At 43.1% G+C, this 144,179-nt stretch overlaps 1 protein-coding gene and 1 non-coding gene across 2 annotated transcripts; one reads left to right on the forward strand and one right to left on the reverse strand.

Annotated features, from left to right (window-relative positions):
• Positions 1 to 30,851: 30,851 nt before the first annotated feature.
• On the reverse strand, positions 30,852 to 30,958 carry LOC138388884 (U6 spliceosomal RNA). The gene has a single exon (XR_011234354.1). It is a non-coding gene; the product is annotated as a U6 spliceosomal RNA (small nuclear RNA).
• Positions 30,959 to 38,190: 7,232 nt separating this feature from the next.
• SLC28A3 (solute carrier family 28 member 3) lies at positions 38,191 to 101,413 on the forward strand. The gene is made up of 19 exons (XM_069476331.1): positions 38,191 to 38,423; positions 49,056 to 49,175; positions 70,862 to 70,960; positions 73,987 to 74,069; positions 76,990 to 77,081; positions 78,394 to 78,583; positions 80,806 to 80,950; positions 82,143 to 82,256; positions 82,837 to 82,914; positions 85,632 to 85,712; positions 86,808 to 86,888; positions 89,294 to 89,419; positions 90,654 to 90,784; positions 91,856 to 92,024; positions 92,435 to 92,632; positions 97,294 to 97,375; positions 98,123 to 98,221; positions 98,468 to 98,588; positions 99,182 to 101,413. Exons 2-19 carry the CDS (start codon positions 49,116 to 49,118, stop codon positions 99,306 to 99,308), a joined length of 2,076 nt encoding a protein of 691 aa, XP_069332432.1. The 5' UTR covers positions 38,191 to 38,423; positions 49,056 to 49,115; the 3' UTR covers positions 99,309 to 101,413.
• Positions 101,414 to 144,179: the final 42,766 nt, after the last annotated feature.

Consider the following 144,179-nt stretch of genomic DNA (forward strand, 5'->3'; position numbering starts at 1 on the left):
AGAAAAAAAGAAACAAAGAGAAAAAGAGAGAGGGAGGGAGGAAATAAGGGAAGGGGGGATACCAGGGCCGTGTGCTTCACACCGAGTTACCATTTTCACAAGCACACAATTTCTCACTTGGAAGGAACAAAAAAAAAGCATCCCTAGTTATTGGAGTCCAAACCTCATCAGGTTCTCCTGGGAGCTTATTAAACCCCCAGATTCCTCATCTCTCACCCAGACCCAAGGAACAGACTGAGCAGGGGCAGGGCCCTGGGATTGGCGTGTTTAATTTATTTCTCTGGTGATCCTGGGGTAGCCCTGAACTGGGGGCCCTGGAACCTCTGAAACGGATCAACATCCAAATCTCACAAAAGAGGAACGTGGTCCAGAAGGGTCCTGTCCCCTGCCCGCGTCCCCCTCCCTGCGGCTTCCCCTCGCTGTCCGCAGCCCTGCCCTCTGCCAGGTCTCCTGCGGAGGAAGCGGCCCTGCCAGAGTCCCCTCGGAAGGAACGGGCCCTGGGGGTCCCGCCGGCACGTGAAAGGAAAGAGCCACCTCTCCATCAAAGCAATCACTTCCCCAGGTTCTGGGGTCCCGCAGCTTTCCTAGGGCCCTTGCCGGTGCCCCCACCCCGCGTCAGGTGCGGACCAGCCCGGCTCCTCCCTCTGACTCTGCCCGGGCAATATTGACCCCCTGCGGGAGGCTAAGCAGCTCTTAGAGCGGAGATGTTTTACTAGCAAAGAAGACAGGGAGGAGCCAGAGGATATCTGTTACAGCCATTATTTTCCACTCAGGATCCAATTTTGCATCTTCACTGGAGGCCTATAAATTGAACTTGGAGGGAGGGGCCCAGAAACCCGCAGCAGGGACTTCATTAAAACGGGCACGGGGCGCCTTGGGCCAATCAAAGTCAAACACTGCCCCCAAGCGGCCGCTCCGGGTCATCACAGGTTGGCTGTTCCGAGCACTTTTCGCCACCAGCCTGAGACAGACAGCGCGATAGAGCAGGCGGGCACACCCTTCCCTTCTTTTTCCTAAAACTATTTTATTTATATTAGTATAAATACATTCACGTGGTACAAAACCCATAAAGTCCCAATTGGTCCCAGTGGTCGTCTCCAGCGCTAATGTGGATTCAGCCGAATGCTTAGTTGGGGGTGGGGGGGTCTCTCCCAAGTCTTTAGCGCCGTTAATGCCTTCATCTCACCAGCTTCACCCCTGCTCCTTGTCCTAAGGGACTCTGTTCTCAAGTGCCCAGCGCTGACTCCCTCTTAGCATTCACCACAAACCTGGGCCGATTCAAACATGGGCAGCACCCAAGGCCAGAGCCTAAATAAATTCTGCAACTCCTGAGAGCCCTCTGTTATGAACAGCCCCGGACACCAGGGCTGGAAATTTAGGCTGGACAGACACAAAGAAAACCTTCTAATGGGCAAAACTGTTACAACCCTGAAATGAGTGGCTGAGGGAACTTCCTCTGGAGATTTTTGCAATTGGATTAAGTTATGCAAGTATACCATGTATAATAGTGAATCTATAATGCCATAAAAGACAAGGCAAAAGCCAATTAGCATGGGAGGCTGAGGACTGCCTTGCATTTGAAATGTGCTTTCCAATATATATTGACTGTGTTTTGCTATGAATATTTTATTTATTAATTCATATAAGGTATGTTTACTGTACACCTATTTAGGTGAACTATATGTGCCACACTCTACGCTGCTCCTAACTTAATGGTAACTTGGAGATTATTAGGCAAAATATTTCTATTAGCTGGTTTTTCATTATTTGATAGTTTACATAATTAATCAGATGCATTGCAAGTTTTAACTTTTTTTCTTATAACAAAATGGATCATTTTGAAATCAACCAAGGAATTGTCCTTTTATTTTCAATGATGTGCAAATGGAAGTCCTGCTAGGCACTACTTGATTCTAAGGAATCAATCAAATAATTGTGTTTTGGAGTAATTGAAAATAGAAAAGCCAGAACGTGTACAGAAAAGAATCTAGGATTATGGAATGTTAGAGCTGATATCTGAGAGATGAAACCGTAGCAACTCCCTTATTTTACAAGATGGGAAACTGAGGCCCAGGGAGCTGACGTGGCTCGCCCAGGGCCCGTCACTTGTGACTCCACTCTGCCACATACCCTCTCCTGGAGGTACTGGCTGAGAACTCCAGGTCTCTGAGTTCTCATTGTCACTCAGCAGCGACTCAGCTATGAAACTCCAAGACATCCTCCCACTCTCCTGTAAGCCTCAGGTTCCTCACAAGTAAAATGAGGACATCAGACAAGAGAATGTCTGCGATGCACCAATTTCCCAAAAATCCCTCCCGTACTCATAGCACTCAACATTAAACATGCATGAATCAGTCCACATTTGCAATATCATCTATAAGACAGCAATTAGCCACACCCTCTTGACATTGGTTTTCCCAGGGGACCCTCTCATCAACTGTGCAGCAGCTTCAGTGAAGTTTCCCCCACAGCTGGGCTTGACCCCAGGCCGCCTTCCCACCGGCAAGTCCAAGTTGGTCGTAACAAGCAAAATTCTCTGCAGCTGGCTGAAACATCTTTCTCAAGTAATTTGTTTCTGGCACTATGTGCAAATACATTCACAAGCTCGTATGATCAAGTAGAGAGAACAGTTCATCCTGTGAATTAGAGCTGCCTCCATCAAGCAGGTAGAAGAGCCAAGCAGAGGCCATATTGCCCAAGGGCCACAGAACTACAAGGTGCAGAGGTGCCACTCAGCAGTCCTAGCTCCGCTAGGTCAAGATCGACTCTTCCACTGCCAAAGAGATTTAGGGGAAGCTGAACCTCTGCCTGAGCAAGTCTACCTGTGCTATCGGTACCTAGCTCCCAAGAAAGAGTTAGGGGGATGTTTTACCAGCCTCCGGCACTACTACAAGTAGCAGACACCCCTGGAGCAACTCTGAGGGTCCAACCAGTTCTTCTCACTCTCAGCATCTGAAAGGGCTTCCTACCAGCTTCACCCCCTCTTCTCCCCACCTTCCTCCCATCTTCCACTGTTAAAGAAACAATTATTCAAGACATGTGTTAAGGATGGTGTATAAGGGACCGCTGCAGTGGGGTCTTGCAGTGGAGGAAAGAGAATGAGCTTGACCCTGACTCCAACAAAGACAACTGGGGATTTATAGAGAGGAAGCAAGTGGATGAAAAATTAGTAAGAGAAAACTTCAAGGATAAGCAGTTTCTGGCTAAACCGACTTGATAGGATTATTACTAGAGAAAGCCCAGGGTGGTAAGATATTGAGGGTAAGAGGTAAGGACAGATAGCAAGGGCGGGGGATTTTTGCTAAACTGACCTAGCAGAGTTTTGCTCAAACTGGATTCTACAAGAACAGAAAGGGAAGCCCAAGGTTAGGCCAGTGAGAGAGGACTCAGGAGGCTGGTCAAAGGGAAGTCTTTGTCACCTCTCTGCCTTCTTTTCAGGTTCTACTGTCCACACCTTTCTCCTAGTTTTCACTCCCCTGGCCCCACCTCCTGGATTTTTGCTTACATTGCCAGTGGGAAGCTGAGACCCTTAAATGCCAGCTTTTACTAACCAGTGCCTGAAGGACGCGGGTCATGGAAGCAACTGGCAAAGATGAAACATAGAGTGCTTCAGGGGGAGCCCACTGTCTGTCACCTGAGCCAGGGTTATCCCAGGCCTCAGTGTAGAACAGGAAGGGGAGCAGGAGTGACTTCATGACAGACTGGATCTCCTGGAATAGGCCTAAGTTTCGTTTCCGAGGGGGATCCTCCCTTTCCCCCTGAAATGCCGCTGATAACAACTAAAAGGTCCCGGGACTTGAAACCAACCAATCAGAAGCCAACACGACCTTGGAGCGAACCAATCAGGAGCCAACACTATCGGCCACTCTTGAAGGAGCAAATGAACTAAGGGAGGGAGGGGGATGGTGTGCCCAGGGTATGTAACCTACTGAAAAGTATAAAAGCTTAGTTTTTACCCCAGGGCGGGGTCCTGGTTCGTGGAGAGGCCACTGCGTTGCCGCGCTGGGACTTGGACCCTAGCTCGAGCTAGCCAATAAACTCCTTTGCCTTTTTGCAGCCTCGGTGACTCTGCCTCTCTGTTCCTGGGGCCCAGGGGAACCGGTTCTAACATCAGGTTTCCCTGGGGAACAGGGACTTACAGGTGCTGAGTGTAGCCCAAGGTCTGAACAGGCCCAGCATACGTGAGCACATCCGTGACCTCACACAAAACAGGTCACAGGCACCTGCAGCCTTTCGCCACGAGTGGGATGGACAGCTGGGGGGCGGAAAAGGAGAAACTGGACCCAACAAGTATGAGCCGCCCAGTGTGGGGGTCTGAGCTCCAAGCCCCGCCCCCAGCCAGGAGAGCGGCCCTTTCCGGGAAGGCGGCAACTTCTGCACTAAAGAGACCTCTGCTCTGCAAAGCTGCACATCCCAGCGCTGCAGACGCCCTTGTGAAATTTGTCTATCTCAAGAGACACTTTCTCCCAAAAGGTGCACATAAAGGCCAGCAGGGCTCTCGCTCTCTGGAGCCCTCTTTCCCTCAAACCTGGGACGTGCTCCCCGGGTGGAAGCCTGCCGCCCCCAGGCCATGCCGAGGTGGCCACCGCGCCCTGCCCTTCTCAGACACTGACAAAGCACTGGAGGTGCCGTGCAGGGACCAGACAGCCGGGCCCTGGGACATGTCCTACAGCACACGGAGCCCCCTCCCAGGGCTTAAATACCTGTAACTGAGCCGTCCCCAGGCCACAAAGGCAGGTGGTGGCCCCAGTGGCACCTGAACCCAAGTATTCCACTCCCGCACCTTCCTCTCCTGGCGTGAAGAGCTGCTCCAAGGAGGGCTGCGGAATCTGCTTTTCAGACAACGCAAATCACCGGCCGTGCGAGGGGGGGAGAGGCGCAGGTTTCTGGCTCCTCAGCGTCCCCACCGCTGTCCCGGGTTTCTACTTTCCGGTCCCCCTCGTGTTCTTTTACTACGTCCACTACCACCGTCCGAGCCACCAACATCTCTGCTTGGAAAACAGCAGCGGCAGCCTCTTCAGGAGTAGAAATATGGATAAATAGTAAGACGTGCTCTGTGTCCTTGTCAGAGTCATCGGGAAGGTGCTGTGAAATTGCCTGAGTGAAGACGCCTATCCCAAGGTCTGGCACCTTCTAGGTGCTCAAAAAAATGTCCTTTAGATATAAAAGGGAAATAATACCAAGGATTTGTTAAATTGTGATATTAATAAATGCAATACAAATAAAAAAAAAAAAAAAAAAGAAAAGAAAAAAATGCAGCAGCCTCCCAGCTAGTCTATCCCCAGCCTTCTGGTCTCCCTGTAATTCATTCCCTGCACAGCGGCCAAAACCAGATTTTTCAAAACACAAACCTGATCGTGGGTGACCTCGATACTCAAGAGAAATGGATCACAAGCACCCCCACCCTTGCACGAACCAGGCGAGGATCCAGCAGCCCCTCCCTGTAGGGGACTTCAGGTTGTCCCGTAAGTGGTGCTGTATCCAGCCATTGGTTAGGAGACCCTAGTTGCATAGTACATAACTCTATAAAGTTAGCCAGGTCCTACCTCCAGACCTTGACTGCACCTGTGCCTCTGAGCTTTTCACACAAGGTATAATTGAAGGACCTACAAGGCCAGAGAGCTGGGGTCTGATTGAGATCACAGATAAAGTTGTATGAACTGATTTGTGCCTGCCTGCTAACACATGATTGTTTAATACATGTCTATGTGTGGCAAAATTTGCTCTGAGCCCCATGTAATATTTACCTACCATTAACTATCCCCCCAAAAAGACTCTAATCCCTGTATATGACCACACAAAAGGTCATATTTTCAACAAGGGGGAAAAAATATGGATGCCAGTGCTGGGGGTGGTGGTGGTGGGCAGTGGAGGGTCCTCAAGAAAACTCAGCTGCCTGCAAGCCTAAGATTCTTCGGGAAAAATTCTACCTGAAAAGAAGCATCCTAAGATTTTAATTTTTTTAAGATTGTAAGATTGTGACTCCAGGAAAAATCAATAGTGTGTTACCTGCTCTTTGGCACTCTTAAGATCTCCCCTGGGAGTGCAGCGCGTGAAGATGACACTTAATCTCCTTGTCTGACTGTCTCTCTCATTTGTTCATCCAACACATGCACGGTGAGTCCCGACAGCGTACCAGGCCCACGGTCCTAAGAACTGTGGGTCAGCCGTGAACTAAACAGTCCAAATTTCTGCCCTCGGGGAGCTTCTGCAAGGTTGGTCCCAATTATATTATACTCTTAACCTAATTGCACTCCTGAGCAATTGTGATTAGAGCAAAGGTTGGTCGATTTCTACAGTGGCCAATGTTGGTGCAGTACCCAGAACACTCTGGACCCTTTCTACCATCTCTGTGTTGCCCCACCCTTCCCTCAGGTGACCATTAATCAGTGACTGTTGGATGTGGGCGTATTAAAGCGCAGCCCCCTTGTCTCGGGGCTGCACCACTCCGAGTTACAACTTGGACTCCGGAGCTCCCCAGCAGGAGCAGACTGATGTCAACTCTGGCAGGACTGGACTTGACATCTTGACATTGCTCCCCTGCTTGGTTGGCTTCCTCCCCTCTCCTGGGTCCTCAGCCCCTTTCTGGTCTTCCAGGGAGCACTTCCTTAATAAATCACTTGCACACAAATTCTCATCTGGGTTCTGTTTCTAAGAAACAACTTAAGACAGTATCAATTATAATCCATCCTTGCCTAGAGCAAATGCATTCATTTCACCAAACCAGCAGCATTCCTGGGTGCCTACAGTGTGACATTAGCATCGTGCTGAGTGTGAGCATCACCAATATGAATACAACCTAGTCCCAGATGGGGACTTCCACTGCCGCTTAGCACAATGCAGGCTATGTTTAAAGAAGTGCATTCAAAGGAGCAGCGACTGGCAGCAGCTGGGGTTGGGGAGCATATGGGATGAGGGATCAACTCTGCCTAGGGCATCAGGGGAAGGCTTCTTGTTTCTAATAGACCCAACACAACGAAACGGATGCAGAACCCCTCCTTCCTCCAACCCTCACCCCCACATGCCTTTCACCCTCTCCCAATGAAGAGGGTAAACCTGCTTATCTGTTTCCCTTATTGCTCATCTAATCCCATCTCCCCTTCTTCTCTCTGTCCTGAATAAAACTCATCCTGGAGGCCCAAATCCCTGCTTCTAAACTAGACTTAGACCAGGTGTGGTGGCACACACAGGTAGTCCCAGCTACTTGGGAGGCTGAGGTGGGAGGATCACTTGAGCCCAGGAGTTCGAGGTTGCAGTGAGCCATGATTGTGCCACTGCACTCTAGCCTGGGTGACAGAGCGAGACTCTGTCTCTAAAAAATATATACAAAGAATTTTTAAAAAATAAGCTAGACTCAGAGCACCCTGACAAGTTTCCAGGAAAGATGTATTTCTTCCAAAGGTGGGGAAGCAAGAAGCCTTCATGTAGGAAGAAGCATTCATGTTGGATCTTGAAGGGTGGGTGGGGTTTTTATATAGACTCACCGGGAAAAGAAATCCCAACGAGGAAAAGCCCAGGAAGCAGGAAAGGAAAGGTACACAGAGTCAATGGCTTGGGGTCAGCCAGTAATAGGGGGTGCGTCGGGGTGCGTCCAGCAGAAGGGAGGAAAGACTTGGAGCTGGAAGGATGTACAGGGCCTTGCGAGCCAGCTCAGAAATGGGACCCCATCATGGAAAGAGGAGGGGCGAGTGTTGAGAGACATTTTGAAAAGAAGCATCTAGGGTTAGAGGCTGATTCATTCTGAGAAGGGAGAGAGGCTCAAAGACCTCAAAGGGGGGGTTGAGGAGCCACTTTCGGAGCGGACATGGGAGTGATTCCCAGATGTTGCTGTGTGGCTTTGGGCTTGTTACCTCCCTACCATCAGCTTCAGCTTTTTCTCAGAAAAATGGAAATCACAATACAAATGAGTATCTCTAATCCTAAAATCCAAAATGTTCCAAAATCTAAAACTTTTTGACATCACAAGTGGAAAATTCTACACCTGACTTTGCATAAAGTATAACAGTCAAAATGCAGTCAAAACTTTCTTTAATGCACAAAATTATTTAAAACATTATATAAAATTGCCTTTGGGCTATGTATACAAGGCATATAGGAAACATAAATGAATTTCTCGTTTACACTTGAGTCCCAGCCCCAAGATATCTCATTATGTATGTGACAATATTCCAAAATCCACAAAAAAAATTCAAAATCTGGAACATTTCTAATCTCAAGCATTTTAGATAAACAATACTCAAGCTGTAATACACACTTTGATGATTAATTTTATGAATCAACTTGCCTGAACCACTGGATGGCCAGATATTTGGTCAAACATTATTCTAGGTGTTTCTACAAAGGTATTTCTGGATGCGATTAACATTTAAATCAGTAGACCAAGCAAAACAGATTGTTCTTTTTAATGTGGGTGGGACCCCATTTAATCAGTTAAAGCTCTGAGTAAAACAAAAAGACCAACTCTCTCTCAAGAAAAAACTTCTCCAGAAGACTGACTTCAGACTTCACCTGCACCGCCCACCCTCCTTGCTCTCAAGCCTGCCAGCCCAATCCGCAGATTTGGACTTGCCAGTCTCTATAATCACCTGTGTCCATCCCTTACAATAAATCTTTATATATATATGTGTGTGTGTGTGTGTGTGTGTGTGTGTGTGTATGCATACATGCACACATATCCTATTGGTTGTTTCTCTGGAGAACCCTAACTAATACACATACCTCATGACAAAGTATAAATTAAGTGAAATTACACACACAAAGCATTTAGAACAATGCTTAGTACGTAATAAGTAGTAGTCCAAGGAGTATAGATATATGTAAATTAAGATTGTTCTTCATTGGAAGGGTGGTCATCATTGGAAGTCCCTAATTAGGAATCCACACTCCAGGGATGTTCAATCAGCAATCATCGGAAGAATGGTGATCATAAATCCACATTCCTCTTCAAGGAAAGCAGTGTGCCCAGGTGGAGCGAAAGGCAGAGAGGTGGTTGCTTCATGTTCTGTAGCATGCTGGAGCACTTCCGGAGAAGCCTGCCTGACCTTCACCTGACACCCCCAAGGATGGTCACCAATGATCCACAAGAAAATTGCAGGTAGTTTTTTAGCCCTGTAAGGTTAGAAGGTAACCTACAGAAATTGATACATTGTTTTGACTTGGTGACCTGGTAGAAAAGTGAAACCCAAAGCTGTCATGGTTTCCCTGCACTGCAGCAAGTTGACGTCGTATATCTAACCTGGCGATTCACAGAACAGCCATTGCACCGACTATTCAAATCCTTCTCCTTCAAATGCTCTCTGAACCAGTGTGTTCGTCTCCCTGCTGGCTCCCTCATTAAAGAATTAAATCAAACCTTGACACCTGGTTACTATCTATTTGTAGGAGAATTATGTTTCTAACACTCCAGAGGGAGCCATGTTGAGAATCTCAAATGCTAGCATCTAAATCTGCACCAGGAGGTTCATGATTTCACATAAGAGATGTTTGAAATAATGTGTTCATGGATGAAAAAGTGTTGCCCAAGAAATGTGGTTGATACAGTGTTTCTCAACCATTTTTGGCATTATTGCCCCCCTTAAGGAGCCTTTTTAGACATTTCCCCTCCCCAATCACCCTCCTCCCTACAAAATTTTAATACAATAAAAATACTGTAATATCTGTTTATATACTGTGGTCCTTTGGAAGGCCGCAAACCATTGTCACAACTAATATATTTTCACACCCCATTCAGAATCCCATGTGCTCTCAATAGGGCAACATTGCCCCCAATGGGGGGTTTTAAGCTTTACCCTACCACCCATTTGACTTCCTTTCTCATCAGGCTATTGTGAGATGCAGAAGTGGGAGGTGCTTGAGGTGTAAAAATCACACTTCCCCATTGTATTTGTCTGGGCAGAGTGCAGTCATGCCTCAGTATCTATGCATGGGGGATTGGTTCTAGGACACCTGCAGATACCAAATTCCAAGATGTTCAAGTCCCTTATATAAAGTGGCATCACATTTGCATATAACCTACACATATTAAGTCATCCCTAGATTACTTATAATACCTAAGACAATGTAAATACTGTGTAAATAGTTGATATACTGTATTGCTTTTTATTTGCATTACTTTTCATTATTGCATTGATGTTTTTATTGGATTTTTTAAATCTTCTCAATCTCAGGTTTGTTGAACCCATGATGCAGAACTCACAGATACAAAAAGCCAGAGACTATAATTAGACTCTGATAACAGCCACCCATACCCCCTACCCCACACTCATCCAGATTTAGATTTTTTTTGGCCCTTTGGGTCAGAATGCCTTGAAACTTTTTAAAAATTTTTTTATTTCTTTTAATTAAAAATATTACTAACTATTAATATAAATTGTTCATTTCAATTTAATGCTATATGCCTTACAAATGGGAAGCACTGATAGAGGACAGCAGTCTGCCCTCCAGGGCCAGCTTCTGTGCTTATCTTCCCTTCGACTCCCTCTGGACTCATCCACTTACCAGGAGCCAGTTCCTGACTCAACTGACCCCTCCCACAATGACAGCATTAATCCACTCATAAGGGCAGAGCCTTCATGGCCTAATTACCTCTTAAAGGCCTGAGCTCTGAGTACCATTACAATGGGATTAAGTCTCCAACACATGTAATTTGGGAGACACATTCAAATCACAGCACCCACAAATTTGATAATCTAGATAAAATGGACCAATTCCTTGAAAGACACAATCTGCTAAAACTCACACAAGAAAAAATAGGCTATCTGAATAGGCCTTTATCTATTTATATAAAATTGAATCGGTAATTAATAACCTTCCAAAACAAAAAGTACCAGGCCCAGATGAGCTCCCTGGTAAATTCTACCGATTTAAAGAAGAAAGTATGCCAATTCTCTACAATCTGTTTCAGAAATTGGAAGCAGAGGGAATACTTCCTAATTCATTCTATGAAGCCAGCATTACCCTAATATCAAAACCAAACAAAGACATTACAAAGAAAATTACAGAATAATATCTCATGAACATAGATGCAAAAATTCTCAACAAAATATTAGCAAATAAAATTCAACAATAAGTAAAAAGATTTATACACAACAAATATATGGGATTTATCCCACATACACAAAACTTGTTCACCATTTGAAAATCAACTAATGTAATCCACCACATTGACAGGCTAAAAGAAAAACCATGTGATCATATCAATAGATGCAGAAAAAGCATTTGATAAAATCCAATCCATGATTTTAAAAAAGTCTCAGTAAACTAGTAATAAAGGTGAACTTCTTCAACTTGATAAAAAATATCTACAAAAAACCTACAGCTAACACCATACTTAGTGGTAAGACACTGGAAGCTTTTCCACTAAGATTAAAAACAAGAGAAGGATATCGGCTCTCACTACTTCTTTCCAGCATTGTACTGGAAGTCCTAACTAATGCAGCATGACAAGAAAAGGAAATAATACTGTCAGGGTGGCCATCAGCCCTTGATTCTTGGTGTGCTCTTGACCAAAGAATGACCAGACACACCAAAGTGTCAAGTCCACACCCTGACTCCTTGCTTGGAAAAATCACCAGCAGGGCCAATGCCACGGAATAACCTCAGGCAGCAAGCAGTTTCACATGAACAGCTCTTTATCATAGAACAAAACAGGTCTGTGTGAGTGGAGAGAGACAGACCCACTGACTGACTCACTGACTCACTGACTGACTCACAGACTCACTCTGAATCCTTAGATTGTTTCCTTTTATTGGCCCAGTCTAGGGGAGGGCTCTGTGGGATATTACCTACCAAATGATCAATAGGTGTCCTTAAAATTCCATCTGCATATACAAGCTCCCTCTCTGAAAGCCCATCTGGTGGGGGTGGGGGGAGGTGAACCACAATGTAGATTTAAGCTAATGACATAATAATTACCCTTAGGTTACTCAAGGTCACTTTCCAAATCCTATCATGCCTGGGCAGGGAAATTCCCAGATTTATAAAGCATTCCCTCCTTCCCCAGGCGTAGCAGTTGCTCTCAATAGGATTAAGGGTGGGGCAGCACCAAAACAGAGCCCCGCCTTTATCCTTCTTCCCAGGTGGAGCAATCACTCAAGACACCAAAGTGGGCACCCTTGTCCCTAGAAGAGCCAGAGATCCTGACTATCTACCTAACAATACTATTTACATTAGCATTCCCCCAAAATGAAATACTTAGATATAAATCTAGCAAAATATGTACAAGGTCTACATGAGGAAAACTGCAAAAATCTGATGAAAGAAATCAAAGATCTAAGTAAATGGAAAGATATGTCATATTCATGGATAGGAAGGCTCAATATTGTCAAGATGCCAGTTCTTCCTAACTTGATCTACAAATTCAATGCCTTGCTATTTATATACCAGCAAATTGTTTATCTCAGCAAGTGGATTCCACAAACTGATTCCAGCGTTTATATAGAGAAGCAAAAGACCCAGAATAGTAAACATAATACTGAAGACAAGAGCAAAATCAGAGGACTAACACTATTCAACTTCAAGATGTGCTATAAAGCTCTAGTAATCAATAGATCAATGGAACACAATAAAAAGCCAAGAAAAAGATTCACATAAATATAGTCAACTGAACTTTGACAAGGAGAAAAAGCCACACAACATAGAAAAAATAGTCTTCCTAAAAAGTGGTACTCAAACAATGGGACATACACATAAAACAAAAAAAATCTAGACATAGACCTCACAACTTTCACAATAATTAACTCAAAAGAGATCACAGACCTAAATGCAAAATGTAAAGCTGTAAAACTTCTGCAACATATTATAACATAGGAGAAAATCTAGATGACCTTGGGTTTGGTGATGACTTCTTACAATCTAACACCAAAGCACAATCCCTGAAAGAAAGAACTGATAATCTGAACTTCATTAAAGTCAAAAATTTCTGCTCTCTGAAACTGTCAAGAGAATGAAAAGACAAGACACAGACTGGGAGAAAATATTTGGCAAAGACATATTTGATAAGGGACTGTTATCCAAAATATACAACGAACTCTTAAAACTCAACAATGAGAAAACAACTGATTTAAAAATGGGCTGCGTGGAGATGGATGGAGAGAAGAGGAGAGGGCAGGCTTGCGGCTGCAGGAAGAGTGAGTTGGCAGCTTCTTGCAGTGGTCAAGATGAGAAACAGTAAAATCTGAGGTGGTAGAATTACAAAGGCCCGTAACCCTAGCACTCTAGGAGGCCGAGGCAGAAGGATTGCTTGAGGTAAGGAGTTTAAGACTAGCCTGAGCAAGAGCGAGACCCCATCTCTACTAAAAATAGAAAAATTAGCCAGGCATGGTGGTGCACGCCTACAGTCCCAGCTCTTTGAGAGGCTGAGGAAGGAGGATTGCTTGAGCCCAGGAATTTGAGGTTACTGTGAGCTAGGCTGACGCCATGGCACTCTAGTCCATGGCGTCTCAAAAAAAAAAAAAAAAAAAGGGATATATATGTACATTAGAGATGAAATTAAGAGGTAGATTGGACAAATTTGGGGGACTCAGAGTTAGCCTGGATTCTTGTCTTTCCTGCACAGCCCACATCTACTCTGATTGCAGATGCTCTACCACTACACGACCAGCTTCTCTACGCCACCCAGTGCCAAGGCTCTGGGATTGTTAAATTAGCCTTCTTGTGTTCCTCCTGCTTCCAACATTAATCCATTCTTTACAGAGCAACCATAATGTTATTTAGAAATGCAAATCAAATCACATCCACTCCCCACCTTAATGCTCTAGTAGCTTCCCATCACATTGAATAAAATAAAATTCTTTAACCTAGCTTTCAGAGGAAATCAGATTCCCCTCCCCTCTGAGCTCCATCCTTTCTGTGTTCCCAGCTAAGCTCAGGCCCACCTTGGGGTGTCTGCAACTACCTCTTTCCTGAACCCAGATGCTTTCCCCACCCACCCACCTACCATCCCCCTCCCCTTACTCATCCCTCTCCCCATCTCCCCACCCACCCCCTCCATATTTGCCACATGAGTGGGAAACAATTGTGTACCATCTTGAAAAGTTGAACACTCTCCTCAATTTGTGTCCTAATTTTATACCCTAAGACTTCTTACCTATGTACACCAAAAGCATATTCAAGAATGTTCTTGGAGGAAAGCAGAGAGAAGTCGAAGATGGCGGAGTGGCGGTGACTGCTTGGATCTGCGCTCGGGCGAGGAACCGTGGATCCGGACCTGCCACAACGCTAGAGGACCGCTCCCACACAGGAACAGCGGTGTGAATCCACGGAGAATCAGCGTGGGACAAACAGAGCAAGTGAGGTCTGAGGTGAACAGAAATTAAGATCGCGGAACTCTGCGGAAGGCGTGGAACAGACAGTAGCCAGCGGAGCGCAGGCGGCTGCGCCCGCCCCCAGGTGGGGCGGGGGCAGTCTTTAGGAAAAGCGGCTTGCGCTCCTCACTGACCTCCACCCCCAATTGCCTGGAGACCCCCTCGCAAGCCAGAGCAGAATCACCGAGGGAGACGTAGGGCATTGCAGACAGGAGGCTTTTTCGGGAGAATAGCTTGGAACCTGGGAAGTCTCGGCTGAGACAGTCCTTGGCGAGAAGAGATGGACCTGTGCCAGGGGGGAGGGGCACGAACGATCCCCGATCAGCGAATTGCGCTGTACCTCTGCGCTACTTTTGTCGGTGGTTCTTCAGCCGGTGGCCCCCGGCGGCTTTGCCCGCCAATCCCCCCGGCAGCGGCGGTCCCTGGTCTCTGCCTGCCGGGGAGCCGGTCCCCCTCCGACCCCGGAGCGCTGCGGGCGCCATCTTGAAAGCAAAGGCGGAACCGCTCGGGAGCCATAAGGTGCCGAGCGGCTCTCTCTCCCCGGCCCCCCCGCTGGTCTCTGGGCCCGCGCCATCTCCGCCGGCCGCACTCGGCGTGAAGGGGCGGAGCTGCGCTAAGACGTAAAATAAACATTGAGTTGCCGCTCCGGACCCAACGGAGCGGGCGTGAAGGGGCGGAGCTGCGCTAAGACGTAAAATAAACATTGAGTTGCCGCTCCGGACCCAACGGAGCGGGCGTGAAGGGGCGGAGCTGCGCTAAGACGTAAAATAAACATTGAGTTGCCGCTCCGGACCCAACGGAGCGGGCGTGAAGGGACGGAGCTGCGCTAAGACGTAAAATAAACATTTGAGTTGCCGCTCCGGACCCAACGGAGCGGGCGTGAAGGGGCGGAGCTGCGCTAGGACGTAAAATAAACATTGAGTTGCCGCTGGGGACCCAACGGAGCGGGCGTGAAGGGGCGGAGCTGCGCTAAGTCGTAAAATAAACATTGAGTTGCCGCTGGGGACCCAACGGAGCGGGCGTGAAGGGGCGGAGCTGCGCTAAGTCGTAAAATAAACATTGAGTTGCCGCTGGGGACCCAACGGAGCGGGCGTGAAGGGGCGGAGCTGCGCTAAGACGTAAAATAAACATTGAGTTGCCGCTCCGGACCCAACTGAGCGGGCGTGAAGGGGCGGAGCTGCGCTAAGGCACAAAAACACAATCATTGAGCCGCTGAACTGTATACTTCAGAATTGTGTATCCCTTCGTTTAGCGATGTCCTGTGGTGCTGTGTAGCTCTGTTTTTGTTCTTTTGTGTTCGTGTTTTCGCTGTTTCTGGGTTAGGTCTCTTTGTGTTATTTGTTAGTTTGGTTTTTGTTTTTTCTTTGTTTTGTTCTGTTTTATTTTGTTTCTTTTGTTTTTTTTTGTTTTGTTTTTTCTTTTCTCTCTTTCCCTTTTTTTTCCTCTTCTCTTCTCCTTTTCTTTTCTCTTTTTCTTCTCCTTCTGTTCTTTCTTTTCACTTCCTTTTTTTTTTTTTCTTTCCTTTTCTTTTTTCTTTTTCCTTATTTCTTCTCTCTTTTTGCCTTCTAACTGGGTACCCACGGTGAGCTTGGGAATGGACCAGGCCCCTGGCTCTGGTACATACCGGAACCTGAGTACTCACTCCCAACGCCGGCGATCTGCGGGAGCGCAATAGCCATCTTGGGGCCCACAGCCAAGTCACTGCGGAGCAATAGGGTGCCAAGAGGCTCCCTGGACGGCCCCCTCCCCTGGTCCACAGACCTTATATAGGGACCCTACCCACGTCTAAACATTGACTACTTCTCCAGAAGTGAGAGTGTGGAGCCTGGTCCCTGGGGACATTGGGCCAAGGCAGACTTTTGCCCGTGGGAGTTGTGGCAACTGGGGCGCTGAGCGAGCGAGGGCACCATCCACTCCCCACAGCTAGTATCTTTCCTGCAGATAGAGACAGAAACCACCCCTATAGAGGAAGAACCAAAGGGAAACAAACAAACAAAGAGAATTTTGGTCCACTACTAGTGTGGACCCTGCCTGCCTTCTGAAAGACTACAACACAGTGTCCTAACTCACCAAAGCAGTCTTGGATCACTCCAATCCTCTAGGATTGGACCCATCAGAAGCAGTTCCCCAACTGAAATAGAAAAATTTCTAAACAATTCACAACAGTCTTCCCCTGTTGCCAAAGGAAGCAATATACCTAGACTGCTCCACAGCCTAAGAATAGAGCACAGAGAGTGCTGTTAACCAGACTAAATCTATAAGAAAAAATCCAATGATTAATCTAGATGGGAAGGGCCCAGCGAAAAAACACAGGAAGCACAAAGAATCAAACAGAAAGCTCACCCCCAAAGAGAAATACCAGCTCTCAACCATTTGACACAAACCAGACTCAAAACTCCAACATGTCACAGGAAGAATTCCAATTATGGATCATAAACAAGCTTAATAATATACAAGAATCAATGGACAAACAACACAAGGAAAATGCAAAAAAAATACAGGATTTGGAGGAAAAATTCACTAAAGAAATTGAAATATTGAAGAAAAACCAAACTGAACTCCTAGAAATGAAGAATTCACTCAGAGAGCTACAAAACACTGTGGAAAGTCTCAAAAGCAGGGTAGATCAAACAGAGGAAAGAATCTCAGAAATTGAAGATAACTCCTTCCAACTAAATAAGTCAGTCACAGAGATAGATCAAAAAAGTAAGAGAAATGATCTGAGTCTTCAAGAAATGTGGGATTATGTGAAGAAACCTAACTTGAGAGTTATTGGCATTCCTGAGGGTGAAGAAGACAATAAGCAAGGGCTGGACAAGCTATTTGAAGACATAATCGAGGAAAATTTTCCAGGCCTTGCCAATACTCTAGACATACAGATTCAAGAAGCTCAAAGGACCCCTGGGAGATTCATAGCAAATAGGAAAACACCACGCCACGTAGTCATCAGGCTGACCAAAATATCCACTAAAGAGTCCCTTCTCCGAGCTGTAAGGAGAAAGAAACAGGTAACTTACAAAGGAAAACCCATCAGAATTACGCCAGATTTCTCAGCTGAAACCCTACAAGCAAGAAGAGGTTGGGGCCCCATTTTCACGCTTCTGAAACAGAATAATGCCCAGCCTAGAATCTTGTACCCAGCTAAGCTAAGTTTTCTATACGAAGGAGAAATCAAGACATTCTCAGATAAACAAAGGTTGAGAGAATTCACCAAGACAAGACCAGCCCTACAAGAAGTACTCAAAAGAGAGTTACACACGGATCAGCACAAGAAAGATCCACGAATGTAAAACTACTCAAGAGCTAAAGATGAAATTCCAGATACCACAATGGCTCAGGAGAGAAAACATCGCAATGAAGTTCTACCCAACAAGCTGAACAAAAAACCGTCTCACTTATCAGTGTTCTCAATAAATGTGAATGGCTTGAATTCCCCGCTCAAGAGACATAGACTGTCCCAATGGATAAAAAAGCACAAGCCAAGTATCTGCTGTCTCCAAGAAACCCACCTAATGAGCAAAGATGCATTTAGACTGAAAGTAAAAGGATGGAAATCGGTATTTCAAGCAAACGGTAACGAAAAGAAAGCTGGTGTGGCAATCTTAATTTCCAATAACTTAGCTTTCAAACCAACAAAAATAATAAAAGACAAAGATGGCTACTACATACTGGTCAAGGGCACAATTCAACAAGAAGCCATGACTATACTCAATATATATGCACCCAACCTAGGTGCACCAAGATTCATAAAGCAAACCCTACTAGATCTGAACCAGATGATAGATAATAATACTGTAATAGCTGGAGACTTTAACACCCCACTGACAGTACAGGACAGATCCTCTAAACAGAAAATAAACAAAGACATAATGGACCTCAATAGAATGCTAGAACAAATGGGCATGGCTGATATCTATAGGACATTCCACCCAAAGTCCACAGAATATACATTTTTCTCATCAGCTCATGGGACATTCTCTAAGATTGACCATGTCCTAGGACATAAAGCATGTCTTAAAAAATTCAAAAAAATAGAAATTATACCATGCATCTTCTCAGATCACAGCGGAATAAAAGTAACAATGATCACAAACAGAAACCCTCACTCTTACTCAAAGTCATGGAAGCTAAATAACTTTCTCCTGAATAATTATTCTATAAAGGAAGAAATCAAGATGGAAATCAAAAGTTTCTTTGAATTAAATGACAATGGAGATACAACTTATCAAAATCTATGGGACGCAGCTAAAGCAGTCCTGAGAGGGAAATTCATATCCATAAATGCCTATATCCAAAAGACAGAAAACATGCAAATAGACAACCTAACGAATAGACTCAAAGAGCTGGAGAAAGAAGAACAGAACGATCCCAAACCCAGCAGAAGGCGAGAAATTACTAAGATCAAATCAGAACTAAATGAAAAGGACAATAAAGAAACTATAAGGGAAATTAATAAAACAAAAAGTTGGTTCTTTGAAAAGATAAACAAAATAGACACACCTCTGGCTAAACTAACCAAGAGCACAAAAGTAAAATCTCTAATAACCTCCATTAGGAACATGAAAGGAGAAATCACAACCGATGCTACAGAGATACAAGATATCATCTATGAATTCTACAAAAATCTTTATGCACACAAACTGGAGAATGCAGAGGAAATGGACAAATTTTTAGAAACACATAGTCTTCCCAGGCTCAACCAGGAAGAAATAGAGTACCTGAACAGACCAATATCAAGAACTGAAATCGAAACAGCAATAAAAAACCTTCCCAAAAAGAAAAGCCCTGGTCCAGATGGGTTCACACCTGAATTTTACCATACATACAAAGAAGAACTGGTGCCCATCCTACATAAACTATTCTCCAATATTGAGAAGGATGGAATTCTCCCCAACACGTTATACCAAGCCAATATAACATTGATACCAAAACCAGGAAAGGACGCAACAAAAATAGAGAACTACAGACCAATTTCTCTCATGAATATAGATGCAAAAATTTTCAATAAAATACTAGCAAATCGAATCCAAGTACTTATCAAAAAAATAATCCACCACGACCAAGTGGGCTTCATCCCAGAGATGCAGGGATGGTTCAACATACGTAAATCTATAAATGTAATTCACCACATAAATAGAAGCAAAACCAAAAACCATATGATACTCTCATTAGATGCAGAAAAAGCATTTGACAAAATTCAACACTCCTTTATGATAAAAACGCTTAACAAAATAGGCGTAGATGGAACCTACCTAAAAATGATACGAGCCATATATGACAGACCCACAGCCAACATCATTCTGAATGGGGAAAAATTGAAAGCACTCCCACTTAGAACTGGAACCAGACAGGGCTGCCCACTGTCCCCATTACTTTTCAACATAGTATTGGAAGTCCTTGCGAGAGCTATCAGGCAAGAGAGCAAAATCAAGGGAGTCCAAATAGGGAAGGAGGAGATCAAACTCTCACTTTTTGCTGACGATATGATGCTATATCTGGAAAACCCCCAGGATTCAACCAAGAGACTCCTGGAATTGATTAACGAATATAGCAAAGTCTCTGGCTACAAAATTAATATACACAAATCAGAGGCATTTATATATGCCAACAACAGTCAATCAGAAAACCAAATTAAAGACTCAATACCCTTCAAAATAGCAACAAAGAAAATAAAATATCTAGGTATATACCTAACTAAAGAGGTAAAGGACCTCTATAAGGAAAACTATGAAACACTGAGAAAAGAAATAGCAGAACTTGCAAATAGATGGAAAAATATACCATGCTCGTGGATTGGAAGAATCAACATTGTTAAAATGTCTATACTACCAAAAGTGATCTACAGATTCAATGCAATCCCTATTAAATTACCAACATCATTCTTCACAGATGTAGAGAAAATAATTATACACTTTGTATGGAACCAGAGAAGACCCCATATAGCAAAAACAATTTTAAGCAACAAAAACAAAATGGGAGGTATTAATTTGCCAGACCTCAAACTATACTACAAGGCCGTGGTTCTTAAAACAGCCTGGTACTGGCACAAGTACAGGGACACAGACCAGTGGAACACAACAGAAAATCCAAATATAGAACCATCCTCATATAGTCACCTAATTTTTGACAAAGCAGGAAAGAATATACTCTGGGGACAAGAATCCCTATTCAATAAATGGTGCTGGGAGAATTGGTTAGCCACTTGTAGAAGACTGAAACAAGACCCACAGCTTTCACCTCTCACAAAAATCAAATCACGGTGGATAACAGACTTAAACCTTAGGCGTGATACAATTAGAATTCTAGAAGAAAATGTAGGAAAGACTCTTACAGACATTGGCCTAGGCAAAGAATTTATGAAGAAGACCCCCAAGGCAATCACAGCAGCAACAAAAATTAATGAATGGGACATGATTAAATTAAAAAGCTTCTGCGCAGCCAAAGAAACAGTCCAGAGAATAAACAGACCACCTACAGAATGGGAAAAAATTTTTGCATACTACACATCAGATAAAGGACTGATAACAAGAATCTATTTAGAACTCAGTAAAATCAGCAAGAAAAAATCAAGTAACCCTATCAAAAAGTGGGCAAATGACATGAATAGAAACTTCTCGAAAGAAGATATAAGAATGGCTAACAAACATATGAAAAAATGCTCAACATCCCTAATCATCAGAGAAATGCAAATCAAAACCACAATGAGATATCACTTAACCCCAGTGAGAATGGCCTTTATCAAAAAAACCCAAAACAACACATGTTGGCGTGGGTGTGGAGAGACAGGAACACTCATACACTGCTGGTGGGACTGCAAACTAGTGCAACCTCTGTGGAAAGCATTATGGAGGTATCTTAAACAGATTCAAGCAGACCTGCCATTTGACCCAGCAATCCCATTACTGGGCATATACCCAAAGGAAAAAAGGTCATTCTTTAACAAAGACACATGTACCCGAATGTTTATAGCAGCACAATTCACAATAGCAAAGATGTGGAAACAACCCAAATGCCCATCAATACATGACTGGATTAGTAAGCTGTGGTATATGTATACCATGGAATATTACTCAGCTATAAGGAATGATGAAGATACGACATCTCTATGGTTCTCCTGGAGAGAATTGGAACCCATTATATTAAGTGAAGTATCCCAAGATTGGAAAAACAAGCATCACATGTACTCACCAGAAAATTGGTTCCCCTGATCATCACCTAAATACACATCTGGGAACAACACCAATTGGATGTCAGACTGAGGTGGGGGGTGGGGGAGGGGATGGGGGTATGCCTACACAATGAGTGCATTGTGCACCGTTTGGGGAGTGGTAACACTTGAAGGTGCTGACTCGGGAAGGGGGGGTGGGGAAGGGAGGGATATATACCTACATGATGGGTGCAATGCGCACGACCTGGGGAACAGACACGTCTGGAGCTCTGGCTTGGGGGGAAGGGCAGAACAGGAGCAACGTATGTAACCTGAAATTCTGTATCCCCCATAACAAGATGAAATAAAAAAAAAAAAAAAAAAAGAAAAAAAAAAAAAGAATGTTCTTGGCCCCATTGTACATGATATAAAGAACTGGAACAACTCAAGTGTTCACCAATGGAAAACTGGGTAAGTCAAGCATGAGATATTGATACAATGGAATACTGGACAGTAATAAAAAAATAAGTGAACCATAGCTACAACCTTCAACATGGATGGACTAAATCTTAGGAAATAATATTGAGGAAAAAAGCAAATTAACAAGTTTCAGAAGACTAGCCACAGTATGATACCATGTTTATAAAGTTCAAAAACAAACAAAGCAAAAGAATATATTGTGTAATGGTACTACGTACATATGCGTCAATCTATAAAGGAAAGCAGAGATGGCTTTCTAATAAATTTAGGATGGAGGTTACCTTAAGGTAAGATAAAGATACCTTAAGTACCTGAAGACAGTTACTTACAACTGTTTGTAAGTGCATGGTGCAAACACCCTAGAGCTGTCCCAGCCTTTCTCTGATCCTGGATGATTAGAAAATCCACCCCCTACCCCCAGATCAGGTTTCAGGAATGCCCAGCACAGCTCAATACTGGATTAACAAAGCAAACCATCTCCAGGCAACCTGTCCGCCGCAGCTTGCCAGCATTAGCAGCATTTTAATCCATAAATGCGGATTTGGATGTCAACCCCCTGAGAACAAGACTTCGTGAGCAAAGAACTCAGCTTTGAAGCAGACGTAAGAGAACCCCTTCCCGAGGCACCTGCCCCTGCAGAAGAGTTTCCTTCTTCCCCTGCCCTGTGACTTAGCTTCAGAACCAATCTGAAAAGGGAGTATTTCTTGGCAAATTTTTGCTTTCCATTTATTTCTCTCACAATTCTTATTAAAGTAGCCTTCTTTGTTGGGGGATATGAATAACCGAGGAAACTCAAAGTGCGAGTATTAGGCATTCCAAGCTCCACTCACTCTCTCAGTCATCGCGCCCCTACTACATGCAAGGGGCTGTGCCAGGAGTTATGGAGAACATACAGACAAACATGACATTGTCCTGCTTTTCAAGAAATCTATATTGCAATGGCAGGAACAGACACGTAAACAAATACCAATAGTCCAAGTCACAATACAACCAGACCATTCACACAGGGGTTAGGAGCTTGGCTGCTCTTCATTCAGTGTAAACTTGGTCACATAACCTAATTTTTCTGGGCCTCACTTTTCTTATCTACAAAGTGTAATAAAAACGATACTTCTTTTACATCCTGGAAGCATTGAGCTTAGGTGAAAAGCATTTTAGCTGTTGTGTTTTGTGCGCTAAAATGGTAATTGGGACAAAATTACTGGCTTACCTAAATGCAAGGGAGTCAAGAGTCTTGCTGTATTGGCAGGTCAGGGTCAGCTTTGAAACCTTTAGGCGTGTAAGCCCGACCGGACTGAGGTGCTCAGTAGGTCACGGGACAGCCACGTGCAGCCCGGGGCCCTAAGTCCCAGCGCACTCGGGCCATGGCCCTGGGGGGAAGGTTCCATGCACCTGATGACTACGGTGAAGGTCGTAAGTTCCACGGTCAGTGTCATGTGGCCATCTTGAGTCTACTCTCACTATTAATTGGCATCAGCACCCTGAGAACCGCCAGTTTGATCTAGATGGAACCTGAGCTCGTTCTGGTTGGTGATGGAAACATCACAAAATATCAAGTCCAAAGTGATGATGAGCAAAGTCTTAATGCAGTATCCTGCAGTGGATTATCAAATTTATTAATCATACTTGGAGGAACAGGTGTTTCCAGTAATGTTCTGGCAACTACCAGGGCACCAACATTAAATATAGGCCAGAGTTTTTAGAGGGAATTCCTTGATAATTAAATAAAATGTTTAATTCATGTGGGGGAAAAAAAAAAAACCCATGCTTATCTCATATTTTAATAAGAAGAATCAATGAAACACACATGTAAAGAGTTTGCCAAAGGACCTTAATACTCGGTAAGTAGACCATTCTCATCATGACAGAGCACTCTGGGAATACACTGAATTCAGTACACCTTGTGCCTTCAAGGACAAACAGTGTTACAAAATCGGAGAGGCGACAATTTAGAAACAGCACAGAGGCAAGTGAAGGGAATTCCGAAGTGCTTGAAGGGTCCCCTGCCCTCCATGATCCATCTGCAAAGGCAGTAGGGCAGCGGTTCCCAGCCTTTTTGGCACCAGGGACCGGTTTCATAGAAGATAATTTTTCCATGGACTCGGGGGAGGAGGATGGTTTCAGGATGATTCAAGCTCATTACATTTATTGTGCACTTTATTTCTATTATTTCATTATTGTAATATATAATGAAATAATTATACAACGCACCATAATGCAGAATCAGTGGGAGCCCTGAGCTTGTTTTCCTACAATGAGATGGTCCCATCTGGGGGTGATGGGAAACAGTGACTGTAAATACAGATGTAGCTTCGCTCTCTCACCCGCTGCTCACCTCCTGCTGTGCGGCCCGGTTCCTAACAGGCCCCAGACCAGTATCTGTCCATGGCCTGGGGGTTGGGGACCGCAGCAGTAGAGGACCAGAAAGGACCAGGAAGGTCGTGGTTAGGAATTCAGCTGTGATTCCGTAGACGAGGCATTAGCTCCTGGGTCCAGCCGGAGAGCTGAGCAACCAGTCTGTTCTGAGTAAGGGTGCACATTCTCTTTTTCTGACATAATCTTTTCCCTCTGATACTTCATCCCGTGTATTTGAAATAAGAGCAGGCTCCAGGGCTCTCCCCATGACCACCCCACCTCCTCAGGCACATGATGGTAACCAGGTTCTGATTAGAGGACCATTTACCATCTTCACCTTTTACTTCAATAAATACTAATCTCCTCCTCCAGTCTGACGTAATACGTGAATCATTGCCACCTTGTTCTTGTAGCCACATACATTCCATTTTGCTTTCTCTTTGAGTGGCAGAGGTTAAGAAAATGTCATAAAATTATGCCCTAATTATGCTGTCAGGATGCAGTTTTGCTATGACATTTATGGAGCCTATAGAGGGGGATGGGGTGCGGGGAGGGGGAAGAGAACGAACATGGGTTAAGCCCATGTGTTCAAAGATTTAAAGATGCATAAAATTCATTTTTCATAAGAAACAGATGTACTGTACCTCATTAGAATGAAAAGTCTGAAAACGACAAGCCCTAAGTTGAACCCATCAGCAATGCCAAGTTTAAAACTGAGGGCAACGTGGGCAAACACATAGATAAATGAGGGATACTTGGGGAAAATAAAGATCTGACATCACCTATAACCAGGCCAGACAGGGCTATTATTTAGAACTCATTAGGTTTGCTTAAGCTAATCAAATGCAGAAGGTGGCTCTAGAATCACATCTGCTGAGAAGAGATGGGTTCAGTTAGTCTACTCTCAATACAGCAGCCAGAGGGATGCTTTAAAAACATAAATCCCATCATTTCACATCCTATGGGGACCTCCTCAGTCCATCTTTACCTTTTTCTTTTGAGACAGGATCTCGCTATATTGCCCAAGCTGAACTCAAACTCCTGGGTTCAAGCAATCCTCAGCCTCAGCCTCCCGAGTAGCTGGGACTACAGGCATGCGCCACCATGCCCAGTTCATCTTCATCTTTCTGACTTTACCTTCTGTCCCAGTTCCATAGCTCCTGCACCCTGGGCCAGCCTGCAGCTCTTCTGACACAATGTCGTGCTCTCACCTTAGGGCATATTTAATATTAATAGCTCTTTCCAGCACCTTGACCACAGACACCTGCCTGCACAGTTCTCAGTGAGTCCACCCTACGAATACAGGTGAATACGAGCCCTCCTGCTCCCTGGCATCCCGAAATCCCTTCCTCTGCTCATCCTTTCCGTTTTCTCCCACAGCACCTACCGATTTCCAGCCTAATACATTGAATTATTTATTATATTTGCTGTCTTTTCTCTCTTAAAATTAATTTTTAAAATTTCATTTTAAATCTTAATTTAAAAGAACTATGAAATCTCAAAAATATCTACAAAAAAAGTAACTTTTAAAATTAAAGACCAACTCCGGTCAGTACAAAAATCACTTGTGCAACTTATTAAAACACAGTGGAACATGGATGCCTGTACTTCCCACTCTGACGCACAACGTCTGGGGTGGGACCCAGCCAGCCTTTTCCTTTTCCTCTGTTAAAACACACAGATGATTCTAACTCACGCCTCGATTTCATCTACTGAGCAGGACTAATGATAAATAGATATAATGGAATTCAATTCGTGAATACTGAGTACCTGGCACAGACGAAGTGGTCATTATTTTTGTGTTCACAGCCTTCGAGCACCTTGCTTGGAAGATTGTTGGGGTTGAAAAAGAGTAGCTGAATGAATGAATGAACAATGAGAACAGTCCAGCAGAGAGGCATCTAAATCATAGCGTGCATAATAAATCCCTGGAGAGATTGCCAACAATGCAGATCCTTGGGGCCTTCCCACAGACATTTCCTTGTCATCTCCTCTTTTTTTTTTTTTTTTTTTTTTTGAGATTTTTCTTTTCTTTATTTATTTATTTTTATTTTTGGAGACAAGCTCTTGCTCTGTCGCCCAGGCTGGAGTGCAGTGGCACTATCATAGCTCACTGCAGCCTTGAACTCCTGGGCTCAAGCGATCCTCCTGCCTCGGCCAACTGAGTAGCTGGGTCTAGAGGAGTGCACCACCATGCCCGGCTAATTTTTAAATTCTTTGTAGAGACAGGGTCTTGCTATATTGTTCAGACTGGTCTCAAAGTCCTGGTCTCAAGTGATCCTCCAGCCTCAGCCTCCCAAAGTGCTGGGCGTTTTCTTGTCTTGATTTTTTGTCTCCTCCTCTCCCGGTTCCTCTCCTACTTCACTGCCTGTGCTTTCTCAGTCTCTTTTGAACTTCTCCTCCACCTTTGCTCAACTTCCTAATGTCAGAATGTCCCAGAGATTAGTCCTAGGAATCCTTGTCCTTCTTTATCTGTATACTGGTAGTTTTCATTGTGTCCTATAGCTTTAAATTCAAGGGATCCCATGAACTTGGATGGAGAGAACTATTCTGTTTTTCTAATCTCTAACTGAAAGTTGGTATTTCTTCCATTCATGAATAAAGCCTCTGGTATTGCAGTATCTGTGGCTTTGTCATCTACAGAAATCACAAACATTTTAATATTATATTACAGTTGTTCTAGATATCTAAAAGTCATTTACTTTTTTACTATTTTGCGATTATGGTAGTTATTAGGCATACCAGATCTGTTATTTAATGTATTAATACAGGAGCATATTATATTACTGTCTCACAATTTTTGAATACCTACTATGTTATTTTATTTTATTTTATTACTTTTGATGTAGGATCTCTCTGTATCACCCAGGCTAGAGTGCAGTAGCCCAATCATAGCTCACTATAACCTTGAACTCCTGGGCTCAGGTGATCCTCCTGCCTTAGCCTCCCGAGTAGCTGAGACTACAAGTCAAAGGCCACCAAGTCCAGCTAATTTCCTACTTACATTTTAATGTAATTTTCCTTTTTAATCTTATGTATGTTATTTTATGCATTTAAAAGCATCATTCTGAGAAGAGAGGTGTAGGCTTCACCAGACTACCAAAGAGGTCCACGCCATAAAAAAAGTTTATCACCTTTGATTTAAATGACAATAAGTTTTACATTTCTATCTTCACCTCTGACTTTGCTCTAGCTCCAGCTGCTTCCTGTTGACATCTCTGCTTGGGTGCCTGATAGCATCTCAGTAATAGCAGCACAAAAACAGCCCTGGATCTTTCCCTTAAAACTCTCTTGAAACCCACATCAGCCTGGCAGTTGTTCAAGCCCAAGCTCTAGGACCAAGTTGGTGTGCTCCACTTTCACTCCCCTTCACAACAGCATCCGCAGTCCTCTCGCCAATAAGCTTCAGTAACACAAGAAATACAAATAATTCAGGTCTTCTTCAGAAAAGGCATTTTGATGCTTTTAATTGAAATAAGGGGCGCAATAGGATTAGAATAGCTGAGATGCACCTCTTCAGCAAATTTCCAAACCAGAAACTTCTTAATAGTTTTTAAGATGAATCCTTTTATTTTTCCTATAGCTAAAAACTCGGAAGTTCTTATTGCCTATCGTTTTGGGGTCTACTGTAGGGTGGGACAGATCAGGGTGGGGTGGGCAGAGTGAGGGATAGAAATGAACAAGCAGATCTGTGAAATGGGATTAGCCACACCCGGGGAGCGGGACTCCCAGCGTTCTGGCAGGGTGGAAAGCACTCTCGCTGCAGAGCTGAGGAGTGAATCTGGCCCCTGGCCGCCATCCCACAAGCCGGAGAGGAGGCACAGGAGAGTGCAAAGACCATCTGTGGCTCAAACGGTGAGTACAGAGAACAGCATTTCTTTTTCTGAAAACGGGGAAGACATTTTAATTTGGCAATCCTGTTTCCTGTGTTCTTAGTGTGACAAGCATGTGATGGCTCGTGTTCTGACATAGCCCTGTAGCCCCATTCGCGTGTTTGTCCTCAAAGATCAGTAGGTTTGTGATTAACTGCTGACAATCAGCCCATTTCACAAGTGTTTGGCCGGGCTCAGTGGCTCCCGCCTGTAATCCCAGTGCTTTGGGAGGCCAAGGCATGAGGATCACTTGAATCCTGGAGTTCGACACCAGTCTGAGCAACGTGGTGTGACCTTGTCTCCACACAAAATTTAAAAATTTGCTGGGCTTGGTGGCGTGTGCCTGTAGTCCTAACTACTCGGGAGGCTGAGGCAGGAGGGTCACTTGAGCCCATGGTTTCACGGTCACAGTGAGCTGTGATCACACCACTGCAGTCCCAGCTGGGCAACAGAGTGAGACCCTGCCTCAAAAAAAAAAAAAAAAAAAAAGTGTTTCTTGAGGGGAAACAAACGAGCATTTACCGAGTGCGCTGTGTTGGGGTTTTAAATGTCTTATCTCATTTAATCCTCGGTACTGAAATGTTGGAGCTCTTGGGATTAACCCTGAATCTTTTCCTCCTGCTCACCCTACATGTCTAATTTCCTGTCAACTCACATTTTTATCTCCAGCTCGTGGCTTCTGAGGCCCACATTAGAGCGAATTCAAACTTCATTCTCGGCCGGGCGCGGTGGCTCACGCCTGTAATCCTAGCACTCTGGGAGGCCGAGGTGGGCGGATCGTTTGAGCTCAGGAGTTCGAGACTAGCCTGAGCAAGAGCGAGACCCCACCTCTACTAAAAATAGAAAGAAATTATATGGACAGCTAAAAATATATATAGAAAAAATTAGCCAGGCATGGTGGCACATGCCTGTAGTCCCAGCTACTCGGGAGGCTGAGACAGGAGGATCGCTTGAGCTCAGGAGTTTGAGGTTGCTGTGAGCTAGGCTGACGCCACGGCACTCACTCTAGCCTGGGCAACAGAGTGAGACTCTGTCTCAAAAAAAAAAAAAGAACAAACTTCATTCTCAACTTCTGCTTGAGAACCTCAAACATTCCCAGGACTCTCCAGGCCCTGCCCAGCCCCCACCACCCAAGGCTAATCTCTGAGGTTGCTTATCTCAGTAAATGGCCCCCAGGCTATCTTCAGTGGCTCCATCTCTCTCTCTTCCCTATCTCTCTTTCCATGCTGCCATTACCCCTGGCCCCGTCAGGAAAATAGCTGGCCTGGGCTCCCGCAAGACCCTTCCAATGGGCATCCCAGCGTCCAGTCTGGGCCCTTGCCCACATCCACTCTCTACTCAACCTCCCAGTGTCTTCCTGAGGTTCTTAGAATAGAATGCAGACACACGCAGGGGACACCTCTGGCACTTTTGCACTGTTTTCTGCTGGTCTCACAACAAAGCCTTGCAGATTCCCAGGTTCACTCCCAGTCGCGGTCTCCTCCACACCCACAGAGATTTCACACGAGATTCCTCTTAAACGTCTTTGCAATTTAATACTGTAAAGTGAGGCCCTGTCATCTCTTCTCAGGGTCTCTTACCTGCCCTGAAGCTTTCAGTTTAGTCCCAAAGACGGCTTAATCTGGTAGTCCTGTTTTAAGCTGTGATTTATATTTATGCAGATGTTTCTCCCTAGTAAGCCCACAAATGGGATAACAATCTGTTCTAATGTTTTTCTTTTATTCATGTTATAATGAATGTCTTTGTACATGTGTGTTTAGGATTTGTGCAAGTATTTCTGTATAAAATAGGGTCCTAGAAGTAAAATGTTAGATCATCCAGGTTGTGCATTTTTAAATCGTCATGAGTTTATCAGGTCTAGTTGCCCTAAAGCAAATTCTGAAGCTGGAAGAGGTAGTAGAGGGCGTATGGCCCCATGTGCTTTGTAACAGAAGAAACTTGGAACAACAATGCCCAGGTGGCAACCGGAGATGCTGACTCGGAAACTCCCCCAGGTGCGGGTGTGGGCTGTGTCTTCCAAGAACACCCAGATGTGGAGGGAGAGCCCCCCTGGAGAGCTGGGAAGTGGAGCGGGGTGGGGGAGCACCTGAGGCAATGAAGTGTGCCCAGCACAGCCTGGCACCATCCGCCCATGCCAGGGGCTGGAGAAATGACGGAGAATGAGACGGAAGGGAAGACAGACGCTTGGATTAGGCAGGAAGGGTTTCGGGTAGAGAAGGCTCTGAATTCTTGTCAGACTCACTAAGGATGTGTCTGAGATCTTCAACCAGAAACTACCCCTTACTGACTGTTAGACATTTATTGACTCAAAACTCTGTGACCCACTGCTGGGGCACAGAGAGGTCCCCGGCCTGCGTCGAGTAGCTGTTGAGGGGGTGACGCCTGTTCCCTGAGCCAGCGTCCCCTGCCTCCTGGTCTTCACCCAACTACTTCAAAAGATCTGGACTCTTGTGGTGTTGAGACGCCTGGTCCTCCCACCCCTGCGAAGGGCTTACGGAGTTCAGTGCCTCCTGACCTCTTTAGTGTCACACCCTGGGCCCCGCCCACCCAGGCCAGCAGCCCCCAGGGCCGAGGGGCCCCACCTCAGCAGGCCTGGGAGCCAGGCTCACCTAGAGCCCTGACTGGTTCAGCCAGTGCTGTCACTACAGTATTAGGTTTCTCTGCTCACACTACTTTTTACATTTTATTTATTTATTTATTACTGAACACTCCACGGATTTGCTTGTCATCCTCGTGCAAAGACTGTGCTAATCTTCCCTGCACTATTCCGATTTTAATACATGTGCTGCCAAAACAAGCACTGTGCTACTTTCGTTGGAGTGGATGGATCGAAAGAAAAGGACTATGTCGGGGTGGACTGGAGTTTCGACTCCAGAGTTGGGCTGCTCGGGCTCAAGTTTTGGCTTCACTTATTAGCCAAGTAACATGGGCCCGGTTACTTGACACCCCTGGGCCTCAGTTTCCTTGTCTGAAAAGGCGGACAATAACAGTACTGTTATAGTCTAAGATGCGAGAAATGACCACCTAAAGACCGAATTGAGCCAAATTAGGAGTCTTTATTAGCTGGCCAGCGACCACCCCTGTCCTGGGAAAGTCCAGAGACAGAGAATGGCCCCGATCTTAAAGTGGGCAGGGGTTATATACCTTTACCACTAACAATAGTAACAATATACATACGGCTAAGAACATGTTGATTACAATAATTCATAAGCAAGCAAACCTACAGAAGCAAATAGCATCCGTTAAATCAAGGAACATTTCCTTGAGGAACATTCAAGGAACATTTTTTCAAGGAACTGTTAAGCGTAGTACAATGTAACTATACACACCTAATGATTTTAAACAATCACTTACAAGTTAATCAGTGTATAAATTTTTTTTTCTGTTATTCATGTATTCTTTTTTTAACTTTACACAACAGTGAGTCCGTACACAAGATGGCTGCACTAGCCTGCATACAAGATGGCTTCACTGTGGCTCACAGAGCTATAGTGATTACTGTGCCTCATCACAAGTACCTGCTTTGGGGTTGTTGTGAGGGTTAAATGAGGTAATGTATGTGGTGAGCTCAGAGCAGAAAATGGTCTTTGTGGAATGAATGAATGACCGAATGAAGGCTCGTGGGAGGCAGGGACTGGGAGGAGAGACAGTGTGCAACACAGGGTAAGAGCACACGCTCCATCTTGTCTGTCGGCTTTGGATCCCACTCTAACAAGAACCAACAAGTTATCTGATCCACCCGTACTCAGCTGCCTCATCTGTGAGCTAGGGGTGACGATTAAGCGGGTGCCGGTGTTCAGAGCAGTGCTGGGCGCAGCACTGCCAAGGAGTTTGCTACTAACCACACTCGCCAGCGGCCAGGAGAGTGTCAGTGAATTCACTCTGTGAATTCACAGGCAAAATGAATTAGCTTTCTAAGAATTATTAGAAAATGTCTTCTTTCCAGTTCATTATTTTGCACAATCATTCAAAAAACATATGCTTGACAACAAAAGGTAGTACCGCCTCACACTGAGGGAGACGTGTGCACGGTGCACGGCTCTGCGGAGAGACATTTGAAAAGACAGTCTTTGCTTTCAAGGATTTCATAGGACATTAAAAGAAATGAGAGAAGTAGACAGTGGCTGTGACATACATTTTGCTCCGCGTACGATTCTACTCTGCTATCCTGTTTGATCCTCACAACCACAAATCAATCTCAGCATGGAACAGGGGAATAGATGAAAGAGGTGAAATTAAATGGCGTGACCCCCCATGTGAGTTTTATTACAGAATTCTCCATACATCTACTTCCCTCTCCTTTAGATTGGAAAGCTTTGGATGCTCAGACCTCTGCACGTAAACTCTCCTGTTGTTCCTCCTGTTAATCTAGCTTTGGTCCCCTACACATAGAGTACGTATGCTGCCTCGTGTAAGCCATTTAAGGAGTGAGCACCTCACTCCAGCATAAAATGAAAATGCGGCATGATGGGGGCATGAACCTTGGAGGTGTGTGCCTCAGCGGATGTTCCTGGGAAGTGGGCAGATCTCAGGGACCTGGTCTGTGTCCCCTGGGGAAGCCACAGAAAAGGCAGCCCAGGAGGGGAGAGACTTGAAGGACAAGGGGAGGTGCCTGATGGATTGCAGGTGGAGAATGAAGGAGGAGGCAAGAGTTGTGGGGGTGATATTCCATGTAGAGAAACAGCATGGCAAAGTGTATAGGAAAGCCTGGCATGATCTAGAGGCCACAGGAAGTTCTGCATTACCAACCAAATCACATTGAGAAGGAAGACTAATGGGGTGGGTTTTTTCTGTGAGCAATGGGGAGCCATTGAAGAATATTGAGCAGGAAAGTGGCCTGATCAAATGTCCACGTATGAAATAGCTCTCAGACAGTCATGGGAAGATGAGCTGGCAGAGTAAAGACTAGAGGCAAGAAGTTGGCGAGGAAACTATGGCAAAGGTTAAGATGAGAGGAGGTGGGTGCCTGCATTGGGCAGGTACTGAAGGGCTGGAGAGGAAGCCAAGAATGGAGAGGTAGAAAGTGATGATTGGTTGGGTGTCAGCAGTGAGAGTAAATTGACAAGTGAGACTCTCCCCAAGCTTCTGACTTGGAAGCAGGGTGAATAACAACACCACACACAGAAGAGAGAAAACAGGAATGGGAATCTGTTTGGGGAGATTGACTTCAGTTTTCACCCCGTTGAGTTGGAGGCACCTGTGGGCTACCCAGGCAGAGAAGCCCAGTGGGCAGTGTCCAAATACGGGTGTGGAGCATCTGCCATCTGCAGACTCAGACTTTATTTGTATCCTTTCCTCATTCCCTCCTACCCTCTCTCTGCTGGTTCTGGTGGGGTCCTGGATTCCTAAGAATGATCATGAAAGCTCAAGACCTTGTTTCCAGAAAAGCATGGGCAAGAATAAAATGTTTGGATGACTTCAGGGGATCCCACTCATGGACCTTATCTGAAAAACTCTAAGTCACAAAGCCCTGGTAGAGTTAGAGGACAACTTAGGGGACACCAGCACTTCAACGGGGGTAAAGGAAGAGGAGCCACAAAGGCAACTAAGAGGGTGGCCAGGAGAGCGTGGGAAAGTGTGGGGTCGCTGCCACCACAGGAAGGCCTGGATTCGGGATCGGGGTAAGGATTGCCAAGGGCTCACCAAGAAGTCACTCATGACCTTAACGAAACGGTGTGAAAATGGCCTTGTGTCTTGCCTCTTGGAATTTGTCCTTCCTATATACAAATGACTAATTCTTCCTGGAACCACAAGAAAGGACCACAAGAAAGGTCCATGCTGCAGGGCTTCCTCCTCTTCTCACGGTGTCTCTGCATACCAGGTGCTTTGCAACCTTAGCAGAACTTCTTTGATCGAAACTACGAGATTTCTATGTAGTTATAAAATCCTATGAATTGATGAATTCATAAGTATTATGAGTTACAAAAACAGTAACAGCTAACCCTTCGATAGTTCTTATTATGTGCCAAGCGCTGGACTAAATGCTTTCCATATAAACGCATTTGATCCTTACGACGTAGGAGCAAAGAGGTTGACTGAGCCATTGCCCGGGGTCACACAGCTAGTAAGTGGTGGAGCTGGGACGTGAACCCAGGTAAATCCACACTTAACCACCACTACCTCCTTCTAATCGGCATACTGAGGTCACAAGGAGCAGGAGAGTAAAGTAACAAGCAAACATGTCCCCATCAGCCGGCAGTGACAATGAACATTCCATCCAATTTGCTTTAGTCATTTCTTTTTAAAGAATCAAAGTAGTGCACACAGATAAACAGGGACCTCTTTCAAGGACCCGTTGGCCACTGACCTAACCTTCCTGCCCTTGTGCTAAAGAGGCAATCACTGTCACAAATTTAATTCATATTCTTTCAGTCTGATTTATAACAGGTTTTACTTTTTACATATGAATATGTGAACTATCAGGGGCACTTAAAGGTAAAGCAGTCCCCTTTATTGTTACTCAATTGTTTACCTGTGTCCTAGGGCCACTAGACTGCCACCTCCCTTCCCTCAGGAAAAAAAAAAAAAATCCTATACTTGTTTACTGTGCTGGAAATCCCATGCCTTGATGCCTTGAAGGTGCATAGGACAAAGGTGCAAGGCTCGCCTGGAGAACAGGTTTGAATGCTGGGGCAGGACTATGGAAGGATCACCAGGTGCAATCACAGGGCTGCTTCTACAGACGTTTGCAGAGCCGGCCTTCCCCTCTCTGTTCCCAAAGGTGCCCTATCCACAGAAGACTCCCCCACCGCAGGCCAGGGTAACTCCATCCAGGAGCTTGGGGCAAAGTTCTCGGCATGATCTTTGGATCTGTTCTCACATTCCATGTCCCATTCTTTAGGGCAGAGATCTTTGTTTTGTTGACTTTTGACTTCCATGTGCCTAGAATAGTGTTTAGTTCACAAAATGCTCTCGATAAATATTTGTTTGGGAGCTGGAGATGCCGAAGGCAGACGGGAACAGCAGGAAAAGCCCAAGTCTTCAAGGCAAATGGCCTTAGATAGGGTTGTCTGGCTCCAACGGGTTCTGGCTGTGTGACCCACCGCACAGTAGTTAACTTCTTTTTTTTTTTTTTTTTGAGACAGAGTGTCGCTTTGTTGCCCAGGCTAGAGTGAGTGCCGTGGCGTCAGCCTAGCTCACAGCAACCTCAAACGCCTGGGCTTAAGCAATCCTACTGCCTCAGCCTCCCGAGTAGCTGGGACTACAGGCATGCGCCACCATGCCCGGCTAATTTTTTTTTCTATATATATTTTAGTTGGCCAGATAATTTCTTTCTATTTTTAGTAGAGACGAGGTCTCGCTCATTGCTCAGGCTGGTCTTGAACTCCTGACCTCGAGCGATCCACCCGCCTCAGCCTCCCAGAGTGCTAGGATTACAGGCGTGAGCCACCACTCCCGGCCTTAACTTCTGAGTCTCATGGGCTATTTGGTGCCTGGACAGGGTAGGTGCTCCAGCACTGATCACTGAATGTGCCTCCCACTGAGTGTGATGACCCTTTTTACCAGGTAGTGCTGCCTGGGGCACACCCTGTCTCTTGGCAAGGCTGTGCTAAGCAGTGTCCACTCTGACCCCTTCCCCACCCCATTCCGGAAGGCTTGAGGTTCTCAGTTTTGCTTGGCTCCTTTGTGATCAGCCGTGCCCATTTAGAGTCAACAAAGAGAGACGGACCAGGAAAAGATTCCTATTGACTTCCTGTAATTACCACAAGCAGAGGGAGAGTCAGGGGAAACCCCAACCTTGCTGTGTGGGATGACACATTACACATACTCATGCCAGTCCTCTCACCTGAGCTGTCAACAGCTGTGACATTTCCCTGACTCAAAACAGTCTTGGAAGGGAGACAAGTGAATATATCCATTTTACAGGCCATGGACCTAAACCCCATATTTTTACTTGTTATCAAGGCTATGGAATCATGTTTAGAGCAAATTCACATTCAGCAAACAGCTAGAAATCAAAATCCAAGCTTCATTTTCAAACGTTTAATTGATATTTATCAAACACCTGTGCACCAGGACTGCTGATGCTCTTAGCATCCCTGAACAAAACAAAGGTCCCTACTTTTGTGGAGCTGACAGTCTAGCAGGGGAGACAGGCACCCAACAAAGGAAGTATGAGTGCTGCAAGTGTTTTAGAAGAGAATAAGTGCTATGGAACCTTTGTTCAAGAAGAATTGTGATATAAAAAAATGAGAAGTGGAAAGGATTCAGTAAACATATTTGTTCACTAAATCTGGGAAGCAGAATCAGGGAGGTCTCAGTTTCATTTTGGTAAATTTAAGAAAAATAGCATCAGTGTGTTGCCTGCTGAGTTGAGGGACCACATTTTGTCTTGCAAGCATTGTGTCCTGGAGTTTTAGAATATAGTCACACTGAATAATATCTTCTGCCCAGGTGAGTGTCACCTTTCTTCCCCCTGTGCCACATATGTGAGTCCCTGCCCACTTCTCTCTCAGGCTCACAATGGGGAAGCTGAGGATCAGAGCACTTATGAGATGCACTCACACACTGCAGATGGTTAATGATGGGAGGAGAACCTGGAACCTGGGTCCTGATGCCTCAGTGGTTGGCAAATTGTACCCTACCGAAGGTCTAGAACTGCATGGGTTGTACTGGGTTGGGGTGAGGGGAGTTCTATAGCTATAAATGGCTATTGTGAGTACGTTACCGAAAATTCAGCACTTGTCCCCAAGGCCGCATCAGAAGAATGAGGACAAATGGTTTGGGGAGAAGGAAAGAGAAGTTTATTAATTTGCCAGCAAATGAGGAGGTTGGCAGACTCCAGTCTCAAAGTTCCAATGTCCTGCCTCTGAGCAGAAGTACAGAGCTTTTAAAGGTTCTGATTAATTCCATAATCCCATTTTTGGCTAAGACAATCTCACTATGCCAGGGCAATTCCCTCGGGCCATCTTCTATGGCACAAAGAACAAAAGACGCTTTCCTGCCCCTTCCGACCACTGGCCTGAAGCAGGGATGTAGGTTTTAATTCTCAAAGAAGGTGAGACCAAAAACATTTTTACCCTTTTCCAGGCCATTTTCTCTGTTACAAGTACAGTATGCATTTATCCAGGAAATAATAGAGCATTTACAATAGTAACAGCTAATTTATTGAGTGTTGTAAGTACCAGGCCCCACTCCAGAAATTGCACAGATATTCTCATCAGAGCTTCACAGAACCCTAAAAGGCTCTGAGGGGTTGCATAAACTGCTCAAGATCCCAACCTAGAAGTAGAAGAATTAGGGTTAGAACCAGGTAATCTGACTTCAGAGTTCTTATGGAAAAAAAGAAACCAACATATACAGAAACAGAAATAATATATACTTCATATGGCCCCACATCAGAAGCTCACAGTATCTGGTGGATACACTTACAGTGAATTGCCCATTTGGGTTATGATGAGCCTGATATCTTTATTATGCTGTTTCACCAATCCCCCAGTGCTAGTGTGTCATCTGCATGCCATGGCTTGCTCTGAACAATGTCCAGCACGCCACCAACCATCCAACCAAAGATTTAATAGGAATTGGTAACCCTTGTTCGAGGCATCTCAACAGCATGCCTCTCAAATTCTGTCATTTTTATATTTGCTACTGGCATTGTTCTAGCAGATATATGGCTTCTTCTCATCAACTGGGGCTATTTGGTTACCCTGAAATGCAATTCCTCATGGACAAAATAAATGCTTACATTTTCCCTTTTTAGGTTTTTTTTAGAGTTTACCTTTTTAAACATCATAGACTCATAAATTTTTGTAGGTTTTATGTGTTTCAAACCATTATAAACATTGTTCTTTCCCAGATTACTCTTATATCCTTTGGCTACAACCTTAGGCAGGTTTAAAAACTTCCTTGTTTCTAGAACAAGAAGTCCTAGGTGCAACCTATTGGGTTCCTTGTAGGGGGATGGTATTTAGGAGCTGGGCACTCAGAGCTCTTACGTAGCTACTCTCCATGCAGCCTCCATGCCAGCCTTTTGCCCTCCACACAGAGTCCACAGTGCACAAGACAGTGTCCTTAGCTAGAGGTGGGCTGGCAAAAGGATTGAATGGTCTAGGACAGCCCCGCTGAAAGCTAAGACCAGAGCAATGAAAAAAAAAAAAAACCAGTCCAGGAATTAGTCCAAGTTCAAGTGAAAATGCCCTGAGGCCAGAACAGTCAGGAGGGCTTGAAAGATTTGTGAACAAGGAAGAAAGAGAACTCCGGAGGCGAGAGCCAGGTGTTCTGCCACGTTCTACACTAACGGAGAACAATGACCCCAATATCTCAGTAAGTATAGCCGTCATGTACATTCTTTTCAGGAATTACAATTTTTTTTCCCACTCTGCAAATTTTATATTTTTGGTTTTGTCATTTTGGAAAAGTAGTCCCAAAAAATACCTTAGTAATTACAATTTGTATTGAGTGAAAGAATGGAAGTTACCTGGAATGACTGGTTTTGGTAAGTTTTCAATCATGCTAATGAATGCTAGCAAAGCAAATAAATAGCAAAGTAATGTTAACAGGAAAACACATCAATTGAGATTTTCTTGCATAGGTTTACAGAGTTTGGTGTATTTGTGATTGTGATTGTTACAATGCATATGTAGAACGTGATCCTTTTCTGCTCATAAATTATTTCTAGTGCAGTAGATGGAATAGGATTAAGTATCAATATTTCCCAGTGTTCCCAAATAATACTTCAACTTGCAGATGTTCTACCAGATGGTTTAAGAGCCAAGATACTACCTCAAGTTTCTGCCAATATGTGAAATAATTGGGTAGAGATGAACGAAACTGAAATTATGTTAGTTCTAAATGTGATTTGAAACAGTCACTTTTAGACTTATAGCAAATTTTAAGGGCAACATACACTTGGGGTATATTCCTAAGTTCTTTAAATTTAATAATTTAAATAATAACTACTAATCACTAAAAATTACTCAGCATTTTTCTAATTCTAACCTATATGGCTTGACCTAATAATGATAAATCTTACTGTTATGCAGATATATTATGTAAGAAGAAATCCTTATACTAAAAATCTTAATCCCCATCAATAGCAGACTTTTGTGTGTTGTTAAATAAATCCATCCCTACTCTGAACTGAAACAATAAAATGTTATGGAATCTGTGCTTAACCACATATGGGTAAATATGTGAGATAGTATATAGTTTGAGACTTTAAAATATAAATTAACCATTCCACTGTCCACATACATAACTTACAAAATGCTGAATGTATATATCTGCATATACAAATAATTCAGAAAGCATGTTTTGTAACTTCTTATTCTGACGTAATTTAAATTTATAGAAAAGTTCCAAGAATAATACAAAAGCTCTCACATTTTCACCATTAATATAGTGCTTCATTTCCTTTATTTATTCTCTCTCATACTCGTACACATTTACATGGAGTTTTTTTCTTTTCTTTTCTTTTGAGACAGAGTCTTGCTCTGTTGCCCGGGCTAGAGTGAGTGCCATGGCGTCAGCCTACCTCACAGCAACCTCAAACTCCTGGGCTTAAGCGATCCTACTGCCTCAGCCTCCCAAGTGGCTGGGACTATAGGCATGCGCCACCATGCCCGGCTAATTTTTTTCTATATGTATTTTTAGTTGGCCAGATAATTTCTTTCTATTTTTAGTAGAGACGGGGGTCTCGCTCTTGCTCAGGCTGGTCTCGAACTCCTGACCTTGAGTGATCCTCCCACCTCGGCCTCCCAGAGTGCTAAGATTACAGGCGTGAGCCACCGCGCCCGGCCTGGAGTTTTTTTCTGAACCATTTTGAAGTAAATCATATCCCTTTATTTCTAAATACGCCAATGTATATTTCCTCAGGACATTCTCTTGCATAATCACAGTATAATTATCAAAATTAAGAAATTTAATATTGATACAATACTATTTTTTTTTTTTTTTTTGAGACTGAGTCTCACTCTGTTGCCCGGGCTAGAGTGAGTGCCGTGGCATCAGTCTAGCTCGCAGCAACCTCAAACTCCTGGGCTTAAGCGATCCTACTGCCTCAGCCTCCCGAGTAGCTGGGACTACAGGCATGCGCCACCATGTCCGGCTAATTTTTTGTATATATATATATATATTTTAGTTGTCCATATAATTTCTTTCTATTTTTAGTAGAGACGGGGTCTCACTCTTGCTCAGGCTGGTCTCGAACTCCTGACCTCGAGCGATCCACCCGCCTCGGCCTCCCAGAGTGCTAGGATTACAGGCGTAAGCCACCGTGCCCGGCCTGATACAATACTATTACAAAATTCAAATTTGGTCAATTGTCTCTATACTGCCTTTTATAACAATCATTGCTTTTGGTCCAGGGCTTTTGGTCCACATTACATTTGTCATGTGTCTTTAGTATCTGTAATCTGGAATGATCTCTTTGCTCTTTTTTGTCTTTCATGACTTTAGCACTTGGGGAGAACACAGGCCAGTTATTTTGTAAAATATCCCTCAGTGGGGTCTCTTTAGATTCAGACTGTGCATTTTGGGCAGAGATAACAAAGTGATGATTTATCCTTGGTGCTTCCTCTCAGGAGGTGCTGATGTCACTCCTTCTCATCTTTGGTAATCATTTGGTTAGAGTGGTATCTTCCAGGTTTCCCCATGATAAAGTTTCTGTTATGCTTTCTCCTTCATTGGCTTGTAATTTGTGAGGAGACACTTAGAGCCTATATAAATGTCCTTGTCCTCACCAAATTTATTCAGCCACTAGTTTAAGCATCCATTCATAATGTTTGCCATTGTGGTTACAAAATGGTGAAGAAAACATTTGAGTGTTCTCTTTTCCAAAGATGGCAATATTTTTTCCTTGTAGCAAACTTATTTTATTGACCATCCAAAACCATCCACCATTTCCTCATGAACTATGTACTGTTTTCTCATCCAAGAAAAGACAGTGTTTCCCACAACAGAATAATCAGCACTGTGGTGCTTAGGAAAAGAAACCTAAAGTGTTCAATCCCTGGGTTGGGTCTATGGATCTTTACACAAGATTCACTCCATCTGAGACACCAGAGGAAACAGCTCAGGCTACTGCAAACCGTTGTTATATTAATAGATAAGAATTAGGGAAGATTTATACACAGATCCAGCCTAGTATGAACTATTTTCTGTTCACTCACATAGCAGTCATTTTCTCTGAACATTGCAGGCAGATACAAGTCATGTGCTACATAATGACATTCTGGTCAAGGGACCTCATGTACAATGGTAGTCTCATAAGATTATAATGGAACTGAAAAATTTTTATTATATAGTGACATTTTGATGATCCTAATTCTGTGTCAGCCTAGGCTAATGTGGGTGTTTGTGTTTTCATTTTAAAAAGTAAAAAAAAAAAAATATTAAAACAAAAAAAGCTTATAGAATGAGGCCACAAACAATGTTTTATACAACTGTACAATATGTTTGTGTTTAAGCTAAGTGTTACTACAACAGTCAAAAAGTTTGAAAAAATTAAAAAATTTATAAAGTAAAATAGTTACAGTACACTAAGGTTAATTTATTACTGAAGAAAGAAAAAATAATTTTTTAAAAAATTAGTATATCCTAAGTGTACAGTGTTTATAAAGTCTACAGTAGTATATGGCCTTCACATTGACTTATCAGTCACTCACTGACTCTATCAGAGCAACTTCCAATCCTGTAAGCTGGATGGTAAGTGCCCTGTACAAGGGTACCTTTTTTATCTTTTATACCATATTTTTACCTATTTTATGCTTAGATGCACAAATACTTACCATTGTGTTAAAATTGCCTACAATATTCAGTACCGTAACATGCTGTACAGGTGTGTAACCTAGGAGCAATAGGCTATACAATATAGCCTTGGTGTGTAGGAGGCTATGCCATCTAGGTTTGTATATGTGCATTCTGTGATGTTAGCACAAAGACAATTGCCCAGTAATTTTTTTCTCAGAATGTATCCCCATTATTAGGTGACACATGGCTGTACTATTAAAAAAGAAGACTTTTATCTCTGGAAATCTTCCAGACTCAAGAATGGGCTTCCCTGGAAGATTTTTATCTATATTTCATGTTTCCATTAACATAACCCATATTAACGTTTGTTCTATGCTCTCTTAGTTATCCTTATTCAACTATATATGATAGTAACATATTTACTCTAACATATATTGACTGAGCCCTACAAGGTCAACTCAGGGTTGTCAAAAGGCTAACCACTGACAGGTTTCCCCTGGACCCTTGAGTGTGTGGATGCTGTCTTGGTCCACTTTCTGCTGCTATAACAGAATACCACAAACTGGGTAATTTATAAAAAACAGAAGTTGGACTCACAGTCCTGGAGGCTGGGAAGTTCAAGAGCATGCGCTCGCATCTGGAGAGGGCTGCATCATAACATGGTGGAAGGGCAAGGGAGCACACTGGAGAGAAAATTTTGGGCTGAACTCATCCTTTTTATCAGGAACCCATTCCTGGGATAACTAACCCACTCCCTTGATAACAGCATTAATCCATTCATGATGGCAGAGGCCTCATGACCTAACCAATTCTAAAAGATCCCACCCCTCAATAATGTTAAGTTTCTAAAACAGGGACTTTGGAGGACATAGTCAAACCATAGCAGATGTTTGCTACATGGTGCTGGGAACTTAACATATGGCACCTCACTTAATCCTCACAGCCAACCCATAAGATAGATGCAACTATTAACCTCCTTTCTTAGGTAATAACAGGTGACTGGAGAGGTTACAGAGGTTCTAGCTAGTTTGTGTAGAGGTAAAGCCTAGATTGGAAGCTGATCTGAATTCAGAGCCTACACTCTTAACTGCTATGTTATACTCATCGAGAACAAACTCATAGATTGTTCTTGGCATGGAGGGGTGTAGGGTGAGCTAGGCAAGGTGCCTCAGGGGCAAAATTTAAGGAGGTACTCACTCTCAGGTGCTAACCCTGCACTTGACCTGGAGAGTGAGTGCCCCCTCATGTTTTGCACCCCAGGCTCTGCTTACCTCGCCCTGGTCCCAGCCCTGGTTCTAGGGGAGAGCTGGCCAGTGAAAACTGGTGTTGCCTAGCATCTCATTTTGGAACACAACACCTATTCCCCAGGACATATGGGAATGTAGCAATTTCAGTTTTCTTCCTCTGTTTACCTTTGATCAATGGATAAGCTATTTAGCCTTGAGCAGTTCCAAGAATCCACTTCCAAAGGAATAGATATGACAGGCCAATACTTGTGCCTTCTTAAGACTCAGCTCAACTAAATATTGGCAAGTTTTTTGAGGATTTCAAAGTACACAGATGGATTAAATTCTGCTTTCCTGACAACCCCATTGTTCATCCATTTTATTAAACTTTTGCATTTACTTTCCTTGTCATTTGCTTCCCCCACTAGTAGAGTGAGCACTTTTGGGTACCAACTCAGTTATGTTTCCTCCGGGCTTTGTATCTTTCTAGAACTTGACTCTTGACAAGACTAAGTTTCAGAGGCATGAGCTCAAATGATGGCTTTGCCACTTAACTGGTTGTGTTCCTGAAAAGGTCACTTTTTCTCTTTGTGCCTCATGTGTTTCATCTGTGAAATGGGGATATTAGTACCTCATGTGAAGGGTTGTTGTGAAGATGAAATGGAAGCAATATAATGACCTAACAGGCACACAGTAGTGCTCAATAGACGCTAGTTCTCTTTTGTTGGTCTACCCTATCTGTCAAGACCATCCTTCCCCGGATTCTTACTAAAGTGATACAGACAGACAAATAATCATTTAACTGCAGGCATGCATCACCAAGGTGGCAGATTCTATGGCCAGTCTTTTGCTGCCATAAGTGCTCTGGCCTTTCCTGGTACCTGGTATATAGAGAATGTGCAAAAAAGCAAATCCTAACTGCAAAGGTAATTCTGTTGGAAAAACAAATCCCAAAGTATTTCCTATGTTAAGTACATGGTTTTGAGGGAGGTTTTCCTTCCTTTTTTTTTTTTTTTTTTTTGTTTTCAAGTATACTTTTTCCCCTCTCATTTTATTTGTTTCTTTTAACTTGCAAGTACCCTTGATTTTAAAAAAGTCTGCTTGGTAAAATTGTCATTCTAGTGAGGCTGAGTAATGCAACAAGTAGATAATCTGTGGTGGTGGTAAGTACTTAGTTGGCTGTATCAGAATTTCTGGACAAGGAGAAGTGGACCCTCTTTACTCTCTCACCAAGATCAAACTGTAGACCCAAGTTCTCCTCAAAGTTCTCTTATAAAACCAAAGTTATGTGGAAAAAACAAAACTTTACTGAGTTCAAATCAATTTTTAAAATATGCAAACTATGTTTTAGATTGAAGTGCTTAACTTTGTTTTTGTTTTTTGAGACAGAATCTCCCTCTGTTACCCAGGCTGGAGTGCAGTGGCACAATCATGAGCTCAAACAGTTCTCCTGCCTCAGCCTCTTAGTAACTGGGACTTCAAATACACGTTTTTATAGCTTTTTTATAAAAGTTAATCTGTACTACATGACATGTTCTTCGGGGAGAAAGATAGCAGGAGGCAGATAAAAATCATGCTATAACATATTACATAATACATCATGCTTAACAAAGGATAAGTGTTATATATGCCATTTTTTAAATTTATTTTACTCCTTTTGGGAATACTGTTAACAAAAGAGTGACCTCACTATAGAACTACATGCATAAGGCAAGGAAAACAATCTAATGTCATGTATTTAATTTTTTTACTTTCATATTTTTAATAAATACGGAGGGTTTGGGGCTTTGATTTTTTTTTACTGAGCTTGTGCATAGACGGTCCATGGATTCTCAGTCTTTCTAAGCCAGCTTTTGGGGAACAGAATGGGATACAGGAATCACTGGACTACACACCCAGTGTTTTGGCGGCTGCACAGTGGCTTCAAAGTTTAAAACTGAGTTTGAGGGATACTGCAATGAAAGTAGCTCAGAGGAGGTAAGAGAGAGTTTCTTAGTTCTTGGCACAAGCTGTTCCTTACAGATAATGACTCCGCATGACTGGGGAATGATTTAAAATGTACTTCTGTAAAGCTGAAAGGGACTTTGACCTCATTTTCTGATCACAATTTCTATTTCCTAATTGGGCAAAATGAGCCATAGCTTCTACTAAGGTCCCACCATTTTAAATGATAGCCCCATAACTCACTAATTCTGGTGCTGCAAGGAAAGCATCTGCATTCTCATTAATTCTGAAAGTTCTTAAAATACAGGCTTCAGACACATTCCACTGTACTTCAAAACTGCTCTAGCTGTGACCATTGTTTTGGCATTTTAGTATCACGGTTGTATTAATACATGCAATTTACTTTAATTAGGTGTCATTTTTCCTTTTAGCTGGTGTAGTTGGAGAGTGGAAGGGGAGGTCACTGTATCTTTTAATCAACACTGTCCAGTGTTCTCACTTGCACAATGAAATGCTCTCAAATATTCTTGGGCTCTTTTTCAACTTTTATCTATGATAACCAAGGGGAAAGAAACTTTTTTAAAGGTTCCTATAGCTGTATCTGCAAGAATGTCAGGCATTTGAGTCAAGTTGCAATTACAACAATGAATATAAATGGTAGAATGAAGATTGTTATCTTTTCCTCCAGAAAGTAAGGATCCTCCATAACCTTAAACTAAGTTGAGTCTTGAGTTCCTGAAGGTTATAACATCAGGTTGCCACTACTGCTTTCTTCTACCAATTTCTCAGTGAAAGTTTCCCACACATGTGCTTTCTGTTTGTCTAGACCTCTGTCCATCACTTCCATTTGGACGCTTTGCCTTTGGTAGCACAATGACTACTAATTATGGCATATTGTAATTAAGGAGAAAGATTAATGAAAATTTCTAAGTCTCATCAATCAGAAGCACTAAAGAGCTAAGGCATAAAGTTTGGGTGATGTCGAATTATGTGCCAGGCACCATTCTGTGTGTTTTTAAGTATATTAACTCATTTTTATCACCCCAGCAATCCTTTTAAATGGCTACTATTGTTAGGGACTGGAAAACAAGGGAGAGGTAATGGAAATCAGAGAAGCAGAAAGGAGAAAGAAGTTATAGAAAAACAATAAGGAGGAAATGGTTGCAGAAAAACAAAAAAGAGGGGCCACTTATTTCTGTCTTAAAGAATGGGGTAGGACGGGCGCGGTGGCTCATGCCTGTAATCCTAGCACTCTGGGAGGCCGAAGCGGAAGGTTCGCTTGAGGTCAGGAGTTCAAGACCAGCCTGAGCAAGAGCGAGACCCCGTCTCTACTAAAAATAGAAAGAAATGATTTGGACAGCTAAAAAAAAAATATATATATATATATATATATATATATATTAGCCAGGCATAGTGGCGCATGCCTGTAGTCCCAGCTACTCAGGAGGCTGAGGCAGAAGGATTGCTTGAGCCCAGGAGTTTGAGGTTGCTGTGAGCTAGGCTGACGCCACAGCACTCTAGCCCGGGCAACAGAGTGAGACTCTGTCTCAAAAAAAAAAAAAAAAAAGAACGGGATAATTTGGCCATGGAACACTGACCACTAGCTGGAGAATGGAAAAAACACCATAAACAGGTTACGGCACTCTCTCCACCATATACAGATTACAAAGAATGACTGAAGCATAACCTTTAAGGCATGTCCAAACAGAAAGGAATTCAGTCCCCAAAACAGTGATGTATAGTTATGAAATTGTAACTAACCTTTACCTAAACTACTAGCATATAAAAGGAAAAACATAGAAGTGAACAGTGTCTCTACTTGCAGAGACAGACCCGTTTCCCCTTAGGAGACATCTTTTGCTTTGCACCCTTAAACTTTCTTTACAATAAATTCTTCACACGTATTTGCTTTGTGTTTGGCATCTCTCTCTGTCTGTGGGCCAAGGCTTGTGACTCTGCCAAGCCCAGAGCCCAAGAACTGGGGCAACACTTCCAAGTCCAGCCATGGACAGGAACATGACACTATTATCTCCATCTTATAGGTAAAGAATCAGAGGCACAGAGAACCCAGTTACTTGACCAAATTCACTTGGCTAGTAGGTCAGAGATAGTATGTTTTCCATAAACAACCAGGTAGTGAATATCTTAAGTCTTTGAGCCAGTTGGCATTTGTCACAGCTATTCGACTGTGCCCTTATGGGCTGATAGCAACCATAGGCAACACACAAATGAATGGGCATGTTTGAGTTCCAACAAACCTTTATTCATGGACACCAGAATCTGAATTTCCTAATTTCATGAGCTATAAAGTATTCTTCCCTTTGATTTTCTTCAACCATTTAAATGTCTAAACCCCATTCTTAGCTCTTGGGCCATATAAAAACAGGCAGCAGGCTAGATTTTACTCTCAAGCTATAGTTCACTGTAGTCATGACGTAGAGCCAGGATTTGAACCCAGATAGCAGGTCCCTGAGAGCCCTTAACCATTATACATATACTGTACAGTCTATATCGTGAGGATGAGGAGAGAAAAATAGCTCAGAGCAGTGTGAGGTATGCAAGATTTATCCGGTCCAGAGAGGCAGGACTATGGGACTTCACACTTTTGGGACGCTCCCCAACCCATGCCCGGGTGCAATTGTTTAAAGTCATTTTGTTTCTGACTAGCTGCTTCATTCATTATTATTATTATTATTCCTGAAATTTGTGATACAAAGAACATGTATAATGATCATAGCTTATGTTATTTTAATGTAAACTGCTGCTAATCGAGTATATTCAGGGCAATTTGAATCTATGCTCTCCGCTTGCAATCCACAAGCTTGGCCCAGATAAACTCTCTGCTTATATTGTTTGCCTCTGTTTTTTCCTTTAGGTCGACAATAATAAAAGTAAATTATATTCTTTATGGAAAACTCAGCAAAGTATAAAGGAGAAAATAACAACCACCCATAAAAACCACAACCTAGAAATAACCACTAGTAACAGTTGGTATTTTCTTCCATTCTTTTGTCTACTTTTTTGCAGTATTTAACATGTATTATGGGAAAAATCCCTATCTTGAAAGAATCCTACAACTAAAACTTTCATAATGCAAAGAATCCTTTTATTAAGTGAATAGTTGGTCACCTTTCATTTGTCATGACATACCTGCATTTCTGTGAGCTGGATTTTTTTATCAGTAAATTATTTATTTTTATTAGTGAATATACATTTTAAGCTAAAATGTGTATATAATATATATATTTCTTGAATTTTTTTGTTACTTATGAGATGAGATACGTGTAACCTTAATTAAGAATATACTTAAGAGATATAAAGTCCAACAGGTAGTACAGGACTGCTGGGTATGCTTTTCTTGCAAAGTCACAAGTCACTTACAATTAATATTACATTTTTTGAAACAGCTGGTACCTAAGGTACGAGAAATGAACTTTTTATAGCACTGATGTATTATAATAATTCTTTCTCAGTCTGAAGCTGAGATGTAGTAAAAGCCTTTGGAGTGACCCAGACCTAAATGTGAATTCTCATTGTCCCTTTATTGGCTAGACTACTCTGAACAAATTAACTTTCCTGCACTTCAGTTTATCCAAATGGAATTTGTAGTTGTTCTGAAGATGAACCCAGGCCTCTCTCTGTTTCTGGCACAGAGCTAGTGATCTCGGGATGGCAGCCAGTCCTTTCGCTCCCTGGCCCCACCACCACCACTCCTAGTCCCCAAGGCCACCCACAGGAAAATATACTATTTCACTAAGAACTATAAAGCAAGCATCATTTTCTGTTCCGTGTGCCACAAGAGTTTTCTCCCCAGAAGTGTGAATGGGAAGCCAATAATGAGGATAAAGGAAGATTAATGGGGTGGGCGGGCCTAAACTAGAAGCCTCCACCCCTCCAGCCCGCCTGCCCCACCCCAAACAGGTATCAGCCCAAGTCATTCAGGAGATACTGCAGAAGTTTCCAAACTGAAGCAGTGCCCAGGTCCCTACAACAGCAGGTGGCATTCTGACATCAGCTGAGGCTGTTCTTTTCTCAGGTACGGAGGACCTCCAGACCAGGCATCTGAAAGGCATTCGGAGCCTGAGGCAAAAAGAGCATGGAGTTGAACAGTATGGCAGCCCCCGGAGCCCAGGGCTGCAGCAACACTGGCTTCCAGGTGAGCAGAGGTTTCCTCTTTGTTTAAGACCAAGACAATGGAAATAATGCTCTTTCCTTAGCCCTTTGGTGTGTTTCCTCCCTAAAGCAGTGGGATTATTGGAAAGCAATAAGATTTTTAATAGCTTACTTTAAGCCCATTATTTTTCTTTCTGAGGCTCTTCTGGGTTGACAAACCTGAAAAGTCTCTTTTAACCGATCTGTTTTGATCTCCACTTACCCTGTCACTTAGAAACAAGATTGCCTTTTCCTCCAGCTTTGATCTGCCCCTCCGGCTCACAGCAGGGGTACAGTATTTACCTTCAGGCACCTTTCCAGAGAACTGGTGAGAAGGAAAGAATGGGAGAATTCAGATCCTGGATAGAGTTAGTGCCTGAGGGTTTCTTTTTCTTAAACCTAGTCCCACTGCCGCTGCCAGATGGTGGCCCAGGGACCTGCCCAGAGCAGTTGGATTAGGCAAACCAGTCTCACATCTTCAACCAAAATTCACCGAGTGATTAGTGCTACTCAGCCCACGGCTGGGTGCTGCAGGGCCCCAGGGAGGAGATCTGTCAAAACTCGGGGCTATGTGGACTGAGTCTGGGCTGGGGATTTTCAGTGCGGGTTCCAGGTGTGCTTCCGTTCCCGACCTGGCACTCGGCATGGGAGCACTGGAGAGGATACAAAGCCTGCATGCACAGGTATCCACAATCCCTCAGGCTTTACGGCGGGTAGACACACAAAACAAAACTTTTAGGTGCTAACAAAGAAAGGAAAGAGGACAGTAAAAGGGCTTTGACATCAGTCCCGGCTCTTCCATCCACAAGTTCCTATAACTCCCCTGAGCTGTGGTTTGATTTTCTGTACAACAATCACACTGATGCTCATCTCTGTGGGTAGGCATCAGGTCACCACTTATAGATTATAAGTGTAAGAGAGGAAAAAATTTCCTCCACCCTCTTAGGTTAAGTCCCTGGGACCTGCAAATTAAACTGACAAAGGACAGATTAACAGGAGAAAATGCATACAAATTTTATAAATATTTCAGTTTTCACATGCCTGAGAGCTTCGCAGAAAGGAAGTGAAAAACCCAAAGACTTGGGAGCTTATATACATACCATTATAACAAAGGGTGATAAATTGTGGAGAAGTGATTAGACACAGGAAAGGGGGTTTGGGCTTTGAAGGCCAATGAATTGAGGGAAAATGACTAGGAAATATATGGGGGAAACTAATGGAAACTAAAGGTTATTTCATTCAGCTTTGTTTATGTACACTCATCTCAGTGGCATCTCTGTCTCTGGTGGTAGGGGTTGCCCTCATCCTTTTATGGAAGAGGAGACACCTGTGCAAGGTAATTCTATGCCCGCCTTTAGGAGGAGCAGGAACGGCAGAGAGCTCCTTCTGTATCTGCTTTTTCTCAATTGCCTCCAGTTCAAAATATTCTTATTCCCAAGTGGTATATTTTGAGGGTGCCATATCCTGATCCCCATTTTAGGGGTTAAATGAGGAAAAAAACATGAAATATGAGGCTACTTTGATTCAGCAGAATGGAAAGGATAGAATGGGACAGAGTCAGAGTGAGCGTGGCGGCAGGAAAACGGTGTCTGCAGTGGAGAAGGTTCATGTCACAGCAAATGGCCGCTGACAGTGAGGAGGGCACAAAACGGTGGCTCTGTTTTCTATCCCTCACTCTGTATTAAAAGAGAGCATCCTCCCCCCGTGAGAGAAAGAAAAAAGAAAAGATTCTTCCTAGTCCTTCTTGTCATTGATTGAAATTTGAGTTTCTACGTTCCAAAGTCAAACCAGTGAATACAGTTTGTCTTTCAAGAGAATCAGAAGCTTCCTAACTCCTACCAAGATAATAAGTATGAGTCTAACCTTGTTTGACATTCAGTTCTTCTGCTATGTTATCTTTTTTTTTTTTTTTTGAGACAGAGTGTCACTCTGTTGCCTGGGCTAGAGTGAGTGCCGTGGTGTCAGGCTAGCTCACAGCAACCTCAAACTCGTGGGCTCAAGTGATCCTCCCGAGTAGCTGGGACTACAGGCATGCGCCACCATGCCCAGATAAATTTTTTAAATATATATTTTTAATTGTCTAGCTAATTTCTTTCTATTTTTTTTTTTAGTAGAGGCGGGGTCTCGCTCTTTCTCAGGCTGGTCTTGAACTCCTGAGCTCAAAGGATCTGATCCGCCCACCTCGGCCTCCCAGAGAGCTAGGATTACTGGCGTGAGCCACCACGCCCAGCCCCCTATGTTATCTTCTTTAAGAAAAATTAATTGATTGTAAAATATGTGCTACTTCACTTGCATTATTAAATAGACATTAACATTCCACCCAGACTTCCAAAGAAGTTAGGATACTTACTAATTCACATTGTCCTAGTCTGTGAATTATTCTGGAAACCCATTTTTCCTCTTTGAATGTTAGAGTGCCCTTTGGTAGACCAATGTTTTAGTTTTACTGAGCAGAACTACTCTCTCAGCATGAAGAGCTAATGTGCATTCGCCAAAGGCCTGTGCAGGTGAAACTTGGTGCAGGTGCAGTGATGACACGTGTCTGGGGGTACCTGGACAAACTCTCATCTGGGTTGCCCTTCAAAGAAGCGAGCAACCAATCCCTGTTTTCACGGAGCTAATACTCCATTCAGAAAGCTTAAACAGGAGCACAAAGTCAGTGATATGGGTTAGAAGACAGAAATAGTATCATATCCAGAAAAGAGTTCATAACTAGAGAACATTTCACAAATGAGGGTAGATTTTATAATCAACCATGGAAATGAACGCTTTTCTATGAATAAGTAACTTATTTCTCATGGCTGAAGATGGAAATGACTTCATTCTATAGCAGTTGTCATAAGATATTTGCTATTTATGAAAGAAGTTTAGACTGACATTTGAAGTGGTGAGTATATGTGAAATATCTAATATTTCTTATATTTTATTTTTAAATATTTTTTAAACTTAGAACAGTTAACGAACTGGCTCTTAATTTTGTAGATGTTCCCGTACAACCATGAAAAATAAAAGCTTAAAAGGACAAAAAAAAACACCCCAAAATGCCACATAGCACCCCCGGGCCTCAGGGTTCTGAGCAGGGCATCTCACACCGGGCAGAGACCATACCAAGGACACCAACACCAACAAGCAGTGACCATGTTCTTTCTTCCAATGCTTGGTTTTCAACAAGAATTTTTAGAGACATGTATTTATCCAGCATAATCAGTAATTTCTCCCTAGATGTGGCCACCGCTAAGAAGGGATGCCAATTCAAGAAGAAATAATACATTGTTCTTGCCCATAAGGAGCAGGACAAGCAGAAACAAACAAGCAATTACAATATAATTGATGTAAAAAAGATGCTGGAGGTTTGCTCCAACTGGGGAGACTGTGATAGCATCACAAAGGGCAGGAGAACTTGATGGGGGCTTGAAGGATGGGGAGGGACCTGCCCGTCAAAGCAGGAGGGGAGTCAACAGAGCATCGCAAGCAAAGATAACTGTCTGTACATAGGCCCAGGGCCCGAGAGAGAAGAGCATGTGTGTCTGGGCTGGAGGTGAGGAACGGGGTGAGGGAAAGGGGCAGGCTGGCTCCAGGTCACATAGCCTCTGTGTGCCAAGGAAGGGATGGCTCAAAATTTACACCATCAAATTACGCGTTTTAAAGATCACTCTGGTGGCCCTGTTGAAAGTGTATGAAAATGGAGAGAGATTTGTTTGTGGTTGAGACAGTGGTCAAGCAGTTAGTACAATAATCTTAACTAGTGGACACAGATGCTGGGGTGGAGATATTAATACTGATGAAGAGGCCCCTCCACAGTGAAAATTCAAGAGTAAGGATGAGGATGGAAGAGCTGCTCTGGCTCCGAAGATTTCAGTTTTCTTCTGTAAGACAGCATCATAATGGGACCTGTCTTGGATTGTTATGAGAATTAAATGAGCTAGTAATATATGTAAAAACTGTTTGCAATACAGATATGCTTATGAAAACAGTGCCTGGCACATAGTATGAATGTAATAATAGTAGGTCTTGGTGTGGGGGTAGGGTAAGGAGAGTGAGGAGTCAACATTTCTGGCTTGGGATGTCCACTTGGAAGGGATTCCCTTGTTAGGAATAAGCTTGGAGTGAGGAACAGAATGAGTTCCACCTGAGGCCTGTTGGTGTAATTAAGGTGACTCCAAACATCTCAGTAAAGGTGGAGCTGAAACAGGAAACTTGTAGTGTATGCTCCCCTGGAGCTCAGAACAGGACACACAATTAATTGGGGGTTGTTAGCATGGACATGAGCAAGGCGTGGATAAGACCACCATAGAGGGACACCTGGGAAACGCCCGCATTTAGGGACTGAGGGAGTTAGGGAAATCAGAGAGAGCCACAGGGAGAGGAAGAGCAGCAGAACCAGGAGAAGGGAGATCTGGGAGATCAAAGGGAAAGAGAGCCACAGGGTCAACAGAAAAGACTCCTGTGGGACCAGAGATCCCATAGACTGAGGCCACAGGTTCACTGGTGACCACCAGCTAGAGGTGACTGGTGACCCCAGGGTCAGGGAGAGGAGGGGAAGTTTATGTTATGAGTGGAAGTTAGACTGTAAAAGATGGAAGGAGAATGAATGCTCTTGGGGAAGGGGGTTGGGGGGAAGGGAAGGGCACAGGGAAAAGAAAGAGGCTTGGGAGGCAAAGTTGGGAGAATGCTTTTTTGTTTTTAGTTTTTAATTGTTAACATATGGAAAAATACATAAGAACCAATACACAACTCACTATAAAGTGAACTGCCACCCAGGTCAAGAAACAGGGCACTGCCATCCCTCAGGAGCTCCAGCCCTGCACATACCCACCCCCACTGCCTCCCGCCCCAGGCTGAGCCCAGGGGCAACCACCCACCCAACCTTAGGATCATTACATTTTTGCTCATCTTTACACCTTAACTTCCACTTATGAATCCCCAAGCAACACTTTTGCCTGCTTTTGAACTTTAAATAATAGAAACATACAAAATGTATTCCTTGCTTATTTTAAAACGTTTATATTGGATTTCAGCAGAATGAATTCTTTTGTATCTGGCTTCTTTTCTCAGCTCTCTATTTCTAAGATGCAGCCATGGTGCTGCATGTAACTACAGCGCATCCAATTCCACTGAAACACAGCACTCTGTCCTATAAATATTCCACAAATGATACTACTCTTAGCAGACATTTGTGTTGTTAAATTTGGAGTTGTTTGGAGCTTCTACAAGCAATGTAGCTGGCACCAAAAGTCCGGAAAGTTCTTTGGCTTCAGCACCTGTCCCCGTCCCCAAGGCTACATCAGAAGGAGGACAAGTGGTTTGAGGAGAAGGAAAGGGAGGTTAGTTTATTTGTAGACAAATGAGGACGGCAGACCCCCGTCTTAAGGTACCAGTGTCCTATCTATAAGCAGAAATGCAGTGCTTTTAAAGGGGGGTTTTCAGTTTTAGGCTATTTTAACTATGGTCAATGGTCCTGATCAACCCCACCTCCAGCGGAGACAATGTCCCTTACTTTTGTCTGGATAATTTTGTTGGGCCATCTCCTGTGGTAGAAAGAACAAAGGACATTTCCCTGCCCCTCTGATTCCTGGCCCTGGGCAAGAATGTAGATTTTAATTCCCAAAAAGAGTGGGGGAGGTTTTAAAGAGACAGCTTGTAATAAAGTTTGTCCTTTTTTAGGCCGTTCCCTCTGTTACACAGCTACAGACGCTCTTGTACATACTTTCTGGAGCATCTGTAACAGATTTACTCTGGGCCTGTACTTAGGATTGGAATTGCCGGGTTATTGGAATAAGTAAATATTTTCAACTTTACTAGAAACGTCATATTGATTTCTTAAGTAATTTTACCAATTCATACTCCAGCACAATGCATATTCCTATTTCACCTCCAAATTGTCACCATTATTCAAATGGCTTTTAAATGTCAACCATTCTGGTTGGTGTATAGCAGTACATCACTGAGGTTTAATTTAAATTTTCCAATGTTATTGTTCATTACATGCCAACTATGAACTATTTGTTCAAGTCTCTTGCTGGATCAAGTCTCTACTGCCTTTTGCCTTTCACACTGATTTGAAGGAGTTCTTTAGATGTTGTGGTTATAAGCCCCTTGTCAGCTATGGGTTGTAAATGTCTTCTACCACTCTGAAGCCGTCTTTCACTCTTTAATGGTATATTTTGGTGAACAAAAGTTAATCATATTGTGGTCTCATTTAGAAAACAGGTGTTTCTGTTTTCTCTATCTTATTTAAGATATGTTTCCCTATCCTGCAAAATCACAAAGACACCCTCCCATATTTTCTAAAAGTTTGTTCTTCCTTTCATGTTGAGGGTCTCTAGTCCCTGAAGTTGAGTTTAGTGGATAGCATAAGGTGGGAGTCAAGTTTTTTGTTTTTCCACATGAACATCCAATTATTTCAACGTCACTTTGTTCAAAAAGACCATCTTTTCCCCGCTTGACAAACATATTTGTCAACTGTCCATATTTGTGGGGAGGCTTTTTTGGAATAGCACAACTGATCTTTCCAAACTCAAAGAGGTGGGGAAGAATCCAAAAAGGGAGAGATGAAAGTTAACAGCAGCAGAGGTGAAATGAAGCTCAGAATTTCTAAAGATGAAAATTCAGGCATGTTTCTCAAAGAACACTCTTGTTGAAGGGTGCCCCTTAGAACCCCAGTTCCAGTTCCCTATTCCTGTGAATAAGTGCTGATAGATTCCACAGGCAGCCCTGGAAGCACCCAGCCTACGCTAGCTATGAGGCCAGTTGGGTGGAACCCGCTTAGGAAGTCTTAGGGTAGGAATAGACTTGGGCAATGGGCCTTCACTCCACACACACATAGGAAAGGCTGAGTTACTCAATGAATCACCTGGTGAGCCATCCAGGCAGGTTTGGAGAGTGTGTTAAATGGAGGTCAAAATTTGGGAGGCCATATAAGTAAGTGCAAGTCTCATTAGGGACCAAAACCTGCTGGGACATTGGCATAGACTTCTCAACCAAATCCTTGGAATATCAGAGCTCTGAGGTTAGAAGTAATTACACAAAGTGAAGAGGAAGAATATTGTTTGTCCTCAACACACTAGTCAGGGAGGTTGACATGAATCACACTCAGAGAAGTTATTAAGTCGTGTCTCAAATAGCTCAGGACAAGCTTGGCTGAAACTACCTAGATGATTTTTTTCTTTCCATAACTGAATTAAAATATACAAAACACATGATAATAATTTGCTTTTGTGAAGAAGGTTAAAAAAAAACATACTCTCTACTCTTTCTTCAAATTAGCACAGTCACATCTAGACTTATTCCTAGGGGAAAATAGCATGGGGACAATAAAACAAGTCACTTCCATGACATTTCAGAGGGAAAGGATGTAGAGAATTCATTTTTGCCTCATTCAGGCTTTCCTGGAGTGGTTCCCATTGAAAGGATGAGCCACTTACTCATCAGTGGTTGAGGCATTGGAAAGAAAATAGGAAATGACTAATAGTGTAGAAAACGTACATTTTTGCTGAAGGCTAAGGTAGAACTGTCTAATAAATATATAGCACAAGCCACATATAATTTAAAAATTTTCTACAAGTCCATTAAAAAATGTAAAATGAAACAGGTATAACATATTTTAAGTATATTTTCTTGAAACTAATATATTAAAATGAATGATATTTTACTTTTATTTCACACCACGTCTTTGAAATCCAGTGTGTATTTTATACTTACAGTACATGTCAACTGTAATGCTAAATTTTTACCAGAAATATCTGATCTGTATTGAGGTTTCATAAAATGTGTGGTTGAAAAAAAGCAGATTCATAACAAAGTTGTTCCAAATATACTTAAATGGTTTCCAATAAATTAATCTAGTGTCCATTTTTTTAATTAAAATTAAATTAAAGTCCTCAGTTATTTGTCTTCTCTCTCATTTTTCTTGGTCTCTTTTTTTTTCCTGGACTTTTCTTTTTTGAGAGGCTGATGGTTACTAATTCAACCTCCTTACTTGTTATTAGTTTTGTTGAGGTTTCCTATTTCTTCTTGAGTCAGTTGAACCAACTTGGGTTTCATTGATCCTCTCTATGGTTTTTCTATTCTCTATTTCACTTATCTCCACTCTAATCTTTATTATTTCCTTGCCTCTGCCAGCTTTGTGTTTAGTTGGCTGTTCTTTTTCTAGTTGTTACAGTAGAAGATTAGGTTATTGATTTGAGATCTTCGATAATACAAACAATTACAGCTATAAATTTGCCTCTGAGCACTGCTTTAGCTATATCCCATAAATTTTGGTATGTTATGTCTCTAGTTTTATTCTTACCAAATTATTTCCTAATTCTCCTTATGATTTCTTCTTTAGAGTGTTTTATTTCCACATGTTTTATAAAAATCCCCAGAATTTCCTTCTGTTTCTCATTTCTCAATTTTTCCATTATGGTAAGAGAAGATACATTGTATGATTTCAAACTTTTTAAATTTATTGATATTTTTTTTTGGTCTAACAGGTGGTATATCCTGGGCACTTGAGAAGAATGTATATGTATTTTACTGTTGTTGGTGGAGTGTTCTGTATAAATCTGTAAGGTCTAGTTGCTCGATAGCATTGTTCAATTTCTCTGTTTTCTTACTGATCATCTCTCTAGTTCTATCCATTATTGATGGTGAGGTATTGAAATAGCCAACTAATGTTGAATCGTCTATTTCTCCTTTAATTCTGCCAGTTTTTGCTTCATGTATTTTAGAGCTCTTTTATTAGGTACACATATGTTTACAAATATTAGCTTTTTGATGGATTGATCCTTTTACCATTATAACATGTCCTTTGTCCCTAGAAACAATTTTTGTCTTAAAATCTATTTCATCTGATATTATAGCCACTCTTGTTACTCTTTTCATGGCATATATATATCATTCTTTTCTTTCAACCTATTTAGGTCTTTAAATCTAAAGTTTTCTCTTGTAGACAGTATATAGTTGGATCATGTTTTATTTTCCATTCTGCCAATGTGTGCCTTTTAATGGAAATTGAAGGATTTAATCCATTTATAGTTAATGCAATTACTAATAAGGTAGGATTTGCATCTGTTATTTTGTGTGGGTGTATATGTACATACATATTAATACATACTCTCTCACACACATACACATATAACATATAATATTATGTCTGTTTCCCCCTTCATTACTTCTTCTTTTGTGTTAGATGGATATTTTCTAGTGTACCAATTTCTTACCTTAGCTTGTTTTCCCCAACTGTTATTTCCACCTCAGCAGCTGCCTATGCTAAACAATTTCCGCCAGGGAAATAGTACTGAGCAAGCTCTGAGTCAGATCAAATAAGGACAAAGGAGATTTTCTAAGATCACATAATTACAGTTTTCTGGGAATTGCACTTTGAGGTGAGCTCCACCCCATTTTGCTCCCGCCATAGGCTGTAAGCTACTAGTATTCATTATGCTTGTGCGTTGTTAAGGCTATCATGAGTGTGGGGAGAGGGGACTAAAACTAGGGAAATTTAAGATACCACAAAGCTTGATGTTCTAAGATTCAGTCATTTAATTTGAAAAACACTCTCTGGATTGCTGCAAGCCTTAGTATTTTTTCAAAGTTCTAAGAAAGTAATTTTGACAGTTGTCAATGGGTTGAATGGTACTGACCACATCTCTAGGCTAGAATGCATCGGAGTAGGGCAGGAGCTGAAGTTCTGAGGCTCACGGCCATTACTGTAGCCTTTTGCCAAAACTGGGGTAAGAATTTAGGCACCTAATGGTCACAGAACAAGGAAAAGAGAAGGAGCTTGAATTCTATTGTTTCTGTTATGAATGTACCAATAGAGATGTCCTGCTGACTTTAAGAGGCTTTCTTTGAGGCTCTGTTTCTGTTGAATACAGAGTGAGATCTGGGTTGTTGCCCATCGCTTGTCAGTAATGATTGGAAAAGCCCTGATCAGCCATGGGGCCATCAGCTTCAGTTGGCTCACAAGGCATCGTGTCCCGCAAGCACATCCCTGACCTTCAGAAGGCTGCAAAGGTTTTCAGGAAAATGCTCTTACTTCAATTAGGATAGAACCAAAACTGGTTCCCAGGTTGTACTTTCATTTTTTGAACAAAATCACAAACTTTGTTTTTGTTTTCTTTTCCTCTGAGGCAAAACTCTTTTGACGTAAGTGTGACATTTATTGATTCCACAAAAATGTATTGAGCTCTAACCTTGTTCCAGGAATTATGCTAGGAGCTGGAAACAGAAAGCTACTGTTTGTTTAAAATTAGTTAAACAATGACAAACTAGCTCAATACTGTCTGTGAAAAGTAATGTTCATGGCATAAATAGTGATAAAACCTCCATTCCGCAGTCCCTTAATTTAAAGTGAGGGTGGTCTTCCCTGCTGAGCCCTCTTGTCCAGGCACTATTGATGTTGAATGGAGAAGCCGGGCCCTGGATGCTCACTGAACTATTATTTGTCAAACTGAAAAAAATCAAAGGTGAGAGTATCTGTAATTTTATATAGAAGGATTATTGTGAGCAAGAAGCCTGGGCCTCTGTCGTTCCACAGAAGTTTGGAAGTCTCTTCCGATTGCAGATTTAAGCAGACGTAGAACGCCAAGCGTCTTTTTCACAGAAGTTTGGAACTCTGTTTTCAGACTGTAGAGACAGAGCGCGGCACAATTTTCACTCCGTGCTATGATTCTGGATGGTTGGTAGCATCTAATTCCACTCCACACCTGGGCTAGGTGTTTGATCCAGAAGCCCCTTCCAGCCTTGGCATGACTAATTCTCTTCTTTTCCTTTAAAAAGACGTTAAAAAAAAAGAAAGAAAAGAAAAAGAAGGATGGTATACACATCTCTTGTTATTTGGAAGTAAATAAAGATAGGGATTTCTTAGGAAAGTCACACGAGTCACCTGGTTAAGGAGCCTCCTGTTGGTGTTCAGGAACAAAGTAGATGATTGCTTGGAATGGTCGCGTCAGGAAGCAGGGAAATGTCCCTGAAGTCTTTCTCAATCCTCCTTTTGGAATCCTGGCTCTGCAAATTCAAAACTTTGTTTTTGTTTTCTTTTCCTCTGTGAGGCAAAACTCTTTGACATAAGCGTGATATTTATTGATTCAACAAAATGTATTGAGCTGTGACCTTGTGCCAGGCATTATGCTGGAAACAGAAAGCTACTGCTTGGTTAAAATCAGTTAAACAATGGCAAACTAGCTCAGTGCTGTCTGTGAAAAGTACTATTCATGGCATAAGGTGACCTCGCCTAGTTTGGGGGTCAGGGTGGACCAAATGAACATTTTCCAAATGTTCCAAATGAACATTTTATATGCTTTGATTCTTTCATTCATTCATATGGCAAAGTATATTGAGCAACAACTGTGCTACGTGAAAGGAAAATACTCAGTAGGGCACAAAGGATATAGCTCCCCAAGCTACCATGTCAAGCAATGTTTTTCCCATATTACGTTATGTGGGGAAATCAAGGCCCCAAATGGAAGGTGGGAGAGGCATGAGCTGGGAGACTGACAGGGTGGGAAAGAGGCAGACAGGAGTAGAGACCAATCCTCCTGATTTACCTCAAGGCTTTTGCTAGTGGCAAAATCTTGGTCCCAAGAATCCAAAACCAATGATAAAGTAGGTTTAAAACTAAATTTGTCGGCCAGGCCCAGTGGCTCACACCTGTAATCCTAGCACTCTGAGAGCCTGAGGCTGGAGGATCACTTGAGGTCAGGAGTTCAAGACCAGCCTGAGCTAGACCAAGACCCCGTCTCTACAAAAAATATAAAAATTAGCCAGCATGGTGGTGTGGGCTTGCAGTCCCAGCTACTCAGGAGGCTGAGGCAGGAGGATCGCTTGAGCCCAGGAGTTTGAGGTTACAGTGAGCTATGATCGTGCCACTGCACTCTAGCCAGGGTGACAGAGCAAGATTCTGTCCCCAAAATAAACAAACAAACAAAAATCCCTAAATTTATAAATTCTGTGCACTCAGGAACATTCCAAAATAAACTAGCCAGCCACATTGTAAAGGTTGCAACTAAAGTAGTGATATAAATTCCTCCATGAAACATGGTCATCACCCATTAATGTGAGGCGAGGTGCTTTTCCCCATGGGGGAGTGTCAGCCGCAGTCCAAAAGGTACCCAGACAGGCAAAGCTGCTCTCCGTGGACAGTCCAGTGGCCTTGCTCTCCTGACCAGCCCGTCTGGGAGAATGCCAGAGTTCCCAATAGCACAATCCATGCAGTTGTGCGGCTGCTCACTGACGGGTCCTCCTTCCCTGTCGGCGCCCCTCCCTTTCAATTATGTCACTTCACAGCTTCGCTAGCTTTTCAAATGTTTTTAATTTTTCTAATTCAATTACCGAGCCCCGAATATCTCATCTACCAGACTCCATTGGTTCAGAAACAACTGCAAGGAAGAAGCTGGTTAGAGAGCACAGGTCTGATTTGTGCAGCCACGGAGATTTGAAAGAAAAATTGCTTAATTGAAGGCTGGACCCAAACAGGCAGAGCAAGTGGCAGCAAAGGTCCGCCTGCACGGTATGTCGGGTCCAGCAAGGAGACAGACAAAGGTGCTCACAGAGACATTTCCAGGAGTCAGCAAAGGTTAGGCTTCCTGTTGGCTCACACCGTCTCTTCCCTGTTCCCCTGCAAAGTCTTTACCTCAGCGAAGAGGAAGAAAGTAGAGGAGGAAGAATTTAGAAAGCACAGGAGGGGGTGGGAGAGGCAGCCTGTAGTGCTCCAAGTACAGACTGTACCGTGTGTGGCCTAGACCTTGGCTGGAGATAAATGGCCTCTGGTGAAGGAGGAAGTGGGAGAAGGAGGAAGGTGATGAGTTTCTGAGAAAAGGCAGATAGGGGGTGGCCGCAGGGAATGTCAGGGGAGGATCACAGATAGGAAGGCTAAAAATCTCGTACTGAATCATGACAAGGACAAAACAAGCGATTCGGAGTCAGACTGCCTGGCCTTGCCGGGCCCACCATTTAGGCAACATACCTCATTTCTCTGTACCTGTTTCTTCGTCGCAAACTAGGTATCCTAATACCCCGCATCATAGGACTATCAGGAAAGAAACATAAAGCACTGGTGCCTAGCAAATGCTCAGATATCAACTATTAATCAAACCATTTAATTGGAGATGCTGTTAATGTTTTTTGTTCGCTTTTTTTTTTTTTTACTTTGGTTTATATTTTTATTTATTTTTTGTAGAGGTGGGGGTCTCAATATACTGATCAGGCTGATCTCCAACTCCGGCCTGAAGGGATCCTCCTGCCTCTGCTTCCCAAAGTGCTGGGATTATAGGCATGAGCCACCACACCTGGCCAACATCTGCCTCTTTTTAGAGCAAATACTGGAATCTGTTGCTGTAAGACCTATGGATGGAAGTTGCCAACATGCAGCTTTGAATTGCCATCACGTGGGCAAAATGTAAAACTTCAAATCCCTTAGGTCCTGCCGGCTTGGGAGAGGTTGGCTTTCAACGTCTTCTCTCATCAAAGGGCTTTCTAAAGTTATTTTTTCAAACACTTTGGGTCATTCTGAGCCATTTCCTATTTAGTTAGTCAAATGCATTTCTTAAGAAATGTTTTATATACTGTAAATTTATTCTATGTGTTTTTAATATGATAATTTACATTTGTTTAATCAGTACTCTTTGGAAAGAAAAGCTTAGTGGCCAAGGTGATTTTAGAAATCACCAGAAAGTAACTTTTTCCCAGAAGTGGATTAGAGGTCAATTTTATTGAACGTGCAGGAAGATCCCAAGTTGTGATACTGCTGTATAAGCCCAACAACTGCAAAAGCAAAACATGATTTTGATTAGCTTAAGGGCTATTTAAGGTGCTCCAAGATGAAGCTATCATTAATGATGTCCAGTGTCTCTTGACACAAACTTTATCTCTCCCTCTCTTTTCCTTCTTATTCTATCTCATTACAATGACAGATTTTAGTAAAGAAGTGAAGCCATGTTCCTTTTCCTGTTTTAAGAAATAAATCATTTTGGGACCTATCTGACCAAATTGTTTCACAGACAGGTGTTATAGTCTCGATATCTTTTTTCATGCTATAAATATTATTTGGCAGATAATGGTTCTTAATCTCGCAAACTTTGAGTATCAGGAGCCCTATAGAAAAAAGACTTCCCATCATTGGCCAGCTGTGCCCATGCTGAAAGCATTTTTATAAACAAAAAACAATCTATAATCAATCACCTTGCAGTCTGAATTTTGACCCCTTCAGACAAAGTAGGGAGTTGCCTATTTTAAAAACAAATTGTGATCCGGCACAGGGGGCTCGCACCTGTAATCCTAGCACTCTGGAAGGCCAAGGCAGGAGGGTCGCTTGAGGTCAGGAGTTCGAGACAAGCTTGAGCAAGAGCAAGACCCCGACTCTACAAAGAATAGAAAAATTAGCTGGGCATGGTGGCACGTGCCTGTAGTCCCAGCTACTCGGAAGGCTGAGGCAGGAGGATCACTTGAGCCCAGGAATTTCAGGCTACAGTGAGTATGATCAGGTCACTGCACTCTACCTAGGGTGACAGAACAAGACTCTCTCTCAAACAATAATAATAAAAAATATGCTGAAATAAAAAAGAAAAAAAAAGGAGAAGGAATCAGAGTAAGAAGAATCTTAGTTTCAACTGATAGATTCAGAGTGATTATATCCTTGTTTGTTTATCTTTTTTCTTACTTGGAAAGTGTTTAGCTAGTGAGCATTTCCAGTTGCCCCTGAGTAAACAGGTCACATCTTTGGAATTTAAGAAACAGTCCAGGTCATTCCAATTAGCCTGTAGAAATAGAAGTAGCCTCTTGAACTTTTTAGTAGTGCTTCTCATGATTACCATTAATCAATTGTACACTTCATGGTTGACAGCTTTTCTTCTAAACTCCCTGAGAACGGGGACCGTATACACAATCCTCAGCATCAGCAGAATGTCCAGCCCCGTAATAAGTGCACAAGAAATATTTGTTGGAGGACAGAATGAGAATTCCCAGGACAGTGTCCCTAGGAACTCTGAATATAAACATTCAGAGTTGAGTGGAAAAGGCAGGAGTGGCCCAGGAAAGAGAGAAGGCACAGTACAGGTCATGGGAGGAAACTAGCAAAGTGTAGTATTACAGAAGTGGGGACGGGAGCATTTTAAAGGAGTGGCACACCGTGCATAATAAAAGCCAGATTCAGGCCAGGTGCGGTGGCTCACGCATGTAATCCAAGCACTTTGGAGGCCGAGGCAGGAGGATCACATGAGGTCAGGTGCTTGAGACCAGCCTGGGCAATATAGCAAGACTTGTTCTCTACAAAAATAAAATTGATTTTTTTTTAAAAATTAAAAAAATGAATTTAGGGAATAGAAAACTTGACTTTGACAAGAGTGATTTCCATGGAGTGGTAGGCGTGGAAGCTAGGTTGGAATGGGTTGAAAAGCAAATACATGTAAGGCAAGAAAATGGAAGCAGTAAGTACCGATAGAAGGCTGGCTTTTGTGGAGGAGAAATATCTATCGGTGAATTCTTGGCTTCGGGGCAAAAAAAAATTGATAAAGCTGCAAATAGTAGGGAACTAGGGAAGGAGGGGCTGAGTAACACCCTGTGTGGGAGAAGCACAGCGTGCTGGGGCTGGCAGGCGGGAGTGAAGGTGGTGTCCCATTATTGCTCTCGGTGACTTCAGACTTCTCTCATCTTCTCCCTCCTAAGTACACAGGAAGTTCTTACGGGAGTGTCTTCTCCCATTCAAACAAACCAGCCTGAGCCAGAAAAATGCAAAGAACAATAACAGGAAATTAGAACCAGATTGAAATAATTGCACAGTAACAAACACAAATATCAGAAGCTGCAATAATTGTGAAAGATAACAGGGCAGTGCAAAGGGCAGTGATGCGGAGCAGATGAATCTGCATTTATGCATTTAAATAGCCCCCGGCCCCGGAAATCCTGTATATGAAAAAGAAATAAAACATATACTTCAATGAATTTGGAGAAATTTAACTCAGACCTTTTGGTCTTATCCCCAGATACGATTAACGTCAAAGATAAACAAAGCCAAATGCTGGTTACAGCAATGAAGACAGATTTCATTCAGTAATAACCTCTGCAGTAGGGAGGAGGGCCCAGCATGACAATTTGTTCTGGAATCATAATCCCTGGAGCTTTTAGATTTTAATTCATCAGATACCTTCAAAACATACTATCACTCCTTTTATCATAATTTCTCCATTTATCCTTCATGTAGCTTCTTCCTCTAGCAGTTTCTTGAGGAAAGTTCATAGAAACCATATTCTGTGAGTATTTGTATGTTTAAACTTTCTTAAAAATCTGATTATGAACCTTCCTTTAATTTTTCTCCTTTGGGAATAGCACTCTGCCTCTTTCCCCTTTTCCTGCTATTCCCATTTGTAGGGGTTTCCTCTGCCCCCCAGCTCACAAAGCTCACAAAAGGAGAGGGAATGTTGGCAGTGTTCTGAAGCCATAGCCATGGCTGGCATTACTGCCACTCACAGCAACAACACGCAGAGGCCTGACTCCTTGCACCCAGTCCAAAGATTCCTCAGCAGTAAGAGATGACAGGTAATCGTGCCAGGGAAGTGTGGCAGCAAGCCCCAGGCTGACCATGGGGGTCTCTTCCCGCAGATACTGTGGCTCTTACTGGGAGGCAGGAAAAATGGGAACCTTTCAAGGGAACGGTCTAGCTAGTGCCCATTAACTTACACTAAGGATTACACAAATCCAAGACTTGAGCCAGAAGGTTAACACCAGCCTAGTGGGTCAAGAACAGTAGGAAGGAACAAAGCCTTCCAGATACCATCTGAAAATGCAATCATTTCTGGGCAAAGCCCAGGCAATTAGAGAATAATTTTATAGAGAAATGTCCTTAAAACATTTGACATTGGTAGAATATAAAAGCAAAAAAACGGGGGTCAGGGAATGATCCCAAACAATTTGGAGAGATCAGATTCACCAAACAGATGCTGACTTTGACAAGGCAAATTTCAAATATGGAGGACAAAGAGACTATAAGTAGCTCAGAACAAGCAAGTGGGAAGAAAACTAAACCATAAAATTAACATTATAGTCAATGAGCACTTGGCTATGTGTGCGTTGGACTGAGCCACCTAACCCTGCTAGGTAGGTACCGCTTCCATTCCCACATGATGCGGTATGAACCCTCAAAATTCAGCCTGGATTTGAACCCAGGTTTGATCATGGAACTCAAGCTTGTAATCACAAATGCAACCCTAATTAATATTTACAAATCACTATCAGTATTCCCAAAAATCAGTGGTCCTAAGGTTTATGTTGAGTCCACTTCCTGTGATCTATTTACCTTTTAAGGCAGTTGCTCTATCCTAGTCCCATTCCATGTTCAGAGAAATGGATACAGAAAGGCTAGATCACTTGAAGAAGCTCAGAAGAACATTAGAAATTGCAGATGTATTTCTGACACTTTCATTTGTACAACTGAGTCTTAGAATATTAGAAATAAAGGAACCTTCTTGCAGGAGGGAAAGCAGTCCCCTACCATTTGGTTTCTGCTCAGTTGAGGAGATGCTATAAAGCTCAGCAGCCTCAGGGAATATCTTTTCCATTCATTCAAAAACAGTTATTGAGCACCTCTGTGTCCGGCACCGGGCTGTGCACGTGGAGTTCAGCAGAGAACAGGGGACAGAGTTCCCAGCTGCTTAGAGTCCAGTGGGTAAAACACAGATTTACAAATGTGCACAGTCCCAAATCTAGTTGATATCATAGTCCCATTTTTGTCCCACATGTTGGGAGCCTGACATTTCTGGCAATATTTAAGGCATCGCTATGTCTCAGATTGCACCATATTGACTCCTTCTAGGCGAATTGCTTTAAAGGTGTACAGAGATGTGGAAATTAACCAGATAGAGTACATAGATAGATAGATAGATAGTAAAATAAAATAAGCAACTTTGGTCACCAATCTAAAGCTGATCTGATAGTGTAAAGCCTTCCATTTGAGGTATATTACCAAACACTTCACAGAACTCGCTGTAAAGTGTGGGTCTCCAGAATCTTCATAATGACTCCCCAGGGAGTCCTCGGCAACATCCGAGTGGGCTGCTGGGCACACCTGCATCCTGCCAAAGGTCAGGAGGAACATCTCCTGGGTGCTTGAGGTTTCCGTTCTTACTGCAGGCCTTGAGCCCAGCTGTGCCCCCTCAGCAAAGCCCCTCATACGTTCAGAGCAAACGCTGTAGAGAAGAAAGGCTCCCTGGCACCGTGACGGCCAGTCTGCAGCAGGGAAACCATGGCCACGAGGGCTGAGGAAGGGAATCCAGGCTGTGCAATCAGAGCACAGTGGTAGGGAGAGGCCGAAGAATGTCACACTAGCCATGAAGACTGGACATGTCCACAAAGGCAGGAGTGCCCACTTAGGTATTTAGAAGGATAGAGTCCACTTAAAACCAGTGTGCAGGGTGGGAAGGCCACTATTCTGGGTTGAGAAATGACCACCAGAGCCTAAATGTAGTTTAAAAGCATCCACAAGCACCTCTGGCACTTTCAACACTTCTATCATTTCTACTCTTGTCCTTTATTACCTGGGGTTCAGATCGGGCCTTCTAAATAGAAAAAGGAACCAACAGGAGTTAAACTGGTAGGTAGACTAGTACGTCTTTCCCTGTGTGCCAGGTCCAAAGGGTCAAGCTCTGCAGACACAGTATGGGCTGGGCATGGACAGTCTGGGTTGACGTCCCATCCCTGCCATTTCTGGCTGTGTAACCCAAGTCCAGTGATTCACTTATCTTTGCCTCAGTTTCCTCATCTGTAAAAATGGGGATCACAGTACTCACTTCACAGGACTCTTATGAGGACCAAATGCAAAATTTTGTAATGGGTTTAAGGCAGATGTCTCCTATCTACCAACTACTGTATCATTCAGAGCAAAATAAAAGGAAATACCAAAAGCAACAAGGGAGAAGTTAATTTCTAGTCCATCACTTTAACCACTGCGCCACGACTATGTGAGAAGTTAATTTCATCTGGATAAAGAGGTCTGGGGGTGGGCAGTGCAGAGCTGGTGTGAGCGTGCTGTGCTGCCCAGGGGTTGCAGGGGCCCGAGTTCCTCCTGACTCCCCACTCTGACATCACTGGGATGTGGGCCTTGTGTTCTGGCCCAGATGGAGCTATCCACACACCAGGCAGCAAGACAGGAAAGGACCGAAGGGACCAAGAGCACCTGCCAGCTTCCTTAAGAAACATTCCCTGAGCCGCCTCCCAGAGGACTCCTGCGATTGGCATTTCATTGGCAAGAATCTGGGAAGCTTTTTCTAGATGGCCCTGTGTCAGCTAAAACTCTTTGAAATGAAAGAGGCTACTGCAAATGAGGGAGAGGGAAGTAATTTTAGTAATTTCCAGTGTTCTCAAAGTTATCATGGCTTAGAACAAAAGGGAGAAAATAGAAAGGCCTCTCTCCATCTGTGCCTCCCTGTAACAGCCATTGTGGATCTGTCCTCACTGGAGAATCAGAAAGTGCAAGATCAAAGAGACGGTAGGAAACAAACCCCGGGCACAATGTGCTCCTAGCTACCCGGATCTGCCCTTCCAAGTGGGCTCAATCCAGGGTCATTGCCCCTCTGCACACCTCAGAACGACAGCTAACTGGAGAAATTAAAAGTGGCACGTGAGAACTGCCTAGAAACACTCCTACACAACTCCCTCAGCCCTCATACCCGTTCAGTAGAGGGATGGGTAAGCCATGAGAACAGCCTGGTTGTAGGATGTTAGGCATGGAAAGGTAACTAGTAATCTGAATTGCTAAATAGATAGAAAGAAACAATGGGCTACCACGTCATCTGGGGCCCCATATGGCAGCCCCATGACTGTAATTTGAAAAGAAGCAGAAAAACAGTTGTCTCAACAATCAATTTCCAGGTACTAATCAACGCCCACAATAACCCCATTAATTCTGCTGCGAATCCTCAAGTGGGTGACATTGTTCTTCCTGAAAACACTAAAAGGCCAAGGCATACACTCTGCCAGTGCCACAATATCAGTGAAAAATACATGCGGAGGTGCTCTTGTCACCTTTTTTTTTTTTTTTTTCTTTTGGAGACAGGGTGTCACTCTGTTGCCTGTGCTAGAGTGTGTGGGATGACATCATTGCTCCCAGCAACTTCAGACTCCTGGGATTAATCAATTCTCCTGCCTCCACCTTTGTTGCCACATTATTCCCCCAACACACACACACACACACACACACACACACACACACACACGCCCTTCCGCTTTTATTAGCTTTAAAAAGGCAGGATCCATCCTGTGTTCCACAAGTAAGTCTCAGATCCTGCCACTAGGTGGCAGGAATGATCAGCATCAGGAAGCTGAAACTCCTAATGGAACCAGCAAATGTCGGGATCCTGGGAGGGACCCCAAGATACCAAACTGAAAGTGTGGTGGATGCATGGAGGGCTGAGGCTTGGGATGATGTGACCTGCTCAGTGTCACACATGTAATTAGTGTCACACACGTGATTAGCCCTAAGGACTAAGTCCCACAGTCACCTATGTCCTGTTACTCCACCAGCTCATGCTCGGTTTTGTTTCTAACTTGAAAATATGTATATACATATATATTTTCCTTCCATGCTGTATTTTCATACCAAGTACCCAGAGGTAGTACTTTGCTGTGCTAATGCAGCATTAAAATCACAGTGGTTCATTAACTCACATGATTGATATGTGCGAGGAACTGCTGCTGTGTGCAAGGAACTAAGATATAAGCTGCCGCAACACAGAAGGAAGTATGGCAACAATACTGATAGGCGTAAATCATGTGTGTGCTGCCAGACGTTATTCATGTGTATTCGCTCTTGGTGTTTTTTTTTGTTGTTGTTGTTTGTTTTGTTTGTTTGTTTTTTAGTAAAAGGCAAAAAATTTATTCGTTTTGAAGAGAAACCTTGTTTTTCAATAAGCAGAAAATGCAACATAAGTTTGGACTGCAGTATTTTCCAAATTCTTGGGGCCAGAGACCTAATGTCAAAATCAAAGTCATACACTTGGTCTTTATTCAAAGACAAGGTCAAAGCCCTCGGGCTTGCAGGGGGCATTTCTGACACCATTTTTCAGTTGACTTAACAGAGAAAAGGGCAAGTTGGGATGAGATGGGAGAAAGACACCGCAAGACATAAAAGAGAAACAAACCAGGTGTTTGTCACTTCTGGAAACAGAGGCTGAGGTCAGGACAGCCCTCCAAGAGGGAACCTCACACAGTTCCTTAAAGTAAAAGCAAGACGGCTTCACCAGAAGGCATTTTTCTTATGTTCATTACTACCAGAGATTGCTTTAAACCAAACAAAGCACATTTCAACATCTCATAAATACAACATCTAGGAATAAAATTATCCAACCTACGGTTTACTACATTTTATTTCATTTTTTAAGTTGAAAACCTGTGATGTGATAGAAAGGAGAGTGGAAATCTTCCCCCTCGTCCCTGCTCGGCTTACTAAAGTTGCCTGGCCTAGATGAGGGCGACTGTCCACCCCGCTCTCCCCCTCAAGTTGGACCACAGCCATCCTTTTGCTCAGAGCAAAACAAAGCAAACATGAGCTATTTCTTTACGAGCTCAAGATTCACCAGCTTTTTCTTAAATCAAATGCCTAACTGAACACCTAATCTTTGCTTGTCTTATCCTTCAAAACTTTTCTAGGTATCATTCATTGCAGAACATTTGTTTCTTGGCGCTGACATTTTACTTTTGCAATCTGTGCTTTTTTCTTAGGATGAGGAAAACTGTTTTAAAAACCAGAACATGTCAGAAAACAACAACTCGATTAGGAACAGAGCCGTGCAAAGTGGGGAGGATGGAAACACCAAACAGGTATGGCTGGACAGTGGTTGTGCGACCCTAGTGCCGTGGTAACCGCTGCACAACAGGCCCCTGACAACGGTGGGGACAGAAAGTGTGACAACCAGCCGGCACTCAGAGGAACGAATTACATGGTGATTACAGTGTGTTTGTCAGAGTTGAGAAGAAAACACACATGACCAAAGGGACTTTGTTTTTTTACAACTGTCCTCAGAGTTCCTTGATGGGAAGAGTACCCAGGCTTTGACAATTATGGATTCCAAGCTCCATTCCAAGGGCAAAAAGCACAGGTATTAAAAAAAAAAAAAAAAAATCTAAATTTTAAGGTAGCTGAGGCAGGTAGAGGAAGGCTCTAATATGGTTCTAAAACTTTGTCCATAATACCTAGGGTTCCTCAGTGGCACCTAAATTTACACGAGTCTGAGGAACTCTGTTTTATTTCACTATATTGAATTCTGGGTAGGATTTTATTTAAAGAGAGCTTTCTGCTGCTAAAAAGGTAAGAAAAATGACCCATGTAGATCATCCTTTAAAAAGTAATTCTGGGTTCCCACTAATGTATCATTTTGTGGGGAGTTTTCTCATAATAAGAGAATAATTTTTTTTAAAGTAGGAAATTTGGAAAAGTATTGTAAAATTTGGGAGACAAAAGGTTTGTAATTCAAGAAAAAAAAATCAGTGCCTAACATCTTAGACCTTTGTCCTTTATGCAAACATACGGCCACATGCAAGTGTCATCTACACTGGGATCACACTATGTAAATTACAGTATTAGGTAATTATCTATTTCACTTAATACGTTGGCAGAAAATGGCCATGTTACTAAATATCCTTCAAACCAAAAAGAAAACAGTACTTAGGTTCACATACAGACTTGAACAGGGATGTTTATAGCAGCTTTATTCATAATCGCCAAAGATTGGAAGCAACCTCGATGTCTTTCAGGAGATGACTAGATAAATAAACTGTGCTACATCAACACAATGCATTGTCTTCAGTACTAAACAGAAATGAACCATCAAGCCTTGAAAAGACATGGAGGAACCTTAAATGCATATTAGCAAATGAAAGAAGCCAATCTAAAATGGCTCCATGCTGTATGATTCCAACTATATGACATTCTGGAAAAGGCAAAACTAAGGAGATAGTAAAAAGATCAGTGGTTTCCAGGGAGCAAGGGTCAGGAGGAAGTAGGGATGAATTTTTAGGGCAGTAAAGCTATTGTGCCTGATGCCATAATGGGGGATACACGTCATCATACATCTGCCCAAACACAGAACGCATAGCACCGAGAGTGGACCCTAATGTCAACCGTGGACTCTGGGTGGTGATGATGTGACAATGTAAGTTCATCAGTTGTAACAAGTGAACTGCTCTGGTGCAGGGTGTCCACACTGGGCGAGGCTGTGGGGAGAGGGGCAGGGGGAGGTAATGCACAAGGAATCTCTGTACTTTCAACTCAATTTTGCTGCAAACCCAAAACTGCTCTTAAAAAAAAAAAAAAAAGTATTTTTCAGTTTTTTGACAAGCAAAAATTTTTTTAGATATTTTATGATGGTAAACAGGAATGTGAAGACTGAGGAGTAGCTACTGGATTTGGCAACAACGGGCCTCGGGTGGCCTTGGCAGGAGCCATTCAGTAGAGGTCAGTCACAGTGGGCTGAGAATGAGCAGGGTGTGAGAAGTGACCACAGAAAAGGGAAGCAACTCTCTGCAGGGCTCTGGCTGTGCACAGGAGAAGGGGCAGATGTCATGACTGTGGGGGTTGAGGAGGTTTTGCTGTTGTTTTTGAAAGATGAGAAAGGATTGAAAATCGAAAACAGAAGAAAACAGTAGTAATGTTAGATACTTCATGGACAGTAGGTCACGTAGGGTACTTCCACTGGAAGGAAATAATAGTGAAGATCATTTAAATAAAAAATTTACCAAACATTAACTGTAGGCAAGGCTAGCTGTTAGATGTAAATAAATGAATACAACTCATCTCTACCACATCCCCAGCAGCTGCAGCTTGGACTCAGCTGGTTTCTCTTCCAATTATCCTCTCACGTTCCTCGTTTCTGGGGTCCAGCCCAGAGAATGCAGGTAATCTGGGTCAGAAGGACAATGGAGCTTGGCATTGAAGGACTGTATGATTTTTGATGATCCTTTCAGCTCAGAAACATGCTCATGATTTATTTCTATGACTTTTTTTAAAGAAAATCAAAGGCCACATTGGATATGACAGAAAACAAAAGCTGAGATTTGTCATTATATGTCTTAGAGCACACTCAGAACTGTTCCCCATGTGTATACTTCCTGCCCAGCTTTCACTACCATTGGTAACAGTAGCCAGCCCTATTGTTTGAGATGTTATTGCAGGGTGCAGACAGGTAGGAAATCCTCTGCATACTGGGATTACGGGCCATGGATATTTGAGACGTCAAACTCTACCTAGAAAGGTTGTCCATGAAAAAAATAGCCCAGGGATATACTTCACTCAGTTAATGAGAGCCAGGGCTGGCTGAGTAAGAGAAATACTCACCTTTAGCCTAGTTCCAAGGGGAGGTTGATAAGCTCTCCAATGTGCCGAGTTTGCATTCACATCCGCAGACCAAGCCTTGGGCTGCCAGGAAAATAAATCCAGCTGTGGTCTCAGTCCTTTGGAAACAGGGCTGGCAGAGTATTAAGGGAGATTTATGCAGCCTCTGTTATTAACTTCATTTAGCACTTGGCTGAAAACGGAGCTGGGGTTGAATGATTACAGTAGAGACAGGAGCAAAAAGCACAAATATGAGCCTGTCCCTTAAGAAAAGGAGAAAATACCAACTGCTCCTTTGGAAAGAAAGAGAGAATTAAATGTGATCCTGGACTTTTTTGTGATAACAGGAAGAAAGAAAATGTCTGTGCAGTAGATAATAGGAGCCATCTTCTTGCATAATAATTTAAAGGGACTTATTGAAAGCTCTTTGCCAGAGTTCTAAGCAAAGAGGGCTGGGGTCCATTACGCCTACAGTTCTCATTATCCCATCTCTGCTCCGCCGACGTTTGGTTTCTAGGGTGAAGAACGAGTTACCATTGAGCAGGATTCTCCAAGAAACAAGGATGACGTGGAGGACGACCAAGAGATGCACGAAAAAGGGTACAGTTTTTAAACCAGGGAAATAACCACACTTACGTCCTATTTGGTTTTACCACTTTGTTTTGTCCCCACTTAATTTTTCACATCTCTTGTGATTTATTAGAGATTGTCACCCCCCACCCCCCATTCACTCTCCCCACGCAACACCATTTTCAGAGCAATTAATGGAACTCTCAGATGATGAATGTGGTCAGTGCAGACTGCTGATGTCCCAGGAACCCAATGTCTAGATTTAAATTCACCCATGACAGTTTTCTAATTAAAGGTGTAAATTATCAACTAATTGCTCCAGTCCATACCAAAGTATTTAATTCATCTTCTCGGTGTCAATCAATAGCAATAGATTTCTCAAAACCCGATCCACTTTAAACCCCAACAAACTGTTGCTCGCACCTTATAGAGTCCCAAAGGTATTCCAAGTCCTTACAACCCTGTAAGGAAAGAGAGACGAGATTATTTTATTTTGTGAACCAGGAAAATGAAGCTCAGTGGAGTGACTGGCCCACATCAGCTGGAGAGGACAGAGTCAGCTTACAGTTTCAGCTTCTGATCCTAGTGCGGGTTTGTCTACGGCTCTGCCATCACACTACAGTATTTGTCCATTTTCTAAATTCCTATTTAAATTTTATTCACATTCGTATGTCTCTGAGGAGCTTTGTTTTTATGTACCGAAAGATACCTCTGGTGTTGGTCAGAACCGGGGTTGGGAGTGCCTGTCACATATATACCATGGTCAGAAGCCTGTGCTCAGTTTCACCCTTCATTTTACTTTATGAGCCTCTGACCCTGGGAAATTCTCTTGGGTGTTCAGAGGGACTCAGGGTTCAGTGATATTAATGGGACTGAAACCACCCCCAGGAGGCTGAGAATGGTTCAGCCTGGAAAACCACATGACCAAAATGCCTATTTCCAGCCACCTTACTTTATGCAGAGTCAGATTTGCTATAATGGACCACACCCATTCCCTGGCATTAAAGAACCTGATTGAGTCAACCTACAGTAGATGGATGTACCCTATTAAATGCCACCCTCTGTGCTGCCACTTTTTAGCACTGTAGCTTCAGCTCAGTAATGCGTCATTGGTCTTTCCTCAATCAGACCATGAGAAACAATCTTCATTATGCTTGTATGCACCCAGCGTCTTCTAGAGAGCTGTTTCTAATTGTCAGTACACAGATTCACACATATAACAATGGAAGTTTCATGAAAGGATCCCTATCATTCTTAGGTGTGACACACTCCGATGCTTTCTTTTTTAATGGTAGATATCATGTGTGGACTTCACAATCCACGAAGGGGTCCCAACTCTCAGCTAAAAAACACTGTTCCAGATAAGCAGTGTGCACTTCATTCTGCTTGTCTGTGAAATCGAAGAATGCCCTTTGAGCACCCTAATATCCAAGACCCTACTCCTGCTGCTGCTGTGTGTGGCTCACAGACATCTACTCTCCAGGATGTTACAGTCAGTAATGGGTTTATAACAAATCACAATCAAAGAAGACAGTAAGAATAAAGGATAGAGGAATGGGTCTCTCTGAAAAGATGCAAGAAGGCTTTCTAGAAGGACTTGAGCTGTGCCCTGAAGCTTCAGAGGTGGCTGAGTCCTGGACACACAGGCAAGACTGTTGGAAGTGGAGGCATTAACCAAGGGGAGAGCAGGTCTGCCAGATAGGGGTCAAGTCCCCTGAGGTCCTGGAGAGTGGGAATCATCTATATGGGGTGAGAAATGCACGTTTTAGAAATGCTATCCAGTGGCCTGGAAGTGGTAATGGTTAAATGTGCATGTAAATTCCTCCCACCCCACCTCAAGTGGGAGAACGGGAGGCCTCCAAGGAAAGAGGCTCCTACCTGGGGACAAGAAGATCCCCGGAGGAGAGGAGAGCCACTGTGGCTATGGTCCCGTGACCTCTCCAAACACACTCCTGAGGGACCACTGGACACCATCGTCCCCAGGAGACATGATGAGACATACACATCACTCATGCGCTATCTACCCACCTGTATGAAAGCCCTGGACAGGCCCGGGCGTGGTGGCTTACACCTGCAATACTAGCACTCTGGGAGGCCAAGGCAGGAGGATCGCTTAAGCTCAGGAGTTCGAGACCAGCCAGAGCAAGAGCGAACCCCATCTCTACTATAAATAGAAAAATTAGCTGGACATTGTGGTGCAGGTCTATAGTCCCAGCTACTCAGGAGGCTGAGGCAGGAGGATCACTTGAGCCCAGGAGTCTGAGGTTGCTGTGAGCTAGGTTGACGCCCCTGCACTCTAGCGTGGGCAACAGAGTGAGACTCTGTCTCCAAAAAAAGAAAATGCCCTGGGCAGAAACAGACATTCCATCAACTCCAGAACATTCTGAGAAAGCTGTGACAACCCATTTGTTAATAGCCCTCAAATCCACAAAATCCTGCTTTGCCTTTACTACACACCCAGTGAAGTCAGTCAGTCTTGGACTAAAGGGAATGGATGATCTAAGACAGGGAACCACCAACGTGCTCAAACTTTGGGGAACCAGGAGGGATGGCAGTTCTTCAGCTTTTTATTTTTTTTACCAGTAAATGTTTAATAACTGTTAGTTGAAGCTAACAGAGGCTCTCATAGACTAACCAGAAACACTCTCCTCCTGTGATTTGCTTTTGCTTTTGCTTGGTGATCCATCCCCCCTGCTGCCTTCCCGGGGCGTGTTTTCTGTATCTCCCTAATCCCTCAGGGCTTGGCACAGTTATTCCGTGAGGGTTGAGCCAAGTCATGGCTGATTTTAGTCTAAGATGAAATGAGTTTCCCATTTCTATTTTGTGAGACATATGCTTCATGAATTTGCTTGCTTGCCTGTTTTACAAAGCCTACTCTAGCCTTATCATGCCAGTTTATTTCATGTTTTTGATATTTACTTCTGGCTGCCTTTTTGCTTTTGTGTTACAGGTGTTTGGAAAGGAAGTACGATACAGTTTGTGATTTTTGTAGGAAACACAAAACCATTCTTCGGTACATCATCTGGGGCATTTTGTTAGCAGGTAAATACCAAAGGGGATGGGGATACCATGGTCTCTTTTGGGGGGAATCCCTCAAATGTTGACTGTGTGGAAAGAGAATAAACCTCCTCCTGGCCCTCACTGAGTCACACACAGAGGCAGAGAGGGAAATCAATAAGCCCCTATGTCTTGAGTCTCAGCAGGAGAAACCTATGCAAATTGTTCGAGGCTAGCAGCTAATTTTTTGAGTCACCTCTCTCAAGGGCTCATATAGCTTTCATTTTTGTCACGTGGATTTGAGGGGGTGGAGTGGTTAATGCAAGCAATTAATGCTTTCTGTGAATGCAACCCAAGGAGCCTAGGGCCTTCTGGCCCAAAGGCAAGACACAATGTCCCTTGTTTTCACTCCATCCAAAGCAAAGGGCTCCTCAGCCCATTTTAAAGAACATTCCTGTCATATAAAATATGAGCATTCCCACCTAAGCCCACAGACATTAATCCCAGACTGCTGCACCACTGAGGTCAGCGGTTTTGCTGGTGCTCAGACAGCTGCAACAGGAAACAGCAGGGTTGGTAAACTTTCTCTCTGCCAGGCCAGAGAGTACTCTAGGATTTTCAGTATTGTAGGCATAAGGTCAAAACCACATCACTCTACCATTATAGTTGAAAAAGCAGCCATAAACAGTACATAAGCAGACAGACATGGCTGTGTTCCATCACCATATTGGTAGAACACAAATATCCAATGTGTGGCAGGCCAAATGGATTTAATCTGCAGACCGTCTTTGCTGACCTTTGGGAGTAGGAAACTTTATTCTATAATCCTCACATCTGCTCTTCAAAAGCAGCCACCTTGGTAACTGCCGTCACCCCTTGTCCTTGGACATTCTGTGGCACTTAGAGACATGATCTATTGTTGGTAAGTCTATTTTCCTACTCAAGCTGAGGCCAAATGTGAGGTGCAAGCCAGGGGAATCAATACCTGTATACTAGTGTTGCTTCAACACACGGCCCATCTCTGATAGTAGCTGCCCTGCCGAATCTGAATGCCAGGGGGAAAAATGGAGTACTAAGTTGGGAGGCCCAATGATCTGGCCTCGAGATCCAAGAACTCAGAAGGTCCTATAAAAAAAAGGACCTAGCACCCTGTCCTCCTAGCCTTCATGGTGAGAATTTTAGGGACTTGGTTGGAAAAACATCAAAAGCGCCCATTGGAGAAGCCAGTAACCAAATCAGGAGTGCTCTTGCATTCAATGGCCCCTTGATTAAACCTCCCCTTGCCTCAGCCTGTCCAGGCTGAGGCTGGCATCCAGCTGGTATTGATGCTCAACATCTGCGTTTGCTTCCTGGACAGGTTATCTGGCTATGGTGATTGCAGCCTGTGTGCTGAACTTTCACAGAGCCCTTCCTCTTTTTGTGATCACCGTGACCACCATCTTCTTTGTTGTCTGGGATCACTTGATGGCCAGATATGAACCTCGAATTGACGAGATCCTATCTCCTGGCAGAAGGCTTCTGAACGGCCATTGGTTCTGGCTAAAGTGGTAAATGCAATCGGTTCTCTTATTGCAGTTGAAAGAGGTGTTGTTCTTTTCTAACATGGTTCCAAGAATTTGTTCTGAAATTGCTTCCTCATTTATGGGATATTGAAGCTAGAAACAACCTAGGGAGTGATCTGTTATAATGTCTTCATTTTACAAATAGGAAATCAAGGCCTAGATGAGGTGATGACTCATTTGAGACGTGTCCAAATGTCCCTACAAACTGCCTTAATTTCAAGTGTTATTAAATGATAAATGCTATCCAAAGGATGTTAATCTAATAACTTTTCTTGTGCTGTATTAGATAGACAATTACATGCCCACATATCAAGAAGCAGTCAGGAGTGTACAACAGTGGGAGGGTTTAGTCATAGCAGGGATGGCTTTAGCTCTCCCTCTAACCTGTCAGTGGAAGGGCTTCGTGATGGATCACTAATATCTGTCCTGACACAAGACAGGGGACAGCAGCACGAATGCCATCTAATCTCAGTACCTATTTATAAAGAATTGGTCTATAAGTACAAAATGCAGGAAATTGCTGACAACACGTCTGCAATGAGCTTTCATTTTTTGCAACTTTCTTCTTATACAAGTTATACATAGTCTCTTTAAAATTTGTTTTCAAAATGCAGATCATAGAACATATTCAGTCTTGAATTTGGTTTTTTCACTTGTATTCCTGTATGGTTGACCATGTATTGTTCTTACAAATTTTTGCTATTTTAAATGTTATGATGAATATAAATCTTTATATCCATTTCTGATTAAGTCAATCACTATGCCATTTGTTGCACTTCTTTGTTGACTCGTGAATCCAAATAATTTTTTAGGCTTTCTTTTCTTTTTCTTTTTGCTCATTAAAAACTTAGGGTTTTGGCCGGGCATTGTGGTGCAGGTCTGTAGTCCTAGCTACTTGGGAGGCTGAGGCAGGAGGATCACTTGAGCCCAGGAGTTTGAGGTTGCAGTGAGTTATGATGACGCCACTGCACTCTAGCCTGGGGAACAGAGCGAGACTCTGTCTCCAAAAAAAAAAATTTACTTTGTCAAGGATCACTAGCAGTTGACTTTTTGTGTAACCAACCAGTATGTTGAAATTGTGACCTGTGGACTCTGATCAAAATACAACTCAGTTTTTCTCATCCATCATCCTTTCAATTTGATTCAGTGGGAGCTATCTACCTCGTACTTTGTATAAAAATGTCAAAAGTCCACAACTCTTCTGCACACTCTTAGTTAATAGTCCAATGGTCACAGGCACATTTTGAGTATCAGGATGTGCTTTCCCATACAATAATGAACACTGTGAACTTGACCAAGAGTCCCATCTTTCCTCCCCAGCGTGGGCCTGCATTTCCCCTTTGTCACCTGCCCCTCTGCCAGTCTCAAAGCCAGGAGAGAGGCAGAACTCGGATAGTTCTGACTTAGGGAGGTGGCTTGCTGCTCTGGGTAGGAAGCTGGCCTCCTTGGGAGGAAGGGCCTGTGATGTGTTAATGGCAACTCCTTCCCATAGACCCCCACGTCCTGCGGTGACTGCTCAGGGCCTTCCCCTCAGCTTCTCTCTGTGGGACCTCCTCTCCCTCCAGGTGGCCCTCCTAGGTAGGATCCAGGACCAGCCTCTCCCCAGTGAGGCTCACATGGGATCTACCAGGAAATGTCCTAAATCTTTGGCCTAATAAACTGAGATTGTGTAATCCCAACACAGCAGCCTTTCTGGATCTGCCATGCAAGCAGTGAGTCAGCCTTGTCCTGCCCGCTGGACTCCCAAGGGGAGTCCGAACCCTGGCTAAAGCCAGATGCAGCTCTCTGAGGCTCTGGTGAGGTCCCCCAACTGCAGGGAACACATTTCAAGTTCCCCTTTCAAGGGAAGAAGGCAACACTTCACCCAACTCCCAAAACAAGAGGTGACAAATCCCAATACCTCTCTCAAAGAAATCACTGGACTTTCTCTCTAAACATCCTTTCTCCTCTCTGACCGCTTTATATAGCCTTGAACAGGCAAAGGGCCCAAGAGTAGTAGGGTGAGAGGGACACATTGCTTAATTTTTTGGCTATCTGCCATTATAGCCAGAACCAAAAAGGGTCTGTTGCAATTCGCAAAAGCACAGCTTCCTGGTACCGGGGTGTGTTACTCTCACTCACATTTTTTGTTAGTTAGTTTAAGCCTGATTACGATTCTCATGTCAGCACAACAAATGATGCCAGTGCTTCCCTTCCTGTTCTCTTAGGGTGATTTGGAGCTCCCTGATCCTGGGGGTTATCTTCTGGCTGGTCTTGGACACTGCCAGGATGGGCCGACAGCATCTGGTGTCCTTCGGTGGGCTCATAATGTACATTGTCCTGTTATTTCTGTTTTCTAAGCACCCGACCAGAGTAAGTATGAAATTGATCTTCTGGGTTTTTTCCCCCATGTATGAATTACTCAAAATACTGATGGTGAGAGAATGTAACTAGTATTCAATATTTTTCTTACTTTGCTTGATTATTTAAAGTGGCCATGGTGCTCTATTTCCTGTTTCACCCTCAGTATTTTTCTAGTTACACAACCAGGGAGACATTCTCTCCCTTATCAAGTCCAATTTCTATTCATGTACCACCCCCGTCAACCACCTGTAAAGAGAAAACTCATCTATTTTGATCCAGATTTCCCCAGACCAGTAAATAATCTAATATTCTGCCATTGAATCCTGCAGTTTATCAATGTACCTTTTGCAATTTGGTCTTTTTTACTCCAAAAATTTGTCCTTATACAGTTCTCCAGCCGCAGTCCCCCGAACCTGATTCTCATCCTTGCTCTGTCAGCTGGTAACCCATGAACTGGGCAAGAATTCCAAGACATTGAGGCTTCTTGGCAAACTCTGGAAGACTTTACCAGTTAAAAGACTGACCCAAGAAAAGAGCATTAATGAGAGACCAAGTTCACCTAATATGACCCAAATCCTTTACCCTGCTCGGGTAAACATCTCTGTTGTCGGTCCTTAATCACATAGTTTTTTTCAGACCACTCAGCCCTGCATCAAAAATGAAAGCAGATGAGTGTCCCTTCCTGCTATGTCCTGGGTCTGCATTAGAGTTTCTTGGTCCCTTTCACAGTGAAATAAGAGCCCCTTGACAGGGCAGAAAATTACTTACTTAGAAATTGTCAGATCAACAAACTTTGGACACACCGAGAAATCATGTTCTGCCTTTCCATTTTCCAGACGGGAAATAATTATATGTGTCCAATATTTGCAACATGACTAGGACAGCCAGATCCTCCCTCCTTTAGTGGCCCTTCTTAGACTACTGTTCATGTCTAAGTTATTTAGCAGGACATAATAGCTACCTACCTTTCTGGGAGCAAAGGCTACAAATTCAGGTTTAGGAAGAGGGAACACAATCTCGAGTTTTGAAAGGTATGATCCTATCACAGGATTCCACACGCATGACTGCTTTGGCCATCCCAAAGAAGGTGGGTCATGGGACACATCTGAGAATGCTTCCAAGGAAGTAGTGATCCTTCAGACACATGCCAAAGTTAGCATTAATTTCCTACTAAGATATCCCTCTTGATCTTTCCGCATAGGTTTACTGGAGACCTGTCTTTTGGGGAATTGGGTTACAGTTTCTTCTTGGGCTCTTGATTCTAAGGACTGACCCTGGATTTATAGCTTTCAACTGGTTGGGCAAACAAGTTCAGGTAAGTTTGGTTCAAAAGAACACCTTGCTTTTATATGATGCATTTAACTTCTGGATGTAATTCTCAAAATGTGTTAGAAATAGGTTTTTCTGCATTAGTTCACCCAAATTTTAATCCTGTAGCATAGGTTAGACAAATCATTTTATGTTAAATATGTTAATCTGTCTAGTTCATTAATATTACTACTTCCCCCCACCTATATCACCCACTACATCACTTCTTTGTCCTTACTGCCCCCTCCCCCCTGCCCAAAGGGTGCTGCACTTCTAAGATGGTTCCAAAGACAGAGAAACAGGCTTCCCTTGCACCCAGTGGTAACCTGTGCCACCCCTGTGCCATCTGTGGTTTGCTGGACCATATTTGGCTCATTCTTTAGCTCCCTGGAGTCAGACTGAATGTCAGAAATGCAGGTATAACTCAAAAATATAATCCCGTGCCATTCACTGGAGAGGGCAAAGCTGAGAACAGGACCTTTCCAGGTCTATCCAACAAGTTGGCTGGGTTTCCATCCTCTGCAGAGTCCTAGTGTTACTGCGGACTCTCGAGTGATCGTAACGATCTCTCTTTTTCTTTAACTCAGACTTTTCTGGAGTACACTGATGCTGGTGCTTCATTTGTCTTTGGTGAGAAATACAAAGATCATTTCTTCGCATTTAAGGTAAAGCCAAACCCCCTTTCTAGGTAGTCACTGCCTTTCCCCTAACTTCTCAGTCTTCATGGATATTCAGATAGAACTTAAGTGACCAAAGCGAGGTATACCACTGCCGAGCTTGTCCATGGCATGCAACACGTCACCCGCTGTTTTTCATTTACAATGTTATCTGAAGTCAGTGGGGTGCACACATTGTACTTTGTTACTACAGTATTAAGGGAGACATCCAGAGGAAGTCAGAAATATTCCAATATGGGGGGGGGGGCGGGGAGCTTGTAGCATTTACTGAGATATCTATGAAAAAATCATATGGGGTATCCGTATCTGGGGCTTCAGGGAAAAGAACATCATGTTCCTGACAACGATAGGCATGTTGCCAGCAATGGCTGATGGGTCCAGGGTCAATGACAGCTCTGCACTGGGAAAACCTCTCAGTCCCAGACACAGCTGGTCACCTCTGTTCTTCCAGAGCCATCTCCGTCCCAAACCTTTCTCATCTCCCCTTCAGCACAGCCTTTGCCTGGAAGCTGGGCCTTCTAACCAAAGGAGGCACGTTATTTTACAGGGGAAAGGCAACCTGGCCCCGTGACTGGGCACAGTTGGGACTTCCACATACCCTCTGGGAAGTCCCTAGCAATACTTGTCAATGAGTCAGAAGGATGCATTTGGGTTTCTCTCCAGCTTGCTTTTTTGTGGTGTGTTGGTGCTCATACACTTCTAAATTATTTTCTCACCTAGAGACTCCAAATTTACCTCCAAATTTCCCTGGTTTCAGTTAGGCTAACTTTTATGTTGAATCTTTTTATTAAACTGCTGATTTGGCTTTAAGCCTAAGATAACTAAGCCATCTCCGAAAGATCAAGTGTTTACAGTGTGAGGTGGAAATATGCTTATATCATGAATTGGATTCAGAATTGGAAAAAACGAAAGTCATAAAGAAAATAACTTGCCACTCAGACAACGCGGGTGTCGTCACACCTCCCTCCCGCTTCCAGGGCAGTGGGCTCCCTTCTCCCCTGCGGGTGCGGAGTCCCTGCGGGAACACTGCAGAGACGAGCCCCTTCAACTCCCTCCAGCTTTTAGGAAGGCGCTGGCTGCCCATCATGGCCAATAAAAGGCTCACAGTGAGTGAGCTCTGAATACTAGCACAAAATGTCTGTTAATATATATTATTAATAGCTTTTTCTAAATTAGATCCTGTACAAATTGTTCCTGGTCATTCTGTACTTCTGGTGGCAGCTTGTCTCTGGCCATTTAGCTGGGGCACAGTGGTGGAGGGGTGAGGTAGGGTGGGGCTGAGGAGGGGCCCAGCCCTGGCTCTGTGTGGCCAACGAGGGGTAGAAACCACTCCCTGTGGGAACACAGGCTGCACTGAAGCCACCCAAAGAGCATCAGGAAAATAGGATCTAAGAAAACACACTTTTTTAAACACAGAACTAAACTAGTTTCCGAAATGTTGTCACTTTTTTAGTGAGTCAGAAATCTATAGCTAAAATAATCATTATTTTAAAATCTAAAAGGATGAATACTTACTGCATAGGAAATACTGTGTGTAAGCAGCCACTGTGCTTTCTGCGGTCGCTCTGGCCCCAGTATAAAGATTTAAAGTTGCTCACAATTCATCTTGACCCACTCTGCTAATTAATGGTGAAGATCGTATCTTTTTTTTTTTTTTTTTTTTTTTTTTTTTTTTGAGACAGAGTCTCGCTCTGTTGCCCAGGCTAGAGTGAGTGCCGTGGCGTCAGTCTAGCTCACAGCAACCTCAGACTCCTGGGCTTAAGCGATCCTACTGCCTCAGCCTCCCGAGTAGCTGGGACTACAGGCATGCGCCACCATGCCCGGCTAATTTTTTGTATATATATATTTTAGTTGGCCAGATAATTTCTTTCTATTTTTAGTAGAGACGGGGTCTCACTCTTGCTCAGGCTGGTCTCGAACTCCTGACCTCGAGCGATCCACCCGCCTCGGCCTCCCAGAGTGCTAGGATTACAGGCGTGAGCCACCGCGCCCGGCCAGATCGTATCTTTTTAATGTCAGGACAATAAGAGTATTCGCTGGTGGCCTTAAGTTTGTTGATCTAGTTCTGATAAAGCCCCCACAAAACTTCATTCCTTCTCTGAGTAAGAAAAGTTCATCTTGGAAGGAAAAAAAAAAGGTGAAGTTTTGGCCGGGCGCGGTGGCTCATGCCTGTAATCCTAGCACTCTGGGAGGCCGAGGTGGGCGGATCGTTTGAGCTCAGGAGTTCGAGACCAGCCTGAGCAAGAGCGAGACCCCATCTCTACTAAAAATAGAAAGAAATTATATGGACAGCTAAAAATATATATAGAAAAAAAAATTAGCCGGGCATGGTGGTGCATGCCTGTAGTCCCAGCAACTTGGGAGGCTTAGACAGGAGGATTGCTTGAGCTCAGGAGTTTGAGGTTGCTGTGAGCTAGGCTGATGCCACGGCACTCACTCTAGCCTGGGCAACAGAGTGAGACTCTGTCTCAAAAAAAAAAAAAGGTGAAGTTTCCTGTGAAATACACTGAAGCTTATCTAGAACATATTAGAATAAGAGACTGTAGACAGGGAAGCTGCCTGGGAAAAGTGTTTAGTTCAAGAAGAGTTTCCAGTATTTTGAGGATGTTTCCACAGGAGAAAAGGAGGCAGAGAGGAAACCTCCTATGAAACCTGCGGGTGCCTCAGGGCCCAACATTAACCCGTGGCTGCTTCTGTCCCCCCAGGTCCTGCCAATTGTGGTTTTCTTCAGCACCGTGATGTCCATGCTGTACTACCTCGGGCTGATGCAGTGGGTTATTAGAAAGGTACTGGGACTGGGAGGGACAGGGTGACAAGTATAGAGCTGATCATCAGGCACGAAGTCCTCAGAGCCTTTTGCCCCGGGTATTTCCAAAGTACCTTTCTCTTCCTACCACGACCTACCTACCGCCACCACCGCCCAAGTTGTACGATTCAGACGCCAAAATCCTAAATGTGTCCATAGAGGGAATTTTATCTTGGAAATTTCTAACAGGGCTTTGATTCATGACCCATTAGATACCGTCATGAAACCACAGCAGTTAACATCTTTAGCCAAGAAACTGAGGTCAGATACCCGGCCCGGGGAAAACAGCGTTGCTCCTTCAGCTTGGTTATCTGCCTTGGGCCTTACACAAAGGCCCTGCTTATCTTCAGGATGTTACAGAAGTAGATGCTTCAGGTCCTGGACTTGCTAGAGAAATCAGAGCAAGAAGGAGAAGCTGCTTTTTGTTCCCAAGGAAGTTTTATCATACACAAATTTAAAAAAAAAAAAAAGCTGAAGAGGTAATCTCCTTCCTACTGGCCCAGCCACTGTGAGTCCTGCACTCATGTGTTAGATCAGAAAATGAGGAGATTTTATGCTAGTTGGGACGCACAGGATCGAGGAGCAGTGCACACAGTGCTTGGGGCACAGCCACACCCCCCTTTGATCTCTGTAAATAAGTCAAAATGTACAAACAGGAGGAGACAGAAAAGAGAGAAAGGAGAAAGAGAACCAGAATACAGGTACCAGCAGAAATCAGCATTACAGCAAGAGCTCCAGGGCCCATAATTTTGTTTGTAGGTTTAAACATTCAGAATACTGAGCTCATGGCTAAGCCAAAAAAGAGAGAGAAAGTAGCAGGAAATCCCCCATCTTGAGATGGGTGCCACTGTCATTTGTATACTGTTCGAAGTACATCCAATGACTCAGAGTTGCCGCTGAAACAGGATGGGATCGGCCTGCTCTATGGGCCGGCACATTTGACACCATCGCTAGGCTGCCAACAGTGGTGGAAGACCTCAGCATTTTGGCTCCACTTTAAAGATTCTTATCCCTACTTTGAAGTTTTGTGTACACGAAGAGTTGTTCACTGACTTTGTCCTTTTCTTCCTTTCAGATTGGATGGGTCATGCTAGTCACTATGGGATCATCTCCTATTGAATCTGTAGTCGCTGCCGGCAATGTGTTTGTCGGACAAGTAAGTTGTAATATCAAAGAACACAACAAAACATCTTCTGAAATGGATTGTCTCTTTCCAAAAAAAGCCACATAAGAAAATATCCCATTGTTATTTCTTTTAGAGTAGGCTGGGGGGTAGAGAGAGAGAGATCCCACCCAAGAGTCTGGGTACACTGCTATAGAATTGGGTTCTTGAAAGTTTATGAGGAGTAAGAAGGGTTGTGTCATTTGATTAAAGCACAGGGCCTCTCATATATAGATTCTCAACAAATCTTTTCTGAGTTCAGTGAGTTACTGAGGGCTCTGGGCAGCTCTTCAGGGGCTGGTCACTCTTCCACTCGAATGGATTTCGCCATCTCAAAGCTGCAAATATGCAACAGGCAGCCTCACGTCCCGCACTATAGCGCCTGCGGCAGTCAAGGCGACGGATGGAGGCTTCCCGCCAAGCACCGCGCAGCTGTACAAATACTTGGGCTCGTTTTCAACTTGTCTGAACTGGCCAACAGCCTGTCTTTGCTGAGCCTGAAGGAAAATGCTCTTAGCTTTTTCCTTCTCATCCAAGATTAGATTTCAGGCTACAATTTTCACCTTCCTGATCCATCACATGGATAAACGCACTTTAGTCTGAAGTTCACTTAAGGAAATAGGATGCCCAGGGTTGTCTCTCCAAATGGCAGCATTGCAGAGGGGTGGAAAAGAAAGACATGGTGATAAGCTACTCATCTCTCGGGACATGCAGCTTCAGGCGGAATGGCATCGCACACCGAGGAAACCAAGTGTGAATGCTTGCCACCACCACTGCCCAGGGAAATTGGATCTGAAGCAAAAAATCAAGTCACCCAGAAAAACATGGCCCCAAATCCTAGGCTCGCAACTGCTCCAGGCAGGCTGAGCCATCTGGTTGGTAAGCCCGGCTCGCTAGCCCCGAGCATAGTCTTAAGAGTGGGGACTCATACTTCTTCCGCAGGAGTTAAAATTATTATTTTATTTTTTTTTTTTTGAGACAGAGTCTCACTCTGTTGCCCAGGCTAGAGTGAGTGCCATGGCGTCAGCCTAGCTCACAGCAACCTCAAACTCCTGAACTCAAGCAATCCTCCTGTCTCAGCCTCCCGAGTAGCTGGGACTACAGGCATGCACCACCATGCCCGGCTAATTTTTTCTATATATATTTTTAGCTGTCTATATAATTTCTTTCTATTTTTTTTTTAGTAGAGGTGGGGTCTCGCTCTTGCTCAGGCTGGTCTCGAACTCCTGAGCTCGAACGATCCGCCCACCTCGGCCTCCCAGAGTGCTAGGATTACAGGCGTGAGCCACCGCGCCCGGCCTAAAATTATTATAATTATAGTCATAAAATCTCTCGGGAATAATTAGAGCACCATCGTGAGTTGATTGCTCCTACCTGCAGGGCAAGAGGGCTCCAGTACTGGGTTCCTAGGCAGTGTATAAATTGAGGCTCAACACATTCAATCTTACCGAACAATTAGAAATAATAAGGAGAAAATTGTAAATTGCGTACAAGCATCCGTGCTACTCAGTTTGATTCTTAATATGCTGAAAGTACAGCTAATTTTTTACGGAGGCTGCCTGCACTCCTTCGCAGGATGCAAGCCTTTACAAACACCCTCTGTTTGGTTCCTGTTCACTCATCAGAGAAGCGTCTCTGCTTTTTAATTACAATAAGGCCTGTCATTGTTATTGCTGGTATGTTTTTTTAATACTTGTATCTCTATTGCCCTGAAGTAGCAGGAAATAGGGTTAGGGTCTGTTAAGGTGAAGTTGGAAGATGGGAAGTCACAGTGGCTTATGTATCAGCAGACCACCAGGCCAGGCCACTGTGCACAGTCCCACCCTTAGAAAAGCATACTGGGTCATCATAGAGTCCAGTCCGAGGCTAGGTGGCCTTACATGACTAGCCTTAAAAATTTTGCAAAATTTAAACATGCCCATATACGTACAGTGACCTAGAGTTCAAATGACACAGACGTCGATAGTATGGCTTCTCAAACTTGAGCATGCATCAGAAGCACCTGGAAGGCTTGTTCAACTACAGATTGCTGGCTCCGACCTGCAGGGTTTCTAATTTAGTCAATGGAGAATTTGCATTTCTAACAAGTTCCCAGGTGATGCTGACGGAGCTGGTCTGCGGTTGAAGTTGACTCCTTAGAAACACTGTCTCAGAGAATAAAAAGTAAAATTTTTTTGAGACAGTGTCTCTCTTGTTACCCAAGCTAAAGTGCAGTGGCATCATCACAGCTCACCATAACCCCAGACTCCTGGGCTCAAGTGATCCTCCTGCCTCAGCCTCCCAAAGTGCTGGTATTAGAGGCGTGAGCCACCATACCCAGCATGAGAATAAAATTTTGAGTAGATTGGCATAAGATTTAAAAAGGAACATTTGATGTAGTCACCCTTCTTTGTCTCCAGACAGAGTCTCCACTGCTGGTTCGACCATATTTACCACACGTCACCAGGTCTGAACTCCACGCCATCATGACAGCCGGCTTCTCTACAATCGCTGGAAGTGTCCTGGGTGCATACATCTCTTTTGGGGTAAGAAGGTTTTAGAATTAACTTATGGAAAATTCAACCTCCTCTTTCTTTCTTCTTTCTTCCCTTTACTTTCTTTGCTATTGTTATTTCTCCCACCCCACCCTTTCCCACTGATGGTGACAAAGGAGGTCAAGAGTGTTTTTTTTGCTGTATGACAAAAGTTGGTCACTGTTGCTTCAGCATTTGAATGCAAGGACCCCAAGGAGCTTGGGGGCTTTAAATCTCTGCCACCTAAATTTGCAAATTTGCCACCTACATTTGCAGAATAAAAATAGCAAAATGCAATCATGTGACTTCAGATTGCCCCTGTTTTTGTAGATAAAGTTTTATTGGAAACCAGCTACTCCTATTCATTTGCCTATGACAGCTTTCATGCTACAGAGTTGAGTAGTTTTGACCCTCAAAGCCAAATATATTTACTCTCTGGCCCTTTACAGGACAAGTTTTGTGACCCCTTGTCTAGAGCAGTGGTTCTCAAACAATTGCACATTAGAACTTCCTAGGAGCTTTCAAATTCTCTAATCCTCAGGCCCATACCTCTGAGTAATTAAACCAGAATTTCTTGGGATGAGATTTTGCCCCCGCAGTGGGGATGCTGCCTTGGCAAGTGTGCTAGGTGGGGTGGGAATGCCGAGGGAGGGACTGATACTGGAATTCTGAAAATATAGGGAAGAGAACCCAGAGACAATGTAAGGGCGGGTGGGAAGGGGAAAGAGTGGACTTGCCATGAAGAAAATGGAAATAGTTCACAGATTAGAAAGACTCTGGATCAATGAATATTGTGTAAAGACAAAGGATTTCAAGAGAGCAAAAGGAAGGTGAAGAGAGGGGGCTGTCCATGCCTGCTCGTGGACCAGGCGTGGTCCCTATTCCCCACATCCCCTATCTAAACTGATGATGGAGTGATCTGTGGGCTTTAGTGACTATTTGAATGTTCAAAAGAACAACAGAGAGGCTGAGGAATCGTCTTTGTGGTTTTTACCAATGATCAGATTTGGGTTTTGTGTCTCCCCGAGGATGTGGTCAATTAACACAAATGCCTTCCTCATCCCTCTGACTCTCAAGGCGATGTTGTGACTTTGCTCATTGAGCTAGAGTTGCTCTTCCAAAGAAACATTGCTTTCTGGCATACAATCAGCTCCTGCCCCATCTTTTCCCTTGCAAGGCTCTTGGACCATTTCTCTGAACATGGGGGAAAAGCTAACCCTTCGGTTTGCCACTTCTGAAATTACAGATCCCGTCCTCCCACTTGCTAACGGCTTCCGTTATGTCGGCCCCCGCATCACTGGCTGCTGCCAAGCTCTTTTGGCCTGAGACGGAAAAACCTAAAATAAACCTCAAGAATGCCATGAAAATGGAAAATGGGTAAGTGGGACACATTAATTAATGACTACACAAGTTGGGGCGGGGAAGTCCAGATCCCAAATACAGCAAAAATTTGATAACCAGAGAGCACAGTGAATTATGGTAGAAATTTAATTTCCCAATGACTATTTAAACTTCACCAAAAAAAAAAAAAAAAAATCTTGTTTCAACAGTTGAGGAAAACCTTTCTAAATACCTGAATGTGGATACATTTCCTTATCTGTTCATTGTAAAGCTATTTCGGTGTGTGTAATTATAGCTTAGTGTTCACTGACCCTTGGTTTGAGATGGTTGCAAAGCCATAGGATGACCATTTGTGGAGCTTTCTCATGTACTAAGACAACCGGTTCATTTTCTTTTGCCCCCTTTTTTTGTGAAAAAGAAAGAAGGGTAGAAAAGACTAAAGGTTAGGGTGTTCAAAAGTATTTAATTAAATAACATAATTAATCAACCATGTGTCTGAAACTCACACCCAACTTGTTTGTAGATAGAGTCAACCATGACTGAAAAAGCAGTTGCCAAAGCATACATAATGATTCCACTTACAAAGTTAGTAAACGTGAGATTTACATAATACATTACTTAGGGATACAGACATTCAGGAAGATTGTAAAGAAAGAAAAGATAAACATATTTTAGGGAGGCACCTCTAAGATTAGAGGGGAGCGGAGGGGACCAGGGAGGATTCACGAGTGACGGAGACGTTCTAGTTCTTAAATGAGGTGGATGTACAGGCTTGCCTTGAATTGTTGGTTTTTACGCCATGAATATTTTATAAATACTCCTGGATAGCTACTTTTAATAAAAATCACTTTTAAATCTGTAATATTTTTATCATTTCCCAATTTTTTATTATACACACTCTCAAAACACCCATATACCACTCTCCTATATTCAACAGTTAGAAACCCCATCCTGATTTCATGGGATTCAGATGAGTGTTTTGACCAAGGCATGAGCCTGGATTTTGTCTCTCATCCAAATGAGCTTTGATGATGCCATTTCTGCAAAGACAATGTCCATCTCCTGACAACTCCTTGGTAATTCTGGAATCGCTATTTTTTGACGAAGGGATTCGAGGAATCTCCTAGAAGCTGCGACGCAGGGAGCGTCCTCGTCCATCCCTCTGGTGGCAAACATCGCTGTGAATCTGATCGCCTTCCTGGCCCTGTTGTCGTTTGTGAATTCAGCCCTGTCCTGGTTTGGAAACATGTTTGACTACCCGCAGCTGAGTTTTGAGGTAATGCTCCTATCATGTTCTGCCCCTCTGTTTTCTTTTCACCTATCTTTGGTTTAAAAAGAAAAAAATTATGAGCAGCCTTCCCGGGCTACCCGCAGTGGACTCTTACACATTGTAGAAGCTTCTCACCTGTCCCCCATCTTCCCCTCCCCTTCCTCTGCCTCTATCACCCTCCGTCCCCCAGGAGATAGTCGCTCTCTCCTGACCCTGTCCCCATGAAAACAGGTTACTTCAAATGCCCCGATTCCAGCCTCGACTCCCGCTGGATAAGGATGGGCAAGGGGAGGCGAAGGGATTTCTGTGCCTCAAGGAGACAAAGGGGGCAGGAACATTCCCGTTCCTGGGGATGAGGCAGAAGAACTGGAAACAAATCACTATTCTAACCAAGTATTTATTAATACTTTTTGTAGCTAATATGCTCCTACATCTTCATGCCCTTCTCCTTCATGATGGGAGTGGACTGGCAGGACAGCTTTTTGGTTGCCAAACTCATAGGTTACAAGACATTCTTCAATGAATTTGTGGCGTATGAGCACCTCTCAAAATTGATCAATTTGAGGAAAGAGGCTGGACCCAGATTTGTGAATGGTGTGCAGCAATACATGTCGGTGAGTAAATCTTTTGATTTCTCAGTGCACTGCATCACATACGTGCATTTGTCAATTGCATGTGCCTCTGTGGGTCCTGGGTACTGTGCCAGGTTCCTGGGATATGCCAGAACAAAACAAACCAAAAATCCATCATCTCATGGAGCTTGTAATGTACATAGCACCTCGTGACTTTTAGTTAATCAGTGTGTGTGTGTGTGTGTGTGTGTGTGTGCGCGCGCGCGCGCGTGTGTCTGTGTGTGTAGAGAAACACAGCTAATATTTATCACTGTGATAACTTTGGAGGACATGGGCATGGCCCCAGAGTCACAGGAGCTGGGATAGGAATCAGTCTACAAATATCCATCAAATGCCTTCTATGTGCAGCGTGCTAGGTCCTGAGGTCACAGCACTAAACAGGACTCGGGTTCCCTGCCTGCATAGGGCCAAGAGTCCAGCAATCATAAAGGCCTCTCCCTTCCTGCTTAAGTGTTCTGTGAGCTCTGAGGAACTGCCTAAATGCTACATGGTGCCTGGACATCCTCAAGAGGTAGCAAGACACCATCACTACTCTCCAAGGGGGTGAAGGAAAGAAAAAGCTCAGAGTCTGTGATCTGAAAACCTTGAGACAAGCACCCATACTTAAATCAGTACTTCAGGTCAGTGGCCTGCAAGGAGAGCCTCACATCTGCCTGGACTTTGGGGGAGGGGGGAACTCAGGGGAGGCCGTGTTTGCAGTTGAGTCTCCAACTTTTTCTTCCCTGAAGAACAGAACATGGAAACTCTTAGGGAAATGGTGAACATTCCTGGCCACCACCATTACTCACCGAAACAACCCATTGGCAATTAGTGTCCCAGTGTTTGGTTTTAAAAGGAAAAGGGAGAAATAGCATGCTCCCCAAGGCATTGAGACCGCTCACCCCTGAACAGCGTCAGCATTTCCTCCCCACCTCCCGAAGACCCCACATGCAGATTTACTCCCATGCAGCACACAGATGTAGCAGCTGCTCCAGGAGAGGCCTGATATGTGATTTACAGTCAGGGGCATTTTGACCCACACATCTGATATAAACGGGGGCTCTGTAGATCTCCCTTCTCTTACATGTTCATTCTTCAACTAACCTCACAGTGGAGCTCGGCCAATTATCCTCATTGTTTAGATGCCACCAAAACCAGTTTGTTTCCCCGCCAAAAGTAAACAATAGGCTAAATTAAGTGAAATGTTTTCTATCCCCAACTGCCAGTTGCCGGGAGAGAATAGTTTTGTTAATGAGCAGAGCCAGCTCTTGATTTTGGCAGTGCTAAGCAGTTTTGTGGAAAGGTTATTAAGAGGGTACAGACAGAACAGTAGAGCTGATTTGGGCTTGGGGGTGAGCCCAACCGAGGCAGGCACACAAAGGACATTTGGAAATAGGAGCTCAACGGCCTCTACCACTGTTGAGTCATGATGGGGAAAACATTTTGTTTCTCCAAATTTCTGATTTCCAACCAACAACATGCAGATGAGTCCCAGAAATTTCTGCTTACCAACCTACAAGTGGGGGAGGGTGCCCCACCAGCACCACACAATCGAAGCCTAGCATGTGGGTCCATGAGTAAGACTCCAGGGATATCCATTGAGTTAGGTTTACACTGACTTCCATCTAAAATAAGAGGCAGAATTCTATGTAGCACCCATGTACCTAGAATGAGCCCTTTATCCCATCGTCTTCTCTTTATAAAGATAATACCTTGCCTGCTTGTTCATTTTGCATGTAATACATAGTGGTATAGAAATACCTAGTGGTATAGAATCCAAAAGGTCCAAAAGGTATAAAGGGAAAAGTAAGTCACCCTCGTTATTTCTCTGCCACCCAGTTCTTCTCCCTGGAGCATATTGTGTGCACTGTTTTTAGTCTTGCCCTTTGCACATAGTAACAGGTCTCAGATACTTTCCCATATCAGTGCCTGTGACACAGCCCTCTCTTGTACAGCACACGGTAATGCATCTTAACCAGTCCCTTGCTGATAAACACTGTTATCAATTTTTTACAATTAGAGGTAGTTCTACAGTGACCGTGCTTGTACACATCTTTGCTTTTATGCAAGGAGAACTTATTGTAGGGTGCATTATTAATGTTTTCCTAGTGCACTGCATCTCTCCATCATATAATCTTGCACATTTGTGGGCAAAGGCAAAGTGCAATCATCCCAGCCTCCTCCTTCTCTTACAAAACTGATCTTGGCCACATCTGTACGTTCTCTTACCACAGAGCCCTAGGAAGTGAAAAGGGGACACTCAGGCCCTTTATGCCACCTCTCTCCCACGATCTCTTAATTAGCATGCCTATTTTTGAAGCCAGTTGAACCAAATGAAAAGCACTAGAAAATGAGGGAAGAGAACAGCTTTTCCCGGAACGATGGACTGCACAAATACTTGACATTTTTTCCTGCCTGCTATATGCACACTGATTGAAAACATCAACAAAGAAGTTCTCAGAAACCATGAGAGAGAAGAGGGGCCGCAGAATCAACAAAAAACTTACCGTGACCACTTGAGTCTTGAATGTGAGCTTTCAAAAATCCCATTAGTGAAAGAAAAAAAAAGATGCTGCTACTTTTGAGTGTAGCATTTGCTTGGTATGTTCCTTAAACCTAATCATAGAATTTTTAGGATATTGGAAATGAAGATGATTGCTTCAATTTCGTGGGTACCTTGGTTACTGAACCCCAAAGGGGTCCGACCTAGGTCTAGTTATTCACCTCACAGAAAACCAATTACTGAGACAACAAGGATTACCAAGGCAGAAAGGAATTTTTAATGCCAATGACATCATCCAGGAGAATAGGGGAAGCAGCCTCAAATCATCTCCCTGACTAACGCTGGGTAGGGGCTTTTAAGGAGGGGCTACATGCATGGGGCAGGTTGTGTTGAAATTAACAAGAGGCTACCTACATTGGGGCTGGTGAGTGAGGGAGGGTGAGTCTTGGCATCAGGGGCCTTCGGGATCTCAACTTCTTTGTCTTGCAGAAATTGCACTGATTCTGGGGAACAACTCAAAAGATCAAGTAGTTAGTTAAAAGTTACAGGGTTCTGGTCATCAAGAATCTAAATCACAAGAGGGAGAGGATCATAAAAAACATAAAGGGGTCATTGATATTGGTTCATAGAGCCAGTGACCCCTTTGGCAGATTGGGTGTGCCTTTAGCAAGCAAGAGAGTGCACTGAGTCTTCCCAGCCTCCTACAGCCAGTCCCTCAACCGAGAAAGAAGTATCTGGCCTAAGCAGCCCCTCTTGAGCCAGAGGCCCATGTGCGTGCTTTCACAAATTCCCCTTCCATCTTCTCACTGCCTTTTGAAAGGGCTATTCATTCTCCCACTTCCAAGTGGGCATCTGGACATCCCCACAGGGCGGTCAGAGCTGGGCCACGGAGGAAGGCAGGCACACACCATGGCCAGACTGTAAGGAAGCCCCTGTGATATGGGAGAATTTCCTTTTTACTAACTTAATTACCTTTGAATTATATCCTGAGTTATAACTTATATGCCAAATAAAGGGCCCATTTTTGGTGTCACCTATGTAACCGTGACAACAATCAAGATATACAACATTATCATCACATCTAAAAAATTTCCCTCACAGCCATTTGTAGTCAACCCCCTCCTCATCCCCAAGACCTAGTAATACCAGGCAGCAATAATCTTCCTTTCACTGTAAATTACTTTTGCATATTCCAGAACTTCATATAAATGGACTCAGCATTCATGTTGCATGTATTATTTTCCTTTTTATTGCAAAGCAGCATTCTATTTTATGGATATTCACAATTTGTTTATCCATTTGCCTATTGAAGGACACTTGGGTTGCTTCCAGCATGAGGCTATTATGAATAAAGCTGTTATATCCATGCACAATCTTTCTGTGGGCATGTGCTTTTATTTCTTCTAGAAAAATTGCTGGGTCCTACAGACAAAGCATGTTAACCTGATAAAAAACTGCCATAGTGTTTTACAAACAGGCTTTCACTTTCCTACCTGCAACATATAAAAGGCCTAGTTCCTTTACATCCTTGTCGACACTTACTATTGCTGGTCTTTTTAAATCTTAGCCATTTCAGTGGATGTACAGTGGTAACTCATTGGGGTTTTAATTTGCATTTCCCTGGTGATTAACAATGCTGAATATCTTTTCATGTGTTTCTTGTCTGTTTGCATATCTTTTCTGAGGAATCTAAATCTCTTTATACATTTTTCCTTGAGTGTTTGTCTTCTTATTATCAAGAAATAACAGTTCTTTATATATTCGGAATAAGTCCTTTGTCAAGTAAATGTAATGTGAATACTTTCTGGGACCAATTTGTATCTCCAGCAACTATTAATAGTACTGTGCTTGGCACATAATAGCAGGTAGTTGGGTCATATGGAACATTAAAAGTTATCATTGAGCAGGAAATCATGTTTGCAGAAGCCAAGGCTACCAGTCCCAACCCCTTTGTAGAGTCTCTGAATGCACATGTCCCCTTTCCACCCTCCCTTAAAATTTACAGGGAGATGATATAAGGGGTCTAAAAAGCAGTGGGTATTTGACACGATGTACTGTGCATTTATTTGTCAATATTGATTCTGCAGTCAAGATGAAGCCCAGTTGGATGTACTGAGCTGGGTCAGATGGCGTACACATATGTGTTTATGCTTGCTTACAGATCCGCTCTGAGATAATCGCCACATATGCTCTCTGTGGTTTTGCCAATATCGGTTCCCTAGGAATAGTGATCGGCGGACTCAGTAAGTGAAAAGAATATTCAACAACAGATGTGACATAGCCATACTGTGACAAAAAACATACTTTAGATCTCCATCTTGCTTTGTAATGTTATTCATGTCAGAGGGGAAAAAAAAGCCCTGCAACAGTAGTAAATCTCTGGGGGTCTGTTTTTTATCTCTGCTTTACAAAATGGTTTTCCTCTGTACACCCAAGCTAACCTCAGGAAGAATTTTCTTAAATGTACAACTGCTTCTTCCTACCCAAGGGTGACACACAGGCTTCACCTCGCATGCCAATGCCAGTAGATTTATAATGCAATGGCCACCTGGAGAAGGATTCTGAGTGCCAGTGGGAAGTTCAGTGGAAATGTGCTGTGATTCATTAGTGATGTCTGTTGTGGACATAGAAGTAGATGATGACGGTTGAGCTGCAGATCATCTCATTAGCTGATCTCTCCTTGCAATGCATTTGCCTTGCCGTGAGGGAGCCCTTTGGATGAAACTTAGGATTTGTTTCTTCTGTGGAGAATGGAAACCTCTGAGCCTTTTGGTGGACAAACCTCTTCCCTTCTTCTCACACCAGAGAACTTCTCTGATGTGGAGTCCATCACTAAGCTTTGAACTTCACTTAGCTAAGTTAAAAAGGGAGGGGGACAGAGTGTCAACTGACCTGAGCTCTCAGCCCTAGAACAATTTTGAGAGACTGGGAATTTGATGTATAATCAGTAACCTCAACATTAATCTCATACCTCCTTCTATGCTTCCCAGCATCCATAGCTCCTTCTAGAAAGCGTGACATCGCCTCAGGGTCGGTGAGAGCTCTGATCGCGGGGACCATCGCCTGCTTCATGACAGCCTGCATCGCAGGTACTGCGCCCTGTCCTGTGTGTCCTGGATGCCCACAGGATGGCAGCTTTTGGGGGCAGGGGGTGCGTGTCAGCGTGTCCAGCCTGCATAGGCAGCACATGCTGCTGCAGAAAGCTGAGAGTCAGAGCCCCTGTGAGCACATTGTAAAGTCAAATGTGTGCAGCGTGGTGGAGAAGCTAACAACAGAATGAGAGTTCAGTGACTTCCTTAATTACTAAAATCAATGGCACTCGGTCCCACTTCCAGGTATACTCTCCAGCACTCCCGTGGACGTCAACTGCCATCACATTTTAGAGACTGCCTTCAACTCCAGTTTACCTAGCAACGCAACCAAAGTGATGTCTTGTTGCCAAAATCTATTGAGCAGGTATTATATTCTTGGTTATAACTTACTTATACTCCAGTACTACTAATAAAATCATACCTAAAGACCCCATCTACTTTTTTAAAATAACTTTGACTCTGTCTTTATTTAAAAGTAAGAACCTGTGCAGAAATTCTAACCATAATGGAGATACAGAATTCAGGTCTGACTGCCCACCAAGCCCATGCCCTTAGCTTGCTCCCCTGCCCTCTACTGCCTCCCTGTCAAGGGGATCAAGGCTGTCCTGACAACATGGTGATGGGCTATGGTGGATCAGAGACCACCAGTGACCTGTGTCAGCCAGCCCCACCCTGTACAGTTTCTATTTGGAGAATTGATATCTCCATTCCAGATGCCCACCTTAATGGTCAAGTGTTTTATTAGGATTGTCCTATGCTTTCTTTGTTACGGAGGAAACAGAAAAAGTCCCTGGACACGTAAGTCCCCAGTGCTTTTGTCCTTAACCCACCCTAATCAGAATGTGAGGGAGGAAATCAGCTTCCTGTCCTGTACTATTTTTAATGTTTCATCTTCTGTTCACCTACTGTTTCTGCCATCTAAGGCTCAACTAACTGTTTCATTCTACTTTCCACCAGCACTGTTGCCAAGGGTCCCGGTGAGATCATCCCAGGAGGAAACCACAGCCTGTATTCTTTGAAAGGTTGCTGCAAATTGTTGAATCCATCAACGTTTAACTGCAGTTGGATCCCTAATACATTTTGAGTCCAGCCACTTCTCCAGTGGAACGCTGAGTGCAGATAATGAATTTTCTACTTTGGAAAGAAAAAAAAAAGATATTGTCTACAGATTGATACTTCCATCATGGGATCTGCTTTAATTGCAAGGGAAGAAGAAAAACAAGAGTGAACGCTTCAGAACTCCAACATCTTCCTCCTCCTTGTTCCTCCCCAGCCCACCCATTCCCTACTGAGAACTACTATGATGTCCCAAAATGAGGCATCATTTCCTATTCCAATGATGTTTTCTGACCTTAGATTTCCAAAGCATTTCACTAGAATACAGGCATAAATGGTGGCTCCCAACAACTGGGCTATGACTCACCCACACCCACTCAGTGTGCTAAGTGAGTCCCTAAGTAGTCTAGGGGACTCGTTTTAAACACATCTCAGGTGAGGTCACTCTGCATGCACCCTTGCTTACCTGAAATAGCTCGAACTTGAATCTCACATGAAGGAAAACTAATCATCCATCACCTATTGATTGGCTACTCTCAGGAAGTCCTACAGAAATCAGAGTCCTTCAGGAGAATACACAGACCATACTAAAAGCAGGGTTAAAATCCCTTCTGCTTAGAGAGTTCTATCAGTCAGCTTAAGCTAAATTATTCTGCAGTAACAACCCCAAAACCTCAGTGGCTCAGATCTTTATTTTTCACTAACATTACATGTTTGTTACGGTGAATTTTGACTATAATCCATGTTGTCTTCATTTCCAGGACCCAGACTAAAGATGCAGCCCTCACGTGGGACATGTTTGTCTTAAAAGAGGGAAAAGACGGGTGGAGGACAATATGATGGCTCTTAATTAAGACTTCTGCTAGGACATGACACTCTTCATGTCCACACCATTCCATTAGCCAAACCAAGTCCTATGACTAGCATGTCAGTGACCATAAATGAATTATCCAGTCACAGGGAGGGACAGTGAATATTTTGCAGAGATAATATGATATCCCACAAGGGTGTATGGTATCCCTGTCTCCCTTCAAGGAGTCACCCTGTCGTGGGGCGTAATTGTGGGCCTGTTCATGCAGAACCCAGTCATACATTCCCAGCGACAAGACTGGAAAACAGCTACTCTTTAGTCAAAGAGCCATGTAAGAAGCAGTTGAGATCTGAAAGCCACTGGGAATTCCATCCACCAAGAAGGCATCAGCATCAAACTTGACTAATGGGTGTCAGGGTTTGTGAAGAAAATTCCAGAGACAATGGTGGGGCACTCTTAATTAAATGCTCATCACCATTGCTCTTAATAGCATAAAGACCACATTGTGTGAAAACAAACTCATTTGACAATGAGTCAAAAGGTGATTCACAAGAAAGAGATTCTGAATGTGAAACAGGTTTTGGAATACCTAATTTATTTTGTTTGTATTTTGTCTTCTATTCACAAGACTAATTTTTTTTAAAAATCCATGTGTAAACAGTTGGGTTTTGTTTTTGGTGGTGGTGAAGGAGGTGGCTAAATGCCCAAAGGACTATTTATCCCTAAAGTACAATATGCTATTTCTAATTACTAATCATTTGTATTAATTTCTCTTGGAACTCAATGTGACCTTTCAGTCTTTAGACTTTATTTGAGGAACATGTATCTCCATGCCTTTTCCTCATTCTCCATTTGGGTGTCAGACTTCGTAATAGCCTATGGCAGTGGTCCCCAACATTTTGGGCATCAGCGACCAGATTCTTGGAAGACAATTTTGGACACGGAGGCAGAGCTCAGCCGGTTCAGGCAGTGATGGCAGTGATGCCAGCAATGGCGAATGGCACCCTCCCACCAAGTTTCATGGAAAACAATTTTCCACAGACGTGGTGGGGGTTGGGGGGGGTGTGGTGTGGCACAGCGGAGCTCTGTGGCCTAGTCCCTATGTTCATATGTATGTTCCGTTCTTTATCTGCTATTGCTATTATTTTCTCTCTAATCCTCTTTAACTCTTTGCATTTTTCTACTCCATTTTATTCCCAAAAATCTCTTTTAAGAGAATCTCTTTGCTGCCTCTAGGGTGCCTCTCTGGCCAACTAATTTGTAAATTCTGTCTTCTGTCATCACCACTACTAAATATTTGTAGCTCTTTGAGCTTTTTTTGCTTTTTTTTATTTCAAAAAACTTAATTTCTACCCTCTTTATTAAGATTTCCTTTTCAAATTATAAAGAGCAGTAGCTATTTGCAATAAAAATGAAGGTTGTATATGTATATTCATATATAGTTAAAAATATGTATATATAGCCAAACATCTTTCTCCCCGGCCTGTTCACCCTAGACTTCTTTGCAGTACCACACCCCTGAGATTATCACTGAATTGACGAGCATGCCCTTCTTCTTGCTTATGTGAACATATAAAAGAATGGGGGCGATTTGTTGTTGATACACAAATAGAGTGAATCTGTTTACATATTACCTTCAACTTCCTTCTTTCCAGTTGACAACCTACCGTGGGCATTCCTACAAGGCATTTATATATTTCTAGCTCTGTCCTTCCCTTCTCCCTATTTAGTGTGTGTGTGTGTGTGTGTGTGTGTGTGTGCGCGCGCGCACGCGCGCAATTCTACATAAATGAAATATACATACTGAGAGAGGGAGGGAAGTTAGACCTTTCGTTTTCTTATTTGCTTTCCTCCCGCTTCCCTCTTCCTCACCACATACAGGTAACACATGTTAAATCACCTGATATGCAGCCTTCTGTACTTTTCAATTTCAGGCCATAGCATATTTTACAAACATATACATCTGTGCAGATTACTTTTCTTCTATCATAATCTTTGTGAATATTTTCAATTCCACTGGCAAAACTTTCTTCTTAAAGGTTTCATAATAGCCCATAGCATATTACGTATATGTATTAATCAAATCATTCCTCTGTGAGCATGCATTCACTTTGTTTATAGGTTTCGAGGGAGTTTTTTTCCCCCTACTTTGAACATTGTGTGTATATTTACTTTATGTACTGGTGCTTTTATTTTCTATGCCGAATGAAGGAGCTCAGGAAATTTCACAGCAAAATATGACTGCTTGGTATAAAGAGTATTTTGAATTGCAGGCCCCTCCAGATCAACAAAGCATTGGAGGGGACTTTCCCTCTATCTGCATAAACTGGACTGACCTGATCAAAAGATCAAAGGGGGCAATTGACTTCCCTTCCTCTTCCTGTTGTCTCACTGTATTGCAGAAAAGAAGATCAAGAATGCAACCAGACTTGGCCCAAATCATTTAAAACATACCTGTCTCTCGGGTTAATTTACAAGTCAATCTGTTTCCCTCATCCATTCATTCTCCCTGGCAACCCCGCATTGCCCCTAAACAGAATTACCTATACTCCTCATTTTCCACGGCCTGTAAAAGGCATGTATAAAAATATCTGAACTTCACTGGGATATTGGGGAATCACTCTGTGACTTTCCCCATGTGCATGGTAAATAAACTGTCTTTCTCTTATTAATCTGCCTTAATTGTGAGTTGATCTTTCAGTGAACTTTTGGGGGGAGAGGGCAAGTTTCTCCTCATCCCTACACAATGCTGTCTGATAGAAATATAATGCAAGTCACAAGTAATCTAAGGCTTTTTAGTAGACACACTAAAAAAGTAAGAAGCAGGTAAAATTAATTTTAATAATATATTTAGCCCAATATATTGAAGATATTATTTCAATGAAATATTTTACATTTTTATCAGACTAAGTTCAAAATCTGTTGTGTACATCTCAATTGAGACACTAAATTTTTATTGGCAATACCTGATCTGTATTTAGATTTCATAAAATTAAAGTTGAAAAGTAAATTCACATACCCAGGTTGTTCTAACCATGCTTAAAAGTTTTCTGATAATTGTAATGAGTATCGGTTTTTAAATTTAAATTAAAATTTTAGTTATTTGGTTCCTTCATATTTCAAGTATTAATGAAACCTCCTTTACAAGTTGATAAAGGGGTGCAAGGTGAGAACTGTGGCAAGGGCCTGGTGAAAAATAAGGCACAGGCCTAGCTAAAAATAATGATAATTAGCCACTGTCCCCTGTTTGCTTCTCTATAATTGCCACATACCTGGTGGTCACAAAGATTCTTAGCTTTCTCCATGGATATCGTCACCTTTTTGAAACCTAGGGGTAGTTTCTGAGATATCCTCCAGGTCCCGCATTCCAGTGGAATGGCTGAGTCACCCAGACCAGCAGCCCAAACCGAGGAACTGACTCAACTGGTCTTGTGACCCCCCCACCCAAGAACCTGGTCAGCAAAGAAGACAATTTCTACAACCCTATGGTTCTGCCTGAACCCAGCCCATTAGCAGACTCAATTGTCTACACCAAACTGTCTTGAAAAACCCTGTCTCCCAAATTCTGGGGGAGGCAGATTTGAGAAATTTCTCCCGTCTCCCTGCTTAGCACACTACGCGGAATAAACTTTTTCTGCCGGAAACCCTGCTGACTCGGCATATTGGCTTCCTCCTGGGCAGTGGGCAAATGAACCTGGTTGGGCGGCCACGTTAGTGGCTACTATAGTGAGCAGAGTAGTTCTATAGGATGATTTCCTCGGTGAATTTTTGCTGTCAATGTACGATGCCAGATTACTTTTTGGAGAAATACATTCTCTTAATTTTCACCTGCTTTGGTATGATCTTTCTAATGTGTTTTATTTGTCTACCTTTGTAAATATGTGTGATATTTCTTTCTAAATGCCACATTTTCACATTGGTACCATGCTGATTTCTTACTGATATTGCGTATCCTTGAACTGAGAAGGGGGCATTATTCCTGAGCTATACTGCGAGAAATGATAGTAAGACCAGATGAATGAGCGGGCGAGCACTTTGAGTTTGTTTCCTCCAGAAACCTTATCAATGCCCTGTAAATCCTGTGGGTGGCTTTTGGCTGGCTGGTTTTCCCTCCTCCCAGTGAAACCACTTAATGGAGGTTTTTGGTGAATTTTTCACTGCTCTTTAGCAGAGACGGAAGCCAGTGGACTGCTCGTGCCCCACAGTGTAGTCAGCAGAGACGGCATGTCCATGGGTTTCTGTGTGTTTCCTCAGCTGCTGTCTGAGTCCACTCAGTGCTGGCAGCACGTTGCCCTCAGTCCGTGCACCCTGACCTTTGTGGCAAGCCAGGGCTGTGACATCCACTTCAGAAAACATTGCACTCTGTCTAGTCCACCTGTGAAATTCGAAGTCCCCAACCTTCTGTATCTGTCTTTACACTGGTACAGTTTTCACTAATCTGAAAGTCCCTTTTCATACACAGTATTATGATTCCAGATATGAGTGTTTCCCAGTTACAGTGAAGGTGGAAGTTTGCTTTCCCGCTGCTTAGTCTCCATCTCGTTCTCCTTTGCTTTGCAAAAGGCAGTGGGGGTGGGCAGGGCAGAAATGGTATCTCGTCACAATCCGGAAGCTATGGTTATAAACAAAGTCTCTGACCCCAGAGAGGCCTTAGGGTCTCAGCCAAGAATAGACTGGAGTCCTAGTATGTGGAGAATTTTCTTTGATTTTTTTTTTTTTTCCATTGGTAAAGTCAACATATCCAAGCAGCTAAGTCTATGTGACAAAGTTTGTGTAACTATGCAGGTTACTAATACGCATTCGTTTTGCAAATACTCCCACCTAATTGCTTTTATATTTCTGTGGTTTAATTAGGCTGGTAGGGCACTGTGAAGGGTTTAGGACGTGCACTTGCCCAGTGAGGATGATTTCCAATTACAGAACAATTCCAAAAAACAGGCATGCTTGTAAAGAAGGTATTAAAGGCCAACAAGAACACAATGTGCCAGGAAGGATTAAACTTCCCTGACTGTAGTGGAGTGGGAGAAGGGAGGTGATCATTCACATTTTAATCAGGCAGGAGCACAGGACCAGAGGAAGAGCTGTGTCTGCACAGGTGCACCATATGGTGCTAATGAACCGTATGGTCCTGAGAAACGATACTTTTTACAACCTGTTCCTTAATTCTGTCTTTAGCTAAAGCTGGAAGAAAAGTATACACTTACCCATTCTTTTTCTGGCTCTAAGGACAACACAGGCGTGTGATAACAATTATATTTCCCTTTGTATCACAAAGGCAATGAGACTGCCGTCTGGATGCAGAATGAGTACTTTCAACTCTGGTTGTTGGTGGGCTACTTTGCATTTTCATTTTAGGAGATTCTAGAAATTAAACAATGAATCTGCATTAAGTCAGCCCTTCTTAACCATTATGCATTTTGCAAAATGGAAGGACAGTGGCTGGTATTAGGGAAACAGCCTATAGCCAGGGAGCAGAGAAAAGTACTCAAATGACAACCTTGAAATTGAGTTCCCTGGCAACTGACAACAAACCAATTTGTCACAGGAAACCAGGATGAGGAAAAAACCGATGTCTTACAAATCATATTAATATGCAGAAGCAGGGCCTGCATTTTCCATGTAATGGGCATGCTTCTAGTACTCTTCATAACATAAGAGGATAGAAGAATCTTAGGTCATTCAGATAGTTAATGCTTCATCTCTTCTCGCCCCCTTGTCACGGTGAGCCATCACATCCATAGATTACTGTGGCTAAGGTAGAGTTGGGCAGTATTCCCGGATCTAAACTAAATCCTTTCAACTGCAGGGTGCCTATATATTCTATAATTGTCCATATGTCTGTCAGACACTAGACTACTAGTTCCCCTGTATCTCCAGTACCTACTATATGGCATCCAGTAGATATTCAGTAAATATTTGTTTATTCAATGAATAAGTGAATGAATGAAGACTGAAAAATGGCTCATCTGCACATAAACAAGAACAGTTAGGTGGATCACTGTTATAAAATCTCACCAAAAATCCACAGTTATCTTAAAACTTACAAATAATAGGCAAGTATATAATTGAGAAATTGAAAATATTCCTCCCACCTTAATCTCATTTCCCACAGTCAGCCCCAGTTAATTTTTGGTGTCCCTGTTAATTTTTCTCTGTATGTGCTAAACAATACAGTAAGTTATAACTACCAAAATCAAACAAGTAAATGAGTCTTCTTTCAAACTCAATGCCTAAATCACTTTCATCTTTTCATCTTCCTCTTGTCAAAAATCAGACAAATCTCTTTGCTTGTCTTATAACATTAATTGTGCTGTACAATGATTAGCAAACCAAATTCAGGAGACCAGCCTTCTTGATCATCTGCAATGCAAGTCTGCAATTTAGCAGTGTTGACCACACTAAAGCTAAATGGAATCATTAAAGTTATCCGAATACCCAACATAAATAGATGTATTTTAAGTAGCTGGATTCTTTCTGTATATATGAGCAATTGTTCTGGTATCATATCTGGAAAAGCTCTTATAGGAAATGGAGAATGAGCTGGTTGCTACATCCAGCAGGTACGGATGTAGAAATGAGGTAAGTCATGTAAAGCACTTAAAAGAATGCTCACAGAGAAAGGCTACAAAATACACTATTTTTCTTCATTAAGGTATAATTTATATTAATATATAGCCTGTAAACACACAGATTCTAGGTGAACAGTTTGAGGAGTCTTGACAAATATATATATACCCATGTGACTACTGCCCCAGTCACATGTAGCTCATTTCCATCATCTCCAAAGTTCCCTGGCATTCTCAGTCAATCTCACCCCCAACCCCCAGGCAAGGCTGATTGATTTTCTTTCCCCCAAGGATTAGTTCCGATAAATGGTTCAGATAGAATTTCATATAAGTGGAATTATACAACGCATGTTCTTTTGTCTGTTGCTTTTCTCATTTGGCATAAGCATATAAATTTTATCCAGTAGGTCGTTTTGTCTTTATTGCTGAGTGGTATGCCATTGTATGAAGATACCACAATTTATATGTCCATTCTACTCTTGATGGACATTTAGGTTACTTTCAGTTTTTTACAGAATATTTGTTTCTGAAAAACTTGTATTTGCTGCACATTCTTTAGGTGTTTCAGAATATCTGAAACTCTGGACATATAAATTGAAATGTGAAAGTGACGTTTACATAAAGGTTTGCTCCCTCAGTCTTCTGAGCCTCTTATCTGTTGTTCTTCACAGCGATTTAGAAGGGTATTGGCTTCAGGCCACAATCTGGAAGACCAGTGATGATTGAGCCTCCAGTGAGAATAACAGGGCAAGGACGTTGGTACTTTGAGATAGGAATTGGCCAGCAGATTAATAAACTCCTCTTTTCTTCTCCTCAAACCACTTGTCCTTGTTCTTCTGATGTGGCCTCACAGACAAGTGCAGAACTTTCAATAACAGAATGTGGCACCCCTGGGTGGGTCCCATTGGCGCCCCAGTGGAATGGTGCTTCACAACTGCTGGAAAAGGCAGGGAGCAGCCCCGGGTCAAAGCCATGGATCTTTGCCAGTAGGAGCAACCTCTTTTCAAGGTGAAAGAGCAAGGGACGGCCCCAGCAGCTGCTAGAGCCTGTTTTAGCTCTGGGGAACTCCCGTCTTTGTCTCCCCAAAGCAGGCGTGGCTCCCCACAACCTGAACTGAGTTGAGGAGAAGGAAACAGATTTGGGAAGCATTGCAACAGCCACGCCATTTATAAGTAAAGTTTCCTGGAGCCTCCTGCCTCCAAATATCCCCATAGGAGCCCTGGGCAAAATTGACAGCGGGGATTCGCTTGGCACTAGCCACCTGGACAGAAGTTGTCTGGGGAACCCCTTCCCCTGGCCGCCACCCTGATCCCCAGCACCAGTCACGCCTGGCGCCCTATGAGCCAGGCAGGAGGCGGCGAGGGAGAGGCCAGGTGGCAATGAGGCAGCTGCAGACAAGTAGCAGCTGAGAAACTCATGGCAGCAGGCCCAGGAGGCAGACCGGGGCAAGCAGCAGGAGCACCGGGGCTGTTTCAGAAGCAGCAGAAGCTCACCTCCGGGGGTGGGGGTCACCACAAAGCTCCTGTTGGATGAATATCAGGGCCTGGTGAAGTATACAGGAGATGCCATTGTGCTTTGAAGTTCAGGCTCAGCAAGCCTGCACACTGTTATAGCCTGGGCAAGAAGAAAGCTACCAAAAGTGAGTGACAATATTAAGTATGTCACCAAAGTAATGGCTGTAATACAGGCGGTAGCCAAGCCCATGTGGGTGGCCAGCATAACAAAAAGAAATCAGGCCACTGGCAGAGCTGCTAAGGAGGCTACTGGAGGTGATCTGTTCCTTGCAGCCTTGATACCCTGGCTAGGTTTACACCCCCTTTAATATTAAAGACTGGGGGCTTTTTCACTTGGGATGGCACAACTCAATGGAGACAGAATTCTCATAGACTCATCTCCTACCCAAAGCTTTGATTCGGCCTCTTATGAGGCACCTACATGAATACACACACTGGGAGCATGATGCCTTGATGGATTTGGTGAGGCCTCATTTGAGAGGACCCTGTTTGCAACAAACTGTTTATGTGCTTGGGGCGGTCCAAGGATAGAAAGGCGACCCACTACACAGGGAGCCCAACATGTGGGGGTCCACCCTTCCAATGATTGACAGTTTCACTCGGATGCCTAGGCTTGTATCCGTAGGTATCTTTTCAGGCTGGGTAGAGGTTTGTCCTACCCAAGCAGAGAGATCATCTGAGGTTCCAAGATGGGCTCCTACCAGGAGCTGCTGGCCTGAGACAGGGCCGTCACCCAGTTCCTGCACACATACACCAGCCAGAACAGGAACAGGCCTCAGAGGACGATGGGATAACAGACATCAGCGGTCCAGGGAAAGAGGCCATGCAGATAGAGAATGACGTGCTGCTGGTGGATGCCATGGACAGACAGCTGTGAGACAGCTCAGCAGCTCCTCCTCCTATAGCAGGGACGTCAGCAGGTGCCCTACTGTCAACAGGACCAGGAGCACACTCTGCGGAGCCCTGGGCATTTCACAATGGTGATAATGGACCCTCCTTTGTAGCGGAGGTAACCCAGCAAGTAAGCAGAGCCCTACACCTAGAAATTACATACGTCCTGGAATTGATACAAGAAACTCATCTAAAGTGAGATAGAGTTTTGCTGCTTGCCCGCCTCTGATAAGGGTAGCCCTTAGAAGCAGGCTTAAGCTAAGCCCCTAAAAAAAAAAAAACAGTTTACGAGAGACCCTTCCTAACACCCTGAAGCGAGTATGGTAAAATAACCACAAGTAAAAGAAAGTAGAATAAAACAATACGTCAAATGAGTGGGTCAGGTGCTAGCCACTATACATGAGTTTGCCTCTTCAGGTCCCTGCCCCAGTTGGAAACTGAAAAGTGAAGCAGTCCCTATGAAGGTCCCTATGAAGCGCCTATAACAAGTCACACCTCTTTGAAATTGTCAGAAGTGAAACCTTGGGTCTATCTTACCTAAGTAAAGAGATGTAGCTCCCAGTGGAGGGGCCAGCCTTTAGGCGAGCAAAGTATCTGCTCGAGAAAAAGAAAAAAATGAAAATGATGACATTTTTGCTAAAAAAAAAAAAAAAGAAGAAGAAGAAGAACAGAGCGGGCAGAGCATCAGGAGGTTACTCATGGCTGAATAGAGCGTTGATTAGCAGCACTGTACTGCATTTTGAGAAAAATCACTTGGCTTTTCTAAGTCTCCAGTGAAAATAAGAATTACATTAGCATTTGACCTCATGTGGCTATAGTATAGGAACATGAATGAAAAAACAAGAAATGTGAAAAACAGCAGCTTGAAAATATTGTAGGAAAACCTGTTGCGCAGGCACAGTGAGCTCAGATAAGTCCAAAACAGGTTTTGCCTTGAGCAGCAAGTCACAGAAATGACTGTCAGCTGAAAATTGTGTTACTCAGTTGCTATAGTATATAATCCCATTTATGGGAAAGGTTGGCCTGTTTTTGAAAGCACTAGTGTGAAACAAAGACTCTAATTTTCATTAGAAGTCCTCCATTAGAAAAACCTGTAGCTGGTTCAGAAAAGGACGTCTCCAACAGTTGAGAATTGTTATATCTGCTGTGTTGGACCGTCCATGCATCAATCTCTGGACACGGAAAACAGGTTATCCAGAAAGTGAGGGTTTCCACAGCTACTTAAGCAAAATGGAACCAAACAGAAGGAAACAATATGTTCTTGGAGACTCAGGAGAGGTCCTCTGTTGCAGTCTGACTCGACTATTGTTTCCATAGCAACCGACTCCAGAGTCCTCAAACAAGCGAGATGTGTAGAACGTGATGTGCTCACAGGCAGCTGCAGCTGGATACTCAGAAAGGCAGAAAGGTTTTTTTTTTTTCCTCTCTTTCTCAAAAGCTACTGAAGTACTCAGAAAGAATCCAATCAAAATTCCATTTCAAATGGGCAAGGGGGTTGCTCTTTTCTGGTATTCTAGAGGACATGAGGATGAAACTCATTTCTTAAATGTTTTTCTCCTCCCTCTTAACCAGTAATACCAGGAATATGCTTGAGGGGAATTTTATTCACGTTATAGGTTTTTACAAGTGCCTCTGCTCAGGTATACAGCACACACACCCACCAGACGTCAATAGCAAGGAAACTCGCAGAGATGGGGATAGTTTCCCCAGCAACAGGCTGAGAGCCTTCAAGGGCCTGGGAGGACAAGGCAGAGAGAGGGCTCTGGAAATGGCCCCCCAGTGCCCTGTGTTGTCCTGCTACAGATGGATTGGGGGAGGCATTTTTATCTCAACCGCATTCTATAACAACATTTATAAGATGCTTCATTGCAAAAGTAATCATATTTCTTGTAGAAAAATATTCATAATCTTAAGAAAATAAAAACTTTACTCATGTCCCATTACAAAAATATAACAAGTGCTAATAATCTGTGGTGTGTAGCCATTCTGTGTGTGTGTGTGTGCGCGTGTTTAGTGCTTTTTAAATGACATCACTATTGTAATTTAACTTGAGGCAAGCTTTTCCCCTTTCCCCTTTAATATTTCATGAACACTTTTCCATGTTAGATATTCTTCTACATCATCATTTTATTTTTATTTTTATTTTTTTTAATTTTTTTGAGACAGAGTCTCACTCTGTTGCCCAGGCTAGAGCGAGTGCCGTGGCGTCAGCCTAGCTCACAGCAACCTCAAACTCCTGAGCTCAAGGGATCCTCCTGTCTCAGCCTCCGGAGTAGCTGGGATTACAGGCATGCGCCACCATGCCCGGCTAATTTTTTTCTCTCTCTATATATATTTTTTAGCTGTCCATATAATTTCTTTCTATTTTTAGTAGAGATGGGGTCTTGCTCTTGCTCAGGCTGGTCTCGAACTCCTGAGCTCAAATGATCCACCCACCTCGGCCTCCCGGAGTGCTAGGATTACAGGCGTGAGCCACCGCGCCCGGCCATCATTTTAGAATTGTTGCAGAACATTCCATTATAAGAGGTACCATAATTTAACTTAGCACCTATGAGTTGCCACTATGATTGTTTTCCATTTTTCATGATTATTAACAAATGTACAATAAATGTTGTAGTCAAATCTTTCCACAAATTCATGATTAGTTTCTTATAGGGACATACAAAAAAAATGCACAGATACATAGTGACTTGTCTCCCAACAGTATGCTTCCTGTCTTATGCTAAGTTCTCTGTACAAAGCCAAATGATCAATCATGAAAGGGAACTATATCTCCAGTAATTAAAAGCCCACATTCTGCTGGCAGTCAAGAGGGTAGTTGATGTTGCATATGATAAGTACATATAATTTTATCTCTCAATTAAAATAAAATAAGATAAAAAGAAGATAGTTGAAACATGACAGTAAACTTGGGCTTGTGTGGTTTTTCATATACAAACCACTGACATTCACTTGGCAAAATCTTTTGGTAACTGACATACCAGTTTATCTTCATCCGATTTAAGATAGATTTTCTAGCTCCAGTGTTGAAACCAAAAACAGTTTCTTTATTTCTTTAGTAGACTTTTATACTACCAACCCAGAATTCATTGTGCATGAATAAAACAAAAGCAAGTTTGAATGCTAATTTCCGACCGTCCTTAGACTCAGTCCAGGAGGAAAGGAGGGAGGAGTCCTAGTCCCCAGAGAATCAAAAAACGATGGTCTCCACCAGTACAGTTCCATACAGGGCTGATGGCAGGAGAGAGGTAAGCACTGTGTATATCCCTGAGGAACCGGGTCTGTTTAACCAGCCAGGGAATGGGCCAGCAATTTCACCAGCAAAAGCAAGATCCAGAACTGTGTTCTGGATCCCCTCAGCTTACCCAGGAGAGCAACCATAGATTCTCCTTTGCGGAAGGAGAGCCAACTTCCTGTACTCATGGTTCAGAAATGGCAACCTGCTACACACACTGTTCTGTACCTTGCTCTTTTTTTGCTTAATACATGCTAAGGTTCTTTCTAAATCACTAATAAAGACTTTCTTAGTTCTTCTGTACATACTACATGCCTGTACTATAATTTATTTAGTAGTCTTCTGTATAAGTTGTGTCCCATATTTTGCAAAGCAAAAAAATGCTGCAGTAAATAGCTTCTATACAGGTCCACGTGTGTGGCTATACTTGTAGGAGAAATTGCTAGAAATAGAATTGCTGAAATTTAGGACATGTACATTTGTAACTTTGAAAGGTATTGACAAATTGCCTTCCAAGGAGATTTAACTGATTGGATATTCCCACCAGCCATACACAATGCAATATTTTATTAAGCTTTTGGAGTTTTGCAAAATGCAAAGGAAATGGTATCTCAGTGTTGTTTTAATTTACATTTATTCTGTTTAATGAGGCTGAGCATCTTTACGTATGTTTAAGAATCATTTGCATTTTTTCGTCTAGGAATAGTCTATTCCTATCCCTCATCGATTTCTTTATTGGTTAGGTTGTATTTTCCTCAGACTTTATAGGTGTTATTTATCTGTTAGGGAGCATGACAATTTATCTGTGATATGAATTACAATATTTACCCCATATTTTCATTTGTATTTTTACTTTTTTGTAGGTTTTTTTTTTTTTTGCCATGAAGAATTTTCTATAAGCAAAGTGAATTTACATGCTAAAATGTATCAATCTTTTTTATTCTGGCTTCTAGATTTTGTGTTGTAGGAAAGCCATCCCCATTCTACAGTCATAAAAGAATTTTTTCATATTTTCTAGTGGTTTCACTTTTTTTTTTTAGAGACAAGGTCTTGCTTTGTCACCCAGGCTAGAGTTTAGTGGCAAGATCATAGCTCACTGCAGCCTTGAACTTCTGGGCTCAAGCAATCCTCCCACCTTAGCCTCCCAAGTAGCTAGGACTACAGGCATGCACCACCACATCAAGCCAATTTTTTAAATTTATTTTTTGTAGAGACAGAGTCTCACTATGTTGCCCAGGCTGGTCTCAAACTCCTGGGCTCAAGTGATCCTCCCACCTCGGCCTCCCAAAGTACTGGGATTACAGGAGTGAGCCACCATGCCTGGTCTGGTTTCACTTTTCATTTTCAAATCTTTGATCCATTTGGAATTTTTGTCCTAATAAAAGGTACAAGATATGGCCATAAGTTAATTTTTTCTAGTTGGTTGTCCCAACATCACTTATCGAATAGTGACTGGTACAGTGGGCCTCAGTATCCATGGGTTTAACCAACCTCTGATGGAAAATGTATTATAGTTAGGCCTACAATGGTTGCATTTGTGCTGAACACACACAGACTTTTTTGTTATCATTATTCCCTAAACAATGCAGTATAACAATGATTTACACAGCATTTACATTGAATTAGGTATTATAAGTCATCCAGAGATGATTTATGGGAAGATGTGCATAGGTTATATGCAAATAATACTATCCCATTTTATATCAGGGACTTGAACATCTTCGGGTTTTAGTGCCCAAAGAGGTCCTGGAACCAGTCCCCCACTGCTACCAAGGGGCGACTGTAGTCTGTATGTTCCCCATTCATTTGAGAGGCCCCTTTCATCATATAATAAAGTCCATGTATTGGGGTTATGTGGACTTCCTGTTCTGTTCCAATAATCTGTCTACCTACTCCAGTGAACATCAATTATTTAATTGTTAAAAAGGAAATTATAATATGTCTCAGAAAATTAGCCTTAAGAATTAAATGAATGTAGAATGCTTGGCCCAAAGAAGAGTTCAATAAATTTCAGCACTGATGATGAAGCGGAAGAAAATTTTGCCCACTTCACTGTTGCACAAAGAAGTGCAGATATCCAGAGTGTTCACAGATAATGACAGTCCAAAGTTCAGTCTTTTCATTACACTCTCAACTAAAGACTTCTTTACATACATAAAGTAATATTACCAATGATCTTGATAATAGGTCTGAGATGATTTCAGTGAGTTTTTCACTAACCTAGTTTGAAAGGGAATTTCTAGGGCTGCTAATCCCCTGAAACTGGCCTGCCAAAGCAAATTGTCAAATAAGACTGAGTTTGAATCCTGGTATAGCCACTTGTCTCTGGGACTCTGTTTCATTATCATTAAAAGAGGAATGGGCAGGTCGCGGGGGCTCACACCTATAATCCCAGCACTTTGGGAGGCCAAGATGGGAGGAACAGTTGAGGCCAGGAGTTCGAGACCTCATCTCTACAAACAAATAGAAAAATTAGCTGAGTGTGGTGGCACTGGCCTGTAGTCCCAGCTACTCAGAATGCTAAGGCAAGAGGATCACAGTTTGAGGTTGCAATGAGATATGATGATGCCACTACCCTCTAGTCCAGGTGACAATGTGAGACCTTGTCTCAAAAAAAAAAAAAAAAAAGAGAGAGAGAGAGAGAGAGGTAATTATATCTTCTCATTCTGGCAAATAATGAGAAAGTAATACAAGAAAAGTGGCTAGCACTGTGCTTGTCATACAGTATATGTTCAATAAATGTAGCTTTAAAAATGTTATCATTTTCATGTTCTTTGTTGTAATCATTACAGCTGATGGCTCTGGGTGGATGAAGACAAATAAAAGGAGGGTAATAAACACCAGAATTAGAAAGAAAGAAAACACAATCAGAAGATTAAAATCAAAGCTACTTTCAAAAAATGAGATGTACTGATGGAGAGATACACAAAACACAACAAAAAATAAGGGATAAAGCAGGTAAAATAAAATGTTAGCAGAATCTAAATTTACACTACAAAACTTTCAAGTTTGCATATATTTGAAAATTTTTTATAGTAAAATGTTGGGGAAAATGAAAGGCTACCATCCCTCTCTCCCTGTAGTCCTAATTTCACTGTAAACCTCAAAACACTCAAAGGCAAAGGATGATTGATTTTCCTTGAATCTAGATATTTCACGTACAGTGAAGAATTTGTAATTCACCTCCTGGTCTACTTTTCAAGCTGTCTTTGTGAATGGGATTCACTCCCTTCCCCTAAGATTCGTACTTCTTATTTCCTGCTGGTCCAACTGACAGCTCCAATTTACACACACCTGCCACCAATATCGCTACTGTCTCAGAGTCTCCCCTCCCCGCCTTGTTTCTCTCAGGCCGCCAACTCCCAGAGTCCAAACAGCTTCGCACCCAACAACAGCAGGGAGGAAGAAGTTGGGGTCTAGGACTGAAAGCCCTGCTTCCAGGCATTGGGAAAGCCAAAGTCAACAGCAGCTTTCTCCCGTTGCTATGACACAGGTGACTCTGTGGAGTCACTAGCCTGGAAACTGACAGACAGGGATCAGTATGCACTGGTTGCCATGGTGAGGAGAGAACTAAGGCTGTTTTCTCCATACCCATTGGTGGCTGGCAGATCAGGTGACCAGAGCTGCCAGAGAGTGCTAAGAGCCCCTCATCAAATCATTAACCTTTAAGTTCACATTCAATTGCGTGCAATGGTGTGAGGACCGCACCCCCACAAAAGAAATTAGGGAGGGAGAAGAGAAATGCCCGACCTTTCAGCAACCTAGAAAACTAAGTATTTAAAACAAACCCTGTAATTTTTTTAATGACTTGTTCATAATCTTTTTCAAAGGAAAGTTCAATGAACTCCATTTTGAAATATTGTTCAACTTTGGGCAATCAGCATCTGCTAGTCCAAAATTGGTCAAAATGCTGTCCCCAAACTATCTGTCGAATCAGAATCTCTGGGTGTGGAGCTTAGGTGTCTGCGGTTTTAACTCTATCCCTAAGGTCATTTGTAGGCAAACTGAAGTTTGAAAAATACTGCTCTAGAGTAGCTATCTAACTTTTAAATCTCATGGCAAAACAAGGATTCTAGGCAGCAGCACCCAAACGTCTCACTCTTCCAGATCCTTTCTGTCATGTCCTTTCATTCCCACAGAACCCCAAGAGTCCCATTCTTTGAGAGGTGTTTGTCTGCCAAACAAATTGCATGTGTGGAAAAACAAATTTTCCTCTTTTTATCAAAAACTTATAACGGCCAACCTAATCAGATAAGAGAAACAGTGTTAAATACGTTGATAAAAATTCACTTCAAACCATCAAAAGCTTATCTTGCTTTGCAAATTCAGCTCAGGTGAACGTATACTGCTCATTGGACTCCAAGATAAAGGAAATAGCTCAAGCTCACTAGTCATGTCTTTTCAGACACCAAGTGATCTGGGCAACTTAAGTCGGGATCTACAGGAACTGTTAAAGAACTCCATTATGCCAAAGAGCCTTTTCTGAGCTTCTGCAGACTTACAGTAAACAGAAGCAATAACAGGATCCGTGCTCCTTGTAAGGAATTTAAACCTATTTATTCATTCATTTACTTATAACCACCCTTCCCCCAGTATGCATAGAATTTAAAGTAATTTATAAAGATCCATAAAATAATCTGAATTACAAATAGATCTAACACAGCCCGCTGCTCCTCTCCTAAAAGCCTATCTCCCTTTCCTCTGCAGTCTTGAGACCCCTCCTTTTCAGCTAAAATACATGATTGCCCACATTTCCAGCTGTCCTTATAGCTAGGTGTAGGCAGGTAACTAAGGTCTGGTCAATAGGATGTAAATGTCAGTTGTGTGTGCAACTTCTAGAGAGTATCCTTAAAAGGTAAGATTAGTTGTGTCCCTCTTCTCTCCTATTCTCCTACTGGCTGGATGCAGACATGATGGCTAGAGCCAGAGCAGCTATCTTGTACCATGAGTTGGAAGCTGTGTGTTGAGAAAGGCAAAGCAACACATGAGAAGTCTGGGTTTCTGATAATCACAAAGCTGCCGTTCCAAACTTGTACCACCTACTCAGAATTTTACCTCAGAGAAAAAGAAGATTCTATTTCATTTAAGCCACTAGTATTAATATTTTGGGTTTTCCATCCCTCATAGCCAAACTTAATCCTCACTACTAATTCAAATGAAAGAAAAAAAGAGATACAAACATACAATAGAGCAAGAAACAAACAACTTAAAAATGTGTATCATAATGACCATATATTTTGCTATTTATGCATTGTAAATTTAGATTCAAGCTTTCTAGTGGTTGATGTGACCATAAAACTTTTAAAGACACAGTTCCTGGTATCATAGGTTTATTTCTTTAATTTCCCAGAAGAGACACAACTGTTCCTGATGTTAAGAACAAATGTATCCCTAGTCTTTATAAAGAGGACATCTGTCATGTAATGTAATCTACAACTGAAAGTACTTCCTTATGGTAGAAACAACATGTTTCATGATGTTCTCCAGTGGAGGTCAGGAGAATCAGTGTATATAATTTGAAATTGCCTGTGTACCTGTTTATGCGGTACACTAAACTGAATGCTTTCTTCCCCCATTCCTCACAAAGGCTAGCTACGTAGTGACTTAGGTAAGACGGTAGTTTAAAAAGCCAAATTATTGTACAATCAACCCACATCCATACTATCTACCACCGGCACCAGCACCGATGAGAAAGGGGTAGAATCACTATGTCTTCCCTTCCAAGTACCCCGTTCAACCTTTCTTTCTTTTTATGACTTTTCTCCTTCAACATACTTAATGTTATTTCAATTTTATAGGTGATGTAAAACCTATTAAAAGTGTGTGTGTTTGTGTGTGTGCAGGAGGGGAGAAACTCAGTGTGTGATTTTCCATTTCCAGTCTCTGTATATCTCTGAATATATAATACAGGTAGATAACGAACAAAATTTAGATACATAAGGCACAGGAACCAAAAATGCAAATATCTAACTTACGGGCCATACGTCCCAACTGTGAATACAAAGTGGCAAGTGTCAGCAATTTATATCTCATAAAGGAAACCAAAATGGGTTCCAGCACAGAGGCAGCAAGGCGAGCGCCCCTGAAGCCACAGGAGAAATTTTCAAAATGCCTAGTGAGAGGCAGCTGATGGATCTCCGCCCTGTTCCATCGATTCTACAGCAGTTCAGGCAGATCTGGCCCTCCTAAGATTTCCTAGTCAAAGCTGGGTTTCTGTCTGGCTTTAGCCTGTTGAAGGGATGATTTATGGGCATGCTGTGTGGAAAATGAGTGGTAGTATGTACCCTCTAAGGCAGACAATCATATGCTTTGCATCCTACATGGTCCCTTTATCATTTACGGCTAGGTTTTTTGTTTTGGTTTGGTTTTGGGGTTTTGAGTGGTTCCCCCCCCTTTTTTTCTTTTTTATTGTTATGGCTGGGTTTTATTAAGATATTCTTTTCTATAACCCAATATTGGCTTTGAGAAAAGGATACACTGATTTTTGTTTGTTTTTTACCCGAGCATTACTTATTTTCACGATGCAAATACTGCACTTAATGTTGGTAAAGTAGAGGGACGCGTGGAAATCTACAGGACATCCAGTCACTCCAAATAAGTCTAGCCCCATGCACACAGAACACAAAGGAGGTCCTCTTTATCCCCCAGAGAGAATGGCTGGGCATCTTTCCCCTCTTTAACCTACATTAACTGCTCAATTCACCTCCGCAGCTACAGGCTAAAATCTCAGAGCTTTGTCACACGGGTCTAGTTGTTATCTCTCTAACTGCTTAAAGCGATCTTTTCATTTACATATTGAATTCACATTCAAGTTCTTTTGCCCACAAATGGAAACTCTAATTAGGATCAGCTTCATTTGCAACTATGCAGCAAATGGAAAAATGAGAGGCTTAGAGAACATCATTAATAGCAACTGCAAATAACCTTTTAATCAATTCTGAGTATTTCCCTCCAAAAAGTCACTTTTCTCTTCCATTTATGAAACAGAAAATTTTTGCCTGCTATTAGCAATAATCTCAACAACATGCATAATAATGGCAATAATGGCAATTTAAAAAGTCAACCAACATCTGGGTAGATATTTTTCATTACAAATGCTTTCATTTGCACTATTATCTCCTTTGATCTTACACCTGCCTATGTATGAAATAAAGTAGGTGGTTTTATTTCATTTCAAAGACACAGGGCAGAGGGTTTGAGAGTGAATTGGGATACTTAGGTTCAGGTTTCAGCTCTACAGTTTGTCTCCTGAGTGACCTTGGACAAGTTGCTTAATGTCTCTGAACCTCAGTAAATCTACGAAAGGAAGATAAAAATAATATCTACCACAGATGGTGCCCTGAAGTGCAGGAACAGACACAGTAACACTAGTAAAAGGCTCTATTAGTTGAGGACTGGGGGGTTGGTGATCTTCCCATGTGGAACCAGGAAGAACCTGGCCTCTCAGCAAGAATCCCTTTAGGAGCAGAACCAAGATCAACATTTCCAAAACTTAACCTTTCTCCATTTCTGCCCATCAGCTGTGTGTGCACTCTTAAAGAATTAAAAGGAATATGGACTCTCTTTTGGGGCTGGGGTGCAACACAAACATTTTATAGTCAATAAAACAGTCTATAAATAATGAATAGAACCCATAAAATTGTGCTTTCAATTTCGAGCCTGGAAAAGCCTGTCACATATTGCTTTTGCCTCGTGGGCTCAGACGAATGCAGCCTGCGCACTTGGGGAACAGTGCACAACGCTGAAGTCACAGCTGGCCACAAGGTGGCAGGATGTCACCAGCAAGGACACTCAAGCCCAAACTTCACTCTGGAGCAATCTCTTTCTGGCCCAGGCCACCGCACTGCCTGATATCTGACACCCAAGGCTACAAACTGAAATATTCCAATTGACATCAGCTGGAAACCTAAGTTAATTCCAAAAATTCTGTGAATGTCATTCTGCCTAATTGCCCAGCTCTTAGTCAAGGCAGTACCACGGGCATTTCATCAATCTTCACATACAAAAAGAAACTTCAAGGTGACTGTGAACTTATTCCGACATAAGTGACTAACTCTTTTTGCATGAACCCCAATTTTCAAAAGTATAAAGAAATTTAAAAATTTTAGGTTTTGGGAGCAATCCTCCAGAATCCCTGGAACTCTATTTTAATATTTTCCTATAAAGACAAAAATATCTCAGAAGTCAAGTATAAATTACTTCTATATAACTCAACTACCACAACCATTTTAAAACCTGGATTTCCCCACCAACCTATTCATTTCTGAGTTCTCTTTTCTCTCTTCTTCTGTATACAAAAGTGAATGTTTAAGGACGATAGAATAATTTAATTACCAGCCTAACTATATATAAAGTTTTATACAGACTCATGTTATTTTAGAGTCAGACAGTAACTGGGAGATTATCTGTTTTAATCCCCTCATTTTCCCAGGGAAGAAACTCATGTTGCCAGAGGTTAAGAAATTTGCCTAAGATGACACAGCTTGTCAGTTCAGAACCGAGACTTTTGTCATCTCTCCAGATAGTTTGGGCTAATTTTGATCTTTTATTTAACTGTGCCAGGAAAGTCATGATTTTCCTCTACCCTACAGAGTAGAAACCTGCTGGCAAGGAGAGAAAATACCAGCCCAGTACTGTGCTGTGTGATCCCAGTAGTTCGGCTTGGCTCTGCGCTAGAAACGGCAATTAGGACAAACACCATCTGAAAGGCATCGTGATTACCACAATAGCAAAGCCCGAAAAATAAAATAAACCCCTAACAGGTCACAGCCACTCAACTGGGATGTGAGATTGAGGAAGATTCAGGCAGAAGGAACAAGATGCCTCTCCAGGGTATCTGGAGACCTGAGCCCTCTCTCACAAGGTATGACTATAAAGTAATATGTCTGATTTTGAAAGAAACACACCCAGCGCTTACACATCTGAGCGAGCCCCATGTCCCTGGAGAGCTGCAGCAGCTCAAATGCAAACTCATTTAGGAATTGCCTTCAGCATGTTCTCCTAAATACCAGCCACACGCACAAATCCTGGTCACATGAGGGTGGAGTTGCCAACTCTTAGAACAAAGGTGGGTGTTCAAGGTAGATAATCATATTTTAGGATGAAACTGAGTTGCATGTAGTCACTGAGTTCATTTTCCCTTGTGGCTTAAATATTGGACCATGTATTTCATCTAGTGGAAAAGATTTACCTTTAGGAAGTTAGAAAAAAAACCTTCCGGTATGAACTAATGTTTGTGTTACTGACTTCCAAATAAAGGCTTCTTAATTCTAGTTCTTAATCCTTTTGCATCTATGGATAGGTTACTCTCTGTCTCCCAACGCATGTCTGAGTTCCTCTAAAGGAAAGGCCACTTATTAGATTTAATCATATGAAATTGCTTGTCATTCTACCATCCTTGACATATAAAAATCACATGGGTCAAGCCAATACATTTAACAATATCTTAGTATGGTGGTAAAAAAAAAAAAAAAAAAAGAGTTCAGTATTGTTAACTAACATCACCACGCTGAGATGGATCAGATAGACAATACTGAACGTGGACGTTGAATTGCCTGAGTACGTGAACAGCCTCACAAGAGGTAAACATCAGTTTTTCTCCTCTTGAGAGATCTACTTTTTATGCATTTAGGGTTTTTTTCACCATCTAATTTAAATTGTACATCTTGAGGGTATAAAACAGTCTGCTAAGCATACCCACAAACGGCCTTTCACAAACAGGTCTATTCTGTAAAAAACATCAGTCTTACCCTAGGCAATGATAATAACGTGATTACCTACATATTTGAAAGCAGGTTTGCTGATTTGGTCCCTCTAGGTCCTGGGACTTGGCCAGACAAGCTAGATGATCTGATTTGCACTTAAGTGATTTCACTAAGGAACAGAGTGTACCCGCGGCCTTCCCACCTCCCTCCTGCAGGGCAGATGTGACCCGGCAGATCATAGCTGAAGTTAGCGTGCAAAAAGCCATCTTTCCCCTCTGATTCTTCTCTTCATTTTTGTTTTTTTCCTTATCCTACATTTACAATCAGAACATGATTAGCAAAGCCCCTAAGGCATCGCAGGAGTCCAGTTCTGCCCCTCCCCCGTGACTCCACACCTGGGTTGACAGTCATTTGAATATTACACAGGTATCTTCCAGTGTCTCTAGTCTGCCTGGGAGAGAGGACTCATTGGTTTGAGCATAGAAATTTCTGGTTATTATTTCAGCGTATAAATGTCATTTAATGTTTGGGTGGGTCTAGAAAAACTGTGTGCTATCTATTTGCCTCTTACCTGACATTCTTCTCAACTAGGAAAACATGTCGCTGATAAGACCTGAGCCTCAAGTGATTTATTTACCTGTAGATCAGTGGAACTATCAGGACCAGAACTCAGTGCTGACCTGAGCTCCCCTCCCAACCCCCTCCCTCACTCCTTTCAGCAACCATTACCAGGGGGAAGTCACTCTGCACGTTCAGTTACATTGTGACAAATTTTAAATTGTTCAGCTGCGCCTCAAAATGAAACAAGTAGGACTGCATGGATGTGGAATTATGGTCTCCGCTGGGGTCTTCCTGGTGAGTCCCAGGCGTGTCGGGAGGTGCTGGCACGTCCTTTGTGCCAGCCTGGGAGCAGCTGGGCTGACCCCACTCCAAGGTCCCTTTTCATTATTGCTGCCTGGAAACGTATTTCTCGTTTTTGTTTTTAACAATCTTTTGTGATCACAAAAGCAGTATCGTTTCAAGATTAAAAAATCAGCAAGTGTTGATAAGAAAAAAAAGAAAATTAAAACATCATATTCTTATTGCTCAACATTACCACAGTTAACACCTATGTGTAACTCCTTCCACACTTTCACTCTGCACATATATATGTATTTTATTTATATATAATCAGTCATCTTTCCATGTCAATAAATTTTCTTCTAATCTAATAACCTTTCGAATTTCCACCATTGTCCTCCAAATATCTGTTACTGTGAGTTTAGCTTAACTAGCTTCCAATCCAGAACCACACATTGTATCTGGTTGTAATGTTTCCTAAATCTCTTTCAATCTAGAACACTCATGTCCTATTGCACATCACTGAGCCCTTGAAGAGAGCAGGCCAGGTGCCTAGTTGAAGTCCCATCCTCTGGATTTATTTGCCTTGTTGTTTCCTTAGGTTCTCAATTACTAAGTTTGTTCTCCCATCCCCATATTCCCTGTAAACTGGCAATCGGAGCCAAGGGATTTGATTCAGACATTTCTTGGCTAGAATCCATCAGAGAAGCTGGAGTGTGCTCCATATTGTCCCACATCGGGGGACACTTCACACTTAGCTGCTTGCCATCAGAGATGCTACCATTGCCCATTTAGGAGATGACAGAGTCATCTATTCAACCAGGAAGTAGCCTTTGGGCTGTTACTTTGGCAAATTCTTTTCCACACTAAACCTTTGTAGCCAATACCTTGACCCAAAAACCATACCATAAATAAATAGTGCAGAACAGACTGAATAAGTTTGAGATGAAACCCAGGGAAGAGTAAGTGGGGAAGGCTGAAGCCTTTTGCATAGTGCTCACAGCCGGAAGGAGGAGTAAGTGCTACAGCATTTGTGGTGTCCTCTGCTTTACAAAGTAATTGATAGACATTAACGGAGCTTGGTGTAAACTCGAAAGCCCCAAGGACTAGGGTGAAATTAAGCCACTGGTAAAGTCAGCAGTGGATGTTGTAATTTTTTTCCCCTGAAAAGCTCTTCACAGGAGATCATCCAGGATTCTGATTTCTCTTTTAACACTCATTAGTCAAGGTGATAATAATGCCAGGCTCATACATGCAAGTTCTTCAGAAATAAGCACTGACTTTAATCCTCCTCAGCAGAGTCTGATCTAAGTACCTGCTTGAGCTACAATCCCACAGGCTTGAGTATTGTCGCAGCAACTAAGCAACAGCAGGGGCCCCTCCTACCTACTTTAATGTCTCTCTTCATCCTGGGGAACAATGGCTTTGTGATAAGGCCCTCATGCAGGTGAGGCTGCTTGTAGAGTAAACTCAGCCATAGCTGCTGAGTTCACTGCTAGATAGGGGACCCCAGATGGGTCTTTGCAGGTACATGTCCCATCAAACACCCACTGCCACTGTGACCTGGTGGTCTTGTTAGCTACGCCGCACAATACCTCTTGTGTTGCTTTTTTGAGATGAGAGGGGCACAGTATTTCAGACAGCAGGAAAAACCTGAATTTGTCAGTGCTATAAGTACAACTGGAAGGCCTCCAAAGATGTTTGCCTCTGTGCCTCTGAGCAAAATATTCACACAATCTGAGACTGCTGGGATGGCCCAATTTCCAGAATAATAGCAAAGATGCGCAATTAACCCGGACAAGGCAAATTGGCCCAGGACATGAGAGAGAAAGAAAATAAACACATACAGCCCTTGGCCAAATGGAAACTCAATCACTTCTGTCTAAACTATCCAGCCAGGTAAATTTTCTCCTAATAGACATCAAGTTGAAAATTAAAAGGAAAAGAAGAGCACAGTGTTTAGAAGAATGGTTCCTCCAGGCTGTTCTACCTGCTGCTTCCACTCTGGGAAGGTTCTTCCAGACTCTGCTTTTAGCACCAGAACCTTGTTCGAGCAGTCGGCTGCAAGTGAGCCTGCCGCCCTGCTACCGCCCTCATTAGCTGACTCTGACCAGCCAGAAAGCTGAAAATAGAACCTTGAGCCATTTTCTCTGCAGCTCAACTCCTATAATTCTCTTTCTAAATATTAGCAGCAGCCCAGTTACACCGTCATTTTAAAGTACTCATCTCTTTTTGCCTTTTTAACACCCCCAACCACCACACTACTTTTCTTCGGGGAAAAGCCTCTTAATGTAAAGAGTGAAGTGATTTTCTTCTTATTTCCTTCTCCCTATATAACTAGGGATATTACTTTTTTAAAAATTTCTTGATGGCTCTTATACTTACTTAAAATCACCTGTAAAAATCAGTAGGGAAGAATAGAGTATTTCCTTAGTTACCCAATTGGCCATAGTAACTAAAGTCCACAGAAATCCATTTCCTATTTCCTATTAAATTTTTAAAAGCATTTAAAATAGTCACTTAGATGCTGTACAGTTTTTGTTTTTGTTTTCGTTTTTGTTTTTTTTTGCATCTTAACTGAACTTTTTCACTCTGAGGTTTATAGCCTGGCTGATTTTTCTTAATTGCTCTATTCACTTAAAATAAATATTTTTAAATTTAATAAGTGAACTCCCAGTTCTGTTCAATAAACCAGTGACCTTTGAATTTCCTAACATGAGTTTCCTCTGAAGCTGGAACCAACTGTTGGCAATACTTAGGTTGATGGACACACACAAATTAAACTGTCTACCCTGAAATGTGTTTTTGTTCCTGACTTAGAAAAATTCTCTGCATTCGATGACGGGCTTACTACAAACCATAGCTAATATTCTCCTTGGCTTGCCTTGTCCGGTTTTAAAGCCCTTCTTGGTATCTTAGAATAATATTTCCCTGTCCCCCGCCCCCATCCTCCCTGTCTGGATCCTTAGCTTATGGGGTCTACCCCAACTGGGCTGAGCTTGCCTTGTAAATCTCTGTGGGCTCTCAAAGGTCAGACTTCTCAGGAATCTTATTTAAAACACACATTTCCCAGCCTCACCTCCCACAGACTCTAATCCAGTGAGTCTTAGTAGGGGCCATGAACCTGTATTTTCAACAAGCTCCTGTCCCACCCCAAGTAAATGGTCCTTGGAATACACTTTGACAAACACTGCTCCAAGAGTGTTAATCACCATGGCTTTTGACCCATGCTATGTTCATTCATTCATTCACCAAGTGCTGGCGAGTCACTGGCTATGTGCGTGATGCCACTTGAGGGGGCAGATAAATTTCATGTGGGCCCCAACCCTCAAGAAGCTTACAGTCTAGCAGGAGAAATTAGACATGAACATAAACAGCCAATCAAAAGGAATAAGAGATGTCATGAAAGAGAGACAGATAAAATATAGGAGTTCAGGGTAGAAAGAGGTAACATTGAGCCAGAAGGGAGGAGGATGGTTTCACGGAGAGATGAGGTGTGCGTTAAACCTGAAAGTGCAAAGAATTGGGGCATAGGCATGTGGAAAAGAGGAGGGATTCTGAAGTACAGCAGGCGTGTGAGCAAGGCACAGAGTGGGGAAGGATGAGGCTTTGTGTGGTAAGGAGCGAGTCCTTTGATGTGCTTGGAGTACAGGGTGGAGGCAGGGGCAAGGCAGCAAGGGAGCTGGAGAGTTGCACCCAGATCCTGCAGGGCTTTGAATGCCAAGCCAGAGAGTGTGGTCACAAGTGAGAGCTTAGGGTACACCTGGAAAAGGGGTCAACTGTGAGCAGAGTTGCAGGTGGCAACATGGCAGCCACGGGCATCCGCCCAGGGAGGTGGGAAGAAAATCCACTGAGCTCTTCTCTGTAAGGGTCCCTCAGCCCTGCAGTCCAGCCAGGAGCCTCATCCATTATTCCTCAGAATAAGATGCCCAGTGTAAGCTCACACCTGGCCTTGTAGTAACCCATTAACATTAGAAAAGGCCTAGTGATTTTACCTGTGGGTTTTACCATCATGGAGCCTGTAAGTGCTGCTTGAGATGGAAGGATGGGAACAAAATGCAGGGTGAGAGAGCTCCGTGCTCTCACACTTTTCTCCTCCCGGGAACACTGCTGCTTCTCCACATGTGCTCTAATACACACACACACACACACACACACACACACACGGAGTCAAAACCTACGGGAACCTGAGCTGTACTCAGCTGACAGGCTGAAAATACGGACACAGTGGTATTAAGACTCGACTTCCCTGGTGAAGTTCCCCATACCCAGTCTAATGAATAAGTTTACATGCTGTCTACCCACCACGTCCCAGGTTCTGCATCCACAGATTCAACCAACCGTGGATCAAAAATATTCAGAAAAATAAAAATTAAAAATAATACAGATAAAAATACAATATAACAACTATTTCCATAGCATTAACATTGTGCTAGATATTTTAACTAATCTAGAGATGATTTAAAGCCTACAGGAGGATGTGCACAGGCTATATGCAAATACTCTGCCATTTTACATCAGGGACCTGAGCATCTTCACATTTCTGTATCCTGGGGTGGGGGTGGGGGTGGGGGTCCTGAAACCAATCCCCCGGGGATACCGAGGGACAACTGTATGTGTATCATACTGCATATAATTCTTTGTAGACTTGCAAGGGCTTTGCAACTTCCCCATATCTGTCCAGGAAAAAGCCAGACCATAAATACAAAACGTATCATTCTTTCTGCAGGCATACTAGCTCCACCTCCAGCACCCAGCCATCACCTCCCTCAGATAGAGGTCCCCCAACTCTGGGCTGACTGTCCATCTGCATATCAAAGAATCCTGTGAAAATCCATAATTAGGGGGCTAATGTCTTTTGCATGCACTTCAGAATTACTGACAACATAGATTACATGAGCAAATGATACCAATAAATTCAGCTGCCACCCTACTTTTCACCTGAATCTAATCATAAATACAAAACAGCATGTGCCAGACACAAACGAATTACAATCAGAAGCAAGGACCCAGGAGAGGCAGGTGGACATTGCGATTATTTGCCCAGGTGATGGGTCATTTCTCCAAGAAGTCTAATCAGAGGTGAATGATGCATACTTTTTCAGGGAAGCGGGAGGCCAGGAGAGTTTTTTCTGCTTGCTTTGTGACAGCAGCACAATCTTTAGCAAGTGCAGTATGTCCCTTGTGACCTTTTTGCACATCTAATATTATAAACAGCCATCACATTAGGAGTTAGAAATACAGCATCCACTGCTCTCTCCTGGTTTTCCTCCTGACACGGAGGACACGCCAACAAATTAAACAGATATACTAGCTGCCTAGTCCTGCAGCCAGACTGGTCCATTCCCTGTGTGAGCTGGTAGCTGTGGATCACGCTTTAGGAGAGGACAGGAAGAGCAATCTGAATGCTTCTGTCCACATTTGTGTCAAATGTGAATGGAGTCTCAGACATACCCTTTATTCAAGCATCCTCACAAGCTCTGTCTGCTGAAGTTTCAACTGCATTGGGATGCTTTCATACAACCTTATGAAGACCTGAAGGAAAACACAAACTCTTTGAAAATCTGACCCAAAGAAGAAACAGCACAGGTGTTTCCTGCCCTGCCCCAGTGGAACGTAATAACGTTGTCATTCCTCTTTCAGTCCCATTCACAAATCCCCACAGGGGTGCTGCCATCCTGGGGTGACTCCAGTGCAGGTACAAGTGATGCCAGTTCAAAAGGGAATGTTGACTCCCCTGAGTCAACTCCTGGAGACCTGGAGATAGCTGCTGGTCAAGGAAATAGCTGCTAGTTAAGGCTGAGATAACCAGGCACAACAATCAGGGATCTTAAGATCAGTTTGCAAGCTGGTTCCTGCTTGAGGAACAACTGGAACCTACAAAAACTGTCCCTTCTCTCCTGGGGCAACTGAGATGTCTTCCAAGGCTTCCCCACACAGGCACAGCATAAATGCTCATGGAAATAGCCCTATACGCAAACATACGCACATGGGAATATGTACACACACAGACTCACACATAGACAAACTGCCACTGGCTGAAAATAGAGCACTGGAAATAGGGCTGCCCTAGAGCACTGCTCTGGAGGGATCCTTTGAGCTGGGACAAATCAATCCTGGGGACCTCGGATTTCAGAATCCATTGAGGGCAAAGGGTCCAGAACCATGCTGTTGAGGATGGTAGCCACTAGCCACAGGTGGCCACTGAGCACCTGAAATGTGGCTAGCCTGAGTTGAGATCTGAGGTGTGCTTCAAGTGTAAGATACCCCTGGGACTTTGAAGACTTAGTACAAAATAATGTAAAATCTTGTTAATAACGTGTATATGATCAAACGTTGAATGAGATATGTTGCGTTGTATTCATTCCCTGCTGCTAGTGTAACAAATCGATATGAGAATTTTGTGTCTTAAAACAACACAAATGTATTGTCTTACAGTCCTACAGGCCAGAAGTCTGAAATGGATCTCACTGAATTAAAACCAAGGTGCTGGCAGGGCTGCATTCCTTTCTGGAGGCTCTAGGGGAGAATCTGCATCCTTGCCTTTTCCAGCTTCTAAAGGCCACCTGCATTCCTGGGCTCATGGCCCCTTCCTCCGCCATCATCAAAGCCACCAATATCCATCTGTTGGACCATTCTTCTGCATCGAGTCTCCCACTAACCACAGCCAGGAAAAGTTCTCTACTTTTCAGGACTCATGTGATTAGACTAGGCCCACATAATCCAGGATAATTCAGAATTACTTCTCTGTCTCAAGGTCTTTAACTTAACCACATCTGCAAAGTCCTTTTTGCCAAGTAAAGTAACATATTCACAGGTGGCAGGATTAGGCGGATACCTTTACGGGCCATAATTCTGCCGAACACATGGATATATGGGTTAAACACTGTATGTTATTAAATTGCTTTTTCTTTCTCTTTTTTAAAGTGTCTACTAAAAATTTTAAAAATTGCATGTCTTTTTTTTTTTTTTTTTTTGAGGCAGAGTCTACTCTGTCACCCTGGCGTCAGCCTAGCTCACAGCAACCTCAAACTCCTGGGCTCAAGCAATCCTACTGCCTCAGCCTCCCGAGTAGCTGGGACTACAGGCATGCACCACCATGCCCGGCTAATTTTTTCTATATAGTTTTAGTTGCCCAGCTAATTTCTTTCTACTTTTTTTAGTAGGGACGGGGTCTCGCTCTTGCTCAGGCTGGTCTCGAATTCCTGAGCTCAAACGATCCACCAGCTTCGGCCTTCCAAGTGCTAGGATTAAAGGCGTGAGCCACTGCGCCTGGCCAAAATTGCATGTCTTACATTGCATTTCTATTGGGCAGCGCTAGCCTAGAGCCTTTCTAATCCCCGAAAATTCATGACACGGACCATTTTAGGGTGCCCAGACCCTCTCTGGAGCACAAGAGTACAGCCCTGAAGAGACCTTCTCTCCTAAGACAAAGCCATGTGGCATCTGCTCAGTGTGTGTGAGTGTCCTATGCCTGTCTGCCGTGGAATTATCACCAGCGTTCCTGCTCACTCTCCAAATGTCCAGTTTGGATAATCTGTTAAACAGCTGCCCTACTCATGTGTTATTTTTGAAGATGAACCTGCTCACTCATCATCAGTTAAGGGGCAACTCGAATGGATTTTCTAGAGGTGGTAATGGGCTTGCATCGATCTGCACCCTGCCCATGGCCTTTCCCAGTCCTCCTCAGGCGTAATGGCCCCTTCGGTGAGCTCAGCAGGCTGGCCTGCCCACATCTGCAGGCCACGGCCAATGCCATGGGCTGTCAAGTCATCGACTTCTGAAGTTTTTTTTTGGTTTTTTTTTTTGAGACAGAGTCTCGCTCTGTTGCCCGGGCTAGAGTACCGTGGCGTCAGCCTAGCTCACAGCAACCTCAAATTCCTTGGCTCAAGCGATCCTTCTGCCTCAGCCTCCCGAGTAGCTGGGACTACAGGCAGGCACCACTATGCCCGGCTAATTTTTTCTATATACATTTTTAGTTGTTTGGCTAATTTCTTTCTATTTTTAGTAGAGACAGGGTCTTGCTCTTGCTCAGGCTGGTCTCGAACTCCTGACCTCAAGCGATCCTCCCGCCTCGGCCTCCCAGAGTGGTAGGATTACAGGTGTGAGTCACCGTGCCCGGCCAGAGTTTTTAAATTATACTTTGTTGTTGTCATTTTATAATTACAAAAACAGCATACTAATTGTAAAAATAAAATACTACAATAATCTGTAATGTAGAATATTTAAAAGTCCCCTATAATTTTCCACACATAGCCAGATAGATAATCACTATTCATAGTTTGCTGAATATTCTTTTTTTTTTCAATTATAAAGAGAAGAGGTTTATTTGGCTCACAGTTCTGCAGACTGTGCAAGCATAGTGCCAGCACCTGCTTCTGGTGAGGGCTTCAGGGAGCCTCCAGTCGAGGCAGAAGGCGAAGGGGGTCCAGGTGTGTCACATGGCGAGAGAAGGAGCAAGAGAGGGAGGAGGTGGTTTCAGGCTCTTTTAAACGATCAGTTCTCATGTGAACTAATAAAGCAAAAATTCACTCATTATTTTGGGGAGGGCACCAAGCCATTCATGAAGGATCCACCCCCATAACCCAAACACCTCCCACCAGGCCCAATCTCCACCACCGGCAATCGGATTTCAACATGAGATCTGGACGGGCCCAACATCCAAACCATATCAGCAGCTTTATTCATAATAGCTAAAACTAAGACAACCCAATGTCAAAATGTAAATGCATAGTGTATCTTTACAATAATAACAATACTCAACAATAAAAAGAAACCAACTTCTGATATATATAACATAGATGAAATATGTTGATTGTGATATTGGTTAAAAAGATGTATATATTTGTCAATACTCCTCAAACTATATACTAAAAGTGGATGTGTTTTATTTATGTGAATTATTCCTCAATGAAGTTGTTTTAAAAATATAAAAATTATTAGCAAACTCAATCCAACACTATAAAAAACAAAAAAAGTACACCATCCAAAAGAAAACAAAACAAAGAAACTCTCACCAACAAGTTAAATTCTGTAAACAAAGATTGTTTTAGCATTAGTGGACACTTAATTAATGTCATTAATTAACCACATTAACAAATTAAAAGAGAAAAATATGATAATCTTTAGAAAGATTATTTGACAAAATTGAGCAACCATTCATAATTTTTTTTTTACGTTAGCAATCCAGGACGAAAAAGGAACATTGTTCTCCTGATAAAGGGGATCCGCAAAAAAACCCGCAGTAAGTTTTTAGTTAGCCGTATGTACACATGCAGCTGCTATCATTTTATGGCTAGTGTGACTTGCTCTACAACTGACAAATGTGTTTGCTGAACCCATTAAATTCCAGATCTGGACTGTACAAAGATATAATTTATAACTGTGCACAGTGGTTCATGCCTGTAATTCCAGCACTTTGGGAGGTTTAGGTAGGAGGATTGCTTGTGGCCAGGAGTTCAAGACCAGCCTGAGCAACATAAGTTTGCTGAATATTCTTCCTTCAAGTATTTTCTTCTCTGTGTAACAGGTTTGGTTGAAAAGTCTCAGTTCAGTGACAAACAAGCACGAAACTGGCTTTGGGTTCTTCAACGGACTTTCCAATCCCATTCTGCATCAGAAAGACTGCACTTAGCCCAGTGTACACACAATCATCCAGTAATACTTAGTCCCTCCAGTTTAAACTTAAGCTTGCTATCTCTAGTTAATACTCAGTGAAATTCAGGAAGTATAATTATTAGGGGTGAATTCAAAGTCTCAGTCCAGGAGAAGCTGCTTGAGACAGGGAAGAGAGTGTGGGACCTGCTCCCTCATGCCCTCTCCTTTCTGTTCCAGCACTATTTCTATGGAGTGTGTGCATGTGCATGTATGTGTCTGTATATGTATATGTGTGTGTATGTGCACTTGTGTACAGGTGTTTGCATGTGTTCACTTGTGCTTTTTGAGGGTACAATCCCCTTTCTGCTGGCCAGTGATACCCCTCTGTGAAGACATAGCCATTGAAAATTGCTGTTGTCTGTTGGGCTGTCCGACTGTGAAAACTTCTGCCCAGCATGTTCTTGGTTAGGCAACACAGGCTACCAAGCAGTGATCCCTCCTGGGGCTCAGGGCATGGCAACATCACTTCTCCTCTGCTCTCTGCAGCCCCTGGTGATAGGTGCTATACCTCTTTGGGAGTGTATGCCTCCTACTTGACTGGGGTGCCTCCCCCTCACCCAACCTTCTCGTCCTCTGCACTGGAACCTCCCACCTGCTTTGCTGTGTTCCCCTGTGTACTGGGTGGGTGACCTGAGACCACATCCAGAACCTCCAACCTCACAGTTCTTTAAGAGGCTTCACTTCTTCAGCCATCAGCAACTCTAGGAACAATCTGGGCCCTTTTCCTATGTTCCAGGATATGATGGTTAGTTATAATGTCAACTTGGGATGTGAGGGCAATCTGGCTGCGACATCTGTTACCCCATTGATCGCCAGGGTTGATTCGGCTGATCTGGCTGGCTAGGCGGGTGTCCCCTTCCTCCCTCACCGCTCCATGTGTGTCCCTCCCGAAGCTGCTGCGCGCTCGGTCAAAGAGGACGACCTTCCCCGATAGAGGAGGACCGTTCTTCGGTCAAGGGTATCCGAGTAGCTGCGCTCCCCTGCTAGAACCTCCAAACAAGCTCTCATCATATAATGTCAACTTGACTGGGCCATGAGGTGCCCAGATAATTTGGTCAAACATTATTCTGTGTGTTTTTGTGGGCATGTGTTTGGATGAGATAAACATTCAGATTGGTAGACTGAGTAAAGCAGATTGCCCTCCGTGATGTGAATGGCCTCATTCACTCAGTTGAAGGCTTGAACAGAAGACAAAGGCAGACCTCCCCTCCCCCAGAGTAAAAGAAAATCATTTCTGCCTGATGGCTTCAAACTGGAATATCTGCTTTTTCCCTGCCTTTAAGCTCAAACTGAAACATTGGCTTTCCTGGGTCTTGAACCTGCCGACCTTCAGACTAGACTAAGCCACCAGGTCCTCTGAGTCTCCAGCTTGTTGACTCACCTTGCAGATCTTGCGACTTGCCAGCCTCCATAGTCACGGGATTCCTTATAATAAGTTCCTTACAATAAATCTCTTGAATGTATATGCACAACTTTTTAGTTCCGCTTCTCTAGAGAACCCTAATACTCAGGGTTACCCTCAGATCTCAGGAGCAATGTTGGCAACCCCTCTCCTGACAGGTAACATGTCAAGCACCTCCCCACCTTGGAGGGCTAAAGAAGGAATATTACTACCCCAGGAATCCTGCAGGCTGCCTCTCCATCCAGCTGTCTTTGTAAATGGAGGGGGTAGTGACATAAGTTCTTCTGGAACCCACTTCAGCAAGCCTGTGTAGCTACTCCTTGGCAAGCTCCCTTTGCTGCCATTTGTGGTTGACTCCCCAGCAATCAGGTAAACCTAGAAGAAACAGGAAAGCTTCTCCACAGGCATTCACACCCTCCTATGTATATCCTGCCATATTTTGCTTCTATAGGCTTCTCTCTGAGGGCAAATTCTCCTAGGCCTTAGCATTTAATCATAAACAATAAATTCAATTGTTAAAATAAACATATGATTCTCAAAATTTGTGTGAGTGCAACTTAAAGGGAAAAACTAGGGGAAAAAAAAAACCAGAAGAAATGAAACTGGGCAAATCTTGCACAGATTATTCCCATGATAAACAAGAAAGCTACAAGTTGTCCAAGAAGGAAGTAATGCCCCAGGCCACTCAAAGGTTGCCTTTTGCAGCACTCACTTGCTGGCAAGACCAAAACATAAAATAAAATTCACCAGAGATATTATAATACGGGGTCATGAAAATTGCCCAGAGAGAGAGAGAAAAAAAAAAAATAAAAGATAAACTAGGAGAGGGGAGGGGAAAGATAAATGCTCCAGAGAATCAACCCAGGAAGTCAAAAATCCAACAAATAGAAGTTGTAAAAAGAGAAGAGAAAAAGTAGAGGGAAGAAAATTATGAATAATCATGACAACAATGGTAATACATTTCAGAATGAAAATCCTCAGCATAAGGAATGAAAAAAGAAACTGTGAAAATGGAATTTCAAAACTGAACCTTAAAAGAAGATTCTAAAAGCTTCCAGAGAAAAATAAAGACTCTTACGCAAAGAACTGGCCATCAGAATAACATCAGCTTGAAGATGAAGCAACACCTCAAAATTCTAAATGAATATGAGCCTCTATCTATAATCCAGTCAAATGATTAATCAAGAAAAATGGAAGAAATGATATTTCTAAATAGATTCTCAAACCCTTACTTCCCATGCACCCTTTTAAGGAAGCTAATGGAGGGTATAGCCTAACAAAACAGTAGCTGATAGATATATAGCACTTTCTGCCCCAGGCACTAGTCAAAGGACTTTACATATATTAATCACCACATTCCCAGGACCTGGGTACTATTATTCTCTCCATTTTACCACTGGGGAAAACAGGCACAGAGAAGTTAGGTGATTTTCTCAAAAATCTCACAGCTATTGATAGTAAGTGGTAGAGAAAGTAGAGACTAAGCTGAGAATGAAGACAGGGGACCCAGGAAAAAGAGATTCTACCAGGAAAATGGCACTAAAAAGTCTCAGGATGACGCCAAGTGTAGCCCAAGTTGCCCACCGAGCAGCATGCTTTGAGCACACCTGGTCCAATCTGGGGCTGGAGGATGGAAGGCTCTGGGCTGGAAGTCTGCAAGGGTGAGGAATTGGTTGATAAACTTTCTGATGTATTTGACTATTTGGAGAATGAAATTGATCAATGTGTGACAGATCTGGTTGGGATGTAATCACTGTACGCTATTTTGCTCTGCAACTAAGATGTAATGATGTAAACACTAATTGCTGATTTTGTAAAAAAACATTTTGATACAAAGAAAATAGGAAGAAGGAAGGAAGTGTGTGTGATGAGGGGCAGAAAGGAGACAGTGTAAGAAAGCTAAGTCCTTGCTAGGATTTAGAGAAAAACAGGGAGACAATGGAAAAATGTCTAAAACTGATAAATCAAGAAATGACGTCATAAGCATATCTTTACTTAAATGTTAGCAAATAGAGGAATGAAAAGCTAAATATTTTTTAAAAGTATTTGTCTTTGGGAAGTGGAATATGGGTGGAGAGGGATGGGAAATTTTAGTACTGCCTAGTTTCTTAAAATATATATTAAGAATCAAATTTTATTAGTTTTTCAATTATGTACAAAGAAAAAGATGACTAACAATAAGTATGGAAGAAGACTACCAACCCCAAGTATAGGGGATATGACCTATGCTGAATTTCCAGAATTCAGATATGTTAATGAATTTTAAAAGATGTTTGCATACACGGTATAATATGGAGTGTGAAATATTAAGCAGTATAAAACATTAAAGAGTTTAAAACATAGACAGTCATTAAAAACATTTTATTTAGTATAAATATATCAAGCAAATCAATTGCCCAACCATAAACCTGTGGCCTATGGAGTTAGCGTTTGGGTGTTATAAGAGGCATGTTAGGTTTAAATTTTTTCCTTTAAATCTTTTTTCATTTTTCTAAATTTTCTTCAATTAAAATATATTGCTTTTCTAATGAGAAAAAGAATTTAAGAGTGATTTTGGGGGGGTTCAAAACTAGATTCAGGTATTATTTTGATAAAAAACAAAAATTTAGTTAAAAAGGAAAGAATTGAGAGCGGGCAATTCGTTTTTAAAAAGAACAGAAAAGAAGGCCAGGCACGGTGGCTCACGCCTGTAATCCTAGCACTCTGGGAAGCTGAAGCGGGCGGATTGTTTGAGCTCAGGAGTTCAAGACCAGCCTGAGCAAGAGCGAGATCCCATCTCTACTAAAAATTGAAAAACTAGCCAGGCACCTGTAGTCCCAGCTACTCGGGAGGCTGAGGCAGGAGGATCGCTTGAGCCCAGGAGTCTGAGGTTGCTGTGAGCTGGGCTGACGCCATGGCACTCTAGTCCGGGCAACAGAGTGAGACGCTGTCTCAAAAAAAAAAAAAAAAAAAGAAAGGAAGGAAGGAAGGAAGGGGAAGGGAAAGGAAGGGAAGGGAACAGAAAAGAAGAATGTCTCCATGTCGTACAAGAATATTTGGGGCCGGGCGCAGTGGCTCACGCCTGTAATCCTAGCACTCTGGGAGGCCGAGGCGGGTGGATTGCTCAAGGTCAGGAGTTCGAGACCAGCCTGAGCGAGACCCCGTCTCTACTAAAAATAGAAAGACATTATATGGACAACTAAAAATCTATATAGAAAAAATTAGCCGGGCATAGTGGCGCATGCCTGTAGTCCCAGCTACTTGGGAGGCTGAGGCAGTAGGATCGCTTAAGCCCAGGAGTCTGAGGTTGCTGTGAGCTAAGCTGACGCCACGGCACTCACTCTAGCCTGGGCAACAAAGTGAGACTCTGTCTCAACAAAAAAAAAAAAAAAAGAATATTTGGTTTTCCTCAGTGGCTCAAACCCAACATAACACATTCCAGAAGAATTTCTTTCACATGTTGTGTTCCTGGGACCCATCAAATGCTACCCCAAACCGACAGGCCATGGGCTGAGGAAAATCCTCTGGTACCTAGAGACCGTTCAGTGTGATGGTACCTGCAGTGATGGAAAACAGAAAGAAACACTAGGCTGCCCCCTGCCCAATGTGTAATTCCAAGAAGAAAGGGAAGGAGAAGACAGTGAGGTGACAGCAACACTCCCTCCATTTGCAGCTGTGTCCCCCGCACAGACAATGAACCTACGAAAAGCAACCAAGGGCCCACAAACGCATCGTTCTGCTTTTCCAGGCCCGTGGTGTGGCTGTGCCTCACAGCGCTGCGGGGAGTTTCATGTCAGAAGGTGACTTGATTGAACCATCTTCCCTCACTCGCAATTTACTAAAATGCCAAAAATCTTAAAGCAGGCTGTCAATGGCTCCCTGTAACATTTAATGCGCATGACCTCACTTGTGTCTCTAACTCTCTTTAAGTACTTTAAAAACACATTATCATCTCATCTCATTTTACAGCGAGGTCTTAAAGAAATGCCATTTCTTGAAATGAAATGTTACATGAATCACAGCTGCAAAGTGCTGTGACGAAGCCAGCTGAGTGCCCGCCACCCCACAGCACACACAAAGGCAAGAAATCTGCTCGCAAAACAAAGGGAAGACATGTCTGTCTGTCACAGAGTTCCCAGCGCCAAGGAGAGTCCTCCGAGGGATACAAACATTCCTGCTCAAAAGCAGAATGCAGATTTGTGGGTCATCCTGGTATGTTCCCCGAATCACCACACAACCACCGGGCCCAAGATTGGGGAAGACTTTGAAAATGCCCCTGGGATCTGGGGTGTCTTTCAAAGCCATGATGCTGCCTGGAATGGAGGAGTGTGGCTTAGAATTGCCCCTATAAAGTCTGGTTCGATACTCAAGAGCACTGACCCTAAAGTACCCGGTTAAGAGTCAAAAAAGACTGTGGGAGCGAGATTAAAGCAGGTTCTCTAGATCTTTGGGCAAAATCTTTCACAAGGGGTCTTCGGTGATAACCTAAGGGTCCCGGGATGAGGGAAGGCTCTGGGGAACCCCCAAAGGCACTGGAAGCCCCAGAATAGAGCAGCACCAGCCCCCACGGCATAAAACCAAAGCAGACGTTTTATGGTATGAGCTATTCTGACAGCCATCAAAACCTTCCCCCACATCCTGCCTGTGCCCTGGATCAAACTCAAATGTTTTGCCAAGAGCTTCACTCCCGCCACCCCAGCCTGTGCTCTACCTCTATCCCTGTGGCCTCTTACGCACCCAGGGGTGTCCGATGCCCCAGCCCGGTGACCTGAGTCTCCACCAACTCCTTCCCCACCATGTGTGGGATGGCTTTCCCAGGCTGTCGTCTGCCAAACTACACGGCAGCTTCCAACTGGCCTCCCGCGACTACATAAGGAGTGCGCACCTGTCCGCTGCGTCCCTGTGTCCACAGCATTGAGTGCTAAATGGTGTCACGTGTTTTTATTGCCTAACTTGAATGCAACTGCTCTCAGACACCCACTCCTCTGACTCGGTGGAAGTCCAGTGTCTGCCCTTTCTCAATTGCACCTCCCTTCCTTCTAATCCTCCGGGGCTGACACAATCCGGAGGGTCCACCACTGTTCTGCCAGGAGCGGCCCCCTAACCGGCTTCCTGAGCAGGCCTGTGGTGCTCCCCCAGCTCCCAGGCCCGGCCCACTCCAGAACACTCCCGGTCACCCCAGGTCCTGCCACTCAGGAGCCAGCCTCGGCATTCTTCGGGATCTCTCCACTCAAGCCTGAGCCCGGACGCTTTTCAGGCCCTAAATTCCAACTCCGCCCAGGGGCCCACTTGCCTTTCCAACCCTGGAAATACGAAGCCTTCATTCACTTGCTTTTCTTTAATAAGGGGCCTTAATTGCCAGTGAGGAAGCATTTGATGATCCCAAAGGCCAAACCCCACACCCTAGGTAAAAGTTGTTTATGTGTCTTAAGGGAGAAAGGAGAACAGAGCATAAAATCAATTTAAATGCACTATAGGCACAATTTTTAAATACCACTTCCATAAAATGGAATTCTCTTATAGCGCATGTGTTTATTCATCAAACATTTAGAGCCTGCTCTAAGCTCAGCAAAATGAGAGGTGAGAGGGATACAGAGAAGAGAAACACAGAACCTCCCCTCAAGGTACGTCTCTGGAAGTATCTGGAAAGCAGCCAGCCACGAGGACACTCCCACCCACTGTGATGAAAACCTGTTTATTATAATTTAAAACCACTTATTACTTGTCTGTAGGCACATAAGGTATATTTCTGTGTCTTAAATTACCCGTTGGTTGCTTTACTGTTTAAAGAGAGGATTGTAGGTAAGATTTCCGTAGGGTAGAGCTCACTAGTATCCAGCGCCAATAATCACGTGAGTTTTCACAGACTTGCGGCTATGGAACGTAACACTCCCTCATTCACATCACTTGATCCCTCTTACAGAATTACAGGAGGCAAGCCTGCAAGTCCCGTGATTACATTTTACAAAGAAAGAAAAGAAAGCCCGGGGAAGTTAATTAATTTCCATGGAAGTGGCTAATCCACAGGGAAAAGGCTCAGGTCTCTAACCAGGGAATCATTTGCATACATAAGCAGCTGCTCACGCCCAATTCACAAAACTTTATGTTCCTTACTGGAAGCTGAAAGAAAGCTGAAGTGCTGGGCTGCCGAGGGCAGGGGGTGCAAAGCGTGGTGGGCGTTGTGGTCATCAGAATGAGATTTACCCTCCGAGCTAAGGAAGCTTAAGCTTCGCACCCTGCACTTGCACAAGCTCCTTAAAAAGGTAGCCTTTCATAGACATTCCAATTAGGAGACTGTGACCTCTCACCTTGTAATTTCTTAGGATCTATTTCCTCATTCTTAATAAATATTTGTTGTTAGCAAATAAATATTTGCTGGACTTTTAAAAATTATTTTTTCTTAAATCGGGCACCCAAATTGTATAAGCTCCAAGCAACCTGGTTTCTCCGCTGGTTCTCAGCCTACGGTTGGTTCTATGTTATTTTTATTTTATTTTATTTTATTTTTTTTTGAGACAGAGTCTCACTCTGTTGCCCAGGCTAGAGTGAGTGCCGTGGCGTCAGCCTAGCTCACAGCAACCTCAAACTCCTGGGCTCAAGCGATCCTACTGCCTCAGCCTCCCAAGTAGCTGGGACTACAGGCATGCACCACCATGCCCGGCTAATTTTTTCTATATATATTTTTAGCTGTCCGTATAATTTCTTTCTATTTTTAGTAGAGATGGGGTCTCGCTCTTGCTCAGGCTGGTCTCGAACTCCTGAGCTCAAACGATCCGCCCACCTCGGCCTCCCAGAGTGCTAGGATTACAGGCGTGAGCCACCGCGCCCGGCCGGTTCTATGTTAGTTCAGCGAGGTCAGGGTGGTTACAGGGTACCGAGACAGAGAGAAGGGAACCATCTACCCTCACTCACCCCAGAGGGGAACCCATATGTAATTAGCACTTAAAGTTAATAAAAATACCTATTAATTGACTTCTAACATGTCAAAGAATAAAGCAAATCATGTAGAGATTAGAGGAAAAATTGCCAGGCAAGGGAGCACCTGTCAGTGAGTAAATTAACTGAGGAACTCCAGTAGGACTCCAGCAGGGGAAAAGTCAGGGGGCTTTAAGTGTGACAAAGGAGGTTTCATGGTGGTCATGCTAATTAAGGATTGAGAACTCTGCAGAGGATGGAAGTGCCTTTTTCTCAGAACCCCAGATAAAGGCTCCAGTCTAAACCTCCCCCTCCCTCCTGTCCTCTGCCTCCTGACCACCTGGTGTCTTTCCCTGTGGCCCCGCGTGGCATGGTGTGCCCCACCTCTGCCTCTGGGACCTGTGAGTACAGCAAGCCTGGTTTTCCTGAGCCTTTCCTCTGCCTCCTGTGTGGCCACACCTGACTCCCATCACTTAATTATCAACAGCTGGCACTAGTGTAGTACATTTGCTACAATTATGAAACAATTACGTGATTATTAGCTGAAGTCCATGTTCACATTAGGGGCACTCTCTGAGTTGTACAGTTCTGGGGGTTTTGACAAATGCATAATGTCATGTGTCCATTACTGTGTCATACAGAATAATTTCACTGCCCTAGAAGTCCCCTGTGCTCCCTCTATTCAGCCCTTCTCCCCTCCCCTGGAAATCCTGACAGCCACTGATCTTTTTACTGTCTCTATTGTTTTGCCCTTTCCAATACCATGCTATTTTCATACTCTTCCCATAAAAAATTGAGCCTCTGTCTGCTCCCTCTTGACTCTTTTTTCTCACTTGAATCTGGGTGCCCTATGAATAGGACAGAAATGACATTATGTGACTCCTGAGGCTGCATTATAAAAGGCCATACAGCTGCCACCTGGTCCTCTTTGGGTGCTCACTCTTGGAATCCACCATGCTGTGAGGAAGCCTAAGTTGCCAGAAGAGAGACCCCTGTGGAAAGGAACTGAACTCTCAGGGGACAGGCAGTACTAACTTGCCAGTCGCATAAGTGAGCCACCTTACAGGTGAATCCTCTGGCCCCAGTTGACCCAGACCTGCTGATACTGTGTGGTACAGAAATGAGCTGTACCAGCTGAGCTCAAATTGCAGATACATGAGCAAAATAAATAACTGGTGTTTAAAACCACTGAGTTTTGGGATGGTTTGTTATGATACATAGGTGAAATATCCAGCCATCTTCTGAGGACAGAATATATGTCTCATGCATTTTTATATTTTAAGCTACCATTGGAGGTCTTGAAGTGTGAAAGGGTCTTGATATTTGTTGTTGATGATGACAAAATCAAAATGTAAGGCAAACATCGTAAATCCCAAATCCAAGAGCCAAAGTATCATGGAGTTTGGAATCTGGAAGGAGCCTTAGCAATCATCTAGGCCAGTTTCCCCCAGTGATGGAAATGCTAAGGCCAAGAGATGTGAAGTGATTTACTTAGAGTCACATCACAAATTAGTGGCCAAACCGAGACTTGAACCCAGCACTGTAGTTGCAAAAAATAAGATTAAATAAAAACAAGTTGTACTTTATAAAGCAAGCAATTAGCTTATGGATTTTACCAACTGAAAGGGTACTCACTTGTCCATAAGTTTTTTTAAAAATTAAAGAATAGATCAATTTGGAGACAGCAGGATCATGTAAGGATTAAAGGGACTCAAATATCTGAGGACCCTATTCCTAACACCTACATTGATATTAAGGAGTTTTCATGCCCCCATTGTATCTTTCTCCTAAGTGATGAGTTGACTAATTTTAACCAACAGGAAAATAATGATTGTTTTATATAAAACCATCTTAGGCTTTGATTCTCACTAACACAGGGCTTTTAATTGTTTTGGGAAATGATTCTCTATGAACCTCTAATGATTTGTGTATCTTATGATCAAGGCACCTTTTGTTCTGGACTGTCTTTTCAGGGCTGTTTGTCTACTAAACAGCCTTGGAAGACAGAGGATAGCACCTTCCTCTGGAGCAAAGAGCAGGCAGCTTATTGTCCATTATAAAATATTTATGTTCCCTAAGTTCAGGGTTTCCTTTCCTGTAATGCAAACACTGCATCTGGGTTCATCTGTGTCACCCCCATGGGACTTGGAGGCAAGGGGCCCTGATGCAGTATGTTGCTCATGCTGCATTCTGTGCTGTGAGTAATGAAGTCCTTTGTCTCTGGCCCAGGAGTCTTGTATCTTCTGCTACCATCCATGAAACGGTGGCAGGCTATGCTAGCTTGTTAGCTTGAAAGTAGGGCAAACTCTCAGACCCTTTGCAGTCTTTACACTTGTTCCTTTTGTGCTGGAAATGATACCAGATAAACAAAAAGAGGATAGAGCTTTGCAGTAATGAATCTCACAAAATGTTAGCCCCCTATTTTAGGGTCTGACAAACTTGTAAGTCTTTCCCTTCTCTGGAATAAAATGTACCTGTGCCTTAATACCTTTAAATCCAATACAGCTGTAATTTCAGAACACTAAAGACAGAGACCAGCAGAGGAGGTTTTCCATGGAGCCAGTTTTGAAGCTTCAGCTCTAGGGCCCAGGCCCTTCCAAGGTCCTGGGTAAAGCTCTAGCACACATGATAATGTGTTTTATGAAGTGTGCAAAAATAAGATTTTTAACTTCAATTGGTTAATTTCACTGTCTCTTTCTACTCTGACTTTTCCTCCTTCACATTTCCTTTTATCTAGGGTAGCTTTGGCATGGTATTTTGGGGATACCATTCAAGAGGAGCTGGGATTACATGTAGCTTGGGTTTAGCTTGGGACATATTTACACATCTCATAGTCACATCCTGAATGGTTTAGCCAACCCAACATAGGGATGGCTTCCAGGAATACTCCCACTGCCCACTGTGCCAACACACCCAACATCGTGGCATGAAGACCCCTGGCCAGAGGCTGTCAGGAAATGAAAGAGCCCCACAGCACCTGGCACTGCAAGGATGAGGGTAATGGAAGAAAAACAAGGACTGAGATGCCCAAAGCCAGAAACCAGTCTGGGAACTTCTTCCAGTCATCAGATGTGTAAAATTGTAAGCGGGGGGATCCCTGGTCAAAGTCTTCATATTAGGAATACTGAGTGCAACAGATACAATAATGAATCTACCATACAATTTTTTTCATGTTTCTTGGAAATTATGAAAAATGAATTTATCAAAATTCTTGCATTTATAGGGCACAAACAGTAGTACAAATAGTGGCTGTTTGAGGTCCTATGTTTTATGCATCCCAAGGTGTCAGACTATATCGTAGCATATCTGATGTATCCTGTCCTGACAAAGTCTGACAGTCCCTAATGAGATGGCATGCAAATTTGCCGCCAATGCTCAGAAATGG

The sequence above is a fragment of the Eulemur rufifrons genome, chromosome 7, assembly GCF_041146395.1.
Source record: "Eulemur rufifrons isolate Redbay chromosome 7, OSU_ERuf_1, whole genome shotgun sequence".
NCBI lineage: Eukaryota > Metazoa > Chordata > Mammalia > Primates > Lemuridae > Eulemur > Eulemur rufifrons.

What these genes read in the sequence shown, in the direction of transcription:
- SLC28A3 (XM_069476331.1), top strand. Translation starts at nt 49,116, where the DNA reads ATGGAGTTGAACAGTATGGCAGCCCCCGGAGCCCAGGGCTGCAGCAAC. An exon ending in GCAATGTGTTTGTCGGACAA is followed by an intron (nt 86,889 to 89,293) that starts GTAAGTTGTAAT and finishes CTTTGTCTCCAG; the next exon opens with ACAGAGTCTCCACTGCTGGT. An exon ending in GTGTGCAGCAATACATGTCG is followed by an intron (nt 92,633 to 97,293) that starts GTGAGTAAATCT and finishes GCTTGCTTACAG; the next exon opens with ATCCGCTCTGAGATAATCGC.